Source organism: Meriones unguiculatus, chromosome 3, assembly GCF_030254825.1.
Source record: "Meriones unguiculatus strain TT.TT164.6M chromosome 3, Bangor_MerUng_6.1, whole genome shotgun sequence".
Classification (NCBI taxonomy): domain Eukaryota; kingdom Metazoa; phylum Chordata; class Mammalia; order Rodentia; family Muridae; genus Meriones; species Meriones unguiculatus.
Genome location: NC_083351.1, coordinates 77971514 through 78115692, shown reverse-complemented (window position 1 = coordinate 78115692; position 144179 = coordinate 77971514). Strand labels below are relative to the sequence as shown.

The 144179-nt window shown below is 39.4% G+C and overlaps 1 protein-coding gene, 1 long non-coding RNA gene and 1 other non-coding gene across 4 annotated transcripts; 1 reads left to right on the top strand and 2 right to left on the bottom strand.

Moving 5' to 3' along the window:
• Positions 1 to 55307: 55307 nt before the first annotated feature.
• On the bottom strand, positions 55308 to 104306 carry Heca (hdc homolog, cell cycle regulator). Of its 2 annotated transcripts, XM_021626781.2 has the most exons (5): positions 103786 to 104306; positions 71554 to 72594; positions 61886 to 62040; positions 58608 to 58788; positions 55308 to 56095 (listed from the first exon to the last, which is right to left on the bottom strand). In XM_021626781.2, the coding sequence occupies exons 1-4, from the start codon at positions 104051 to 104053 to the stop codon at positions 58624 to 58626; spliced, it is 1629 nt and encodes a 542-aa protein (XP_021482456.1). In that variant the 5' UTR covers positions 104054 to 104306; the 3' UTR covers positions 55308 to 56095; positions 58608 to 58623. The 2 variants fall into 2 exon arrangements, with proteins under 2 accessions (XP_021482456.1, XP_021482455.1); XM_021626780.2 differs by having other exon boundaries at positions 55308 to 58788.
• A 172-nt stretch (positions 104307 to 104478) lies between these two features.
• LOC132652772 (uncharacterized) lies at positions 104479 to 143651 on the top strand. The gene is made up of 2 exons (XR_009590337.1): positions 104479 to 104613; positions 142749 to 143651. It is a non-coding gene; the product is annotated as an uncharacterized LOC132652772 (long non-coding RNA).
• LOC132653451 (U6 spliceosomal RNA) lies at positions 118955 to 119061 on the bottom strand. Its single transcript, XR_009591190.1, has one exon. It is a non-coding gene; the product is annotated as a U6 spliceosomal RNA (small nuclear RNA).
• Positions 143652 to 144179: the final 528 nt, after the last annotated feature.

The window sequence follows — 144179 nt, the reverse complement described above, 5'->3', positions numbered from 1 at the left end:
ACTCCTCTTTATGAGATAATTCCAAAAATTATAGCATTGGCTAAGTAGAGACACAATTCTGAGAGAGAGAGAGAGAGAGAGAGAGAGAGAGAGAGAGAGAATGCAAGTATGTTAGTTCACTTCGCATTTTAACCATGGAGTTACCAGAGCACAGCATTGCCAGAGTTTAATAGAGGACACTACTCCAAGAATCACTATTGAATGCCTTCCTAGTTCTTGGTCTGCTGACAGCTAGCTGGATTGCTTTGTAGAAATGTCTAATATTTCTGGGCATCAGTTCATTTATCCCTAAAATGAGAACCTTGGTGTTATGGTTTAAGGAATACCTTTGTATGAAGCTTACTTACAAAGAGAAGAATTAGTGATGGCTGACCTTGACTGTCATCTTGACTGGATGGAAGAAGCATCAATCAAATTGGTTAGTGAAGCATGCCATGGGCTGAGGCTGAGAGAGCCTTTTTAGGGAGGATTAAGTAAATCAGGAAGACTGACCAGCCCTAAACATTTGTGTCACCATCTCATAGGCTAGAGGTCTGGATGGAATAAAAAGGGAAAAGAGAGAAAATGAGGCACTGAAGGCATTCTCTCTGTGTCTGCTTCCTGGCCACCGTGATGTGAAGATTTTCATTATCCCAGCCCTGCTGTGATGGACTGATACCTCTAAAACCACAACAAAATAAGCTCCTCTTTCCCTTCAGTTCATACCTTAGGTACCTGTACACAGCAGCAGTTGGCTTTACCATCTCTTGCACTGAAGATCTTTGAGGATTTGGGTATTTCTGATTAAATCTTCAAAAACATAAAAGTAGGTCAAGTTTCCTAGTGTCTGAGGTGTGTTTCCCTCTAAGGGATGGATGTATGGCCTTGACATTTCTATCATGGGCCAGGCAAGGAAAAGGAGACAAGAAATCACCAACTTTTTAATTTTAAAACTCAACAACAGAAAGATTAAGGATATTCCAACATATCAAGGTCCTCCTACATTTAAGTTTCTGTGCCATCTCATGATGATAGTAGAAACAAGGCTAAAGGAAATATTTCAGGCCTGAGGACTCCCACCACCTGCCTTTTGAGCTCAAAAACAAAGGGAAAGTCTTGAAAATATGAGCCTTCCTAGACCTACAGTGTTCAGAAATGAAAAAAAAATGCAAAGATGAATTTTGAAACACTTTTATTACAGATGGGATACTCAAATCTCCAAGTGAAGAACATTCTCCTGAGGATGAATGCTTTCTAACAGTACAGCACTATTTGTGTGTGTGCATAAGGATATGTATGAGTGTGTAGTGTGTGTATGTAGTTTTATGGCAGGATGGTGTATGTATATTGTTATTCATGTATGTTTATTGCCCAGATATGGCCTTATGTATGCATAATAAATTAACGTGAGCTTATGAAAGTATGTGTAGTTATATTTTTGCATACAATGTGTACGAGTGTGTGTGTGTGTGTGTGTGTGTGTGTGTGTGTTGGGAAACACAACTCTGAAGATGTGATTTTGATCATATGGTTAACAGGTTTTTCAAAGGATCACATCTTGCTACACTTCAGTTTGCTCAATAAATCCTCCTTGGCTTACAGTTTCCCAAAGCTTACTGGTTTGGTTTGGTTTGGTTTGGTTGCTTTGTTGTTTTGTTGGCTATCTGCCTTGTCAACAAACAAGAAGTGGGTGAGGCTGCAAGTGCAGTGCCAGCTGGCCGTTAAATCATCGCACAGGCCTCCAATCCAAGGTGACAGCTACCCCTGACTCACAGCTCTCATCCCCAGGCAGGCAAAGAGAATGTCTTGAGAAATTCTTTATGCCATTCCTCATGGAGACATACAGCTGGAGGAAGAAGCAGGGGACTGCTGGCAAACAAGCTGTCTTCATTCCTGTCTTCCTAGGGGAGAGAGGAACATCGCCTCTTACAGTCTTTCATCGTAGTGACAATGTTAAAGGCAGAATTAGAGTCTCCTCAGCCTCAGTCTCACTACCCTGCAGTTATAACCAACCCCTAAATATTAAGAATGTTTTCCTAAACTAAAATCCAAGAAGAAATGGCTTATAATCCATTTATGCTTTAATCAGTGAGTCAGAAGGTGGCAAGGCAGAGTTTATTGCAAATAGTACCAGCCAATCTGTCATGTCCATGACTCATTCTTTCTGTGGGGAACGTTTTTTTTTTTTTTTTCCCTGTGATACAATTCATCTTCTAAAAATATCCAGTATTGACTCTCTGTGCTGTCACAGCTGGATCATCGGGCTGCTCTTCTGACATTATTAGGAGACTGATACAAGAATCCTAAAACTTAATCAGGCAGTAATTTAAAGCAATGTCTATTGCCTGCCATTCAAAAGTTATAAGGAAGGATCTAAATAAACAGTAAACAAAATTAAAAGACAATAACAAAGGCAGTCAGCAAAAAAAGACGTGAGAAGACTTTGATGTCCAGGATACATATTAAAAAACCCTACAGAGCACTAAGCAAAGCAAACGACTCAGAAAGGAATGCAGACAATGGGCCCACACACAGGTGATGCATTGTCTGTAGACAATTAAAACAGTAATAAGCCAGGGTACCAGCCTGCCTGCCGGGACTGTTCCTCTTTACCTCAATCCTAAATCATGCCAGTGGCGAAGCTGCCCCTCCTTACCAGAGGCCATCATGTTTGCTGGTGCCCTCAGCACCATTTGTAAGCTTCCTGCTACATTGGACAAGGTGTAGAAGAAATATAAATGAGTAAAACAGGCCTGATACTATCATCTCACTTTTATTCACTAAACTAACCAAACTTTAAATGTTGATAACACCTAATACGAGCAAGGATGATGGCAAATGGCTGCACTCATTAATCATTAGGAGTTGGTTCTTCTCTCAGTTGCTTGTGCAAAACTGAAAATTACTTAGCACACACTGCACATGCAGTGGTTGCATCCCATCCTCAAAGAAAGTTTCTGCCCAAGTTATCTTCAGTGTGAATGGGGCTTTGAGTCCCAAAGCCCCTGCTGTCAGCCATTCCATGGAGCTATACATGACAGGGACTACTCCTCTAAATTCTGCCTCGGGGCTGTGGTTGCTACAGCAGAGCACCTGATGTGGTATTTCACTCAGAGACAGTGGCAGCTACAGAATTCTCACAGAAAAGGTTCTTAGGAGCTCAACTCAGGAACTGGAGGGATGGCTCAGTGGTTAAGAGCACTTACTGATCTGGCAGAGGGCCAGCGATTGGTGACTTACAACAGGACCTAAGTCCAGTTACAAGAAATATGGTACCACCTATGCCTCCTTCCCTGGGCACCAGGAACACACACAAAAGCAGGCAAAACACTCATAACCACAAAATAAAAATAAATAAATCTTTTTTTAAAGCTCAACCTATTTGAAAAAGAGGCAGAGGGCTCTTTGGCCTTTCATGAAGTTGCATTTGCTTCAAGATAACACATTGTTTTCATACATTCATATGTTATTTATGGGAGTTGTGGGCCCTCAAGGTCCTCTAACCCAGTGTACCCAAATAGACCAAGCAACTTCCAGACTTCTCTAACTGCTGTTTTTCTCTGCAGGAATTCTATCTGCCAAAAGGAAATGCTAGCCTGCATGCAACATAGAATTGAAGAGAGGGGTGAGTGGAGCTGAGAGGGGTGAGTGGAGCTGTGAGACCGGAGGAAGAGAAATGCAGCCTTGATGATCATATTTGAGAAGCCAGGTCCAGTTGGGGCTTTCAGACAAAAAGCTTTGTCTTTTGAAGAGCTTGTGAGGTGGGCTGCCATCACGTGGAACTGGCAGTTTCCAGGAAACGGAAACAAGAATTACCAACAGCCAGTGTTTAGTGTGGTATCTTTCCAGAGCACCCCCCCACACAAAAAACCTGACATTTGCTTTGACAGCTCTATCTATCCTTTTATTTATTTATTTATTTATTTATTTATTTATTTATTTTTCATTTATCTTTAAAACTTTACAAGGTATGATCTGAGTTAAGAAGTGAAATATCCGGGATTGGGGATTTAGCTCAGTGGTGGAGTGCTTGCCTAGCAAGCTCAGTGCCTTAGGTTTGGTTCACATCTCTGGGGCGCTGGGTGGGAGAAGTAAAGCATCCCACAAGCATCTTAGGTTTCTCTTCCTCTTCTCCAGAGGGGACTCACCTTCCTGGCTGCTTTCTTTGCCTCTATATGCATGCATGTGAAGATGTGTTTGGTATTTTGTGCCTTGCTAATAACTATATATATATATATATAATGTTCACCTATATTTTTTCTTATAGAAGTAGTTTATTCATTGTCACATAGTAATCTATACCACAATTTATCCATTCAAATATTGGTGTTTAAATACATTCAACAACCCTCTATTTAAGATGTTTCCAAAGAAAGGGAAGTAATGGTCTATAGAAGGTCTCTATTCAACTACAATAGATAGAAGCAAGGAAACTGTGTCGATCGGTTCAGCTACTAGTGTGTGTGAGAGCTCTCATTGCTTCCTGTCTTCCCCAACATAAAATGCCATCCATTGCACTCATTTGAATCTTTACACATGTGTAGTAATGCTCACTGTGGTCCTGATTAGCCTTTCTCTCATGACCAGTGAGGTGCAGTGCCACTTTGGGCCTGTCTGGCCACACAGAGGTCCTGTCCATGGCATTCAAGACCCGTCCTTTCTTCACCTGCAGGACAGTCCTTTCCTTTCCAACTTGAGGAAACAGTGCTGCTGGAAAGCATACTTAATTGCTTGATACTGTTGTCAGTGAATTCTCTGGTTTCCCTTTTTTAGCTCCTCAATGAAAATTTGATAAGCAAATTTTTCAGTTTTAATGTTATCGAGTCTTTTGTGTGTCATTTAAGAGGTCTTTTCCCCTTCATAATTGTGACGATGTCTTGTTATCTTCTGGAAGCTCTATGATTTTATCTCTTACATTTAGATTTATGATCTCCCTGACATTGATTTGGGGGTTAATGTGACAGAGGATGTTATCAAATTTAATTTCTTATATGATGAAGCAACTGATCAAGCACCATCTATTTAAAACATTTTCCTCTGCTACTTTTTAGTGGAATCGTTCTCATAAATTGAATGTCATACGTAAGCAGGTCTTTTTCTAGACTCTACTCTGTTTGACTGGTCTGTTTGTTCTTATACCACATTACTTTAGTTATTGCTACTTTACAATCTTTATAGCTGATATTGTTTGTCTTCCTACTGTAACATGGTATGCCATTTTAAATACAGTATTCCTCAATATAGTACTAGTTATCTATAAAATATTTAAGGTAGTATTATATGCTTAATTTCTTTATTTCTAAATGTTATTTAGAATCAACTGCCAGTTTATATATCATGCAGTGGAGCTTTCATGAAGAATGAATTTAACCTATAAACAAATTTGAGGAGAATTTATATTTTACAATACTGAGTTTTTCAATCATGAATATAATATGTCCATTTCAGTTTTTTATATTTTTCAATAACATTTTACAATTTTAGAGGAATCTGTTCAGTTTTGGTTAGTTTTAATTCTAATTGTTTGCTATTCTGTGATGTTATTAAAATTATGTAATTATTTAAGTTTCACTTCCAATTTGTTGCTAAAATATAGGCCCAGAGTTGAATATTTTATAGGTTAATTTTATTGCTAGCAATATTATAAAATTTGCTATAGAATTCTAATGTCTACCCATAGATACTTTGGGACTTACTAGGCAGACAACCATGTTATCTACAGACAATAACTTAATTTCTCATTTTTAAAAAAATTCTTCTCTAATATAATGCATCCCAGATGCAGTTCCCCACCCTTCATTCCTCCCAGCACTGACCTCCCACCTCCCTCAGACCCGCTTCTCCTCTGTTTCCCTTCAGAATAGAGACAGCCTTCCAGGAATAACAATGGAACATAGCATAACAAGATACAATATGACTAGACACAAATCCTCATATCAAGGCTGGAAGAGGCAACCTGGTAGGAGGAAAAGGGTCCCAAGAACAGACAAAAGAGTCAGAGACACTCCTACTCCCACTATCAGGAGTCTCACAGGAGTACCGAGCTATGCAATCATAACATGTATGTAAAGGACTTAGGCCAGACCCATGCAGGGTCACTGATTGCCGCTTTGGTCTCCGTAAGGCCCTATAAGCCCTGCCTAGCTGATCCTAAGTCATGTTCTCCTGGTGTCCTCAACTCCTCTGGCTCCTAGAATCCTTCCACGCACTCTTTCTTGGTGTTCCCCAAACTCTACCTCCCCTTATCTTTTAAAACTTGTCTTGCATAAGATAAGGGTTTTTGATGAGAGTATGATAACATAGGCAATGGCAAGCCTCTGTTTATTCCTAATTCCAAGCGAAACTTTATATTTTACTATTAGATGTAATATTGAAATGTTTGTTGAACAAGTTCTATAAATATATTCTATCAAATTAAGGATATAACTTTCTGTTCTTAGTATTTTTTCATGATCAGACATGATTTCATGATTTTTTTTAAAGAAAATTCTTTCTGTTTCCTCTTCGATTATATTTTTTCTGTGATATATTTTAGTGATTGATTTTCAATTATTCATCTAATTTTACATCTTTGGAATGCAGTCAACTTGGTCATGAAGTAATATCCTTCTTATGCAACTAGCTTGCTAATATTTTGCTTAGTAACCTTGTATCTCTGTTCAAGGGACATAACCTATAATTTTCTTTTCTTAGAATGCCTTTGTCATTACAAGTTAGAAAGCATGTCTTGTTTTGTATTTTAGAGGGAAGGTTTGTTTATGTAAGTGTTCCTTTTTTCCCAAAATACTTAGAAGAATTCTTTAGTTAAGCTCTTTGGGCCTGGAGTAGTATAGAAAGGATTTACATTAGGGATTTTTCCTTCCTTCCTTCCTTCCTTCCTTCCTTCCTTCCTTCCTTCCTTTCTTTCTTTCTTTCTTTCTTTCTTTCTTTCTTTCGTTCTTTCTTTCTGTGTGTGCCCTTTGTTATTTGTTATGTTTCTAAGGAAATTAAACCATTGCATTTCAATTTTCATGTTTACTAGCACAAATGGTTTATACTATGCTCTTAATTTTTAAAATTCAGTGTATCTACATTTGCCCCATTTCACACAGTAATATTTGCCTCTTCCTGGACTTTTATCACTGTCAGAGGATCATCAACCATAGAACATTGTTCCCCAAACCAACTATTAACGGTTAGTTTTCTGTGTTCATTTCTTCTATTGTACATTTACTTTCAACCTCATCAATTTGTGTTTGTATCCTGATGTGTAATTAGTTTCTCAGTGCTATGGACTGATATCAAGGCCTTATCCAAGATAGATGCAGGCTAGCTGATAACATGCTATGACCAAGTCAACTTATAGAAGAGAAGAGTCTATTGGGAGCTTACAGTTTCAGAGGATAAATCCATGACCATCAAGGCAGGGAACATGATGGGAGGCAGGCCATGAGTTTATATCTTGATCCACAAGCACAAGGCAGAGAAAGCCGCACTAAGAATGGTGTGCGATTTATTTTTATTTTTATTTTTTCACTATTTATTCATTATATATCCAGATTGTAGCCCCCTCCTTCAACTCCTCCCAGTGCCACTTTGCCACTTTCCTTCCCTCTTCCCCCTACCCCCTTTCCCTACCCCACTGCAAGGGGGAGTTCTCCACCATTGCCATCTGCCCCTAGCTTATCAAGTCTCATCAGGACTGCACACTCCTTGTGATACACTGCCTTCAAGAAGGTGATGCTTCCTAATTCTTCCCAAACAGTTCCAACAATTGGGGACTGAGCATATACGGGCCTATGAAGACATTCAAACTGTCACACTTTGTAAGTCTTCTTCCATGGCACTAAAGTCTCATTTCTGGTTTTCAACGTCATTGATTTTTTCCCCCTTTCCTCCTTCCTAGCACGGGCATTTAAGGCTCCTAAAGGATGGCTTTAAGTATAAGCCAGCACTTTTAATCAATATGTTATCATATAACTTAAAAATATTTTTATTTATCTTTTCTTTAACATATTTTATTAATTAATACATAAACATCTGAAATGTTTATATATTAACTTTGAAGTAACGAATTAACGCTGCTACAATCATCAACCATACAATATATGATTTAAATCATGTGGAATATGTTGAAGCTTCCCAGTCCAGCACATGGTCATTTTGGCAACTGCGCCATGTGCAGCTCTGTATGGAGAGGACTCTCTAAGCCAGTGGTTCTCTACCTTCCTGATGCTCAACACTTTAATACAGATCCTCATGTTGTGGTGACCTTCAATCATAAAATTATTTTCGTTGTTACTTACTTCATAACTTTAATTTGCTACTAATCATAATGTAAATATCTGATATGCAGTATATTTGATACACAACCCCTGGGGAAGGGCCGTTCAACCACCCTCAGGTTGAGAACCACTGCTCTAAACTCTGCCATTCAAATCTTCAACCTCATTAATCCATTTGGCCACTTGTTCTATGAGTCAAAGTTCCTACTCTCATTTCAGATGTTCATAGTTATCTATTTGTTCTATTAAATATTATCTTATAGGAGTATATGAATACATATTGTGGTAACTTTGCATTACAATGAGCATTTTATTATGAAATATCCTTTCCTAAAAGTACTAGTTTGTTGCCTGATATATATGTAAGTGAATTTCTCATGGCTAATATTTTCACGCTTAATATTGCCTACTCTTCTGCCTTCAGTTTTTCTGAATTTTTTTAGTTGCAACATTGACTTCTATAATACATAAAATGGAAAATTTTTCCTGCTTTATATAGTACAACAATCTCTGTCTTTTTATTCATTTATGTATAATATAATTAATATATAATTTAACTTATTATCTTATTTATTTTATAGCTATCCCACCTAATTTGCGCTTCAACTTATATTATTTTCATTCCTTCTCTGAAAACTATTTTTAGTCAGAGATTTTCATTATGTTTTTGTGGTTACCACAGGGATTTCAACATTCATCTTTGACTTAATAATGTCTAATGAGCAGCAAGTTCCTGTTTCAAATAAGGCGTTAGGGCGTTTAAATTCCACTTAATACCTTTTCTACTATCTTCTGATTCATCCAATTAATTTAGGGTCCACCAGTCTTTATTATGTAAAGACTGTTATACATTGTTATACAATTCTTTGAACCCTTAATTTTATTTATCGCAGTTTCTAGTTATAGATATTTCACATGACTTATGTTCTAGTTTTCTTGTTTAACTATCTAATTAATGTATTGAGCACAATTATTTAAAAGCCATGCCTAATTATTACAGCATCTGAATGCTTGAGAAATTTTATATTGACTTTTCAATAATTTTGCCTACAAGTATACCAGAAAAAAATATTTGATTTCAGGGCATTTCACATTAAAAACAAAAAAACTAAACAACAGCAACAACAACAAAACACTTGGTGAGTGTGAACCAAAGGACTGTTAAGGTGAGTAGCTGACCCTGCCCAATCCTAAATTGAGGTTCCTGAAGCTAGGCTCCAGCCTTTTTCAGAGCTGTCTGACTCGTGTGGTAAAATCATTTTCAGGTCTCAGTTAAGAGCATGGAACTTTTCTAACCAGCTCCTAAACCACTGGCTGTCTCTAAACTCCAATTTTTTGTTCTTGATGCTGCATGAAACTGTAGAAAGCCTTGATTAGCTCCTCAGCCTCTTTGTCAAGTGCCTTTAAGGAGAAAAAGAAAACTACTCTGAAGGTCACATTATTTCTCTTTTTTCATCAACCAGTTCCACCTACAAAAGAAGTAACCACAGAATTCCAAACCAGTGTGTCTCTTTTTCTGCTTTCCTTTCTTTCCTTTCTTTCCTTTCCTTTTTTTTCTTACCTTTCTTTTTCTTCTTTCTTTCTTTCTTTCTTTCTTTCTTTTTCTCTTTTTTCCGTTTCTTGAATGTATAGGCTTATGTGCTTTGCCATAATGGAATATTTTTCATTCATTACTTATTCTTCTGCCTCACCCAGATTTTTTTTTAATTTATATTACATATTAGTGATGTATATGCAGGTCACATGTATGCCAGAATAGAGCATCAGATCCCAGTATAGATGGTTATGAGTCACCATGTGGTTGCTGGGAGTTGAACTTAGGACCTCTGGAATAGCAGTGTTCTTAATCTCTGAGTCCCACTTTTCTTTCTTTCTTTCTTTCTTTCTTTCTTTCTTTCTTTCTTTCTACAGTGTTAACTGTGTAGTGTAAGCTGGATTGTACCTTACCATTATGAAGACCAGGCTGGCCTCAAATTTATAGTTATCCTCTCAGTTTTGTCTTCCCAGGTGTTAAAGATTTCATGGGAGCACCACCAAGCTTGTCTTTTGAACATCACTTTCATCATCCTAAAATTCTGATAACCCATGATGTTTTCTTTGAACTGAAATTAAATAGTTACCCATTAAATTAGCAGGAGTTCCTATTTTTCTAAGAAGCAACTATGGATTATGTGTTTTATTAATTTAGTTATGATTTTGATCCTCATCATAACCTATTACAGTGGAAATAGCGTCATTAGTGAAGCAAGGCAATGAGTCTGAAGCCACAGGTTGTTTAGGAGGAAAGTATACCCTAATACGTTAACAGTGCCTGTTCAGAGAAAGAAAGGCGGCAACAGCGTGCATGCCAAGCGTTTGTCAAATTCAGCTGCAACGACTGACAGCGAGAGCATCTCAGCAGTTGTTTGTATTCGCTTAAGCCTAAAGAAACCTATCTGCTAATAAGGCAAATAATTATTCCGTTAACTAAATTATTAGCAAAACTCATTTCATTGACTGGTACTTTTCTATTATTTTACATATGAGTTTGATAAAAGTTTGAGTCAGGTAGGGGGAGAAAAGCATACTGTTGATTGTCTTTGTCTCTTGCGGGGTTACCCTAACAAAAATACCAGTGACTGTGTGTGTTATAAACTGACAGAAAATATTGCTCACAATTATGGAATCCAGTAAGCCCATGAACCATGTTACGGAAGATTTGCTGTATAGTAATAGCTCACCAAAAGCCATCAATAAGAATACTAACCCCAGTTACAAAAGAGCCATCTTCATGATCTAATTTCTTCTCAAATGCCACATCCTCCTGTGCCATCATTTTGGAGGTAAAGATTTCAATGTAGAAATTTGGCAGGGAACCAAGAATTTAGTGCAAAGCATCAAGACGTGGTGGCTGTCAGGAAATAAAGAATTAATTATAGTAACTAAATGCCTAGGCCTGATACTCTTTTTTTTTTTTTTTTTTTTTTTTTGTTCTTCTCAATGCAGTTTATTCAGGAACCTTGAACAATCTTCTGACCCTGGGGAAAGCCAGCCCACAGCTTAAATAGCCTCTGGGTAGCCAACCCCAGCGTGCCACGTGGGCAATGCAGATAGGTCCACATACATGGAAGCAAGCCAGATCCTCAGCCTTAGCCAAATGTGGAGTTGTTCCGTGACAGAGAGCACTCACCATCGGGAAGGTGGAAGGCAGAAACCAGCTCCATCTTTAAGGCGCGGCATTACACAGCTCTCTACAGTTCCCCCTTTTTGTTTTAGACGCATCAGGCAAGAGTAGAGGTCTGATCTCTGATATTAGAAATAAATTGGGGCTTTGTACCGATGTTCATTTAGGTGTCATCCACCCAAAGAGCATCAGACCCGTCGGATACCTTTTTCTCAGAGGCGGGACCTGGGGCAATCAACCCGCATGCAATCAGACATGATCTTCTCTGGGTCGAAAGTGGCTGACCCTGAGTGCAGTGCTTAGCCTCGCATCCTGAGCGTATCATTTTAGCTTTTTATGGTATCCAACCATGCTTGGGGAGAATGTCCTGCTTCAATGGCTGTAAGGCCTGAATGATTATGGCTGCATTACGCTGTTGTGAGACTCTAATCTTGCATATACACCACGGCCTGATACTCTTATATCAGCAAGAAAACAAAACACTAGAGATGAAAGCAATCAACAAGACAGAATTTTGAACCAATTCAAGACAGTCAAAAGACTTTTTACTATCTTGGCTACAAGATGAGACTGAGACTTTTCAAGGGAGGAGCCTGTGTGCTTGCCCAGCTTCCCAGCTACTTCCCAGGAGCGTGCAGAGAACCAGACATCTGATGTATAACCTGCTTATTTTAGTCTCCTAAGGTCCCTTCATGTTTTGACATTGCCAACCTCGCTGTCAGACTCCACGGCCAGTCCTAGAAAACTTCCTGAAAGCAGAGGCAAGTGACATTGATAGTGTGTATGCTGCCAGTTGCCTTAAAAGGCTTGCTCTGAGTTGGCTTCCACTCCTGCCTGCCCAAACACAGCCTCTGCAAGGCGGCCACCTTCAGCACACAGAGAGAGCAGCAGTGCCACCTACTGAGCCACTAGAGGCAGAGCCGGCTTTGAAGCCAACTCCAGACGCATTGTCTGGCAAGAAAGCTGTTTTCAGTCCAGCTACAGGACTGAAAACCACCTTTGTGCAGCAATTAAGTAGGTCTTCTCTTCTGCCAGCGTTAGTAATTATGGAATGGTGCCACACTGAAGAGGCTTGCAGGAAGTGTTTTCTGCCCTGAACAAATGCAACCCTATTGTTGAGACCGAGGCTATATCCCAGGTGAGAATGTGAGCAAGTAAGCAAATGCACCGTCAAATAGCGAATGGACTCATAACTAGTTAGCCTGTGCTGGGCACGGTGTGAAGCACAAAAGCACAAGTATAAATGCCTGCAGCAGAAAGGCTAAGAAAGGAGACAGGCAGATATCTGTGCCCCACAGTAACAGGCTACACTTAGAGAACTCAGCTGCATGCAGTCATGTCCAGACTTTTGACCCATGTCACCTAGAGTTCATAATGGAGAATTGCACAACACACACACACACACACACACACACACACCTCATCAATGTTTTAAGTAATTTTACAGCTATTCTGGGGCTGAACATATACTTCAACGGATGGAATGTGGGAGATCTGGATTTTCTATTTTTTACAGGGTTGAATTGCTCCTGGCACCAAGTTTAGATTAAGAAGTCATGATGAGTCCCTCAATGGTTCATTATAATTTGTTTTGTTTTTAAATGGCCAATTAACAAATAGTATATTTGGAATTTTATTCTCAGAACAGCATATACCCTGTGGAAAAATTTACCAGGACAACATTTGAAGTACCTAAACCTTTTCCTGTATTCACAAACTCCTAATAGCTCATTTATGATGAGGATTAACACAATATATTTTACTGTTTTGAGTGCTTAATGTAGAAAAAAAAACCCTTACCTGAGTAAGCACATGTATGCACACATGCATACTTCCATAAGCAAATGCCCAACTAGGCCAAAGAACACACACACAATACCTATTCACATCTTTCCAGCTCTACAGCAAACTCAGAATGCACTGAATGCCACCCGCACCCCAGGAGAGATACTAGGGCTCCAGGCCACTCAGCTCAGCTGCCATTCAAACATACAAATGAGCTCTTTGTGTGGGATTGTCCTCTATGAGGAGACCAAGTCAAGGCACACGGTGAGAAAACAGCTAAGCCACGTCGCCTTGGACAATGGATTCATAGATTTGAAGCAGATGGCAGTAGGACACACAAAACTGTCTTAAATTGACACTGTGACACAGGAGGCAGGATGAGGTTATGATTGTCCCTTCTGAAGTTTTACTTTTAAGTAGGGTGGTGGTTTTAGTGAGAAACATCCCCCATAGGCTCAGGAGTTTCCATATGTGGTCCCCAGTGGGAGGCAGTGCTTGAGGAGATTTAGAAGGAGCGGTTTTCTCCTCCATTGCTGATGGGAATTTAAACTTGTACAACCACTTTGGAAATCAGTCTGGTGCTTTCTTAGGAACAGTGCTACCTCAAGATCCAGCTATACCACTCCTAGGCATACATCGAAAAGATGCTCAAGCATACAACAAGCACATTTGCTCAACCATGTTCATAGCAGTTTTGTTCTTAATAACCAGAATCTGGAAACAACCCAGATGTCCTTCAACTGAGAAATGGATACAGAAATCGTGGTACATTTACACAATGGAATACTACTCAGGAATTAAGAACAAGGAAAATCATGAAATTTGCAGGCAAATGGTAGGATCTAGAAAAGATCATCCTGTGTGAGGTATCCCAGAAGCAGAAAGACACACACAATATATATTCACTTATAAGTGGATACTAGACATATAAGATAGGATAAACATACTATGTGAATAAGTGAATAAATTGTAATAAATAAAAAATTTAAAAAGTAAGAATAAATAATGAGATAAAAAACAAAAGTATGAATTATAAATATATTGTCAAAACAGCTTTGCACAGAAACTTGCAAGAAGAGCAGAGCAGGGAGGAGTAGGAAACGTGAATCTCACAGGTGTAAATAAGAGCCAACAAAAATAGTTAAAACTGAACCCTGAAGTTGTTTACTACCTGGGCCATATTTGTATGCTGTGATAAAACACTATGACCAAAACAACTTATAGAAGAAAGAGTGTTTGGGGCTTATGTATGTTTGGGGCTTATGTAGAAGAGATACGGAGAGAGTGGACAGCCTTGCCTTGCCCCTGATTTCAGTGGGATTGATTTAAGTTTTTCTCTGTTTATTTTGATTTTGTCTATAGGCTTGCTGTATATTGCCTTTAGTATATTTAGGTAAGTGCCTTGTATCCCTGATCTCTCCAGGACTTTAAACATAAACAAATGTTAGATTTTATCAAATGCTTTTTCAGCATCTAAGGAGATTATCTTGTGTTTGTTTGTTTGTTTTTTCTTTCAGTTTGTTCATATGGTGGACATTGATGGATTTCCGTATCTTGAACCACCCTTGCATACCTGGGATGAAGCCTACTTGGTCATGGTGGATGATATCTTTGATGTATTCTTGGATTTGGTTTGTGAGTATTTGTTGAGTATTTTTCATCAATGTTCATAAGAGAGACTGGCCTGAAATTCTCTTTCTTTGTTGGATCTTTGTGTGGTTTAGGTATCAAGGTGACTGTGGCTGGCTTCATAGAATGAGTTTGGTAATGTTCCTTCTGTTTCTATTTTGTGGAATAGTTTAAAGAGAATGGGAGTTAGCTCTTCTTTGAAGGTCTGGTAGAATTCTGCGCTGAAACCATCTGGCCCTGGGCTTTTTTGGAAGGGAGACTTTTGATGATTGTTTTTATTTCCTTGGGGGATATAGAACTATTTAATCTATTTACTTGATCTTGATTTAATTTTGGTAAATGAAATATGTCAAGAGAATTGGCCATTACTTTTAGATTTTCAAATTTGTGGCCTATAGGCTTATGTAGTAAAACCTAATGATTGTTTGGATTTCTTCAGTGTCTGTCATTATGTCCCCCTTTTCATTTCTGATTTTGCTGATTTGGACAGTGCCTCTCTGCCTTTTAATTAGTTTAGCTAAGGGTTTGTCTATCTTGTTGATTTTCTCAAAGAACCAGCTCTTGGTTTCATTGATTCTTTGAATTATTTTTTTTGTTTCTAATTCATTGATTTTCAGCTCTGAGTTTGATTATTTCCAATCATCTACTGTTCTTGGGTGTGTCTGCTCTTCCCCCCCACCCCGGGCTTTTAAGTATGCAGTTAAGCTGCTTGTATGAGATATCTCAAACTTCTTTCTGGAGGCACTTAGTGCTATGAACTTTCCTCTTAACACTGCTTTCATTGTGTCTCATAGGTTTGGGTAAGCTGTGCTTTCATTTTCATTGAATTTTAGGAAGTCTCTAATTTCTTTTTTCATTTCTTCCCTCACCAAGCTGTCACTGAGTTGAGAGTTGTTTAGTTTCCATGTGTATGTAGGATTTTTGTTATTTTTCTTGTTGTTGAGGTCCAGCTTTAGTCCATGGTGGTCAGATAGAATACAAAGGATTATTTCAATTTTCTTGTATCTGTTAAGGCTTGCTTTGTGCCTGACTATATGGTCAATTTTTGAGAAGGTTCCGTGAGGTGCTGAAAAGAAGGTATACTCTTTTGAGTTTGGGTGAAAAGTTCTGTAGACATCTATTGGGCACATTTGATTTAGGACCTCTGTAAGTGTCATTATTTCCCTATTTAGCGTCTGTCTAGATGATCTGTCTCTTGGTGAGAGTGAAGTGTTGAAGTCTCCCACTATTAAGGTATTGGGATCGATGTATGCTTTAAGCGTTAATAATGTTTCATTTCCAAATGCAGGTGCTCTTGTATTTGAGGCATAGATGTTCAGGATTATGATGTCCTCCTGGTGAATTTTTCCTTTGATGAGAATGAAATGTCCCTCCTCATCTTTCTTGATCAATTTTGGTTGAAAGTCTATTTTGTTAGATATTAGGATAGCTACTTCAGCTTGTTTTCTGGGTCCATTTGCTTGAAAAACATTTTTCCAGCCCTTTACTCTGAGGTAGTGTTTATCTTTGTTGCATAGGTGTGTTTCTTGAATATAGCAGAATGTTGGATCCTATTTCTGCACCCAATCTGTTAGTCTGTGTCTCTTTATTGGAGAGTTGATGATAGATAATTGTGACCAATGGATGTTAGTTCCTTTTATTGTGGACTTGGTGGTGCTACTTTGTTTCTATGCTTGTTTTATTTTTTTGTAGTGAAGTGTCTGCATCATGTGTTTTCTTGGGTGTAGTTGATTTCGTTAGATTGGAGTTTTCCTTCTAGTATCTTCTGTAGGGCTGGGTTGCTGGGTAGATATTGTTTAAGTTTAGTTTTGTCATGGAATATTTTGTTTTCTCTATCTATGTTGATTGAAAGCTTTGCTGGGTATAGTAGTCTGAGTTGGCATCTATGGTCTCTTAGAGTCTGCATGGCATCTGCCCAGGTCCTTCTGACTTTCATAGTTTCTGTTGAGAAGTCTGGTGAGATTCTGATAGGTCTACATATGTTACTTGGCCTTTTTCCCTTGCTGCTTTTAATATTTTTCTTTGTTCTGTAGATTTAGTGTTTGACTATTATGCCACATGAGGAGTTTCTTTTCCTTTTTTTTTCTTTTAAAAGGAAGATTTATTTGACAAAGTTCCCTTAGCGAAATATACATAAGAGAAAATCACAGTACAATGAAAGACCTAAATCAAAGCCTCAGAATTTCATACAAACACCAAGACAAAAAAATCCTAAGGTAGTGCTAGTGCATCTCAAATCTATCCATTCACTTAAATTAAAAAAGCTTTAAACTCACTTGCCTTACAGGTTACCAAATAAAATTAGAATTAACAAACATGCCAACTGTTTCACTTTTAATTGTAAACACAGCTCCTATACTGAGTTAAAAAAAAAAAACATGCCTTTTCAACAGGTATCAACAGTGTTCAATGTAACGTATGTATAGGAGCAACATTTAACATAATTCAACTGCTTTAACCTAAATACCCTTGCTAGGAAGGATGTCTAGCATGTCCAGTATGAATGGTGGATCAGGAACGTAATTGATTTTCATCACTGACTCTTGGTCAAATTTTTTTAAGAAAAAAACAAAAACAAAAACAAAAAAAACCTTCAGTTTAACAGTTTTTGCAGCCTAGCCTTATGAAATTCCCTTTCTTTGTTGGGTCTTTGTATGGTTTAGGTATTAGGGTGACTGTGGCCTCAAAATGAGTTTGACAATGTTCCTTCAGTTTGTGGAACTGTCAGTTTGTGGAATAGTCAGAGGAGTGTTGGTATTAGTTCTTCTCTGAAAGTCTGGTAGAATTCTGTGCTAAACCCATCTGACCCAGAGCTTCTTTTGGTTGGGAGGCTTTGATGACGGCTTCTATTTCCTTAGGGATTATAGGTCTATTTAAATTGTTAGCCTGGTGTTGGTTTTACTTTGGTAAATGGTATCTGTCAAGAAAACTATCCACTTTATTTAGATTTTCGAATTTTGTGGCATACAGGTTTTTGAAGTATGATCTAATGATTCTTTGGATTTCCTTGGTATCTGTTGTTATATCCCCCTTTTCATTTGTGATTTTTTAACTTGGATACTCTCCCCCTGTCTTTTAGTTAGTTTGGCTAAGGGTTTGTATATCTTGCTGATTTTCTAAAAGTACCAGCTCTTAGTTTTGTTGATTCTTTATATTGTTCTCTTTGTTTCTAGGTTATTTATTTCATCCCTGACTTTGATTATTTCCTGCCATTGACTCCTCTTGGGTGTGTTTGCTTCCTTCTTTTCTAGAGTTTTTAGGTGAGCTGTTAAGTTGCTAGTATGAGCTTTCTCTACTTTCTTTTTGAAGGCACTTAGTGCTATAAACTTTGCTCTTAGAACTGTTTTCCTTGTGTCCCATAAGTTTGGGTATGTTGTGCCTTCATTTTCATTGAATTCTATAAAGTTTTTAATTTCTTTATTTTTTTCCTCTTTGACCCAGTGGTTATTAAATGGAGAGTGGTTCAGTGTTCATGAGTTTGTAAGCATTCTATTGTTTCTGTTGTTGTTGAAGTCTAGCCTTAATCCATAGTGGTCTGATAAAATACAAGGTGTTATTTCAGTTTTCTTGTATTTTTAAGGCTTGCTTTGTGTCTAAGTATGTAGTCAGTTTTGGAGAAGGTTCCATGAGGTGCTTAGAAGAAGGTATACTCTTGTGTTTGGATGAAATGTTCTGTAGATATCTGTTATTCATTCATAACTTCAGTTTTGTTATTTCTCTGTTTAGTTTCTGTCTCAATGATCTGTCCATTGGTGAGAGAGGAGTATTGAAGTCTCCTACTATTAACTTGTGGGGTTCTATGTGTGATTTAAGCTTTAGTAATATTTCTTTTACAAATGTAGGTGCCCTTGCATTTGGGGCATATATGTTCAGAATTGAGATGTCATCTTGGGTGATTTTTCCTTTGATGAGTATATAGTGCTCCTCAGGGCTTGCTATGGCAGGATAGCTGGGGTTTGGTGTGATCATATGGCCCTGCGATTTATTGCTGTTGTTCTTGCACTGACCTTTAGCCATTTGGTTGATTTTGGTATTAGTAAACCTGGTGTTCTCGAATGGTAGTAGTCTCTGGGGTTGAAGGTAGAGATCTTGGTCCCAGATAACCTCAGTTCTCTGTTTTTCCTTCTGCTCCCTGATCCACACTACTGTTCACTGATCCATGCTGATCTCCAGGGCCACAGATTGGGGTGGGTCCTGAGAAATGGTGCAGGTCCGGGAACTGAGGTATGGGATGTACAGGGGAAGTGGAGCACAGAGGGCCCTGGTCAGACCAAGCCACTGCTGCTGGCAGGCTGTGGCAGGTCAGTAGATGGTGGAGGGCAGTGTCTCACCTGCTGCTCTCTGATCCCAGCTAGTCTTCAGGGCCACAGATTGTGATGGGTCCTAGAAAATGGCACAGGCTCCAGAACTGGGATGTGGAGTTCACAGGGAAAGTAGAGCACCATAAAAATATTTTTTAAAGATTCTTTTGTACAACAGGATAACAATTTAAAATTTATTTTGAATCACCCCAATTCCATCTAAAGTCTCAAAGCTGAGTTTCACATGTGTTGAGGTACCAACCCCAATTTTAAAGGGCAGAGTTACAATATCTTCACAGAACTTTTTTAGGTGTCCTTAAATGACAATCCGAAGTCTATTAAACACCTTTAGCCTGCATGTGAGGAAAAGAGAATTATAAAGAGGTGACCTTGATTGGCGAAAATGTTCTGGACTGAATTAAAAAGGGGAAATGAGAAAGCCAGCTGAATGCCTGCATTTTGTTTGTTAAGTTTCCTTATCTATTCAGATTTAAGCAAGCAGCCTCTCACACTTGCAGATATGCCCTTCCCGGTGCCATAATGGACCATGACATCATAGTCATAGTCCATTAATGATGAGAAAAGTAACTAATCCAGTATACCAGGATCCACTCTTCCTAGCCAACCTTCTAGTCACCTAAATTTTCCAAGTATTTGCATCCTTATAATGAATGTGCCATGAAGTCACCCCTCACCCAGGGGCTGTATCGATTAATTTCAGCCTGCTTGGTTTTTTATTGTTCCTTGCTATCAGGCCCCCAGAGTAGCTCAGTCTTAAACAATAGACTTCCTCTCAAATGGCACCAAATCATAGCTTTTTCATGCATGGTGAGTGCCAAAAGGAACTTCCCTCCACTGGAGGACTCACTGTCTAACTAGAATTCCCAGTAGTGTTCTAACCTTACAAGAATGTTGAGCTTACTCCATTAGCAGGCTTGCCATTCTCTTTTCACTAGAGCCACTGGCTTACCCTTTGGATGAAACTTCATCTTCTTCTCCCACCAAAAGTAAGTAGAGGCTGTGGCTAGGGGATGCTTGCTGGGTGTTTCAGGATTGCCTTTCTGTTTCATGTTTTCAGTTGTCCGGTGACTCTCCTTGTGAGTTAAGTGTTCTTTGATTCTGTCTCTCTTTGGAAGATTGATTCTTTGCTATCCGAACTCTTGTCATTCACTCTATCACAGCACAGATGGTAATCTGCATTTGTCTCAAGAGCTTGCTTGACCTTGATCAAATTTTATACTGTGCTATAAACTAGCTATAATTGAGAAACATTCAAATGCAAACTTTATGTTATATGCCATTTTTATATCCAAAAATAAAATAAAGAAAGCATGTCACTGTTGGAATATAAAACAGTGGCTATGATGTGTGCACTATTGGAAATGGCAAGTTTCACTGAGAAAGACAAGCATAGTTTGCTTTGGTAGTCTCAGGTCTAAGGTCAGGCTGACACTTCTTTTTAGTATGCTTATCCTGCAATAACCCCAATGACTTTGAGTTAGCCAGCATAAGCAGGGACTCCAGCTTTGTCTTCTATTTCTTCTCTAACATACTCAATAACATACTCAATAACTAGTTAATGAGTAGGTAAACAAGCAAAAACAAAAACAAACAAAAACAACCAAGCTCTATGGAGCCAGTAGAGGGAACTATGGAAGAGTCGAGACAAACAGAATCTGACACAGCAGGGCACAGGTGATAGAGAAACAACACTTCAACAAATTTAGTTAAATGAAGTGATTTGCTTTTGTTTTATGACATGTGAATCAGGCAGTATCTCATCTAAAAATAGAGAGGTGCTGGGGAGGAACGAACAGCAGCCCCTATAAAGCTTGAGTGTGAACAAGAAAACAGAGCAATAGAAGCATTCCTCAGCATTGCAGGTCTAGGTTCAGACACCAGAAGTAAGGTGAATAGTGTGATGAAGTGAGTCAGGTGAGTTTCTTGCTTTCCCAATCTCCACAATAGTGTTATTTAGTCTATGTTGTAACTTACTAAATGTGCAATAGTTTTGTATATCAAAAATGGATGTATCGCTGGGCATGGTGGTACATGCTTTAATCTCAGCACTCAGGGAGGCATAGGCAAGAGGATCTCTGTGATTTCGAGGCCAGCCTGGTCTACAAAGTGATTCCAGGGCAGCCAAAGCTATGTATGCAAAGAAATCCTGTCTTGGAAAAAAAATACCTTAATTTAAAAACACTGGATGTCATAGAGAGACATAAAGTAAACATATGCTGTTGGAAAAATGAAACCAGTAGACTTTGGTTGCCTTTCAATTTGAAAAAGAGAAAATTCTGTGGTAACTACAAAGGAACTAGAGCAAAGTTCAATAAAGTATGTTTGTACAAAAGACAGAGTAGTTGACACTGGGTTACATGCCATATAAGGGCAACAGCACTAAAGACACCATTTCCTGATGGATGGAACAGGCCTACTTAGACATTTGGCTATCATCATCCTTTGATTTCTCAGAAGACCAGACATGTTCTGTGTGGCAACTTAGAGTTTAGCAATGAGTGACTCCAGCTAGTTTGATCTATTCTACTGAAAGGTATTGTCAATACCCAGCCCAAACAATGACCTACCTACATTTCACTTAACAAAACAACGTGAACAAGTCTTAAAAAAAAAAAAAGACCAAATGAATTTCTAGATACTGCAACATTTGGTAACTTGTGGCAATGAGTTGCAGGATTTTTATTTACTGAAAGTTATCTCCAGTGAATGAGTGGAGAGACTGGCAGATTATGCTTAAAGTGAATAGAAAGGGTTAAAAAAAAAAGACAAAACAGGCTGCAAAGAGCCTAACTGAAGGAGATGAATGAAGGAAAATGTGTTACATATACACAAAGGAATTTTGTTCAGTTATAAATAAAATTGAGATCATGACAGTTACAAGAAAATGAATTCAACTGGAGATCATTACATTAAACAAAATACAGAAAGACAAACCACATTTCCTTTCATATGCAGATACATTATTTAGATCTGTGAATATTTGTTTGTGTGTGGGGGTATACGCGTACACTGTGTGCAGGTCATAGAACAGAAGGGACCATAAGACAGGTGGGAAGATATCTTAAGGAAGAGGGAAGGTATAGAGAATGTGATATAAAAGCAGGAAAGACATATATTTGGGTGAAGTCAGGAGACTAGCAACAGGGAGGAATGACAAATGAAAATAACACACACAGCACTGCTACCACCACCATCACCATTAAATCCATTATTTTGCATGTTCACTTAAACATAAAATATTTTTAAAAGAATATGGGATTGTAGACAGGGACCTGAAAGGTAAATAGGTCCCGAGATACACAGTGTAGGGTGTTTCTCCTGCACCATCTGCTCATGACTATGTAGGCACCAGGACAAGTGGGCTGGGGATAGAGTACTGGCACTTGTGTTACAAAGACTATTGTTGAGATAGCAGTTGAAGATTAAGGTACAAGTCACTCAATACATCCCTTTGAACAGGAAATCCAAGAAAACCAGAAATTAGAAACTCAATAGAAACATTACCAATCTGCTACCTGAGCCTTAATGACTTATATCTTAACTATCTCCTCATTATCTCTGCCTTTCTCATTTTTTTCTATCTGATTATCAGCATTCTTTATCTTCTAACAGATCTTCTTATATCCTTCATTTTTCCTTAAACACCCAAACCTCTGTTGCTTTTGCCTACTCTAAATCTTTCCATGCTATGTCAGAATGGTTAGCTAAGCACTGAAGTCCTTCAAACACAATCTTAAGGACATGCTTTTTACTTCTATTACTCTTCAGGACCACTTATCTAACATGCTCAAGTAAAAATGTCTCTCTTAAAATGTATTAGCCAAATCCTGGACACCAAAACATGATTAAATATTCAAGGACACTGCTAGAAAAAAAAAATCTCAGACACACACACACACACGTACACACACAAAGGGAGGGGGTGCTGGAAGAGGCTAGGACAGTTGTCAGCCTATGGCAGAGAGGGAAGGAAGATGAGTAAAAGTACCCTGAGATTTTGCAAGGTCAAGGGAAAATGGGCTGAGGTCACAGGGAAGCCCTTGAAATAAAGATGACCTTCCAAGGAGGACTTTGTCCTGTCTCCCAGGGATGGGTCTCCTTAGTAACGTCACTGGCTACAGCTTCTCTGCAAGCCTTAGAGAAAATAGGTATGATTCTGAAAGTAGCTGCTTGGCTCTGAGATGACTAATTTCATTCCTTATCGCTAGATATTGGAATGGTACAGTTCTATGGTTATCACACAGCGGTCCTCATAGCTCTTTGCTAAAGTCTGAGATCCTCGGAGTCTTATCAACCTTATAAATCTGCCCCCACTATACAACTTCAGCCTTATTATAGCCAATTTTTTTTCTGTTCCAAAATTATCACAATTCTTTTAATACCCAAAACAAATCATGCTCAATTTCTGCTACAAGGCTTTTCATGCTGCAGCCCCTACTAGAAAAACTCACCCAGATCCCATCTTAATCTTGGCCTACTTTTTAACTCAGCTTTAATGCCTTTCTCAAATCTCCTATCTGTATTCAGTTCTTCATTTAGAACAGGTCACACAAGTAAAGACTTACCTGGTGTATGACTTCCCTATCAAATGAGTTAGTGCCCTTAGGGAAGAGCCTGTCTTTCTCTGGATTCCAGGGCCTAACACAGGATTATGAGAGTAACAGAGAGGGAGAAATTTCACTAAACCATGTCATATGCATGTATAGAAACATCAGAATTAAACTCATTATGCTGTACTCTATACTGTTAATAAACACTATTACTACTGTTCTAATGTCCTCACTCGAAGTTCAATAGCCCATTTTGATTGAGTAGTAAACAGGTATCAGATAGAAGGTGGTTGGGGGCAAGAAATTAGCTTCTTAACTAGTCCCCCATAGCTGCAGGTTAGTGATTAAGAAGAAAAATCCTGAGAGACACTTAGAACAACTAATCAAGAGGGAGGACTCTGGCTGTAATGCTCAATTCCCATCCTGAAAGGCAGAGGCTAGACATCAGAAGAAGGAGAAAACAGGGAACAAGTTAGGAGCCTGCCACAGAGGGCCTCTGCAAGGCTCTGCCCTGAAGACTATCAATGTAGATGCTGAGACTTATGGCCAACTGTTGGGCAGAGAGCATGGAATCTTATGAAAGAAGTAGGAAATAGTAAGATCTGGAGAGGACAAGAGCTCCACAAGGAGAGCAACAGAAGCAAAAAATCTGAGCACAGGTGTCTTTCCTGAGATTCATACTCCAACCAAGTACCATTCATGGAGATAACCTAGAACCCCAGTACAGATATAGCCTATGGCAGTTCAGTGTCCAAGTGGGTTCCATAGTAATGGAAACAGGGACTGTCTCTGACATGAACTGATTGGCCTGCTTTTTAATCACCTCTCCCTGAGGGGGGAGCAGCCTTACCAGGCTGCAGAGGAAGACAATGCAACCACTCCTGATGAGATCTGATAGACTAGGATTAGAAGGAAGGAGAGGAAGACCTCTCCTCCAGGTGGACTTGAGGAGGGGCATGTGTGGAGAAGGGGGAGGGAAGGTGGGATTGGGAGGGGAGGAGGGAAGGGTTTATGGGGGAATACAAAGTGAATAAAGTGTAATTAATAAAAATTATAATATATATAATAAAATTTTAATTAAAATGGAAAAAAGAGATTTGAAACCCTTTTTAAACTCTCCTTTAGTTTGTGAAGAAAAAAATTAAGGCAAAGATCATACTCAAAAAGTGATCATTCTGTGAACTATGTGTAAATCTAAAGTCTAAATATAGTTATTTTTCAAACCACTTCGCTCCTGTAGGCAGTCACAGTTAAGATTAAATTTAGCACATAGCACAGAGAACCTAAATACAAAGCTCTATCGGCAGGAGATCCCAGCATGAAGCATATGACACATCAAAAGGGTTTAAAGGACAAAGTATGAAGATGCCACTATTTTTAGATGTAAATGATGCTAAAGAAAGCAAGGCAGAACAGTTAAGCTCCCTGGAATTGACCAGCAGGAAGCCATTGCCCCCATACCCAGGCTGAAGGGACATAAGCATATCCTACCTAGAACCCATCATGACCTGAAGACTTGGAGGAGGGGACTGGGTAGGTACTGTGACCACCAGAAGAACTGGGCTTCTGATAGGCCAGAAATTACACATTCAGAGAAAATAAGGGAAATAATCATCTTCCCTTCCCACTCTGATCCCTGTCAGGTGCCTCATTTGGTCAAATGCAGCTGCCAAACAGCAAGGTAACAGTGTAGGAGATAGGTAATTAAAGAGAGAGTGGAGAATGGATCTTTGGCAGAGGGTACAAAAGGAAAATAATTAAAGCAATGGGGTTTTGACTCACATTACAGCAAGTCTAGAGGTAGGCACCTCAGAATAAGATGTTGTTATATATCAGTTCCTTATTTACAGTTTTCTCTCATTCCAGGATGGACCCTGGAGGCCATGGCCTCCAAATTTTATTCTAGCACAAAGGAGCAAAGAAAAATCTCTTGAAGGAGCTATCCTGTAACCCTGCATGTGATTAGTCCCTCACAGCTGCAGGAGAAGTCAGAAAATAGCCTCCTCTGTGATATTTTCCTGAGTATGTTGTTTTCCAGAATCAAATTATAGCGTGAGAGTTTTTGTTTATATTGTGAAGAAAGTTTAGAATGTATACTGGCTGGGCCTTCCTGGAACAAATGCTTAATGAAATATTGTAAGACACGGCCTCAACACAAGATGGCATCCATTTCTCTCAGGGAAATTTCTTTTTTCTTTTTTTCCTCATACTGACTGCTATAATTTGAATGTCTATCGCCTTAAAAATTGTTCTTGAGTGCCATAAAGACGGTTCAGAATTCAACATCTTAGGAGTTGTCTTCCTTCAGCAGACACCAGACACACTTGCTCCTTTACTTAGGGTCTCCTGGCCACAATTATCAGCTAATTTCTGCTATAATTAACACAGATAGACCAAGATATCGCTATTATCAGCTGGTGTCTATTTACACTACACAAGTTCCTGCGACACCTTTGAGTAGTCTTTTTAACCTACAACAGCCTTTACATCTTGTGTTATATCTTCTCAGATACATATTTCTCATGGGAGAATTATCAACCAAGATTAACTACTATCCTTAGTTGATTGTAATGTTTCTTATCTTCAACTGATAAAAGATGATCATCACAAATACATATTGAGTATTTCCTTTGTGGTAAGTATTGTTCTAGAAGTAGGTCATAGAGCACTAATTTAAAAAAAAAAAGAAGACAGAAATGGTATAGACAGAACAGTGCTTGCATTTTAGTAGAGAAAACAGATAATAACATGACATGTTAATACAATATATTGTGTGTAGTTGGTCCCAGGTGCCTTGGAAAAAACACTGGAGATGTAGTTCAGTTGACAGCATGATTGCCTCACATGCATGATGTCCTGGCTTGGATCCCCAGCACCACATTAACTGGGTGTACTGGAGTTTACCTGTCATTCCAGATTGTAGAGGTAAAGGCTGGAGAATCAAGAATTTAAGGTCAGCCTCAACCCCACAGCAAATCTGAGGCCAGCCTGGAATTACATGAGACCCTTTAGCAAAGAAAGAAAAATAAAAACTGGAACTAGGATAAGGAGGATAGGTAGTAGTCGTGATTTTCAATAGTCATTAGACATTTTGGTTTATGCCTTCAAGAGGGCATGGGCTAGTATAGAGATCACTGAGGCAGGGTGGGCCTGACAAAGAGCTATGGTAAGTGTTCTGAAGCAGCATAATAGACAAAATACTACACACACACACACACACACACACACCCATACACACAAAGGTTGTTGTACCTTAAACCCAACACATGTGAGACCTATTGGCATCTCCTAACCCTAGAGACTTCCCCAAGTGCTAGTTAGATAAATCAGAGGCAAAAACTAACAGTCATTCTCTACTTATTTTATTTTCATATTGAAAATAATCTGATCAGCATTGTAATAAATCTGAACCACTCAACAAGGAAAAGTGACCTTAGGTTTAGTTCAACAGGTACAAAAAGGACAACTTTAAAATGAATAATATTATAATATTAAAAGTTGGATTAATGGTATGGTCAAAACTTTGTAGAAAGAGCACTTATGTTTAAAGTTCTATACTTACAGAATGAGGGAGTTACTTTTGCTTGACACAGACCTGAAATCAACTTTCTATTTCTCGCAAGGTAAACAAGGACCAAATTAAACCCTTTCCATTCTGCATGAAAATCTAGTATTATGATCACTCAGTTAAAGTTATTAATGTCTGAAACAACTAGACACCTTCATAAGTGTACTAGGACTTGTGTTTGTTTCCTTTCTACGCATTCTAGTAAGAGGATTGAGAAATGAATTGTCAAGGTGTTTTCTATCTGATTTTAATCTTAACTAAGATAACCCATCCATAATCTAGATGTTTGTGTGCTCCTCAAATTCATATGTTAGAAGATAACCCCAATGGTGATGATATTAAAAGAAGAGACCAGCCCAACTGAGACCCACCACATGGAAGAAAGCTACCCTCTGACACTACTAATGATATTCTGCTACGCTCAAAGACAGGAGTCTAGAAGAGCTGTCCTCTGAGAGGCTTCATCCAGCAGTGGATCAAAACAGATGCTGAGACTCACACCAAACACTGGGTGAAGTGTAGGGACTCTTTTGGAAAAATGGGAGGAAAGATAGAAGACCTGGAGGTGCCAGGAGCTCTACAACAAGACCAACAGAGCCAACTAACCAGGGCCCAGAGGGGCTTGTGGAGACAGACAGAAGCACCAACCAGGACCACGCATGGACTGGACCTAGGCCCCCTACACAGATGTAGCAGATGGGAAGCTCAGGCTTCAGGTGGGTTTCCTAGTAAGGGGAACAGGGACTGTCTCTGACATGAACTCTATTGCCTTTTTTCTGATCGCTCTCTCCTGGCAGGGTTGCCTTGCCAGGCCACAAGTGAAGAGGACAAGCTCAGTCCTGATGAGACTTGATGAGCTGGGGTGGGTGGGTAGTGGTGGACTCCCCTTATCTGAGCGATAGGGGATAGGGATGAGGAAAGAGGAAAAGGGTGGGGTCAAGAGGAGAACAGGGAGGGGGTTATGACCAGGATGTAAAGTGAATAAATTAATTTATTTATAAAAATAAGAGACTGTCAGGATATTAGGAAAGATAGGCAGAACCTTCATGAGTGGAATTAGGGCCTTTACAATGAGGTCCAAGAGAACTTGCGGAGTCCTTCTGCCATCTGTGGAGAACTGATCCCTATCAGACAACACATCTAATAGCAGCTTGATATTAGGTTTCCCAAGCTCTTAGAATGTAAGCAATGTCTTTTTGTTGATAAGTCACACAGTCTAGGGATGTAGAGATGGCTCAGGAGTTAAAAGTATTTGTTATTCTTCCAAAGAGCCAGTTCCAAAGAGTTCAGTTCCCAGAATCCACACAGCACCTCACAACTGTCTATAAGTCCAGTTCCAGCAATTCTGACACCCTCTTCTGGGCCTCATGAGCACCAGGTATGTGTATACTTCACATACAGATATATAGGCAAACACTCTTAGACATAAAATTTAAAAATATTTTAAAGCAAAATACTAAGCATCCTTTTTAATACATTGTTTAATACCAAGATAATCACCCATTTTAAGAGGGTAATAATTGAAATGATTTTTACCAGTCTCCAAGAATAGTACTTAGGTCTTATGATTCAGATGTTTTCTCTCCTGTTAGTTGCCATTTGGGCACTGGATTTTCTAAAAGAAATCCCCAAAGGAGATTGATGAAGAAGAAATCCTAAAGGGAATGATGGCTACAGCTGTGACAAGTGAGGACAGTGGGAAGAATTGCCCTCCAGAGAAAAGCAAACCACTCCTGAAGGTACAACGGGCCTTCAGCTCTACTGATGGCTATGCTTCAACATAGGGGATGCTCAACTTTCCTAGGGAACACCCCTCAAGTGACTGCAGTAACCATCTAGGCTTCAGCTAACCCTCGATGTGACAGGTGAATACAGGCCTACCCAAGCCAGACTCAAGAGTTTGCAAAAGAGGCATAAATTTGGATGCAACTGTGTACCAGCTTCTCTGCACACCAGCTTCTCATCCTCACCCCCCACACAAAATTGCAAAGACAGTACAGTCAGCCATCTATAGCCATACATTCTACATCCACAGATTCAACCAACCACATTTTGAAAATATTCAGGGGGGAAAAGGTGTCTGTATTGAACTCATGAAGTTTTTCTCACCTATTATTTACTCTTACCTCAGTAATAAAGGAATGGCTTCTATTTTCATAGCACTTGCATTGGGCATGTTAAGTAACTGAGAAATGATCTCAAGTGTGCAGAAAGAAGCTAGAGAGACTGCTCAGCAACTGAGTGCTGTTGCTCCAGCAGAAGACCAGAGTTAGTTCCCAGAACCCACACCAGATGGCTCATGATCACTTGTAACTCCAGCTCCCTGGGATCTGATTCCCTTTTTTGGCTTTGGCAGACAACTGAAGCTCTGAGCATATGTGTATTATTGACAAAGACCCCACGGACCACAATGCCTCATACCCATAGGTAATTCCAAGCCTTCCATGGATCTGGCTCAGAATTAACAAAGCCTCATCTAGTCAGTGTATGGATAATGACTGTGTATGTGAAAGCTTGGAGCTACAGAATTTTTCTCCAGGAAGACTGCAACCTGAGATTGTTCTTCCAGAGACTTCTTACAGAATCTAGTTTACTCCTTCTTGTGCTGTACATAATGAACATGGCCAAGATTTGAGGTTGTTTTCTGATGTGTCTACACAAGAACATGCACAGCCCACCTAATCCAAGCTATTCAGCACATGTCCGTGTGTCTATCATCTATTTCTTCATCACCTCAGTCTGTTTCCAGAGCCAAGCCAAGCTGAACACAGTACCTATGCACACACACATACTCATAATTTAAATGATAAAATAAATATGTAAAGCACACAGAAGGAGGATGTAGATCACAGCCACATACTATGTGATTTTGTAAGGACTGTGAGCATTTGTTGGCGTGGGTATCCACAAGAAGTTCTGGAACCAACCCTCCAAGATACAGAAGCATGATTGTATTGTCTTTGAAGAGGTGAAATATTATTCCTTTGATGCACACAGAAATTTGACCTGGAAGTTTGTATTTTCAAGAGGTAAATCTCTATAGGCTTAGAATTCCATTAATTTAAAGACCTTTCTGATTTCCTTTATTTGATGTCTAATAGTACATTCTGAAATCTTCAGATTTATTTTGTTATTTAAAAATTGTAAAAAATAAAATAAAATAAAAATTGTATGTAATCCAAAATTTAATGCCAAAGTACTTGTTCCAACTTCAAAATAAAGGTAATGCTAATAATAAAAAAATAATTTGTCTATTTTAAACATTATTTTTCTTAGAGGAAAATAATCACTTAAATTCTAATGCTAAGTAATTTTGAATGAGCTTCCTTGTACAGCTTATGATGGCTTGCTAGTGATATTTATTTAAAACTTTTAACCAATGCAACACAAATGCACAGTATAAAAAGTATCATGTTTAAAAATAGATCAGCATTTTCAGCAATAAAATATGCTTCTCACCTCCACTGCAACATTTTTACTGTAAAACCTATACTAAAATATTAGTATTTCTTACAAGAAATATCAAATGAATGTTTAATGTTCAAATCTCAATTTCAAAAGACTATTTATACATTCTTCACAGGTCATGTTCCATCAACATAGAAGATCAAAGACATCTGAAAAAGATACTCGCTCACAACTCTGGCAGAAGCTTACTACTCTACCAGAGACCATGCTGGTACCTGGAACCCCAGGTAAAACCATGCCTGCACACATTCAGTGCCTCCTCAGAGACCTCCCACCTTCTACAACAGCAACCCCATCTCTATATCCTAGCCTAAAACCTTAGCAGAAGCCCAATACCAGAGGCCACTCCAGTACCGTGAACCTGACCCATAGCCCACAAACTAGCCTGCATAGTTTCCCCAAACAGCACTCCTAACACTTGTCTCCATATCCCAGCCCACAACTTCAACAGAAGCCCACTGCTCTACCAGAGACCATACTGGTACCTTGAATGCCAAGTAAGACCCCACCTGCAAACATCCAATGCTTCCTTAGAGCCCACCGAGCTTCCCCATCAGTACCCTCCTCCCTTGGTCTCCAAACCTTGGCCCACAACTCCAGTAGAAGCCCACTGCTGATACCTTGAATCCCAGAGGCCACACCAGCTCTCAGACCACCAAACACAACACTGGCACCCAAAACCAAGAAGTCACACAGGCCACCAAAACCCCAGTGGAGACACATTATTGGACATAGGGACTTGCTGGTCACCAGAACCACAGGGCACTCAGGCCAAAAGACCATAAAGGAAACAGAAACCAAAGGAAAACAGTCATCCAATAAAGATAAATGCAAAAATTGGAGGCTATAATTACCAAAACCAGATGCATAGAAATCAGCACAAGAACACAATGAACAACAACCAGGAAAATACAATCAAACTGGTGACTGAGTAAATCCCTTAAAGAAATACAAAGAAATACAACCAAATGAGAAAAAAAAAAAAAAACAACCCCTACAAACTAAAGCAGTCCTGGAGATGGAAAACCTAGGGAAGGGAATAGGAACTACAGACACAAGCATCAATAACAGAATACAAGCGATGGAAGAAAGAATCACAGACATAGAAGAAATTGATATATATATCAAAGAAAATGTTAAATCTAAAAAATTCCTGACAGAAAACGTGGAAAATTTGCAACACTGTGAAAAGACCAAACATAAGAATAATGGGGACAGAAGAAGGAGAAGAATCCCAGCTCAAAGACGCAGAAATATTTTTAACAATATCGAAGAAAAAAAATTCCTAACTTTAATGATATGCCTATAAAGGTACAATAAGCTAACAGAACACCAAAAATATTAGACTAGAAAAGAAAGTTTGCCCTCTTCAGAACAAATAAAGAATATTAAAAGCCACAAAAGGGAAGAAAAAGCTACAAAGGGAAAAGGCCAAGTAACATATAAAGCAGACCTATTAGAATTATAGCCTACTTCCCAATGGAGACTCTAAAAGACTGAAGAGACTGAACAGATGTGCTGCAGACTCTAAGAAACCTCAAGTCCCAGCCCAGACTACTATACCCAGCAAAACTTTGATTCATTATATATATAGAAAATAAGATAATCCATGATAAACCAATTTTAAGTAATATTTATCTACAAATCCAGCACTACAGAAGGTACTAGAAGAAAAAATCCATTCCAAGGAGGCTAAATACACCCATGGAAAAAAAAAAAAAGAAAATAATCTCACACCAGCAAAAGCAAATGAAGGGAAACACACACACACACACACCACCACCACCATCAACAACAACAAACAGAAATTAACAATCATTATTCATTAATGTCTCTTAATATCAATAAACTCAATCCCTCCCCATCTTCAAAACATATAGTTTAACAGAATGGATGTAAAAACAGAATCCATCCTTATATTGTATATAAGAAACACACATCAACATAAAAAATATACATTATCTCACAGTAAAGTGTTGGAAAAAGATTTTCCAAGTAAATGGACTGAAGAAGTAAGTTGGTGTAGCCATTCTAATATCTAACAAAATAGACTTCCAACCAAAATAAATCAAAAGCAATGGGGAAGGATGCTTCATACTCATCAAAGGAAGGAGCCACCAAGATAAAATCTCAGTTGTGAACACCTATGCCCCAAATGCAAGGGCAACCACATATAAAAGAAACATTACTAAAGCTTAAATCACACATCGAACCCCACACATTAACAGTGAGAGATTTCAATACCCCACTCTCACCGACACACAGGTCATCAAAGTAAAAATTAAACAGAAATAATGGAACTTGGGCTGGAGAGATGGCTCAGTGGTTAAGAGCGCTGTCTGCTCTTCCAAAGGACCCGGGTTCAATTCCAAGCACCCACATGGCAGCCCACAACTGTCTGTAATGCTAATTCCAAGGGATCTGACATCTTTACACTAATGCACATAAAATAAAAATTATATATATATATATATATATATATATATATATACTATAGAAATAATGGAACTAACAAATATTACCACTGAAACTGACCTAGCTGATATCTACAGAACATTTCACCGAAACACAAAAGAATATTCCATCTTCTCAGCATCTCATAGAGTCAAAATGAGTCACATACTCTGTCTCAAAGCAAATCTCAACAGATAAAAGAAAATTGAAACCCCCTGTATCCTATTGGGTTAAAGCTGGATTTCAAAAGCAGAAACAACAGAAAAACTACAAATTCATGGAAACTAAACAACTCTATACTGAATAGCTACTGTGTTCAGGCAAACATAAACAAATTAAAGACTTCCTAGAATTCAATGAAAATGAACGTACAACATACCCAATTTATGGGACACAATGCACGTGATGTTACAGGAAAGTTCATCACCCTGAGTGCCTTCATAAAGAACTTAGAGAAATCTCACACTAGCAACTTAACAACACAAATAAATGGTTTATTTTTAAAAAGCAAACACACCCAAGAACAGTAGATGACATAAAATAATCAAACTGGGGACTAGCTGCCAGCAACAGTGGCAAGGTCTTCCTACGACCCTCTGTGTTCCACTTCCTCTGTGTGCCCCACAACCCAGTTTCCCAGACCTGCACCATTCCTTGGGACCCACCCTCATCTGAGGCACTGGAAACCAGCAGGGATCAGAGAATGGCAGGAAAACCAGAGGACTGAGGCCATCTGGGTCCATGAGCTCTACCTATAACCCCAGAAACATACTACCATCAGAGACCACCAGGCCTACTAATAAAAGAGTCAACCAAATGGCTAGATGTCAGCACAAGAACACTAACAACAAAACCCAGGGCCATATAACCACCAATACCCAGCTATCCTACCACAGCAAGCCCTGAGGACATTATCACACCACAAGCGCAAGAAAACATTCTTAAATATGAGGTTATAAAAATGACTGAGGTTTAAAAAGAAGAAAATAAATACCTTAAAGAACTGCAGGAAAATACAACCAAACATGTAAAGGAACTGAATAAATCCCTTAAAGAAATACACGAAAATAGAAACAAACAGGTGAAGGAACCAAGTAAATCCCTTAAAGAAATACAAGAAAATACAACCAAAAGGAAGAAGGAAATTAATAAAACTGTCTGGGACCTAAAAATGGAAATAGAGTCAATAAAGAAAACACAACCTGAGGCAATCCTGGAGATGGAAAACCTAGGGAAGAGAACAGGAACTACAGATAAGCATCAGTAACAGAATACAAGAGATGGAAGAGAGAATCTCAGGTGTAGAAGATACAATTGAAGAAACTGATACATCAGTCAAAGAAAATGTTAAATCTAAAAAGTTCCTGGTTAAAAAAAAAAAATCCAAGAAATCTGGAACAATATGAAAAGACCAAACCTAAGAATAACAGGAAAAGAAGGAGGAGGAGGAGGAGGAGGAGGAGGAGGAGGAGGAGGAGGACTCCAACCTCTAAGGCCCATACAATATTTTGAACAAAATCATAGAATACTTCCCCAACCTAAAGAAAGACATGCCTAAAAACATATAAAAAAGCCTACAAAATACCAAATAGATTGTACCAGAAAAGAAAATCCTCTTGTCACATAATAATCAAAACACTAAATGTACAAAACAAAAAAATATTAAAAGCTACAAGGCAAAAAGGCCAAGTCATGTATAAAGGCAAACTTATCCTAATTACACCTGACTTTTTAACGGAGACTATGAAAGCCTGCTCACATGTCATACAGACACACATGTCATACAGAACACAGATGTCAAAACCTTTGATCACCATAGATGGAAAAAAAACAAAATATTCCATGACAAAAACAAATTTAACCAGCACCTAGCCACAAACCAAGCCCTACAGAAGATACTAGAAGGAAGACTCCATCCCAAGGAGGTTAACTACACCCAGGAAAGCTCAGAAAATAAATAACCCCACAATAGCAAAACCAAAAGAAAGGAAACATGCACACACACTCTACCACCACCAACATAAAATAATAGGAAGTAATAACTGGTCATTAATATCTCTCAGCCTCAATGGCCTCAACTCCCTAATAAAAAAAAGACACAGGTTAACAGAATGGATGTGTAAACAGGACCCACCATTCTGTTGCATACAAGAAACACACCTCAGCAACAATGATAGATATTACCTCGGAATAAAAAGCTCGAAAAAGGTTTTCAAGCAAACAGACACAAGAAGCAAGCTGGAGTGGCTAATAAAACAAACTTTCAACGAAAATTAATCAAAAGAGATGGGGAAGAGCACTTTATACTCATCAAAGGAAAAATCACCCAAGCTGACATCTCAATTCTGAATATATTTGCCAAAATGCAAAGACACCCACATTTGTAAAAGAAATATTACTAAAGCTTAAATCACACATGTTAATAGTAGGAGACGTCAACACACCTCTTTCACCAATGATCATTGAGACAGAAACTAAATAGAGAAATAGTAAAACAAACTGCTGTTATGAGTGAACCGGACCTAACAGATATCTAAGAACATTTCATCTAAACACACACACATACACACACACACACACACACACACACACACACACTACCTTCTTCTCATCACCTCATGGAACCTTCTCCCAAATTGACCACATACTTGGACATAAAGCAAGCCTCAACAAATACAAGAAAATTAAAATAAAACCTTGTATTCTATCAGACCACCATGGATTAAAGCTAGACTTCAACAACAGAAACAATAAAATGCCTACAAACTCATGGAAACTGAACAACTCTCTACTTAATGACCATTGGGTCAGTGAGGAAATAAACAAAGAAATTAAAGACTTTCTAGAATTCAATGAAAATGAAGGCACTTGCTAGGCCACAGAGGAGGACATGGCAGCCAGTCCTGAAGATACCTGATAAGCTAGGGTCAGATGGAAGGGGAGGAGGACCTCCCCTAGCAGTGGACTTGGAAAGGGGCAGGGAGGATATGAGGGAGGGAGGGTGGGCATGGGAGGGGATGAGAGAGGAGGCTATGGCTGGGATACAAAGTAAATAACCTGTGATTAATATAAAAAAATAAAAATTATTTAAAAAAAGAAATAAAATGCAGGCACAACCTACCCAAACTTATGGGACACAATGAAAGCAGTTCTAAGAGCAAATTTCATAACACTAAGTGCCTTCATAAAGAAAGTGGAGGAGGCTCATACCAGCAACTTAACAGCTCAGCTAAAAGATCTAGAAAAGAAGGAAGCAAACACCCTCAAGAGGAGTAGACAGTAGGAAACAATCAAACACAAGGCTAAAATCAATGAATTAGAAAAAAGAGAACAATACAGAGAATCAACAAAACCAAGACCTGCTGACATGGACTCAGTAACAGGCTCTTTGATCACCTCCCCCAGGTGAAGCAGCCTGACTAGGCCACAGAGAAAGAGGATCCAGATGGTCCTGATAGGCTAGAGTCAGATAGTAGGGGATGAGAATCTCCCCTATCAGTGGACTACCGGTAAAAGTGTGAAGAGGAAAGAAGGGTGGGACTGGGAAGAGATGAAGGAGGGGGCTACAGATGAGATAGAAAGTGAATAAATTGAACAAATAATAATAATAATAATTTAAAAAAAAAACAACAAGAGCTGGTTCTTTGAGAAAATCAGTAAGATAGACAAACCGTTAGCCAAACTAAAAGACAGAGGGAAAATCTCCATTGAGAAAATCAGAGAGGGACAAGATGGTGGCGCCAGGAGAACACTGCCTCTGAGGAGCAGGACAATATTTTCGATACAGTGACCAAAAGACTGAACCCTGGGCCCTAAAACAACAGCGATCGTGTTTCCCAGGTGAGAGGAAACCCCTATGGCATGGGAATCAGTTGGGTCCACTCTCCAGTCCACCCAGCCAGAACCCAGAAGAGATCCCTGTCCCAGAGGCACTAGGTCGCCAGACCAGAGCCACACACCTGCTTGTCTTGATCACCTTCCCAGGCTGAACAGTGGACACAAAAACACCAGAGACTGGGAGTTCCCAGTCAGGAGAAAAAACCCACAGGGAAGGAAGAAAACGGGACTGGCCACGGGCACCCAGTCTTTCCCTGGAAAAGGTCCCGCAGAATGGCAGGTGCACGCCGCCATCATTGAACTGGGCTCCAGCTGCGAGCACAGAGACTTGCTCCACGCCCAGCTCTCTGGCACAGACAGAGCTGTGCACCCCAGGGCAACAGAGACTGGGAGTCCCTGTTGGGCGTAAAACCCACAGGGAAGGAAGGATACGGGAACCAAATTAGGTCATCCAGTATATCGCTGGAAAAGGTCCCACAGACCGATGGGCATGTGCACCGCAAGCCCAGAGACTTGCTTTGCACCAACTATTTGTCACAGACAGAACTGTGCGCCCCAGGGCACCAGAGACTTAGAGTCCCTGTTGGGAGAAATCCTCACAGGGAACTAAGCAAAGGGGACAGACTTAGGCCAGCCAGTATATCCCTGGAAAAGGTCCCACAGACTGGCCCAACCCAGGGACCTGCTGTGCACCAGCTAGCCTACTGCTACCAGGAGAACAGTACTTACCTGCCACAGATTACCGCTTGGGTACTGGGGCACAGAGCCCTAACCTCAGACCAACAGAAGCCTGGGATCCCCGATACTGCTCCAAGGGGCAACCAGTTATCTCTAACAAAACTGACCAAACCACAAGACACCCGGGTTACAGCAGCAGCTCACTAAATTTACAGCAAGAAACCCGGAAGCAAGGCAGCTGTCTCCAGGACTTCTCCGGGTGAGAGGAGAGCCCTCTTGACTAACAAGGACCACAGTTACCATTCAGGTCTGTAGGCCTGAGGTGAGCTGTGGCAATTCCTGAAAAACACCAGCCATTCAGTGACCATTCTCAAAAAGCTGAGGAGGCTTCCTTTAGGAAAAATCATCTTCCTGCCAAGGGGATTCTCTCCACCACAGGATTCCAGAAACCACCAGAAACTAACACCCAACAGCTAAGATATCCCAATGGGTAGAGGCCAGCGTAAAAGCTCAACCAACAAAAGACAGAGCAATATGGCATCTCCAGAACCCAGTTATCCAGGGGCAAGTAGCCCTGGACACCCCAGCATAATTGAAATTCAAGAAGATGACCTAACATCTATGCTCATGAAGAGGTTAACAGAGGAAACAATAAAATGTGTAAAGACCTAGAGGAAGATAAACTCAAACAGACTATGGCCATCCATAAAGAAATAGAGGAAAATAAAAACAGATTATGGCCATCCGTAAAGAAATAGAAGAAGATAAAGAAAAACAGATTATGGCCATCCATAAAGAAATATGGGAAGTTTCAGCCAAACAGTTTGTGGCCTTTAGAGAGGAAATACTTAAATCACTGAAAGATATAAAAGAAACAGAGGATTGTTCAAACAAACAGCTTAAGGAATTGAAGGAAAAACAGGAAAATACAGTCAGACAGGTGAAAGAAATCAACAAAAGGGCTCAAGATCTGAAGATAGAATAGGAAAAATTAAAGGAAACACAAATGGAGGAAATTGTGGAGAGAAAGAACTTAGGGAAGAAAACAGGAACTACAGAGGTAAGCATAACCAACAGACTACAAAAGATGGAAGAAAGAATCCTTTCCATGCATGGTCCTTGGTTGGAGTATCAGTCTCTGCAGGCCCCTCTAGACCCAGGTTTTTTTGTTTGTTTGTTTGTTTTGTTTTTTTGGCTCTGTTCAACTCCTTGTGGAGTTCCTGTCCCCTCCAGGTCTTTCTATCTCCCTTTTCTTCCATAAGATTTCCTGCACTCTGCCCAAAGTTTGGCCATGAGACTCAGTATCTCCTTCGATGCCCTAAAGGGTAGAGTCTTTCAGAGGCCCCCTGAGGAAGGTTCTTGTCCTGTTCCTTGTGAAAACAAGTTCTTAAAATGCAGGATGCTAATAGAGAGGTGAATAAGTAGAATATTTTAAGAAAGTATGTTAAAAGGTAAAAAGGAAGTAAAACAGCAGGCTGTTCTAAGGATGAATCTCTTTAAAATATGTAATATTCTGAGTGAGATTCAAGCATCTTCCCTTGGGTTCTTCTTAGGTTCTTTGGGTCTGTGGATTGTAGTATGGTTATCCTGTACTATATGGCTATATAGTACTATATTCACTTATAAAGGAGTACATACCAAGTTTGTTTTTCTGGGTCTGTGTTACCTCACTCAGGGTGATCATTTCTAGTTCCATTTTCCTGCAAATTTCATGATTTCCTTGTATTTAATAGCTGAGTGGTATTCCATTGTGTAAATGTACCACATTTTCTTTATTCATTCTTCAGTTGAGAGGCATCTAGGTTGCTTCCAGTTTCTGGCTATTATGAACAAGGCTGCAATAAACATAGTCAAGCAATTGTCCTTGTGTTAAGGTGGAGTATCTTTTGACATCCAAAGTAGATGGAGAGAGGGAACTGGATGGGATAGCCAGTAGAATAGAAGAGTCAAATGAAACCATAATATAAGTATACTTGAATATTCAGAGAGAAAAACATATTTTAAAGTAAAGGAGCATAGTTTTTTAAACAATGAATGAGTTGAAAGAATAGTCTTGAAAGAAAAAAAGATGGAGGGAGAGAAGTGGGTGGGAGATAGGGTGGGAAGGATAGTAGTGTAGGGATCAGGTGAGTGGAGAGAGGAGGTGTTAAGCAGCATAAAGTCAGCACCTCCTGTAGCCAGGTCGGATTCCTAGCAGAGGGGGACAACAACCCATACACAAAACCTTTGACCCAAAATGGGTCTTGTCTACAAGAACTGTAGGGGCAAAGATGAAGCAGTGATTGAGGGAGTGGCAAACCAGTGACTGGCCCAACTTGATACCCATCCCACCGGAGAGGGCTGACCACTGTCACTATTAATGATACTCTGTTATGCTTGCAGAGGAGTCTAGAAAAACTGTCTTCTGAAAAACTCCAAACTTTGTTTGGAAGCTGATAGAGACAGATGCAGAGGTCCAAGGCCAAGCAATGGGCCGAGTTCAGGGAGCACTATGGAGGAGTGGGAGGAAGAATGGAGGTCAAGGACACCACAAGAAGATTCAGAGGAAACTAACTTGGGCCCATGGGGGCTCAGAGACTGAACCACCAACCACAGTGCATGAATAGACTAAACCTAGAGCCACCCCCCCAACATATGTAGCAGATAAATAGTTTAGTCAACATGTGGATCCCCTAACAATAGAAGTAGGGGCCATCTCTGACTCTTGTTGCCTGCTGCTGGGTAACTTTCCCCTTACTAGGCTGCCTTGTCATTCCCTCATGGAAGAGGATGTGCTTAGTCCTGCTGTGACTTGAGATACCAGGTTGGATTGGTACCATTTGGGGGTCTCCACTAGAGAAAGGAGGAAGGAGAGAGGGGAATAGAAGAAGGGGAGTATGGAGGAGGAACTGGAGGATAGGAGGGCCCTGGGATAGGGATGTAAGGTGATTAAATAAATGGGAAAAATAAATATAAGTGTCACACTAAAAACTGTGATATTTACAGTGAGGTTAAAACAACAAAATATTCTAAAGAGGGGTGAAACAATCTACTCTCTAGGGAAGTTCCTTAAGATCAGAAGTAAACAACTCAGGAACTTCAGGAAGTTCCTGAAACTGACCAGATTCATTAGGCCCTTCTTCACCCAAGCATATATAAATAAGGACTGATTGCGAAGAGATACTCTCAGACAAGACAAACTATCTAGAAGAGTACATCTGAGCCGTCTGAAAGAGACCCAGACCAACTAAACTATTTGGAACAAATACCCTCGAATCTGTGCCGGCGCCAGCCAGGCAGAGTCGAACGGTTCTTGAGTTGGGTGTGAGGATTAAAATTAATAAAATAAACACACAGCACACAGGAAACTTTTTAAAGGTCCAGACTCAACAGCCACAGCAAAAGGCACAGCAAAAGGCAGGTTGCTTACAGCAAGCAGTGCCAGCAGCAAAATCTCCCTTCTCTGCTCCTCCTAAGCCTCCTCGTGCTCTCTGCTCCTCCAGCTCCTCCTCCTTCTCGCCCTTTCCTGTCCTCTGGCTCCTACTTGGGTCCTGTTTACACAAGAGTTGAGACAGGATGCTTGGAGCATCATCTTCAGCCTTCTGCAGTAACTGTCAGCCTGTCTTTTTATTGTAGAGTTTCTAAGCCAGAGTAGAAACATCTCAGAACAATGGTTAATTTGCACAAGGAGCCTGAAGAAGTGGTGCAACCCTCACAAGCTATCCCACCTGTTGTCACAAACAAAAGGAGATGGACTTGCAAGTTCTCCTCTGCCATTAGTAAAGGGCCTCCTAAAAGCCATCTCTCCGCCGAGATTTAAATATCAAAGCAGGCTGTTGAGTCGAGGCTCCCGACATGTCCCCCTTTTTTATATTATTAAAATTGGCCATAACTTAATAGTTATGGAGCAGAAGATTGTGCCTGTCTTAGGTTGTTTCTCTCGAAAGGTATATATATATATATTTTTTTTTTCATGTCCCCATTTTTGGGTCAAATATTTGTACATGAATTTTCATACACCCCAGAGAAAACTTACCCATCTTTGACTACCAACCTCTGCTAGGGTGGACACTGTGATATGATCTTGTGCAGATCAGCTCAGCTTTGACACACCAAAAGGCCTTCAGGCAGATTTTAGTTGTCACTGATAGGAGCACAAGCCAAATCCAAAGTAACACTCCAAAAGTGACTAGCAGGTGACTCCCTGTGCAAATTACCAAGTCTGAGAAACATTTAGAGGAACCACAGTAAAAGGCTGTCGAACAAACAGAACCATTAGAAAGCTTAAGATCTTCAAAGATCTTAAGATCAGCAAAACAAAAGGAGAATTAACATAGGCAGTTACAGGGCCCCCCAATAGTTCCTGAAGCAAGTCTGTTTTGCTCTTTTGAAAACCAGAGCCAGATTAAAGTTTTACAGTTAGTTCTCTTTTGATTTTGTTGAAGTTTGTCCTTATTAACAAAACAGTCAAGTCCAGTTTATTATAAGAGGTTTTTCTTCATGATGTCTTCTCCCAGGAGCAGAATGAAACAAAGGCGGGTCAGGAGCTCAGGTATAACGCAGCTTTTCAGTCTAGGTCAGGGCAGAGTTTACGGTCGTCTGCAGCGGGAACATCTTTCTGGGGAACAACTGCAAACCGTCCCAGCCTCTCTGGGATCCACCTGGCTCCCTCTGCGTCCTGTGGAAAACCACAAACATGCCCTCTTCCCCATATTAATACAGGGCCGGGGCCCTGCCATAATCCAGTAATTGGATCTTTTTATTTTACTTGGGCAAAATTATCTTTGGTATTAGGATACCACAATCGATCAGCCGCAGAATGGCCTTGTATATCCACATTTAAAAAATTTAAAATAAAGAGAGCATGATTAATATTTGGGGACATGACTCCCCCCTTTTTTATTTTTTGCAATTGGTTATTAAGAGATCCATGGACTCATTTTATAATATTTTGGCCCTGGAAATTACATGGAATGCCCGTTTTATGACTTATATTAATGGAAGGTATACCAATTGCAGCAAAACACTTTAAGCAATGACTTATAACATGTTTGGTGGCTTCTCTGGTAATATTAAATTGTTTTCTTAAGCTCTTGCTATTTTGATGATGTAATGTATGAGAATTTTGAGCCAATTTTTGTTGAGTTAATCCAACCAAACGTGTGGCTAGACCTGTTAAATTATTTCCTAAAGTTAAAGGTCCAGGAAGCCCTGAATGAGCTCTAATATGCCCTATGTAACAAGGCTGCACACGGCTCCAAATACTTTGTTGAATCTCTCTAAATAGATCTTGTATTTGTTTATCAGCTGCATTAACAGCTAATAAACAAATACAAGATCCATTTATCTAGGACTTATAAAGCTTTAGCTATATAATGGCTATCAGTATACAAGTTGAAAGATGTAGAAGCCAAATTTTTAAAGACTGCAGCAGCAGCTCGTAATTTTACAACTTGAGCTGAGGCTGGCAATGTTTGCAAAACAAGTTTGTTCCTCTAGTACATAAGCAGCTTTTCTATTTGAAGATCCATCAGTGAATACTGTTGGAACTTGAGGTAATGGCTTTTGTTTAATTATTTTAGGAAATACAAAAGCGTGCTCATTGGCAAATTGAAGTAATTTATCTTTTGGATAATGATTTATTAATATGTCCTAAATAATGAGCAAAAGCTATCACTCAAAAATCTACATTTTGAAATAACCAATCTACTTGCTGTTTGGTAAAAGGGACTCCAATTAAGGAGGGCTCTCTACCAAAATATTTATGAGATTCTGTGCGAGCCATTTGAACTAAAATAGCCACTGCTTCATAATATGGTGTCAGAACTCGAACAGGAGACACAGGCAGGTGCAACCATAGTAATGGTCCTTCTTGCCACAATACAGCAGTTGGAGTATGAACAGTAGCCAAAATATATGCGCCCCATTCTTTTGAATAATCAATATATTGAACATGCTGCTTTTCAATAGCTAATTCTATCTTTTGCAAAGCATCACGAGCTTCTTTGGTAAGTTTCCTTTTTGACAAAGGATTAGCCTCTCCTTTTAAAATGTCAAAAAGTGGTTTTAGTTCTCCTGTTGTTAATTTTAAATGAGGTCTTAGCCAATTTACACTGTAACAAACAAAGCCCAGTTGGTTATTTTAGTTGGTTTCAATAAATTGGCGGACCCTTACCAGAAAGAACTGACAAATATCTTGCAGCCAGAGAGCTTTGAATTTTAGCTGTTATTAACCTAATTATTTGGATGAGTACTATTGTCTGTGAAAGAATAAAGCCCTAGCATAATGCTGGCAACACTATTTTGCAAGACTGGAACAGTGCTAGGTCAGAAGCAAAGCAAGGCAGGACAGGTGTCCAGCAACAGGATATCTGCGGTTGGGCACCTGGCCTATGAGGGGAAACGGAAGGTACCCGAGATAAGGGCCGGGTACGTGACTCGGCTCACAGTCTGCCTTCCCACCTTCCCTGTTCTGGGTACGTGACTGGGCTCACAATCTGCCTTCCCGCCTTCCCTGTTCTGGGTACGTGACTGGGCTCACAATCTGCCTTCCCGCCTTCCCTGTTCTGGGTACGTGACTCGGCTCACAATCTGCCTTCCCGCCTTCCCGGTTCCGGGTACGTGACTCGGCTCACAATCTGCCTTCCCGCCTATCCTGTTCTGGGTACGTGACTTAACTACGGCTTTGTTCAAACCACCCAATCAGACCCCTGTAACTATGCTTCTCGCTTCTGTAACGGCGCTTCCTGCTCCCGAGCCCTATAAAAACCCGTCACCCCAACCGAGAGGCACGCAAGTCCTCCGATAGGCTTGGTCGCCCCGGGTACCCGTGTATCAAAATAAACCTCTTGCGGCTTGCATCCGAAGGCTGGTCTCGCTGTTCCTTGGGAAGCGGGGTCTCCCCATCTAGATAGGCTCCTGGGAGTCTTTCATTTGGAGGTCCCACCGAGATCTGAGACCCCCGCCCAGGGACCACCGACCCAGCATCGGGAGGTAAGACCTGCCGGCTTTTTGTTCTGTGAGTCTTGTGTATCGTTGTGTTAAACGGTCTGTCTTTGTGAGTTCGTTTCCAGGGGGTTCAAGTCCCCCTGTAGTCTGAGACTTGGCCAGGTCATCTGTATCAGACAGAAACTAGAAGGAGCCGACGGGCTCGGACTTCTTTTCCGTGCCTCCTGGGAGACGTCTCAGGAGTGCCTGGTAGGGGAATCATTTGCTTCCCCGTCTGAAAGGTAACCCTTCTTGGGTTCCCTCCTGTCTGGAAACACGAGCGGAGTGGGACTCTTTGGGGCGACGCCCCTGAGAGAAGGCTTCGTGCTTCATCTGGGAGACGGAGGAACCGGACCTCCGACACGGTCTCCATCTGAATTTTTGTGTTCGCTTTGGCACCGATCTCATACCGCGTGGTTTGTGTTGTCTTCTGTCTGCCTGATTTTTGTCATAAGTGTAGTGAGTGTTGTTTGTCTGTCTACCTTTTGTTTTCTGTTCTGAAAGGTCTCCCGAAACTTGTTTAAAATGTGTGCCTATGCGCTTTATTAAATCCATAAGCGCATATTGTATAGGTTGCCACGCGGTCTAAAGTGTCTCAGTGTCTCGCCGCCATCTTGACTTCACCATGTGATTTTATAATGTAACTGCCATCTTGGTATGGGTAAAAAACAAAACAAAACAAAAACAAAAACAAAAAAAACCTTGGTCAAATCTCATTTCCTTCTAGGTTAAAAGGATAGCTTATTTTAAATTGGTATTGGTTTTAAAAATTAAATTGCTTGCACTGGTAAATTCTGGTTTTAAAATCTGGTTTTAATTTTAAAGATTATGTTTATGCCTTGTGACTTCTACAAAAGGGGTACTTTGTTTTAATATTGCAAAAATGGGTTTTAAAAAATTGTTTAAAGTTTATCAGACATTTGGGTATGACAATGACTTAGAAAATTGCAGTTTTTAAAATGTATCTTATGGAGAGCTGTTTGTTTGATAAGCTGCTTTGTTTATAAAAAAACATGTTTACACCCTGTTCTTTATCTTGAGACAAAGAAAAGGGGAAGTTTCACCAAGTTCCTTAAAGCTTGTTCTAAGTCCCTTAGAGTTTGGTTGTTACCTTTATGTTATCAGATACAGGAAAGTTATTTTAAAAAAATTTGGCAGTTTCAGAACTCCTCTTTATAGTAATGTAACTTGCTTTTGCTTTGCCTATAAAAAGCAAATCGTACGTAGACTCTGGGCTTCAGCAGGATCATGTCAGAATGGAAAGGATTTTAGTGAGAGTTTTTATGTTGTCTGAAAAGCAAGAAAGAGAGCAAAAAAGTAAGCATGTCTGGTTAAGCCAGAAAAGAAAAGCTAGAAATCTGAAGGTATATAGCGTGTTGCAGAAGGTTAGTGGATGTGTTCTAAAAAGCCAGAGAGTTAATATGATTTAAAGAAAAACTGTATTTTAAAATGTTATACTTCATTTAAAAGGCTGGTGATTCCTCATTACAAAATGTTTTTTATGCTCTTTTAAGGAAAAAATTCTAGCTGATAGGTTTGGTATGGCTAAAATAATTACAGTTTAAAATTGTTCTGTTATGCAATTGGTTCTAAAGCTTGTTCGATTACTGGGAACTTTTGGTTGTGGGGGATTATGGAAGCTCCGAAGTGTTTGCTGTATCATCAGCACCTAATGGCCATGTTTGGTATTGTCAGTCACAGCCTGTGCTAATGCTAGCACATGGCCAGCCGCCATGATGGTTCAGCAATAGAGAGCGCGTAAAGCTGTAGTTTGGCTGCCATGTTTGTTTAGGGATTCCAGCTCAGTTTGGTTACACGTGGCCAGCCGCCATGCTGGTCCGGAGATATGTTTAGTCATTAGTGCTAAATGCAAAGCATTTTACTGTTCAATTTTAATGCAAGTGGTAGGAGCAGCAAGATTAGCTAGCCTCTCTATAAACTGTATCCGATTAAAAGGTTTGCTTTGATTTTAGTTCAGAAAGAACAGATTTAAAGTCATGCTAAATACTGCAGTTGAGCCTTACCTAGTCTCTTGTCTATTTGTCTTAAAATATATACTTCTAGGACATGCATCTCGAAAATATGCTAGAATCAGAGATAATAGCATTCTGCTTTATAGGACACAGTTTAGAGCAGATGATAAAAACAGAGTAACTCGGATATGCTGGCCCTCAAGCTTGTCAGAAATCTGAATTAGGCGTTTTAACATGTGTAAGCTTATTGTGACAGGAAGTCCCGCAATCCTGGCAGTAGGTCCCCCAAGGTCTCCGAGAAGATTTGGGCACAACGACAGATGAATGCTACTCTGGATTGTGGTATGCTAACCACTGGGCAATATTGCCTCAACTGGCCCACTGCTAAGGCCCAGCCAAAACTGTGGACACCTGGAGTCAATGTTTCACGTTGCTAAGGGCGAGGTGAGGCCATTCTCTCGTTTCTTTCTCCACAGAAACAGTCTCTTATCTTCTGTGCCTGGAAGAACTGCATCTGTTCAGGATGCTGAAACACAGGAGCCAGGGACACTGCCTAGGAAATGGGCTAACTAGTCATCCCTGTCATTTTGATTGGCACATGGATTGGTATTTATTTAGCTTATAATTTATCCTTCTCAGGTCTCTGAACACCTTGACGGCTATGCTAAGCTTACGGTAGCTTTGCAGCTAGAGAAAAGACAATTAGATCGACTGTTAGCTCATTGATCAGCTCATTAGCTAGAACCACAGAGTACTAGATCTCTTACTTAGAAAAAAGACAGGTTTGCCTTGCTCACAGTACTCATGTTAGTTGCCTGTGTCTTAAGATAAATAAGTGGAGCTTATATAGGGTCTGAGAATATAGGAGTTTAGGTTGTAAAAATCTAGAGTGTTATTATTTAGTTTAAAAAAATGTTTCAGGGTTGATAAATACAAAAGATTGGAGAGTCTAAGTAGTTTTTTTTTGGTATATAATTATAAATTATAAAGAGATAAAAATATTTTAAAGCAGATTAAAAATGGGAAATATTTTAAATTTCTCCCCCCTTTGCTACTGTTGTGCTTATGTTATAAAATATTAAAAGTTCAGAGTGTTGGCATTGATCAATAGAGTTCTGATAAGTTGATGGAGCAATAACTGCTTATTATTCAGTCACCAGGTTAAGATTTTAATTTCCTTTGTTGGCTTCTAAAGATAGACTAAAGGTGCTTCTCGTTATTTTAAAAACATCTGTTTAATGTGTGTATCTGACCCAAAAGTCATAGCTTTTAGTATGGTATTCTTAATATCTGCCATTTCTGGGGTAGATTTTGACACAGAAATATACTAAACCTATTCCTTCTAGTTGCTTTGTTAAGGAAAGTCCAAGCATCCAGGGTTTAGCACTAAAAGCCAGTAATGTATTTCTGCCTAACTTTCCAGTGTAAACATAAAAGTGAAAGTGAAAACTAAAAGTATATGCTGAGTGTATAAAGATGGCCAAGCTTCATTCGTGACTAATTACAAACAGCTATGCCCACAGAAAAAGAATGTTACTGTGGACACACTTAGGTTGTGTATAAAGGTTATAAAACAAACAGCTAACTGATATTCATTCAGTGGGATGCAGTTTTACCTGTTACTCTCAAAATGTTTGATTTGCTGATATGTTACTTTTCTGAGTATTTAAAATTATGTATATTTCCTTTTGTGTACTAAAATTTCATATGAGTTTCAGGATGTGACCTGGATCTGGCATAGCTCAAAAGGATCGCAGATGAGATTTTCCCTGATCTTTCCCATTTAATAGACAAATTTTAACTTCTGTCTCCAGTCTGAATTTGTCTCAGCAGATCTTCACCTGTTTAACTCTGTCCGGGATCAGCTGTGGACCGCAAGCTGAAATCTGGACTTCCTGGAAACTGACATGATTGCTCCCTGCCTCTTCGGGTGGATCAACGAACCAGATGCTTGGGACTTACCCATTGCCCAGCATTTGACTGGCATTTCAGCCTCCCTAGCCCCTGATGCCTACAGTCCAACGGTCAGCTCGAAGAAGGTCCAGAAGACGGATCTACACCCAAATCCCCCCTAGCAGGCTGAAATGCTAAGTCAAAAGGGGCTCCCTGGCATTAGCTATTATCTTAGACATCTGCTTAGCTGAAATGGACACTAATATTGTAGCAACTGGGCTAAAAGCCTAGAGAGATCCTGTAATAGTTCTCCTTGGCTTACTACCCCTATATCCACCCTGAAGGGACCCCAGATCCCATTATAAAAAAAATAAATCTATAAGATACAAGGGGTCATATCTGGAAGACCCAACATTGGGTCTTCACCTGATTCTACTAGTTGGGCCTTGTATCCTAAATCGACTAGTTCAGTTTATAAAGGACTGGCTCTCCGTCATACAGACGTTAGTGCTAACCCAGCAGTATCATCAACTCAAGCAGCTGGAGACGGAGATTGACTCTCCCTAGATCAGTAGAATGAAGGATTCCATTCTAAGCTAAAAAAAAAAAAAAAAATGGGGGAATGAAAGAATAAAGCCCTAGCATAATGCTGGCAACACTATTTTGCAAGACTGGAACAGTGCTAGGTCAGAAGCAAAGCAAGGCAGGACAGGTGTCCAGCAACAGGATATCTGCGGTTGGGCACCTGGCCTATGAGGGGAAACGGAAGGTACCCGAGATAAGGGCCGGGTACGTGACTCGGCTCACAATCTGCCTTCCCGCCTTCCCTGTTCTGGGTACGTGACTTAACTACGGCTTTGTTCAAACCACCCAATCAGACCCCTGTAACTATGCTTCTCGCTTCTGTAACGGCGCTTCCTGCTCCCGAGCCCTATAAAAACCCGTCACCCCAACCGAGAGGGGCGCAAGTCCTCCGATAGGCTTGGTCGCCCCGGGTACCCGTGTATCAAAATAAACCTCTTGCGGCTTGCATCCGAAGGCTGGTCTCGCTGTTCCTTGGGAAGCGGGGTCTCCCCGTCTAGATAGGCTCTTGGGAGTCTTTCAGTCTGTAACTTAGTACCCCAATCCTTGGCCTTTTCCCCAGTTTCTCCTTTCTTTCTAACAGGTCTCAAGGCTGCTTGGCAAGCACTGTTAGCATTCTCATAAGTCAATTGTTTTACTAATAACAATCCAGACTTTTCATCACCTATAAGTCTGTTTGCTGCTTGCATTAATCTTGCTACAAAATCTTGAAATAACTCATCAGGTCCCTTACAGATTTTAGACAAATCCTCCACCTGTCTACCTGCTTGTGGAAGCTTATTCCAGGACCTCCGGGCAGCAGTATTGACCTGAGCATAAACGGCCACATCAAAATCCAATTGTTGTCCTATTTCCCTGTAGATTCCTTCTCCAGCAAGCATGTCATAAGTTATAGGAATTTGCTGAGCTCGATTAAGTTCAGCTGTAGCTTGACAATGCTCTGCAAAATCTGACTTCCATAATAAATTATCTCCTCCTGATAAGCATGCTCTTGCTAACTGTTTCCAGTCCCCTGGGCAGAGAGCCTCAGTAGACATGGATTCCAGCAGAGCCAGGGTGAAAGGCGCTGTAGGACCGTATTGGCAGCATGCAGATTTTAATTCTCTTATCTGTTTAAAAGGTATAGGAGCATGGACTCTCACCATATTACCATGTCCATCGGGTTGCTCTAGAACTAGAAAACTATAAAACTCAGATACGTCTTCTCCATTCTGCCTGGCTTCTTGTAAAGAAGCTTGTAAAGCAGATACAGATGTTCGTACAGTGGACAAAGGGAAAGGTCCCCTTGCCTTCTGGGCCATTGAAACTGTAGCATTCCCAGAAGGAGGGCCTAAGCCTTCCACCAATGAAGGAGTTGGAGTGGGAGATTGAGCTTTATTTTCCCTAGTAGTTAATGCTCCAATTTTTTTTGTTTATTTCCTCCAAACCATACTCCAGTCTTTTAATTTCTTTTTGCCAAGGCTTACGCTTTTTAACATGCATAGCCTGAATTGGAGGGTATCTCTCAGAATAGTGCTGATCTGGTTCTTCCTCCAGCTCTGCAACCTCATTAGGTTGCAAGTCTTCCTCAAAGTCTCCTTCTGGCAAGAAATTATTGTCATCAGAAGGACAATACAACTCCTCTGGAGGAGCTGATGGTATAATAACATTTTCTCTTGAAGCCTGCCATCTTTCTAACCTCCTTCTCTCTGAGCCTGAAAGTTTAGCTTTCTCAGTTTCCTGTTGCTTATACAGACTACCTTTAATTAAGTTCCATAAAGAAAACACTAGGCTAATGCCTTGTCCCATTTTTATTCTGGGATTTACTCACCGCAACCTTTCTATTTAATGCGAGCTCGCCAGCCAAACAGTGGTGTCCTTCACTGAATCCCTGTATCTCAAGTCCCATGTCCGGGTGCCAATCTGCCGGGGCCAGCCGGGCAGAGTCGAACGGTTCTTGAGTTGGGTGTGAGGATTAAAATTAATAAAATAAACACACAGCACACAGGAAACTTTTTAAAGGTCCAGACTCAACAGCCACAGCAAAAGGCACAGCAAAAGGCTGCTTACAGCAAGCAGTGCCAGCAGCAAAATCTCCCTTCTCTGCTCTTCCTAAGCCTCCTCGTGCTCTCTGCTCCTCCAGCTCCTTCTCGCCCCTTCCTGTCCTCTGGCTCCTACTTGGGTCCTGTTTACACAAGAGTTGAGACAGGATGCTTGGAGCATCATCTTCAGCCTTCTGCAGTAACTGTCAGCCTGTCTTTTTATTGTAGAGTTTCTAAGCCAGAGTAGAAACATCTCAGAACAATGGTTAATTTGCACAAGGAGCCTGAGGAAGTGGTGCAACCCTCACAAGCTATCCCACCTGTTGTCACAAACAAAAGGAGATGGACTTGCAAGTTCTCCTCTGCCATTAGTAAAGGGCCTCCTAAAAGCCATCTCAAAGCTGGCCGTTGAGTCATGGCTCCCTACAAATCTGTTCAGCTGCCTGCAGATTGTGCCATGTGCTCCAGGTTTCTAGATTATGTGAGTTGTCACTTATGCTGAGGTGAGGTTTTGGTGATACAGGTGTCTTTGCATCATTTCTGTTCTGTAACTCTAATACAAACTCATTACTTCACTAAGTTAGGTTTTGGTAGCATCTGTACTTTGGTCTGCAACTTTTTCCATACCTGGGGTGAACAGCTGTTTTTTCATGCTTCTCTAGGAATAGTGTCACTCAAGAGCTTATCTGGGAGCTTTTACTGTATCCTGATGGTTAGGAAACTTGACAAGGAGGAAAGACAGGAAAGAGAAAGATGGCAGGCAAGGAAAACGTATGACAAACATTTTAATAAATGAAAGGGACTAGAAAAAGTGGCTGGCATTTTAATGGCATTTGTCAACTCTGTCATAATCAAAACTATCCTTTCACTCAACCTATCACTTTCATATACTGAAAGATGTCTACAAAATTATCAGTAATCATTCATAGTTTATATTCTTATATATTATCCATCAAACCACATACTACTGCTAGTGTATCTGTACTATCAGAGACAGCCATGATTGCTATAATCCTTGCACAAAGTAAAATGACCTTTGAGACATTCTGTGGAGGCCTGTGATAATGTTATGATTTCTACTAAGTTCTCTGAAATATTTAGTCATCTCAAGGACTCCTTCACTAATGGGGTTCTAAGGCATCAAAGAAACACTACTCCATGGCCTTCCTCTGTCCTTGTTTTTCTAATCAACTTGCTAAAATATCAGAGCTTCAGAACAACTGGACTAGTTAATATGATGAACAAGATGTGCAATACTAATTACCACCCCAGTTTTGCAGTTACTAATTACCCTGTTGGGGTTTGAATGAGAAATGTCTGCCATAGGTGCATGTATTTGAGCACTTGATTACTAGCTGGTGGCACTATTTGGTTGTTATGGAAACTTCAGGAGATGCAGCCACAGTGGTGGAAGTAAATTACTGAAGGAGAGGCAGACTTTGAGACTTTGTACCTTATACCCCCATCCTAATCCCTAATTACTCTTAACTTGTCTGTGTGCCTAAATGTGACCAGCTTCCTGCTCCTATCTACATGCCTTGCCTTCCCCACCATTACGGATGTTAGAACTCTGGAACCATAAGCAAGACTTTCTTCCTTAAGTTCTTTTAGTCATGGCATTTTAACCACAGCAACAGAAAAAGAATTAATATAGCCCCCAAAGCATGAAAAATATTGGCTAAAAAATGTGTACCCATTACTTTTTTTTTTCTCATAAGGCTGAAAGAAACTCAAATACAGTAACCCCCTATTGGGATACCAACATTTCAGATATGACAATGAGAAACTGAAAAGGGAACATAGGTATAAAAACTGTTTAAAAACCTGATAAAAAAGCAAAAGCCTTAACCAGGCATGATGATGTATGCCTGTAAATCCCAGCACTTGGGGTGGCAGAGGCAGGCGGATCTCTGTAGGCCAGCTAGGTATATACAAAGTGAGTTCAGGACAGGCAAGGCTACACAGAGAAACCCTGTCTCAAAACAAAAAACCAAACAAACAACAAAACAAATCATCAACAACCAAAGAGTTGCTATGGTCAACAGATCATTGACTATGGCATTGTCACTTCCCTGGATCCTGGATTTGTTACCCTTATCTTCAGAAAATAACTGAATCCACAAAAAAAAAAAAAAAAAAAAATGAAGGGGGGAAAAACAGAACCAAAATAAATAAAACTCCTGTTCTGAATAGTCTTGTCAGGCAGCAAATATCTAAATACAACACTATACTAAAAGTAGTTTGTATGTAAATGGTTTAAAAAAAAACAGCAGGCAAAATAGAAGAAACTATCCATTAACTATGCCATGTAGATGTATGTGAACTTTAAAATGAACACAAAGTCCTTTAAAAAACACTGTGTGCAAATGAAAAGCACAGCCCTTGCTCTGAAGTCTCACATCTCATTCCTACAGTTATTGACTTTTCCACATCAATAGCAAGTGGCTTATGAATATAAGATAGTTCTAAACTTGATTTTTAAGTTACTATCAACACTTTAAGTCAAGTCTCATTAGACACTTGGCATGGAACCCATAGAGAAATGGGGCCTTCAGATGGAGTGCCATTTAACAGTTAAGTGTGACCAGTTTCCAGCTGAACTCCACGAAACAAAGTCCTTTATTTTTGACATTCTCATGGCTTCCCAATACTGCTCAAGTATACTTATGCTCAAAATTAGCATAAGTATACATACATCTATGTAGTACTGTCTTTATGCACATTTCATATTCACCAGCTTCCCCCAACAGCAATGTGAAAAGCTGAGCAACAGAAAAAGAATGAATGCTCAAGACAAGCTTTTTCCTTCTAAAATTTAACTCTTTACTAAACCACCCATATAATAAGCAATCTAAGTACTTACAGAATTTGTCAAAATTTAAATCAAAACAGAAAGCAAGATTTAAAGTGGAAACCACTAAGAACAGTGTTCTACTACTAAACTATCATGCTGTATAAGAGCTTTTCCCCACTCTAGTAGTAAGAACTGAGCTTTCCCCATGGTGCAATGGAACTCTGCTGACATCAGTTACACAGTAGAAACCACAGCACCTGAAATCTGGAAAAGCTCACAGATATGAAGTGTAGGAAGGCTGTTCACAGCATCCTTCAGAAAATAAAGATTTTGCCTTCTTGTATTACTGGCTGTTACAGATTCTGAGACAGCTGAGTTAATTTCACCAAATCATGTTGATGAGGCCATAAATCCTGTTTTATGGTTACAACTAGCATTAGGGAAAAAAAAAACAAAAGTTTTAACTACGTGTCTGTGTTGGTTTAAATAAAAATAGCACAAATTTGCTTGGTCACCAGAGTGTGGAACTGTTTGAAAAAATTAGATTAGGTGTGGCTTTGTTGAAGGTTGTCACTGGGGGTGGGCTTTGAGGTTTCAAAAGCCCATGCTAGGACCAGTATTTTTCTCTCTGCCTGCTGCCGAAAGATCAGGATGTAGCTCTCAGCTACAGCTCCAGTGTCTGCCTATGTGCCGCCATGCTCCCTGCCATAATGATAATAAACTAAGCCTTTGAAACTTTCAAGCCCATAATTAAATGTTTTCCTTTATAAGAGTTGCCTTGGTCAAGGTGTCTCTTCACAGCAATAGGCTAAGACAGTGTCTATAGGGGGCTCGTCTGGGATGTTTCAAAACCATGCTTTTAATTCTTTAACACTCTTTATACTGTAGAATTCTTTATAACCAGAACACTAATTTTATATTACCTATGTGAAACAAGGGGAAGGCTGACTTGCTAGTCTATTGCTGTAAAGGAAGCTTACATGTGATACACCCTTGAGAGTAGTGAAGAATTTCTAATTGTGGGTCTTTTCCTCCTTTTCTCTCTTTTTCCATTTATCATGTATGCATGCACCAGAACATTTACATTCTGTTCTGGTCAGAGGCAAATTCTAGAGTTGTTTCTTTCAATCCACCATGTGGGTTCTGGGATCAAACTCTGGTTGTTAAGTTTGGTAACAAGTACCTTTACGTGCTGAGTCATCTTGCTAGACTAGAATCTGTAGTTTTGATTAGTTATAGTACTTACCTCTAGAATAGTGTTCTGGACATATTTTTAACTCTGAGAATATCCTCCTACTTCTCTACTATCTTTTCTTACCAACCAACCTCACTTCTGAAAAAACTCCAACAAAATCTAGTAACACATTAAAGCAAAGTTCAATATTTTCTAAAATTTTATTATTCTGAATACACACCTTTCACATACAGAAACCCTCTAACATCACACATGATTCCATAACCCAAATGCTTCAACTTTATCAACATTCTTTAAATATTTACATTGGCTTCCCTCAACAAAAGTGCAATCTAAGACATCTTGACAAGAAATCTTTATAAACAACATATTTTTGAGCTGGTTTTCATGGTGTCCATTCATTGTATTTTCTTTCAATTAGCTGGAAAAATAATAAAGTCAACAAGGTATGACGATGAACTAGGTTAGAAGCATCCTGTTATGGGAATCACACCCTAAACAAAAGTGCTTTCTCCTCACCGCTTCCCCAATTTCCCAACTAAAATTACTAAAGAACTCCTTTAAGGATTTGAACAGAAAATCAAACAGGTTAGAAAATAGGCACAGAGCAGACTGCACAATCAGCATTGGTATTGTAGAAAGACATTAAGAACTCAGAAAGGTAGTCTTGGTAGTCCAGCAAGTTAGGGATCAATCTGTTAAGTTTTAGCATTTAAACATATAGAATTTTTTCTTCATAAGTTAATTTTCCCAAAAACAGGTATAAAATTTTCTTCTCCTTAGAAAAATGAACCCCTTTTACCAAAAAAAAAAAAAAAAAAGGAAATTACAGGATGTTGGAGAAGCTTCTTTGCAATAGAAAACCATCTGCTTATGCTTCCATTTCATGGCACAAAGTCGACCTTTAAAGGTAGAAGCCCAGTGTTACCGAGTGCTTCCCATGTGATCAGATGAAAGCGGAGAGCTGAAATGGCCTGAAGAGAAAATAATCAGAAATTAGCTTCTCTCAAAATTGAAGTAGTTTTAATTGCTCAAAGCATGGAACTCTTTAAAAAGAAATGACTAAAAATGTTAAAGTAGATAAAAATCACTTTAAATTAGTAGTCAGTCTGGAAAAAAATGAGTTTGAACACTACTCATCAGAAAAACACAAGTTATATCTCCTGGATGACTGATACCCTTTAATATCCCAACTACAACAAAAATGATGATCGTTCTTGACATATTCCAATTATAATCAAGGTGTTCAGGCAAAGTTTGGTGAAAACATTAAGGTCAGCAGATTTCCAGAGTAAGATTTACCTTCATAGCAAGTATTGTATATTCAATTGTATTTTATTCTCAAATATGTCAAAATTTCCTTTCCAGACAAAAATGCATTTAATGCACTAAAAGGCAAATGGTAAATATTATTGTACAGGGATCATGCTTCTCTTTATAAGACTATATACATCTATAGTCTTTATTATTAACATAACATCAAAAGCAAATGTTATCCAATTATAGTGAAAAACCACTTCATTTTGAGGGCAGACAATAATCTAAGTAACAAGAATAGAATGTTGCTTATAGTCCCACAGTGGTTTTATGTTAACCTAAAGAACTCACTGGGCACAATGAATAGACTGACTTCAGAACAATAATATAATGAAGTTTTACTAGAAAATGTCAGTATGTTAAAGAACAGCATTACAACAGTTTATTTATTTTAAAAATCATAAACAAATGCAAAGACAAATATGGAATCTGAATAGAAACTTAACAAAAATTTAAACTTGAGTGCACAACAGGTTCATAGGGAAACAGCTAGTTCATAATTACAGCTTTGTGCATCAAAAACAAGTTTGTAAGTATCATGTCATTTAGACCTCACATAGTTGCATTAAAAACCATCTGACCAATAATGATTTCTGCCTATTCTAGGCAATTTGAACATTTCTTGCAGAAGTAAAAGTTTTCAGATCATCAAACACTAAACCAGAAGCAACAAACCAACTGATGAAGAATATTCATCCAAATATGAAGAGTTTTAGTTGATATACAGGTTCTTTAATGCTATTGTTTCAAACAAAACACCAAGCACTTCAGCAGTAGAACTTAAAATTCATTGGCAATAATGCTGAGACAATTTTGAAAAGAAACCCCCCTTTAGTAGGATGTGGGATAAACCAAGTAAGTGATATAAAATATTTACACAAACCCCAAATTTGCCTGTTTGTAAAATGATTATTTTTAGTAGTCTTTTAAAATATAGTTTTGTATCATACTTGCAGTTACCTAATTCTTTCCTAAGAAGTAATTCTCTAATTCTAATTCTACAAGGGAGGTCTTGAGCACATTTAAGTCTCCACTTTCTAGTGAACAGAGGCTGGTTTTGGGGATACTTGGTGTTCTGTATGTGACTTTTTTTTTTTTTTTTACCCAACAGTAAGGGATCATGGGAATCTTTAGAATGATCTGTTTTCAGATATGCTGTTTGAATTACTGCTTCCAAAAATGAATGTACTTTTAAAAGAATAAACACTAATTTTCATCATTCTAACAAATTTCCCCTTCCTTCCTCAGGTCAACTCTAATTTTGGAAACCCAGTATTAAATGAGTCAATGTGGCAACAGATATAATGAGAAGGAAGTGTGGCATGGTTGGTTCTACAACACAGCAGCTAGGCTAGACGTTTACCTTTGAAAAACTGCATACCAAGCAGTACTTTAGCAATGCACTCTGTAAATGATGCCCACCAAAACCACAGAATGTGCAGATGTTCTGTAGATTCCGAAATTAAACCTCTAGAGACACAATCCAAATAACCAAGTCCTATCTTTCTGTCCTCTTGATTCAGTGTGTGTCATTTCCAAATTCATATCACAAGACCTGTTAGATTCAGCTCACCTAAAACATCTGCAATAGCTTTCAAGTGTCACATAAAATTTGGATGTTCTTTCCAGTATGAAACTGTTAAATTACACAAATAGTCAAGGACTATTTGTTATACTCTTAGATCATCTGTCAGTGGAGTAAATTATACCTCAGCTTGTGTTGAAAAACAGTGTCCAGATAGCCTAACACAGTACTGGCTCTCCAGGCTCACTTACATTCACTTGTCACTTATTTTTCCAAGGCCCAGAGATGTAACAATGCGTCTCAAGAAAGCTAACATATTAGTAATAGCTCCCTCTCACCTCCTACCTCATCTTTAGTTTAGCACAGAATCCCACCCTTAAATGGTACCCATCCTTCCTACTACCCTAGAACTCCATCAGATACTCTGCATGAGACCAAAATCTGCACAAATTCCCACCTGGGCTCCAGTCTTAACCACATACTGATATTTGGGGATCAAGACAGGGCAAGGGGAAGCCCTCATTTTAGTGGCACAAATATACAAAGTAAACTCTGCTTTAAATTAGAAAAGAAATTAATGTCACAGAATGTTCCCCTATAAAAGATATGTAGTAAAGTAATAATATCAATAAAATAGCTATTACTAAAGCAAAGCTTTCATCAATAAGCTTCGAGAACTTTGAAGGAGGAGAATGGCTTCACGAAATGGTAGTCCAGGTTCCCACAATGTGGACACTGCTGGACATTGCTGTACTCAGAGAAGTACTGCATCCCGATCCGCACGTCGATCACAGGCTTGCCACAGTGCTTGCAATTCAGACGAGCCTAGGGAGACAGACAGCATGAACCTCCAAAGCCATCTCATCAAAATGCTGGGAACTGACTGACTTCCAGTGAAACATATCCTTTATTGGCAGAATCAAAGTATGCATATCTAAGATACACATTCTGGCATCATCTTCATCTTTCTAAGGATTACAGTCTCCCAGCTTCTTTCTTAATATGAGGCACTTATCAATGAGAAAATTCTCAACTGTACTAACTAAACATCTCCACCAAAGTTACCTAACAGCAACCACCTAGCCACAGGATTTTATGCAAGTGGCTGAAAACTGGCTCCCTGTAACCCAATTCTACATTAAAAAAAAAAAAAAAAAAAAGAGTTCCTGAAGAGTCCAGGTTTATTTCAATAGCTCTTATACACTTTCATTTGACCCTACGTAACAATCGTTTTCTTTGATGTAAAAAAATAAAATTTCCCTAAAAGATCCAAACAAAATTAGCAATCTAAGCAGGAATGCTGTGTGTATCTTGAGACTTCTGGCATTCACTAGCATATGACATCTTTACCTGTGCCCTGCCTCTAATGGCACAATCCTGGAGCCCTTCAGCAATAGATCTGGGAGTGAAGTGGATAGGCAGAAATTACAGAAGTTACAAATCGTTTTTTTTTTCTTTTTCTAATCGTTTAGTAACTACACTTTCTTCATTTTGTATCCCCCCCCCCCGTCGTTCCCTCCCTCCTCCACAGGGGTCTTTTCTGAGACTGACACTCTACCAAGGACCATGTATGGATATAACCTAGAACTTCTGCTCAGATGTAGCTCGTGGTATCTGAGTAACCAATTGGTTTTCCATATTAAGGGGAAAAGGGACTATTTCTGACAGGAACTCAATGGCAGGCTCTTTGACCTCCCCACCCCCCAAGGGAGGAGCAGTCCTGCTGGGCCACAGAGGAGGACTTTGCAGCCAGTCCTGAAGATACCTGATAAACCAGGGTCAGATGAAAGGGAGGAGGTCTTCCCCAATCAGTGGACTTGGAAAGGGGCAGGGAGAAGAGGGAGGGAGGTTGGGATTGGGAGGGAATAAGGGAGCGGGATACAGCTGGGATTCAGAGTTAATAAAATGTAACTAATAATAAAAACAAAATCAGTCTTAATTTAGATACTTCCTAAAAATTGCTAACAAAATTGTCATCCAAGCACTCCTCTGAGGGAGTATAATCTGCATTTCAGAGGATCAAAAGGGTACAGAGTGATAAATACCATGCCCAAGAACAGCTGGGCTGTAAGCCACATGTGCTTCAGAGTGCACATTTCACCTACATATGAACCAGCTCTCTATAACCCAAAATGAACTCCCCTTTAACTACTTCATCCCTGAGTCCAGAGGAAAGTTCTCCCTAACCTGTTATTCCTTCCTGATAACCAATTACTGCTTATTTTTGGCTCAGACTTATTTGAAGACTTTTTTGAATTCCTTAGTGCCTACAAGCTATATTCTCACAGTGAATACTTTCAATTGGTTAACAATAATTAACAATAAATAGCATTCAAATAGGTTTTCCGTTTCAGTTGGGGGCCAGAAATTATGTTTGTGGCACATATCAGTTTAAAGAATAAATGTACTGTAGACCAAAGGGCTGGTGGGCAGGACACACTGCCTATTTCTCTCTGAGGACATAGAAATCTCATGACCTTTCAACATGTAGTAGAGAGAACACTAGAATAGGAATTACATGTTTTAGTCACTGTGACAAAATTTGTGTAGACTTGGGAAAACATTAAAAAACTTGAATCATTCATTATAAGCATCCATTCAGAAGACCTCTGCAAGGTCCCATGCAATCTGAGGTGCCATGAGTTTAAAAAAAAAAACTCTATTCACTTCCTCACTTCCGTAATTAAAAGGCTAACCCTCCTGCTACATCATATATGTGCAGAGAAAGGCATCACTTTCTTTGATTTTTCTCATTTTAGGAATGCACACTTGGGCACAGTAGTAACCATAAAACATGACAGTGAGTAATAGAGGATTATGTGCCTTGAATCTGGCAATGTGGTCAGAATACTACAAGAGCAGAAAACTAGTCAACCTTATTCCAAACAAACAAACAACAACAAAAATAGGCTGTCCACCTCACTTAAGAGCAGATTTCTTTTCCAGAAAATACTAGAATGAGGGTGGGGGAAACTGTCTCTGCCTGCCTCTGAACTAAAAAGAAAAAGGTCCACTAAGCAAACTGATGCTAGAAAAATATTTTTTAAAAGTCAAATTACAATGGTAATGATACAAACCCCTGTTGTAACTGAATGTAATATTCATTATTTGTAATGGATACAGGTTAACACAACACCAGCAAAACCATCTCTGCTGCCCAGGAGCGCCCCCCAGGGAATTAGGTAACAAGTTCTCCCTCAGGCATATGCAATAATAAACTCAGGTATTCCTTAGGATTTTTTATCTTCTTGGTTTCTACATCTTACTTAATAGGGTTTTTGTCAGCACCTCCCTCCTTTCCTTCTGACAACTACACTTTAGGTGCTCCTAAGAGTCAAAGAAGAATGCTGCTGCTTCTAGCACTTTAGGAATTAAAAATCTTTCTGGTCAATCTCACACAAGTTAAATGCAAGATGCTAGGGTTTTGGCTTTAGCAACATCTCACAGAAAGTATAAAGAAGAAAATTTTGTCTTTATTCTAAAAAGAAAACTTTCCTTTATGGTTTAAATTATAACCTTTTGCTACAAATGCAGTACAAACTAGTTACACAAATGAGAAAATTACAAGCAAACAAAATGGAAACTAAAGAAACCATGCACAGAAATCTAACTCCCAGGCTACCTGACCTGCTGCAGAGCTCAGCAGAGCACTTTCCATGTTTCAAATGAAGCAAGGTGTTCTGCTGTTTTGTAATATTTTTTGACTTAACAAGTAAAAAATACTGTGTCTTCTATTGTATATATCCCCTTCACTACATAGTGTCTTACCTCAAGGTGACAACTCAAGCGTCTGAATTCTTTACTCTCAGCCCTCATTCCTCCCTCAAAGTAACCACAAGGCAGCAGCCTTTAACTCTCTAAGTTAACTTGGTGACAGCAGCCTGATGCCATCCACTGTACCCTCACTTCAGTTGATACCAACCTGACAGCAGGGAGAGGCAGCCAAGATGTCATAGGTGTACATGGTACCCAGCTGGTGCCAGCTGCCATCCCATCGTGACTTGCATTTGATGCAAATGATCTTGTGAACCCCTTCCAGGCAGTCCACACACACTGCATACAGATGCATGAGTCTCCCTGCACAGAGAAAACACAAGGCTGAGGACGGCTACGGTGGAAAGCAACTTTATCTCCAGTAGTGCTAAAAAGCACCTCAGGATTAACAAAAAGCAAACATTTTATCATCTGAATAAATATAAAAAGCAAGATATGTACTGTATATCCTTAAGCTGTCCTGTTAGAATAATAGCAAATGATTGCTATCACTATAACAAACTCAAATTTATTCAAAACAGACATTTGCTTCAATTTACTTTTCTAAAATGTGTTGCCCGGATTATTACACTGTCTGTCCATCCAAATCCAAACAACAAACTGATATGCTTATAACCAGCCAGTAACCACCAGGATTCTCTAGAGTCTATGTGTTACATACAGTGAACCAACATGTACCAACAACATTGTTCTGATGAGCTGTAACCCAAAAATGTCTGTCTTGGTATTGGCAGCCCAGAATTTTACAACAGCCACAATTACTATGTTAACTGTCCTCATTCCCAAAACTGCCCAGCTATCACCACAGCTAATTTAGGAACTATAATTATATATTACTTGTGATATGTTAGAAGTCAAATATATTATTTACTGAGTGTTTACAAATCACAACCTTATTCCTTCACTGTTTATCCAGGACTAAATATTCAGAGTTCATCCCAATATATGAAAGACCAGGGGGTTAAATTATTAGTCAGCATGTCCAATATCTTCGTGGGCAATATGTAACAGCAATACTGCTGAGAAGAGGGAGCACTCTACAACACTGCATGGTGGCTTCTTCTCCAGAATGTGCTGCTACCTGCCAAAAGTCAAACTTAGGGTTTTTACCATTTACTGATTTACTGACAAAGACCGGCTCTCTCTTCCATTTCCACTGCAAAGGCATCTAATAGCCCTTGGAGGGAACCTTTTTATTGTACTTGTTTACATGGCCCTCTTCTTCCTTGAGAGCAGAAGCCACACTTCAGTCATCCTTGTTAACTCAGTACCTAGCACAGTGTCAGCAACATGAAAAGCTCTGTGTGCTGAGTGAATGGATAGTGTGTGGTATCTACCATAAACACTATAAACTGTGGAATGGGAGCTCTGCCAAAACCAGGAAGACTGGGAAGAACTTCTTGCAATGTCACCCACCTATGTCCTAAAACAGTGAAAACAAGGTCTCTCATGCCATACCGACTGAGCGCTGGGACCATATCCAGAAGTCAATTCAATTATCGATGAGGCACTGGAACACTTCCATTCTCTTCCTTCGTCCTACTCAACACAATGCTCAATGATGCATCAGTGCTGCTAGCGGAAGTTACCAGGCACAGAAGGTGCTGGTAACAATGGCTCTGATGATGAAGACAAAGAATATTCACTGTGCACTTATCAAGGGCTGCCCTGTCTGTGAGTGCTCCGTCCATATGTTATTTAACTCTCACTGCAATGCTACAAAGGATTCATGATTGTTATTCCCATTTCAAACAGGAGGGACAGAAGCTTATACAGCCTGGGCACCTTATGAAAGCTTACAAAGAAAATAAGGAGCCAAAGTCAAACTCAGTTCATGTCTATCTTGTCTCTTAACCTTGCAGGAAACAAACTCTGGGGAAGCCTGAGTCCAAACTTAGTTTCTGAATTTTTTTTCCATAACTATTCCACAATGTCTTTTACAGAAAATTTCTGAGCCATAGAAAAAAAAAATTCTATTGCTCTAGCTAGGACTTCAAGTACTATGTTGAAGAGATATGGATAGAGTGGACAGTTTTGCCTTGTTCCTGAGATCAGTGGGATTAGTTTAAGTTTCTCTCCATTTAGTTTTATGCAATTTTACTTAAGCATAAAACATATATTTGATTGATAGATTTGTTGATTTTATGTAATACATCCCAGAGATTCTTATGTAACTATAAATAACTAATATTTAATCATTACAATATAAATAAAAACTTAATAGGCCATTATTAACTTCATGTCTTATTATATGTAAGTTAAGTTGAAGAATTCTGTAGATAAGTCCTTTCCTGGCAAATGCCTAATATTTCATAAGACTGTGCTTGTTAGTCATGAAAATGCACGTATATACTTTCCACTAGTCCTACTAGTACAATCACATATGACACACAGTAGTAAAGAAATCCAACAAGTCCCTTTTAACTTGATCAAACAAAACCATTTTCTGAATCAGAGAGCAGGGGCCAGAAGCAGAGCTGGGGAGGGCCAGAAGAATTAAGGGGTAGAGCAAGAGAATAGCAATCCAATGAGCACAGTAAACATCTCAGCAACATATTATCAACTGGGAACTGTGGAATACCATGGCCTAGAATGTGACCATCCTGTTGGAATTGGAAATTCTTTAAAAGTACGGTTGTGATAAGAACATACTATAAATAAGTTCACCCAAACTTCTGCGGTACAGCACCAGAAACACTGACCCATGACTAACGCCTCATTTGTGGTACTGGTGACTTCTCTAGGATTCATTAAACCCCTTGACCAGATTCTAATACCAGCAGTTAGTTCTTGGTACCACTCCATTATCTCTGTGTACGCTTACATACAAGTGTGTGTGCAAGCATACAAGTAATTCAGGCCTATCTAATTTATGTCTTTCTCCACCCTTTTCCTGATCAACACCTTCAAGATTTAGTCTTGAGCTCTATCACAGCTGCTGCTTCTTCTCTTCCCATTTCAAAGCTTTTTTTCCCCCAAGATTTATCCACCAACGTTAAAAATAAACTCCCATGTGTTCACCCTAAATGCTTATTTCTAACTGTGCTTGTGAGATACCTTCACAGAAAGTTAACTAAACATACACAAATGACCTCTGCTCCTTTCCCATAAAATCATGTATTTTTCCCAACCTTGCTTAATTGTGCCTGTAAAAACATCATTTATCTGGTTTGGAATCGAAGTAAACTAAAGAAGATCCTTCATTTTTACAGTCAAAGAGTCTCCAATTCTGGCATTTTCCTTAAGTCTCCTGCAGATATCCACTCCTATTAGTCTCCACTATCTCCAGGCAGTAGTTTCTTATCTTCATGTGAAAAAGCTTCAACTCTGTCTCTAGATCCCAAACCTTTCAAGCAACTTTTGGGGTATATTAATATAGGGTTGTTTGTTTTGTTTGTTTTAATGCTGAAAAAACCTCTAAATTTATACTCACAAGGACATGGCAGGTTTCTTTGGCTTGAAAGAAACAGCCCCTGCCCCAATCTACTCTCGACATCTCCTACTCATTTTTTACTCTATAACATTTCTAACCAAGCAGTTCTGCTCATCTTCTGATCACAACTTTGTTGGTTTTTCTTAATTATCATCCCTCATATCATCATCAAGTCTTCATCTTGCCTCCTGAAGAACCAAGCCCAAGAACTGGACCTTTTTTCTTGGAAATCTCAGAATACTCAATGTACAGGATGTAGATAATATATGTTACTTACTAATTCCATTTGTGATGCTATTATTTACAGCGTTAGGCTTAGGACAGTTAAGTTACATTTTAAATACTAAGATTATACATTGATGACTCCACCTAGCACATGTGCAAAGTTTGACTTATGATGGACATAAAAATAAAGGTGTCCATCACAAGTCTCCTAATTTATTCCCATAAAAGATGTGCAAGTTTTAAAGTGTAGAAATAAAGGTGTTTCTATGCATTTCCCTTTAAAACTACCAACAGTTAAGCTAAATAAGAGACAAAACCACAAATTCCACCTCTAAAAAACTAACTGTAGTTCTCACCCTGGGAAGGGTGTTCCCTACCCTTCCCAGCTTTAGCTATTCTTTCTACACTTCTGAGATCAGTTGTTGTTGACTCTGTGTGGAATAGGGTCATACAGTATTTGACTTATGTGCCTGGCTTATTTCATTTAGTAATTACATCTTCCAGCTTCATCCATTTGAGTGAGTTCACAAATCCTCATGTACTACCAATGGGATGTAGTAGAGCTATTAGAGAAAACAGTAAAAAGTTCCTCTAAAAAAAATTAATAATTAAGCCAGTCATGGTGGCTCACACTTTTAATCCTTGCACTCTCAAGGCAGAGCCAGGCTGATCCCTAAGGTTGAGGCCAGCCTGATCTATATATCAAATTCTAGGCCAGCCAAGGCTACAAAGTAGACTGTTTCAAAAATAAAAACATAAACAAAAAATTATGAATTACCTAATAATAACAGAACATGGATGACCCGTATAAAAATTTTTAATTAGAATTACCATATGATCCAGTATATACTACTGGGTATATAGCTAATGGAAAGAAATCAAGTGTGTCAGAAGTACTTGTACTCTCACATTCACTGAAGCCTTACTCACATTAGCTATAGAATCAAACTGAGTCCATCAGAAGATGAATAGAGAAAATATTTTGTTTATGTGCGTATACACACAAATTCAGGCACAAAAGAAATTTAATCATACTGCTATTAAATGGATAAACCTAAAGTACATTAAATATTAAGAACTATGCCAGGCACGGAAAGACTAACACCCTGTGGTCCACAGAGTTGTAGAATGTAGAGGTACAGAGTAAGCACAGTGGTTACCCTAGAGCTAGGTAAGGAAGAAGGGGTGGGGTGGGTGGGAAGAGTCTAGTTAATGGGCAAACAACTATGTTCAGTTGGGAGGAGTAAAAGTTCTACTGTCTCACTGAACTGGAATGGCTACAGTTATCTATTGTTTTTCAAATAACCAGGGCTTTGAATGTTTTATGACACAGATTATAAATATCAACACATAATATAAACAGGCGTTAAAACATTACACTACGATCCTTAAATATATACAACTGTGTTTTAATTAAAACCACAACTTTAAAAAAAATCTCAACCTCATCCTCTAACCTAGTAAAGGATGACAGTGAACAAAGATAATAGAGAATCCATTCCAGCTAGGGTACTAGAAGCCAACCAGTCTATCACTTATTGGATATACATGAGAAATCATCCTACCCAAGACTGCCACGGAACTGTGAGAGGGATTTAAATCCCATGAGGTCACTAGGCTTTGGAGTGTTCCACCTCATAACAAAAACTACGTCAGAAAATCAAGCAATACACCCAAACAAGACTACTCTCTAACTTCAGCTCTTTTTTCTTACTCGGAAATATAATAAAAAAAAAAATCACATCTGAGAAACAAAAATGTGGTATTATTTTAAAAGCCCCTGAAGCTAGGCTTAATGGCACACAGCTTTACTTCCAGCATTTAGGAGGCAAAGGCAAGAATATCCTTTCTAGACCCACCTGATATACACAGTGAGTGTCTCAAAAAACAAAAGGCCCCTGAAAATTCAAAATATTAGAAGAGAAATCCAAGGAAATGTTTCATTTCCAGAAAGTATAACACAGTAGGGGAAACAAATAACAGATAAACTCAAAGATTTTTCTCTCCCATCAAATGGGGGTCAGGAATGTCACTCTAAGAGGTATGATGTCACATGAACAGGAGATCCAGTAAGTAAAAAAAGATGAATTTATTAAAGAAATAATACAAAAGCAAAGTTTCTCCAAAGTAAGGATATAAGTTTATATACTCACTGATCTAACACAGCCCAATGAAGAGAGAGGGACTAAGAAACCACATTGTGGTAGGATTTCAGAACACTAGATATAAGTAAGAGAAAAACTGAACCCTTTAGAGAGGATAAAGACATAGAGAGAAGGGAATAAAAATATCATCAGACTTCAAGACACTAACAATGTCAGGTAGGAGATAGTGAAAAAACAATTTCTAAGTTTCCAAAAGAAAATATGTATAATTTAAAGTACTACATTACCCAGAGAGGTGACAATCAAAAGCAATTTACAGATTCAATGCAATGCCCATCAAATTATCAAACAATTCTTTACAGACCTTGAAAGAAAAATTCTCAACTTCATATGGAATAGCAAGAAACCCACAACTGCTAAAACAATCCTCTACAATAAAAGATCTTCTGGAGGTATATCCATCCCTGATCTCAAGCTGTACTATAGACCAACAGTAATAAAAAGTGCATGGTACTGGCATAGAAACAAAATGGTGGATCAATGGAATCGAATAGAAGACCCAGAAATAAACCCATACACACTTATGGACACCTGATTTTTGACAAAGATGCCAAAACCATACAATGCAAAAAAGATAGCATCTTCAATAAATGGTGCTAGTCTAACTGGATGTCTCCATGTAGAAAAATGCAAATAGATCCATACTTATCACCCTGCACAAAACTAAAGTCCAAGTGGATCAAAGACCTCAACATAAATCCAGACACATTAAATTGGTTAGAAGAAAAAGTGGGGAAGAGCCTTGAACTCATTGGCACAGGAGACAACTTCCTGAACAGAACACCAACAGCACAGGCTCTAAGAGCAACAATCAGTAAACGCGACCTCACGAAACTGAAAAGCTTCTATAAAATAAAGGACAATGCCTTCAGAACAAAACGACAGCCTACAGATTGGGAAAAGATCTTCACCAACCCTATATCTGACAGAGGGCTAATATCCAGTATATATAAAGAACTCAAAAAGTTGAAAAGCATCAAATCAAGCAATCCAATTAAAACATGGAGAAGAGAGCTAAACAGAGAATTCTCGATAGAGGACTATCGAATGGCAAAAAACACTTAAAAAATGTTTAACGTCATTAGCCATCAGAGAAATGCAAATCAAAACGACCCTGAGATTTCACCTTACACCCATCAGAATAGCTAAGATCAAAAACTCAAGTGACAACACATGCTGGAGAGGTTGTGGAGAAAGGAGAACCCTCCTCCACTGCTGGTGGGAATATAAACTTGTACAACCACTTTGGAAATCAATCTGGCGCTTTCTCAGACAACTAGGAATAGCACTTCCTACGCACATATCCAAAAGAGGCTCAAGTACACAATAAGGACATTTGCTCAACCATGTTTGTAGCTTTATTTGTAATAGCCAGAAGCTGGAAACAACCCAGATGCCCCTCAACTGAAGAATGGATGCAGAAATTATGGTACACCTACACAATGCAATATTACTCAGCAATAAAAAACAAGGAAATCATGAAATTTGCAGGTAAATGGGATCTAGGAAAGATCATCCTGAGTAAGTTATCCCAGAAGCAGAAAGACACACACGGTATATACTCACTCATATAGACATATAATATAGGATAAACCTACTAAAATCTGTACACCTAAAGAAACTAATCAAGAGGGAAGACTCTGGCTATAATGCTCAATACCCATCCTGAAAGGCAAAGAGGATGGACATCAGAAGAAGAAGAAAACAGGGAACAAGTTAGGAGCCTGCCACAGAGGGCCTCTGAAAGGCTCTGCCCTGCAGACTATCAAAGCAGATGCTGAGACTTATGGCCAACTGTTGGGCAGAGAGCATAGAATCTTATGAAAGAAGTGGGAAATAGTAAGATCTGGAGAGGACAAGAGCTCCACAAGGAGAGCAACAGAAGCAAAAAATCTGAGCACAGGTGTCTTTCCTGAGACTCATACTCCAACCAAGTACCATGCATGGAGATAACCTAAAACCCCTGCACAGATACAGCTCATGGCAGTTCAGTGTCCAAGTAGGTTCCATAGTAATGGGAACAGGGACTTTCTCTGACATGAACTGATTGGCCTGCTCTTTGATCACTTTCCCCTGATGGGGGAGCAGCCTTACCAGGCCACAGAGGAAGACAATATAGCCACTCCTGATGAGATCTGATAGACTAGGATCAGAAGAAAGGAGAGGAAGACCTCCCTCTCAATGGACTTGGGGAGGGGCAGGGTTGGAGAAGGGGGAGGGAAGGTTTGATAGGGAGGGGAGGAAGGTGGGGTTTATGGGAGTGATACAAAGTGAATAAAGTGTAATTAATAAAAATTAAAATAAAAAATATTTTAAAAAAAAGAATAAACAAAGGAGCCAGGCGAGGTGGTGCATGCCTGTAATCCTAGTACTCAGAAGACAGTGGCAGGCAGATCTCTTTAAGGTAGAGAACTGCCTGGCTTACAAAGTGAGTCCAGGATAGTCAAGGTTACACAGAGAAACTCTGTTTTGTTTTGTTTTGTTTTGTTTTTAAAAAAATCTTTTTAAAGAAATGAACAAAGGCATTCTCAAACTTCCAATGTCTTAGCTTCTGAGAATGTCTGAGAGAAAAAAAAATTAGAAAAGAAAAAGAGAAAAGAAAAGAAAAGAAAAGAAAAGAAAAGAAAAGAAAAGAAAAGAAAAGAAAAGAAAAGAAAAAGAACTTAAATCATGGCAAGTAAACAAAGGCTTTCCTTCAACTCCAACAGATCCTGAGTTCTCCTGGGCAGAATAGAGCATGCAGATGAAAGACTTCAGAAGAGATGTTTACAGAAGAAAAAAAACTTCAAAAAATGTTAAGTGCGTAGGAATACTTTAGGAAAGTGGTTTACAATGCTGCTAGATGAGAGCAACTGCCCAAAGTTAAAACAAAAAATAAGTACACCACTCACAGGCACTTGAACCTTCAAATGCTAAACCAACAGTTAGTTCTCAATAATCACTCAGCACCAAGACTGTGATTCTGCACCACGCCACCAAAAAATACAAGGCAACAGAAACATGAAAAAAACGAACTCTAATTTTAAAAAGTATCCCTGCAAGATTGTTCCTATAATGAGAATATATGTTTTGGTTCAACACTGCTAACATGCAGCAGAAACACTGGGTATTCATCCCTAAAGGAGAGAGAGATGTAGTCATCCATCTAAAATACCAGTCTTTTCAAAAGATAGTACTGAAAACTGGAGAATAAGGATTTAAAATCCTGATGTCAAAAACCTTGAAGACTCCCTTAGAATTTTGAAGTGTTTGGCTCTAGAGGTGGTGACAGGAGGGTTTCGTGGGAAGAAGACTCTCGGTGGTCGTTTTAATCTGATGCTATAGATACCATTTAGGCTATGAACGGCTATGTACCATGCATCTCTTCTTTGAAAGTTCAACAGCGTTCATTTCACATCTCACTGCCCAACTCTTTGCCATCAAGTTATAGCTAAAATGTGCCCCTGGTTCATACATATAAGGTCTTTATCATACATATAATCTGACCACTACTATCCCCTAACCAAGATCATGCCTGGGCTTTCAATTATTCCCCACTTTCCTTTTGATGTTATCAACAGTCTTGTCTTTCACAACTTTAAAATTAATTCAGCTCATATGAAGTCATAGCCCTTGTTTCCTGCTTTCTCTGTTTACAAGGATCACAGCCTGCTAGGCATATTAAAGGTTTCATACTTTTTCACAGCAAAGAGAATAATGTAATTTCTTCTCTAAATTTTTACCTAGTTAGGAAAAGATAAACATCATTTATCCTTCAAATTACCACAGGACAAGAACATAAAATTAATGTCCAAGCCAACTGTACCCGGTACAGTGACATCAGAGTACAAAAACTACCAGCTACTGGGAGAACCTGAAATACTCATGTTACCTAATTCCTGGCTAGAACAAAAACACACCAGTTACAATTTTTTAAAAAAAGTGCAATTTCATCTTGTTTGCTTTTTCAGTTTTAACAAACACAAAGCAGGCAAGGTGAATCAACACCTATACCTTGAAGGTGACAAGGAACATCGTATTCAATCTCATCATGTCTTGAGGGGCTTAAGAACAGAGTTCCATCTACCAGTGGGAACTGTTCAAACACAGGGAGTGCCCGGTGGCACAAAGCACAGTTTACAACATTTCTGTGGCTGGCACTGAGGGCTGCAAGAATGAACTTCCGTAGATCCTCCCCTTGGCCCACTTGGGCGTCGTCTTCCATCCGCACATGGAAAGTGTTCAGCTTATGCCTGGGGATGTGAGTGAGGAGTTCAGAGAGGTCCAGTCGCCGCAGGAACTGCACAGGGGTGTCAAAGTGCCCTGCTCTATGCACAGACAGACCAGCCGAACTGTAATCAAAGTGGGCATTTCTGAACACATGGCCCCCAGGCATGGCCTTTTTGTGAGGTTCAAGATGAATGGCGTTCTTTAAGAATTCCCCAAGATATCTGGAGGAGCGGGGACCACTAAAGTGAGCTGGGGAAAGGATAGAGTAGCCAGTAGGTGGGGACTGGCCAGGGGAGCCACAGGGGGAGCGGGCCCCATAGGCTGTAGCACTGACTGGCTTTTCCTGGGAGTTCTGCCTGTCCATGGAATGCCTCCGGGGAAGGTCATGGTTCAGGCCTTTCTGGGGCTTGTTCAGGGGCCTGCATTTTTTTGCCTCCTCCCCAGCCTCCCCTGGAGGCCTTGCTGTATTCTTCTCTGACCCAGACTTCTTCTTTTTTTCATCTTGCATCCTCTTTACCTGGTACCAGTCTGTGTCCTTTTTTAAGTGGCCCTGCCCACAGCGGCAGGAACAGAAGCGGAAGGCCAGGTCATATCCCTTCTTGGTCCACATGTTCTGGCGACACTGCTTCTCATTCCAGCTGCGGGCCCTGCCAATGCAGTTGAACTGCACCAGGATGCTGCTCTCCCACTCGTAGAAGCACTGAAGATGCATCCAGGTGCTGCAGGGGCAGTGCTCATTGTTACACACCACCTTCTGGTAGTCATCCTTCTCCAGGTCCACAGGCCTCCCAAAGCTACAGATTAGGGGTGTGGCACAAGGAGCTTCTGAAAGAAGAATAAAGAGAGATTCAGTACACAGGACAAGAGGACTCCAGGGGGCAATCATCCATTCCCATTATCTCAGTTATACCAAGTCTGGAACAAACACCAAGCAGATTTAGAAACATTCATCATTTTCTTCTGATATAATGTTGTTCCAAAGAAATTTATTTCCTATTATTATTTGCTGAAAAACATACTGTTAAGTTTCAAGAAGCCCAAATCCTTCACAGTTCAGTTGTGTGTCAGGCCTCATGACAGTGCAGTATAAAGTTTTCTCAAGACATGGGTATAACACCAGGCAGTACCAGAGTTCCCTTCAAAATGAGTCAATGCAGGGCAACTTAGGAAGTAATATGAAGCTATTGAACCAACCAGTTCTGGTGGCATCTTCTAAAGGGCTATCAAAATGCTGTATCACTAGGGCTTTTAAATTGCCCTGATTAGCAAAACAGCAATGAGAAAATAGAGCAGCCTCATCTTAACTTTTCTTCTAGGGTCATTAGATACTAATGGAAGGATATCTGCTCAGACTAACTGTTGGCCTATAGAACTCCAGTTATGAAAGAAAACAACCATTCTCTTAAAGCATATAGACAGAAAGCAACACGGTAGTATTTCTTCAGTCTTACTCGTTATGCAGGATCTAAACAGCTAAGCAGATTCCCAGAAATGAGGAAGACATAATAGCACAAAGCAGGCCCATCTCTGAAAAGGTAAATATATGCATGGACACAGGTGGGTACCAGATTCTTACAGATTTTCAACATTAACCTAGTATCTGGGCTTAGAATGTGTGCTGTAAAAATGTACAGAAGACCTGTAATAAAGACACTAATCACGATCAGTGGGTACCAGGAAAGGTTAGAAGAGAAGGATGAAAAGTTTCTAGGAAAAGGGCAGCTATTCTGTAGGATACTGTGACAGAAGTTACGTATCATTACACGCTTGTCAAAAATCCACAGCACATAAACACCAGCAGTGAACTCTAAAGGTTAGCTATAGAACTGAGAGCTACTCTATCAACATAGGTTCAGGACCCAATTTGTACAGAACCTGCTGACAGTGGGGCAAGAGGCTCCATTTGGGGTGGAATAGGGATTACATATAAATTCATTGTACTTTCAATTTTTCTCCAACCTGGTCTAAAAAATAGTATCTTTATTTCTTAAAGTTGGGGAAGAAGAGAACAGATGTCAATTCCAAGGAATACTAGCCCTGAGAAAGTAGGATGGTTATTTCATTTTTATAAATGTGTATAATACATATTAATATTTAAATAATTGGTAGGTTATAATTTTTAGTGAGAATACAAACATGCTTAGACATACATGCTTAGAGACTTCACAGTACCATAAAAGCATAAACCAAAGTAGCATAAAAGGCTTACTAATATGGTTCTTATCATTAATGGAACCCTTACTATACATCTGATGGCATTGTTACTTGTTAAAGAAGCTTTGTATGGTGATTGCTGAAGGCCTAACCAAGATATAGGAAAATTAACAAAACAAGCATCCAAACTGGGAAATAAAGAGCCTAGCAGAGCAGGAACAGAGCAGACACAGTTCTGGCCATGTGATGCCACAGGCCCAAACTAGCAGTTTGACTACCTGCCCCCCAAAAGACCAGCATATTGAACAATAAATCAGCAGGCTTCCCCAATTGGTCTCTTTGCACTTCTAGTATTTTAAATATAATTCATTACTGCCCTTAAATTCCAGTCTGTATTTTCATGCTGTTTCCCTTTTGCCTCCTGTTCCTCCAAATGACTACTTACCAGGACTAGTGCTCAGCATTTCTCTCTTTACTTCCCTAAGGAGAAAACTAAATTTGCTATTTGCGAAATTTGCTATTCCTTAACAAGGGCACTACTGGCATTTAGACAATCCTTTGTGGAGTATGACTATCTGTTGCATTACAGGAAGTTGTCATGAGTGGACCCTTGGGATCTGACCTAAATAACTTCATCTGCCTCAACTTTCTATGATCTGGGGGTGGGCCTTGGTCCATGCTAGGAAACCATTCTACACCACTGTGCTGCATCCCCAGGTATAACGGGGAACTATTGAGCTTGATCACAAAGGTTCCAAGTGCTATATATAGGCATTTAGAACACATCTGCTGTAAATGAGATTCTAAAGAAGCACTCTGAGACTTAAAAATTGTTATTAGATTCTATATCCATCATGGCGGCACTGTGAAACTTGGGACAGGAAGGAGAAAGTGGATTGGCCAAATGGGAATGTGAGAGCCTGAACTCAGTAAGCAGTGTCAGATATCTGTCAGTGTATGAGACAAGGAAGAGTAATAATCTGATCAACTTCCTTGTTTGGGACCTGATAAGCAGAAGTACTTATGTATGGATATGACCACAGCTCAATAGAGTTCAAATATAGAGTACTGACGGAACCACACACCAGAAATGCTGGATAAACTCCTGGGACCCAAGAGACATGCAAGGATAATAAGAAACATGAACAAAAACATGAGATTGGGAAGAGAGTTGTGGGCAGTAAAAGTACTAACACCAAGAATACTACATAAGAGTCCTCTACAGAGAACAGTAAAGTAGAAATAAAATTCACTGTAAGACAAGAGAGAATGATGTCAAATGGGAAATGTTTAAGAATGGAGGTTAGTGTTCTATGCTTGAACAAGACCAGTATTTTTCAGCCTCTGCACTACCGACTACTTGGGGATTAGATAATTCCTGGGGTAGGAACCATTCTGTGCTTACAAGATATTTAGCTACATTCTTGCCTTCCACCCCATGGTTACCAATAGCATTCCTTCCCTCCATTTTAATGTCCAGAATGTCTGCAGACATTTGCAGACTCCCTGTAGGGCAAAATGACTGGTTGAAAACTATTAGTAAGCTAAGGCCAAAACATTCACAGAATAAGCAGTGAATCAAGCCCTGCCATCTCTGTGAGGGCTTTCTTGTGGTGTGGTGAGGGATGGGTAAGAGCAAGTGGTGGGCAAAAATAAAAAGATAGCAACTATGTGTAGCTAGCTCTCTGGAAAACTTGAAAAGTATAGCCACAAAGGTAAGAAAACAGTATGGGTTTGGAACAGAGGACATGTGTTACAGCATGGTCTGGTGCTTTGTATTCAGATATTAATTGCATACCTACCTGTCCTCCCAACTCCCCCCTCCCTCCCACCCCCAAATTCTTACTGTTCTATGAGCAAACCCTTATATAACCAAAATGACATTTGTGTAACCTTGCTTCCAAAAAGCAATCCCTAAATGCCTATACCTGGGCAGGGCAGAAGTGAGGCAGCAAAACTAAGGTTCTCAGGTTTGGAGGACACAGGATCATGGGAGAGGGAAGAGAGACACGAAAGAGGACAGGAAAGGCAAGAAAGAAGAGAGACCACCATGGCTCATTGTAAAGAATTACATGGCCAGAAGGAGTTTGCTCTGAGGATCAGTGATGGAAAGATGCAGCCCAGATGAGAAGCATGAGCAACTATATATGGGAATTATGGATGGGAAGGAGCCCTGATTAAGGCAAATGATATGGGATGTGGGGCTGGGAGGTAGTAAGGTAGCCTAGCAGGTTTATATCTGCCCAGCCCCAGAGTTTAAGGTATACTAAAAATCTAACAGGTATCTGTGTCTTTCATTGATACGATAGCAAGTTAAATAATAATCACTGTAATCTATAGGTTAATAGTATGTATTAATAGCCTTTTTCTACAACAGACAGCAAAGGCTAAGACCAAAGCATTTTCCGGAACGTAGGACTCAGTAGCTTGAAAACACAACACAGGAAATAATGGAATCTCCAACGTCCTCAGAAACCACAACCTCACCACTGCCCAATGAATAACTAATACAATATCCCATCAAATTCAACAGACAGGTGTACATACCCTTAAAGCCTATGCAAATACTAGCTATTACTCCTATATTACAATTATCCCCTTCAAAGCCAGGGCCTGAGCAAAACAAACCTAAATGACTACTGTGGCTTCTCTATCTGCCTCCTAGGAGTTTAAATCCTTGATCTTCATTTATCCAAATCCCATTTTGTACAGGAGAGTAATTCATAGTATTAATTCTGCCATCAGAGCCTGCATAACAGTACCATTTACAGCAATGTCAACCTTCCTAATGCTATAACCCTTTAATACAGTTCTTCATGTAGTGGTGATCCCTATCCATAAAATTATTTTCATTGTTACCTCATAACGGTAATTTTGCTGCTGTTATGAATTTTAACTTAAGTATGTGTTTTCCAATGGTCTGAGGTGATCCGGTAAAAGGGTTGTCTAAACCCCAAGGAACAAGTTACCTCTTTTCTTGTCAGTTTCTTCTATATCTTAGTTGTTAACGATGAAAAAGGCATGCATATACACACAATGGTTATCACATATAGGGTGTGACATCCACTAAACCTTAGCTCCTCCTGCCTAATGCTTCAAGGTCCACCTCCAGACACCCAACTACACCACCTGGCCCAGGACTTTTATTATCAGGAGCTGAATAAAATTGCATTAAAAGACACTGCTGTGTAAAATTCACACATGACAAAAGCAGAAGGAAGAAAAAGTAGGAAAAAGACCCAAACATACTCAATCACAATGAAAAAAGTACAAGAATGGTTCACACTGAGTAAACTAACCACGGTCACCTAGACTGTGTCCTTTAAATGTTACTCAATTAAACAAGGTTAAGTTGGTTTAGTCTTCAGTTCTTCAGAGGGATAGCCTTAAATAGAATACCTCTGAAATGTAATGAAAACCAAGATATATGAACCTAGAATTAATTATGGGTGGCTACTGATTTCTTCATTCACAACATTCAAACCAGAATATAAACCCTGAAATCCATTGCCAAAAAAAAAGGACAAAGGTAGACTAGTAAGGAGAAATTTTCTTTAGATCATTTCCAAAAAGCAGCAGCAGCAGATATGCTTACATTTAATATCAAGCAACTCCTACAAAACAGAACTTTGAAGCTGGATGAGTCAGCAAATTGTACTAAGAGCTCTAATACAAATACATGAAAGGAACACACAGGAAGTCCAGAGCTCTGTACACACATTCCTGTCCCTTTAACACCACTCATCATAGTCAGTCTCACCTGCTTTCTGCCTCCAAGTTTCTACATTGAAAGGCCCTGCTACAATGTGGACATAGTTGGGTATCCCCCATATATTCATGTGTTCAGCCCCCCTGTGGCAATGTGAGAAGGTTTTTAGGAGTGGGGGCCTAATGGGAACTGTGCCCTTGAAAGGCAACTCTTCTCTCTTGGAGTGAGTATGATCACTGGGTTGCTCTCTTTCTTGTTTCTGTCTTCAGTTAGTTAGGAATACCTCTGAAATGTAACCACAGTAACCTGGCTGACTGATGTCCTGTTCATGCACTATTTCTGCCATTACCATACATCATAATGTGATACAGCCATAAAGACCCTACACAGAACTGGGCCCATGCAGGCACCATGCCCTGGAACCTCCAAACCTCTGAGTTAAACAAACAAAATCATCTTCATAAGTAGCCTGCCTGGGGTATTTCATTATAGCAATGAAAAGCTGACTAGACGAGTCACCACTTCACCTTGTTAGTCCTTCATATTTATACATCAGCCACTGTAATGTGGCCTTGTAGCTACGCTGCAAAAACAAATACAAGAGCTGGTTAATATTGAGTAATAAATGCAGCAAACACCTCACTCTGTGACACACCTCTAACCCCAGACTGAGAATAGGAGGAAGGCAGGAGATTAAGCATAGGGGAATTAGAAATGTTAAAAAGAAGAGAGTATTGGAACAATCCTGGGACTTGTGTTTGTGCCCTCGTCTCTTATGCTGGCCACCCCCACCCACCCATCCACACTGGACAGGCAACAGAGAAGAGTGGGAGTGCATGCGCTAATTCTACTGCTGACCTACACTGAGCTATTCATCATCTGTGAAATAAAAATACCTGTCTACTCATCTCAGATGTATATAGATCGTATAAACTGTAAAGTACCATTATATTGTGCATTGTTTTCAACTACTTCTACCATAACTTTATACCTTGTGGCTAGCTCCCCAACTAAACACAAACTGTCCCACTGAATTACCTACTTTTTCTATTTTGGACATACTATTACAGTAAGTACTCAAAAATTAAGTAAGCGAGTGATGCCACACCCTTCTCCACTTCCTAACCAAAACATCTTGGGAAAGATTCTGTGACTCTAAAAAAACAGTACTAATAGCATTCTAAATCATATCTATAATAAATTAATTGTATTATAAAATCCCTAACTCTTTTTCTCTTTTTGAGACAGGGTCTCACTATGTAGCCACAGCTGTCTTGGAGCTTGCTACATAGACCAAGGAAGGCCTCAAACTTGAGAGCAGCCTGCCTCTGCAGATGCTGAGATTAAAGACATGTGCCACCAAAAATTCCTAACCTGTAAGAAAATAGCAGTACCATAACCATATAAATGGGATGAACTAACCAGACACAGCTAAAAACCTTTAGTAAAGATGAGAAACCCCACATTCAGTGAGATCATGTTCTACAACTATCTCTCAGAACATTAAATCATGATATTCTAACTAACAAGTGATGCTGAAAATGTTCTTGTACAGAGGTGGCAATGGTAAACAATGTATGTCTAGAGCGAAGAAAATAGCTCAGCTAATAAGGTGCTTACTGTCACTCACAAGTACGTAAGTTTGACTCCCCAGAAGCATCATAAAAGCCAGGTTCAGTGGTCCTCATCTGGACTGGAGGGAGGAGGTAGGCAGGCAGATCCTTAGAGCTTTCTGGCTAGCAAATTTAGTCAATCAGTCCATTTAGTAGAACACTATCTTAAAAAATAAAGTGGAGACACCAAAAACATGTATATAATCCTTCCCAGGCCTGTTTTCATACTTTTATCCTCAAGTACTCAAGACCCAGCTTCTATTTCTCCCTGCTCAAGAGAAGATATGCAAATTTTTTCTGATGCACTCTTGCTCACGTCATTCTGGGCAAAACCCAAAAGAAGCTTCAAGTCTAAACAACACAGTAACAGGGCTAAGCTTACTTGGCAATCTTTTCTCTCCAAGGTCCTCGGCCCAACAACCTTTTAAAGGGTCTGATAAGCTGCAAATGCAGAAAACAGCTCCCTGTGGGATGCCCAACCCGAACTGATAAAGCTGCAACACAACTCCTTCATAAGGGTTGGGAGCACCATGGAGAACAGGGGCAGAGGAACCAATGGACCATCTGCTGCAAGATGTGTCTTCTCTTCTTGACAAGGAGGCCTCACCCATGAGATCTCAACAATATTGTTGCCTAAACAAAAACCTACATAATGAAACACTAGCTGACATGCCAATATGGGTGGGAGAAATCTCACAAGGCCCCACCCCTAAATGAAGGACTACAGGCAATCTGCTGAGGGAGAATCAATCTTCTCTAGGCACAAGCCTCCTGATAAACTTACCTAAGCTCAAGTAGTCAGCCCTAAATACATATACATAAGAGTAACACTAAGTGGACTCAGCCATTGTATGATACATGTATACACACATAAATATATATACATAAATAAATAAATATATATTAAAGAGGTGGTCATGAGTTTGAGAAGGAGTTAGAGGCACCCAGTAAGAGTTAGAGGGGAAGGAGGAAGGGGTAGAAATAATACAGTACTCACGTACAAAATTCTCAAAGACACTTAACTGCCGCATGCCACTGTTTTCTTACCCATAAAATCACAGAAATAACAGGGCCTACATCAAAGGGTCACTATGAGTAATAAAAGTTATTGAAGTAGTTCAAATAGAGCTTAATACCTATTCATTTCACTTTAACCAATTATTGCTAAAAATTCGTATCATTTTTCAACACAATGTTAAAAAAAAAAACACAAAAAACAAAAAACAAAATGAGTTCCTAGCACAGCTCCACAGAAGGGATCAGCCTTTTCTCCACATAGGCAGACTGCCTGGACACACAGGGAGTGTAGCACATAGGCCCCTTCCTCTTTCTCACCTGGTTCCTCTCAACTTTCTCTTAGCCTCAAATCCCTTCCACAAACTTCTAGGCCAGAGACACTTAGGGATTCATAAAACCCAAAAGTGAATTTATTATATATGAAGTTGGTCCTAAAGACCTGTCCACCCAAAAAGAATCATCTTAAGTCTGGGGATCAAGTATGGGGAAAACACATGTTCAAGACACACAAACAAGCAACCACTGTGTTGTATTAGGCCTTCACAGGTGTCTTTTAAATTGTATCAACTTTATCTGTATTTCTCAGTTTATCTCATAAATTAACAATGTGGCACTTTATAGTATTTTTCATCCTATCTCATTTCTCTTTCAAAGTTACTGATTTCCACAATGTTTTTAAACACTAGTATCAATTCACCCAATTACTTCAAAGGATATAGAATTTTAAATTATAGCAGTGAACAGCAAAATATCAGTGTCACCCACATCTTTGAAGCCGTTCTATGATGGTTAGGGATTCACATAAGACACTGCCAAAAGTTAGAAGCTCTAAAACAAAGTAGGACCACTGAGTACCAAAGCATTTTTATAATTCAATGACCTGCTGGTTTTAGAACTATGATATGGTTTAGTGTATAATTTGGAGGAATGTGTCTCCTAAAATTCTACATGAAGTCTTTTATTAATATTATTCCATTATTTGAAATCTGTATAGTTAGATTTATATAATAGGATCATACTCCCCTAGACAATAAATTTGCAGGCTTTTTCTCTTGCTCAGAATTAGAACTTAAGGATATTAGAAAACTGCACAGCACTCTAGCATCTAAATGCACCGCTAGCACTCTTCTGAAGGAAAAGTGGGGCCAGTTCCCTAAACCACATCGATTTGCAAAAATAGGTGTATGTGCAAGTACGTGCACATAAATGGAGATATCTGCAGAGAGCATTTTGGACAGTTGTTAAACATTGTATCTCATTTTGAAAGTCCTTATGTCAGTCTTTAGCACTGTACTCTAATTTTAAATTTTAAAGCCTTTTTGTTCAAAGTAAAACAGGCTTGATTTTGATAATCTTTGCCAATATCCTCTTTAGTTAGTAACAGTCAAAATTTGACCAAAATCAAATGCCTTTATTTTATCTTTCATAGATTTCCACTTACCATGTAAGTTATAGTTCAGCACCTCAAAATGCATTTCTTCTCTCTTATCAAGAGTTTCCAAATGGTGTGTGTCTAAAGGACAAAGACCATAGGAGAGTCACTGTCCTCCCCCACCTCTGGAATTCCAGTGGCTGAAGATGCAAAGAGGTTTTACCTCTTCCCTAGGTTTGTCCAGCATGATTGTTTGATTATCTGGCAATGTGAGCAGTAAATACCAGCTTTCTGCCAAAAAATACAATCAATATTTACTACTATCCAGTATCTTATGAAAGCACAACTGAGAAGCAATTTTAATTCATATTCCACATATATGATAATCACAGTAACTAAAACAAGGGCATACTAAAAAAAAAAAAAAAAGCATAATATATTCCCAAAATGCTTGCTTAGTTAGGGTTTATACTGCTGTGACTAAAAAACACCATGAGCAAAAGCAACCAGGGGAGGAAAAGATTTATTTCAGCTTATAGCTTTCAGGTCACACTCCACCACTGAGGGAAGTCAGGACAAAAACTTAAGGTAGAAACTTGAAAGCAAAAATTGAAGAAGCCACAGCTAAACACTGCTTATTGGCTTGCTCACTCAGTGCTTGCTCAGCCTACTTTTCTATACAACCTAGGACCACCTGCCCAAGGATTGCACCACCTAAAATGAACTAGGCTCTCCATCATCATCATCATCACAAAAAAAAAAAAAAAAAAAAGGCTTGCCTACAAGCCAATCTGAGGTATTTTCTCAATTAGGGTTTCCTGTTCCCAGATGATTCTATAGCTTATGCCAAGCTGACAAAAATAATGGCCAGCACAGTGCTTTACAAGTCTTTCTTTAATTTTTATTTTTTATATTAATTAGTTTATTTACTTTGTATCACAGCTGTAGTCCCCTCCCTCATTCCCTCCCAATCCCACCCTTTCTCCCTTGTCTCCTCCCTGCCTCTCACTAAATCCACTGATAGGGGAGGTCCTCCTTCTCTTCCATCTGACCCTAGCTTATCAGGTCTCATCCTGACTGGCTGCAATGTCCTCCTCTGTGGCCTAGCAAGGCTGCTCCTCCCTTGGCGGGGTAGGGGTGGGGGTAGCTCAAAGAGCCAGCCACTGAGTTCATGTCAGAGACAGTCCCTGTTCCCCTTACTAGGAAAACCCACTTGGATGCTAAGCTGCCACGAGCTACAACTGAGCAGGGGTTCTATGTTATATCCATTCAGGGACCTTGGTTGGAGAATCAGTCTCAGAAAAGAGCCCTGTGCCCAGATATATTTTGTCCTTGTGGCGCTCCTGTCCTTTCCAGGTCATATTAACTCTCCCTTCTTTCATATGATTCCCTGCACTCTGCCCAACATTTGGTTATGAGTCTCAGCATCTGCTTTGATACACTGCTAGGTAGAGTCTTTCAGGGGCCCTCTATGGTAGGCTCCTGTCCTGTTTCTTGTTTTCTCCTACTTCCAATGTCCATCCCATTTGTCTAAGTGAGTATTGGTCATCTTGTCCTAGGCCCTCCTCCTTGTTTAGCTTTAGGTGTACAGACTTTAGTATGTTTATCCTATCTTATAAGTCTAGTATCCACTTACAAGTGAGTATATACCATGTGTGTCTTTCTGCTTCTAGGAATGCTCACTCAGGATGATCTTTCCTAGACCCCACCATCTGCGTCCAAATTTCATGATTTCCTTGTTTTTAATTGCTGAGTAGTATTCCATTATGTACATTACATGTACCACAATTTCTGTATCCCTCAGTTGACAGATTTCCAGGTTGTTTTCAGCTTCTGGCTATTACAAATAAGGCTGTTACAAACATAGTTGAGCAAAGGCCCTTGTTGTACACTTGAGCATTTTTTTAGATATATGCCTAGCAGTGGCATAGCTGGATCTTGAGGAAGCACTATTCCTAATTGTCTGAGAAAGCACCAGATTGCTTTCCAGAGTGGTTGTACAAGTTTACATTCCCACCAGCAATGGAGGAGGGTTCCCCTTTCTCCACAACCTCTCCAGCATGTGTTGTCACTTGAGTTTTTAACCTTTGTCATTCTGACAGGTGTAAGGTGAAATTTCAGGGTCGTTTTGATTTGCATCCCTCTGGTGGCTAAGGACGTTGAGCATCTCTTTAGGTGTTTCTCTGCCATTCTATATTCCTCTACAGAGAATTCTCTGTTTAGCTTTGTACCCCATTTTTTAATTGGATTCCTTGGTTTATTGCTTTTTAATTTCTTTAGTTCTTTATATATACTGGATATCAGCCCTGTTTCTTATGTAGGGTTGGTGAAGATCGTTTCCCAGTCTGTAGGCTGTTGTTTTGTTCTGATGACAATGTCTTGTGCTTTACAGAAGCTTTTCAGTTTCATGAGGTCCCATTTATCAATTGTTGTTTTAGAGCCTGTGCTGTTGGTTCAGGAAGTTGTCTCCTGTGCCAATGAGTTCCAAGGTCTTGCCCACTTTTTCTTCTAACCGATTTAGTGTGTCTGGTTTTATGTTGAGGTCTAAACTTCATATAAGAAATATTTTAGAGTGATCCAAGTTTTCTTAACAAATCTATCATAGATAAATGCATAAAAAGCCCTCAAACTTCTCTAACAGGCTGTCTGCCCTATAGTGTGACACCTTAAATCAGTCCTGTATTTTTTTTTTTTCAGTCCTGTATTTTTGTTATAGGATGTGGACACTGGGGACATTAAGCTGTGAGACTCCTATGCAAAATAAAACAGACTTCCCAAATCAAATAGCTAAGATCTACTTACTGGGTCACATTTTCATCCCTTGGACAAGCTGCTTTTAATAATGAGAGCAGACAAAATAAATGTGGTTTATTTATAAAAAGATATTGTCCTTAGCACTGCTTATGTTTTACAGTGCCTGATAGTTAACTGACCAGCTTTTGTTTTTTAATCTAATAAAGAGCACAGCACTACTTCTGTTTGCCTCCTCACCTTGTGCTAGAACTAAAGCTAGATTTGTGGCCTAACTCTTCCAATGGCTTAGGATAAGCAATATCTTACCTATTAATTAAGTCCCTAATATTAATATTCTCTGTGACTTTTTGACTTATACTATGTATACTCTTTTGAAAAAGTTTGAATTAATTGCAGAAAAGGAGTGGTAACTAAAACAAAAGTCTCTTCACCATCTGCTTTCATAACCTGCAATTCAGTTTTACCAAATATGAATTAATATTTGTACTTGATAGGTGCCAAAGTTCTGGCTCTCGTTTTTCAAAGCCCACCAGAAGAGTGCTGCCTCGTTGGCCTTAGTGAACATCTTTTCCTTTGCTGTAATACATAACTTCAAACACTGCCAGTTTTGTACTGAAGCAAAATAGTAGTATGGAAGGTGGAAAAATAAACACAAATGACTATTTGGAAATACTGTACTATTGTGTGCTCATATGCTGACATCAGCACTTCCCACTTCCCCTTTTCTACTTCTAGAGAGAATGGAACACCTTTAAATGACAACCTGAATCTTAACCTTCCTAACTGATCAGGCTATATTCAAGTTAATCCCTTACAAATATTATGGATATGAGGTCAGATTTCTTTTTAATTAGTGAATACTAGTAAATATAGCCAACATCAACTTACTACATGGGACTAAAAACAAACAAAAAGTCTAATTAAAGTAAAGAAGGAGCCAAGCATGGTGGTACACAGTTGTAATCCCAGCACTTGGGAGGCTACTGCAGGAGGATCAAGAATTGTTGAGTTCAAGGCCAACTTGTGCTACTTAGTGAGATACTATCTCAAGCTGCTTTCCCTCTTCTCTCATCTTCCCCCAAAACAGGTGGAAGTAGAGTTTAGTGGTAGAAAGCACACCTAGCTGTGCCATGCCCTGGGTTTCCCCAGCAAAAAAAAAAAAAAAAAGTAAGTTAAAGGGAATGAAAAGAGGGAGAAGGTAGAGGGGAAAGGAGAAAAGAAAATGAAAAAAAAAAAAGTAAAATACAGGATAATATAAGTACCTTCCAATAGAGGTTACTACAGATAAGGACTATAATGGTAGCTTGATTAGATTAATGAATACCCAAGGCACTAAAGCACATCTTCAGGGAGGTCTAGGAGTGATTCCAGAGCTGTCTATTAGAAAAAGACAATCCACTCTACATGTGAGGACCAACATGTCTTAGTCATGGTCTTAGGCCCAGCCAGCTAAGCCATGGCATTCCCCTTTCTCTGCTTTTGGCCCGCACTGTTAACCAACCACATTCACCGCCATACCCTCTCTACCATGAAAATCTGTCAGCTGTGTTTTGTCAGGTATTTGGTCACATTATCCAGAAAAGAAACTAATGCAGGGACACATGAAGAAAAGCATAATAAACTCCTAAAGTGTCTTAATACTTAAACTGTAACTTTATACAGTAATCACTTCGATGCAATATGAATAAGTCCGTTTTCTGGGCAGGTTTATCATAGATAATTGTGTCCAGAAAGAGTCTTCCTATTTTACAGGATACTAACTGCTTTAGTTTTGTTTTCCTGTTGCCATGCACAAAATGTAAGTCTTCTTATGAATGAAGATAATCCCCTACAGACATGGCCACAAGCCAAGCTACTCTTGCTGAAACTACTGTCCAGGTGATTCTAGATTGTCAAATTGACAATTAAAACTACCATGTTAATGAGTACTAATAGACAGAAGTATGGGATTTGTTTTGGATAGGCAGCACTTAAGAAGGACCCTCTTCTAAAAGATAAAATCACCCAGTTTGTCTTAAGGTAGGATACTAAAGTATGTGCTGTATTTTTGATCTGGAATCCAAGGCCCTCTCTGTGTTAAAGGCTTGATCCTTGGCTTGGTTAACAATATGTGGTAAACTTTGAGAAGTGGGGGCCTAATGGAAGGGTTTCAAGTCTCAGTGGGGATTGTGGGATACCAGATATTTCCTCTTCCTCACTTTCCACCCATTATATGAGTGGTTTTGGTCTACCATGTGCTGATGACACGTCCAAAGTTGAAAAACAAAAGGGCCAATTAACCAAAACTTCTAGCAGTTAAGAGCACTTGCTGCTCTTCTAGAGGTCTTGAATTCAATTCCCAGCAACCACATGGCAACTCACAACTGTCTCTAACTCCAGTTCCAGAGGATCTGACACCCTATCACAGACAAACATACAGGCAAAACACCAATGCAAATAAAATAAATAAATTATTAAAAACAAACAAACAACACCTAAAACTTCTAAAATAATATGCCAAAATAAACTTTATTTTCTTTTTATAAGATTCTCTTTATGTATCCTGAAACTGCAACACACTATGCAGACCAATCTGGCCTCAAATTTAGAGATGTAGCTGCCTCTGTCTTCTGAGCATTGGGAACAAAATCATGCACTACAACAGCTAGCAACAGCTAGCATTTTATAAACAGATTAGCTTAAGTATTTGTTACAGTGACAAAAAACTAACTTCCAAACTGCAGAAGAAAGAAAATACATGAAGTCTCTGAAAATACTAATTCCTATCAGCTGCTGAAGATGCAGGCCAATTCAAAAATATCTTAAATAACCGCCACATGCCCAGTGTACTTTGTTACAGAGGCCGTACCTGGTGAAAAACAATAGTAAGTCATATTTTCCTTTTTTTTTTTTTGCTTGTCTTTGCTTGTACTTTACTTTTTGTATGCTTAATATTAAGTAACAACTCAAATGTTGATTTCTTTTTCTTCTAAGACTTGTTATTGCTATGTATTGGTATACAGATTAGCTAATATTCTTGAAGTAATTTTGGTAAAGGTTTTGTCCTGTTCAGTCACCAAAGCCTAGGTTCAGCTAACTTACTGGTTAGTTAGTACTTGCATACACTTCCTTAAGTAACTTGACTACATGTAATACCGTTTGCAAAATGGCTGTGTGTACTTACGTTGGAAAATGCCTTCAAACGGTGGCATGGCAATTTAAAACTTTTTGCCTTTAATTTCTAATGCTGTGCAACCTGGAGGTTAGCCCCAGATAGAACTGGAGCCTATTTTAAGGGTTTTCAAAGTATGCATACTATCATGCATGATTTATAATAAGACATGTAAGGACAATTCACTTCCAAATTTTAAGTTGTTGGCCCCCACTATTATTATTATTGCCACCTCCAGAAGCTGCAGTAAGTGAGTACAGGCAACTGTTTTCAACAGTCATCTCAAGAACAAGGCTTTGCACTAATTGGTGAACTCTGAGCAGGTCAAGAGGACATGCCCAACCTGAGAACTTCTAGACAGATTAAATATTGACAATTCAGCAGGCTAAATATTTTGGAAACTCCAAACCTATCCCACCTGCCATGACTACCAAGCTACTAGTTTTAAAAACTACCTTCATATACATAGCAATAACAAGTTTTAGAAGAAAAAGAAATCAACATTTCAAAATCTGGGTATGACAACTTAAAAATGCACAGAGAGAAACAGCTAAAATTTTGATTACTGTTTTCATATCATTCTGAAACTGGGCTATGACCATGTCTTATACACGTTTAGAAACCCGAGAAGCCCAGACTAAAACCAGAAATCTTTAGATCATACGCAAGGAGCTATACAATTACTTGCCTGCTTGCCTACTTTTTCCATTTGCAGATCACCTACCAGATCACAAGCAAAGCCTCCCCTGCTGGCTTTGTCCTTCCTGAGACTTCACTGTAACAACTAGATGAACATGGAAAACACTGAGGGGCTCACTGAAGCCCACTGGTGTCCATGCCACACACTTCTTTTACTTGGTGTTTAAGGATTATTTATTAACTAGTACAGCTTTTAAAAGTAAACACTTAAAATTTTGAATTTTTAAAAAGTAAGTTTAAGTAATTTTTCTCCACTTAAAAATACTAAATTTTACACATAATGGAAAACTAGTACTTACAAAAATGTTTTGTTAACTTGTTTCAATTAGTTGCAGGGACTCCAATAATTACCTGTCTTAGGTTGAGTTTAACTTTAACCTCTCTAATGATATTTTAATGAGAGACTGCTACCAAAACAGATAGCAAACTGAATATATAAAATTATGCCCCGATAATCATGTTTTATGCTTAGTTATTATTTTTAAGTAAACCACTCTATACAAATAAACCTGGAAGCTTCACATACCAAATAAATAAAAACAAGAAACCCCATTCCAAGCAGATCTTCGACTGTATTTAATTTCATAGACTTTTTAATGTTATCTCAGTATATCACTTTATTTTCCTAGATCTACTCTTTCTTGAAATTCAATTAAACCCTAAAGCGAACCTCATTTCAAATTCAAACTAAATACAGAAAGATGTTTTACCCATTTAAAATTCCCAACACACTGACATCAGTAGGAAAGATACATCAATTATCACCCTAAGGTAGAAAATTCCTACTTTCATTTTCTAACATAAGACATCTCAAGACCCAAATAGACATAGACCCAAAATATGGCTGCTTTAGTTTGATTATCAAAATAGAGAAAAATGACCCACGCTTTTTTTCTGAATGTTTCTTTTAAAATATCCTAGTTCCCAATAATAGAGCCAGAGATTTATGAAGGTGCAGGAATTGACCAAAACACTCAAATTAGGAGTCAAGGAATTATAGCTTTGTGCTGTCATGACTGGGAGGAGCCTGTGGCAATAGCTAAGGACTGAAGGACTGAAGGCAATAGTAAAATCCTTAAAGGAAAGCAGCATGTATTGTATATATGTATGATTAAATGTTATTAAAGATTAAGATTTTTAGTAAGCTAACTTTTGATAGTTAATAGATTTGTCATGTTGTCTTTGATTAAAGGAGATTCACTGCCATATTCACAAAAAAAATCATAGTTCCATAGACTATAAATAAGGAGATCCTTTCATGCAGAGTCTACAAATGCTTTCTGAACACAGAGCATCCTTTAGTCATACACTCAAGGCATTTACCTTCTCAGTGGCCTTCCTTCTTCCACACCAAGCATGAGCACAGATTAATACGAATATAGAACTGTGTTAGGGACATAGTTCAATGGTAAAATACTTGTCTAGCCTGCTCATGGCCTGGTTTGAATCCCCAGCACCACTTAAAAAAAGAGCACATATAGTGACTACTAACTTTGAATAACCAGTTAGACTATGACACATAAAGTTCTGTAACTAGGAACTGACTATTCAAAATATTCAGTACTCATACTAGTATAACAGCCAAACTTACTTAACTTCTAAGCTAAACCACATTAAAGATTCACTTAAACAGCATAAAGGCTTCCTGACCCTTACCTTTCACTTTACACAACAAAAAGGCAAGGAGATAAATCTATTCTAGTTAACAGAGCTGCTAAATTCAAAAGAAAAGGTCATAAACAAAGGCTTACTTGGAAACAAAGTCATGAAAAACCATTTTGTTGGTATGAAGAATATCAAATCAGAGAGCAGAAAAAGCACTGGCCACTGAGTCCACATTCAGCCTCTTTCAGGTGTATCCTATTGGGTTAACACACCAAGCCCAAAGATGATTTGAGTTTAAACCAATAAAATCATATCACAATATAGCTAATGTCCTTCCTCTACGCTATACCCGTATCCTAAAAAACAATATTATTTACTTATTTATTCTGCTGAGCTGAAATCTTCAAAATAATATACTTTCTACTACAGTAAATAAATGCTTTCTAGATATCACCCTAACAGTCATTACAGCAACCAGCAAGTAATAATCTGTTGTGACAAGAAAAGGATTGTACAATAAGAGGGCATGGCTAAGTTTTAGACCTACTTCAGTGAAAATAAAAATAAGAATCAGTCTTGACTACTGTCGTCCTGGCCTAGCACTTTACCACATATATGCACACTTAATGTGGCCTGCTATGATACAACCCTTTAAGAGTAGTTCATAAAATGTTTTAAGGAAAACTAGTAAGTGTCAACTTAAAAACTGGCACTGACTGTTTAACCTAGAAATGCCACTATAAGTAAACATTTTCTAACTCTTGGTGTAGCACAGATAATAGTTTTGTACAATGGCCATTCTCTAAGAGTCAAAATTATTCATTTCAAAACTGAAAGGGAAAAATGAAGTATCATGTATAAACAAAAAAAATCTAGAAATTAAATTGTATCATAAAGCCTTTAGCAGAAATTCTAGAAAGACTAACTCAAATAACCTGGTTTTCCATGAGACCAGGAAGGTTCTCTAGGGAAATCTACACAGTAAAAGCTCTCATATCCAAATCCGTAGAGAAACAAAAGCGCCCCCCCCCCCAAAAAAAAAAGCAACGCATGAATTTTGGAAGTTAGCATTCACTGTGAACTCCTTGGAAGAAGGCCAAGGTCTGTCCTGTATTCTTACAACAAATCTGAGTATGCATTCATCACTAGTTGGAAAGCAGCCACCCTCCTCCACAAACCAAGAAGCAAAACCCATGTAGAAAGCACTAACTCCCCCCCTCAATCATGGCACAACTGCTTTTTCAAACAGTTTTATGGTTTGTAGAGGGCTCATCACAAGCTATATCCTGTTACCCTCATTTTCTCTAGATGAAACTCGAACTTAGAGCCAGTAAAACAGCTTAAGAGGTAAAGGTGATTGGCACTCAATGATGCAAGCCTGACAAACTGAGTTTGATCCCAGCAACCCACATTGAGTGGAAGGGCAGAATCCACTTCACAAAGTTGTTCTTTGATCTCATGTGTTCTATGGCACAACGCACACCACACTATACCCCATCAGAAAAAATACACACACACACACACACACACGCACGCACATTCACACCACTTAAAAATTAGGCTTGGAAAGGTTCAGGAATCTTGCAAAATGGCAACACCAATGTACATCTCTAACCTGTGCCTCTCAATGTCACTCCTCAGCATAAGCAGTGAGTCTGGGAGCCTTTTCCAAATCACTGACATTTAATAAGGTATGTGCTTGCCTGGATTTGCATCATGCATAGTGTATGAATAAACTCTTGATTCAACTGAGCACACATTCTTATTTTATTAACATACACATGCCATTTCAGTTCAAGCGCCTGAATGAGAAAAACGAAACCTTTCTTCTGCCTCTGAATTTAAGTTTGTTACCATAACTAAGAATAGGCAATTTGGCCTTCAGAGGCCTCTGTTTGCAAGCTGGTTCATGAAAAGAGGGAACAGGAGCCTTTATCTACCAGGTGCAACATGCTACTTAGATGACAAAAACTGCAAAGATTCTGAGAGACCAGTGTTGACTGCTGAGCTCAGCTGTCCACTGGACTGTAGTGGCCAGGGATGAAGATAGTCACAGAGGAGGGCAGCAGGAACTACAGTCAGATTAGCAGACAAACCCAAAGTATTCAGAAGTCCATGAACATAAGAGCATTACTGTGTAGATGGTATTCAAAGGTCTCAAGCGTAATTAACTTTATGCTATGCACAAACTTCCAAAGATTCCCCTTGCTTTTTTGGATGCTTTGTCCCTATGTAACCTGTGTAATATATTCATACAAAACATTTCTAGCTAGTATAGACCAACTTAAAGATGATAAAAGATGCAAAAAAAAATCTGAATATACAAAGACTGTACAAATCAATAAAACACAAAAACTTGCACATAAAAGACAAAAGAACACTAACAGAAAAACTAAAAATGGCCAACATACTGACATGTTTATTCACTGTCAATCCTTCAAATGCAAATGATTTGTTTTTTTTTTCATTTATGTGACTGTCAAAGATATAAAGGTGCTCAAAATTCATGCCAGACAATATGAAGAAATATTTCACAGGGTAGGGCATAGCTTACTGATAGTATGTTTCCCTTGCAAGTGTGAGGAGGCACTGGGTTCAATCCCCAGCAAGATTGCTGACCAGAAGCTTTCCCATAACAGCCTTTACTTTACTGCTACTTTACCCTAAGCACTACCGGGTGAGAACACATGAATGGAGCTAGCTAAAAACCCTTTGGAAGAAGTCGTTGTGCTGCTCCATGTTAGATATGCACATTTCTTCTGTAACACTGAAGTACACTTCTAGTTCTCAAAGCCAGGCTCTCTCCATGACTTCTGGTATCACTGCTCTAGGCTTACCATATTTGTTCATTAACAACTGCTGCCAACTATCCCAGGCTCAGTCTCTAAGATTACAGACCACATCTGCTGACAATAAAAAAACATCTAGAACTTAATTCTGTACATTGCCCAGTTTCCATTTCTGTTCAGACAGTGTTAGTCATAACAAGTAGTAGTAAGTTTTGATATAATAGAATGCTATGAAATATCATGTTGAAATGATTTTCACACTCAGAAATGCTAAGTAATGCCAAAAAGAGTTTGTGATTCCATCTCAACACCAGAAAAACTCTCCTGACATGTTTTCTTTATAACTCGAATAGATATGATCTAAAGTATAAATAACCAAACCTACATTTAGCCCTAGGGGAAACTATACATTAAAGGATGACCTCTTTAATTTACAAAAGTAATCTGATGTTCTTTTAACTTTTGCCAGAATGCATCCTCTTGATAGTTTTATACAGGCTTATACCTTAAGGCATTCTGTACCAAGTGAACTGCCGATAAATTAAATAAACAGAAATTCTGAATTATAACATGTGGGTTAGCTTTTGCTCTAATTGCTCTGGGGGTGATATAATTTGAGTATTAATATATTTTAAGAGTTCAAAATATGCCATTATGGTCAGATAACTTTCTTTACAGAAGTATTTTGAGTTGAGAGCTTTCAGTTTTAGAAACCTCTTATCTGCTTAAAAGCAGAGCAATCCCCTCTTCCTACCAAGAGAACTCAATTACCCAAAATCTCCTTACTGAGACCGACCCTTACTACCAGAAGTGAGAAGTCTCCATACCACACAAAACAGACCATCACAAATCTTTGTTATCTTCCATATAAGAGTTCATTTATCATTCTACAAAGCTGACTTTCCCCAGAGGTGCCCCTTCACCACTTATTCCTAACTATTAACTTGGTAAAGCCTCAAACTGTTAAAATATACAATTACTTGACGAGCTTATCACTGACTTATGGTTACACACTTCTGCAGCTGTCCCTAGTTAAAAGGTTTGCTAGATGGGCAGTTCACTGGCTACCAAACAACCAAACTGACTACTCAGCCCTTCAACCACATCAAGCTGACAGCAATCAAGGCTCAAGGCCTTTCTCACTTCCTTCTACTTGGAACATCTTTAAGGGTATGGATTCTGGTGTTCCCAGGTATAATTTAAGATTATACTTCCTGTCTTAGACTATAATAAGTACATAATAAATGTCTAGTGAATGGATGAATGCATAAATGAGCACACGAATGGAATGAACTCTGGTTGTTGCTTAAATAGCTCAATCTTCAACACCACAAGCTCCTTTTACCTCTCCATCTTTACCTCCAGTCCCTATAGTTAAATCAATACTGCACATGCTCCTGCCCTTTATTTCACAGCTGCTGCTGTAGTGCATACCACGATACACTCGTGTTTATTTTTGTATAACAAAGATATCTGTTTTACACCTTGTTTTATTTTACTTTTTCTAAGTCATCTGATTTGCTTCCAGTTTTAAAACCTAGGTCTCCCCTAAAATTTCCTCTCTGTTGAAATTTAAGTCCCAATGTACTAGCATTAAGAAGGCAGCTAGTGCTCAGAAGGTGATCAATCATATAGATAGGATTAATGTCCTTAGGAAAAAAAAATGCCTTGGATGAAGTGCATCCTTCTCATCTTTTCTGCCCTTTGAAGATACTATGAAAAAAATAACATAATCCAGAGCTGGCCCTGAGTAGACACCAAATCTGTCTATCTCCTGATCTTTTATTTTCCAACTTTCAGAACTGTGAAAAATATATTTCTATTTTCCTAGTCTATGGCATTTTGATATTGTTAGTTAGGTCCAAAGAGACCTTGTCCCCCACACCCTACACCCAGGTGGTGCTGATGATGATGTCCTAAAGAGAAGGACTCTGGCAGGCAACAAAAGCCTACAGAGGGGTTTCTGTTTTCCAGGAACTGCCTTTCATCTGTCCCCATCCCCAAAAGGTCAACTACCTTGGGCAAAGGCATTTAGTCCTGTCAATCACAACAGCTATATCAGCTCAAAGACTCACCCTGTTGATTATCATATAAAATCTACTTGCTTTTGTGCCATTTTGCACCCCCCAAGCCCTGAGATAGCCCTGGTAGTTTGATTCCCAATAAACCTTCCCCCCTACGTCTCCACCCCCTGTATCCAGGAGTGGTCTAGTTCAGTTGTTTCACTACACCTTTCCTTACAGATATAGCAACAGAAATTGACTTAAATAGAAGTAACTGGATAAATTATATATGTGTGGATAGAAGCCACATAGGAGAATTATAGTCTCCAAGGTATAGAAACATGATGATATATTATATTATCTTTTAAAATGACAATGCCTATATGCCTAATGCGCTACTAAAATGTGCATGAAACTTATAAAAAAATAAGATTATAAAATATGTGAATATATGACCTTCATTTTTGTAAAGCCTGCATGTGTACTTTTGTCTATACGGGATACTTAAACTTCCTCGTCACTTTTCTTAGGAGGGCCCCATCTTCAAACGCCCAGCTTTCCTCCTTGCATGCTTTGTTCCCACCCTTTTTTTTTTGTAACTTTGTTGTAGGTATTACAGTATTACATATACCCTCCTTTGACTCTATCTTTCCCCTTCTATTGGTTCCTGCCCCTCTATCAGCATACATGGTCAGATCTTCCCACCAGCTTTCATAATAAACCTTTTATACTGAGCTACCTGCAATGGTTAATACTGTCAACTTGACAGGATCTAGAATCACCTAAGTCATAAAACTCTTAAGTTTCCAGATTGGGTTTATCAAAGTAGTAAAACCACTCTAAATACTGGCAGTGCCATTTCCATGAGAGGGAGCCTAGACCTAAAGTGAGCTAGCACCAGCATTTATCTCGCTCCAATTCCAGAAGTCAGAAGCAATGCGACAGCTGCCTCAGGATTGAATATGCCTAAAGAACTCAACATCTTACTCCACAGATACTCTCTCAGCCATATTAACTGCTGTTCTATTCACAATATCTAAGAAATGCAAACAACCTAAATGTCCTCATCAACAAATAAATAATGAAAACCTAGTACATATATGCTATGGAATACTATTCAGCTGTAAGGAAAAATTAAATCATGAACTCTCCAGGTAAGTAGATAAAACTAAAAAAGATTATAGTAAATTAGGTAATCCAGACCCAGGAAGACAAACATCACATATTTTCTTTCATCAGAGGCTCCTAACTCCAAATTTTCAGATGTGAGTATATATACAGAAACTAAGAAAGTAAAAAGGGATCATTGCCAGGGTAGGGTGGTGGGAGAGCAATAGAGAGGGAAGAGCAGGACAAGTGATCTGATAGAAAAGAGGAGGAGGCAATAAAAACAGAAGATAGTAAAACAACAGTAGAGATATCTGAAATTTTCATAAAAATACCATACTATTAACTATCTACCTAAAGAAATTATAATACACAGAAGCCCTTTGGGCTGATAATGCTCGCTCCAAGAACTAAAGACCTCAACAAAAACCTCAACACATGAAAAGCTCTCTTTTTAGTTGTTGGTCCAGAAGTGTCCAACAGACTCCCCAAACATTATTGCTATTGTCATTAGTAAGTCCTAAAGGTAAATGGTTAGGTCCCTAATACTGAAGACACCATGCACTTCAGACACAGGGTCCAGAAGTTCTTGAGCTGGAACTGATCCGATGCCTCCTCCCTGAGGACAAGCTTTCATAGTACCAGGAGTCACCATGCATGCTTCCAAAAGAGTGAAGCAATCAACCGTCCTGCCCAGCTATAACACCTATGAACCACATCAACAACCAATATGGCATGATAACCCTAAGGGTACAGTAGTGGCACTTAACCTTGGCAGTAATCAACAGCTCTCTAAATGGACTCAAGACTTGCTCAACAAGAGTAAATTCATGCTTGGTACTGGAAACCTAGCCAACTACTCAGTGATAGTGAAGTAATGGATCCTGAATAAGAACCTACAACCATCACTTTATTTAACCAGCATAACCTCTGACCACATTCTAAGTATTTGTCCTTATACCCACAGGTAAGTGTAGTGTTAACTCTTCATCAAGGAAACTTTTCTTTGTAATAGACAGAGAAACCATTACAGAAGATCACAATCAATCAAAATAGAATTGTGGCACCCAGTCCCAACAGATAAATCAACAAAACAAATCCTACACCTAAGGCTCAGGGACCCTTGCAGAAGAGGGGTCAGAAAGACTATGAGCTAAAGGATCAGAAAGTATGCTGTGAGATTGTGTCTCCTAGTAATGACAGAAACTATATCCAGACAGTCTCACAACCTGAGCTGAGTAATGACAAGAGATATGACAAAGTGGATGGGAGCTGGGGGACACAAGGCAGGAGAGCACAAGCCCTCAACCCTAAAGAACTAAGGAATGTTTAAAGTGGGAGAAATAGTCTTTCCCAGGGAAGAGCACACCAGCTGATTATCCAATTGCAAATAGTGAGTCCTAAAAACATATGCCTAAGTAACATTATATTGACTGAATGAATTATATTTGACTGAATGAATTATATTTAGGAATATATATGTATTATATAACATTTATACATGCAACAATTAAAGAGGTCATGAAATTGAAAGAGAGCAAGGAAGGGTATATGAGAGGGTTTGTACCAAGCAAAGGGGAAAGGAGAAATAATGTAATATAGTATAATCGCAATGTAAGAAATTAAAAAGGGAGAGTAGGCAAAGGATCAGCGCTTCCTAACTTAAATAAGGCCATCTATATCTATACAACTATCACTGACTCCTACTTGTTGACTTTGACCATTTATAAAATGAATCCTCAGCAAGTTTTTGCTCAAAGAAAAGTAAAAAATCTCTGGCAATATGGCCTTGAAATGTAGTTACTGAATCTTCAGTTTCAGCCAGGCAAAGGCGTCAAAAACTCCCTTTGACCAAAAAGAAAAACAGTGTGTGTGTGTGTGTGTGTGTGTATGCATATATGTATAAATGTATTTATATTATGCCCTATTTATTATATATTATAGTTGCTATTTTTATTACTTAGTTACTATTTCCATTTATTACATTGTTAGAATTTAGAAGCTACACATTGGACAATATCATAAAATAGATCTGTTACTAAGCTACAAGTGAATAGAACCTGGTGGCTTTGCTACTACTTTGTAGAATAGCACAAAACTATGCTGCATAGGTTAATATGGTAATTATAGTCTGGATAAATTTGGCTTTAAGAATAAAATTAGAAACAGTAAAATCTACAGACTATGTACACAAAAGCTCATTTTGCTTGTAAGAATCCATAAGGATTACAACTTAATAATTTTCCTTGGGAGAACTAAAGAAAACAGAATAATTGTACCTGACCAATAATGTTCTGTACTTAATGACCTTTATCAATTATTCATTAATAGTTCTTATTCCTGTAACACATTTTTTATGAATTAAACATTTCATGCAATCCAAACATTTTTCTTTACAAATAAATTTAAAAAAAAAAAAAGAAGTGTGGTGGGGCCTGGAGAGATGACTCAGCTGCTCTTCCATAGGACCCAGATTAGATTCCCAGCACCCAGATGGCAACTCACAAATGTCCATAACTCCAGTTTCAGAGGATCCAGTGATTTCTTCTGGCTTCTGCAGGTATCAGGCATGTAAATGGCACAAAAACAAACATGCAAACAAAACATCTGGGGTTGAGTGACCCTTTCACAGAGGTTGAATATCAGATATAATGCAACATCAGACATTTATATTATGATTTATAACAGTAGCAAAATTACAATATGGTTGGGGGTCACAACAAGAGGTACTGTATTAAAAGGTCACAGCATTAGGAAAAGTGAGAACCATTGTTTTAAATAAATCTCTTCAAAATGTATGGAAAGTAGTCACCAAAATCTCAGGACAGACTCCCGCCGCCACCACCTTTTTAACACATTCTTTCAAATTAAAACAAAACAAAACAAAACAAAAACCATATCCTTTCAGTTACCTTTAAGTTCTTTAACCAAATTAATTAAAGTTCAACACAGCTAAAAGCTTGAAGAAACTCATAAGAAGTCTAAGCTACATAATAAATAACAGTTTTGTCTCCTGGTTTTTGGTTTGGTTTATGGTTTGGGGGCAGACTCCTGTGCAGTTCAGGCTGGCCTGAATTTCTCCATGTTCCCTTGTGTTAGGAGTACTGACATGTACCATCTTATCATCTATCTTCAGTTCTCTGAGGAATGTTTTTTTAATTCTTTATTAATTACACTTTATTCACTTTGTATTCCCCCTGTGGTTCCCTCCCTCCTCTGGTCCCAATCCCTCCCTTCCTTCCCCCTCTGCACACATGGCCCTCCCCAAGTCCACTGATAGGGGAGGTCTTCTTTTCCTTCCTTCTGATCCTAGTCAACTCAATCCTAGGTCTCATCAGGAGTGGCTGCACTGTCTTCCTCTGTGGCCTGGTAAGGCTGCTCCCCTCTCAGGGGGAGGAGATCAAAGAGCAGGTCAATCAGCTCATGTCAGAGACAGTCCCTGTTCCTATTACGATGGAACCCACTTGGACACTGAACTGCCATGGGCTATATCTGTTCAGGGGTCTTAGGTTATCTCCATGCATGGTCCTTGATTGGAGTATCAGTCTCAGGAAAGACCCCTGTGCTCAGACTTTTTGGTTCTGTTGCTCTCCTTGTGGAGTTCCTGTCCTCTGAGGAATATTTTATATTCTTACACTTAAAAGAAATTTGACACTGAAAGTGTAATTTCTATAATTTAATCACAAATCCTGTAACAAGAAAAGAACATTCTGATGTAGAAAGCAGTATTTGCACCAATCCCCACTGCAAAGATTCAAAAGACAAAGTCCAGCTGGCAGTGGTGGTGCACAGCTTTAATCTCAGCACTGGGGAGACAGAGGCAGGCATATCTCTGGCCTACAGTGCTAGTATCAGAAGAGCCAAGGCTACACAATGTATGGAAACCTTGTCTCAAATCTGCTCCCCCTCCCCCGAAAAAAAAAAAAAAAAAAAACACAAAGTCCAGCCAGATGCTTAAGCACTTAGAAGTAACAAAATCACAACTGAAAAAGCCTGAGCCAAAAAGGAAGGAAGGAAGGAAAGGAGGGAGAAAAGGCAAAAGGGAGGGAGGAAAGGAGGGAGGGAAACAGGCAAAAACTTTGTTCTAACTCAGTTTCACATAGGCAATTTATAAATTATGAATAAAGTAAATGTCTAAAAGGAACAACCCATTTAAAGTATACTATAAACCTGGTTATAAAGTGTTTCTTACTGATCAAAAATAGAATGAAAATACAAATCCTATTCATAGACGACACTCAGGTGTCAACTAATACATGATTTAGAACACTATCTTCTCATCAAATTAGTGTTATATAGTGGTTATCCCTCGGTCTGGCCACAAAGCCTATTCAGCGGTTTCTAGACGTTGATTTACCCCACACTAGCTTTGTGTGATCGCACTGGGAGTCTAAAGCAAGAAGGTGGTAACTGCCAAGAGAACAAGAGTTCCTCGCCACCTAAGCTTTCCAGCAGAGAGACCACTCCAAGGTCTACCACCTTCTAGGGGAGCAATGTAAGTCCAAATGAGCATCAATGAGTGTCAGTGTGCATGTGTGTGTGTTTGTGTGGGTGTGGAGCTGCCCGCACATCTCTTGCATCAAGATTTAACTAACACTGAAAAGCCTTCCTATCTCTGGCATGTCTACAACACAGGTCAACTCTCCCCTCTACCCAACACTGCCTCCTTCCTTCTCCCACTAATGCAGAGCACTCCACAATAAACAACCTACCCATTAATCTCTTTCAAGAAATTATTTTCCAGGATCTAACACAAATTACTAACGCTATAAACTCCTTTGGAACTGTTCTGATATATTCTCTTTAATATATAATAGCTATCTTGCTTCATATTTAGGTAGATACTTTAATCTCATTTTACACGTGCAGAAACTAGGCTCAGAGAAATTAAATAACTTACTGTAAGAAATTTGAGGAACTAATTTAAAATGGGTCCTAAAATGCAAGGCAAGCACTAACTACATCTATACAGACTTAAGGCAGAATTAGCTCAAAGGCAGTGCTGGGAATGAATTGTGGTGAACCTTGCTCAGCCACAAAACAGGAATTTATGAAAGTATGTGCAATTCAGGCCCACTGAAAACTAGATATACCATAATCAAGGTTTCAAATATTTTTAGAGCTGAACAAAAAGACAGAGGCCTAATATAGCCAGAATTTCAGAATGAAACCCGTTGTAGTCTATTGCCTAATTACCACATTCTAAAAATAATGAACGACAAATCTTGTCCACCTACAAGCATAATGTTCCAGTATAAGCACACAGATGTTTACTATGTAGGAAGATGATGGCTCTTCCTCACATTTGCTTGTGTCCTCAAATCCTTGCAGAAAGCTTCATGAATTAGTGTCTGAAAATTAAAAATAGCACCCAGTTCAATTGCCTCAACTCCAAGCACACTATGGTTCCCCAAGTTTTCCCTGGCTAGCAATCTTCTTTACAGAGCAAGGAGTTATTTATAGTCACAGTGAACAACTAAGAGCTAAGATTACCCTGCTTTGGCCCAGTCCTACCCGACATAAAACCACTCTATAAACCTGAAACAACTACTTTTAACTAGTCATTAAGTTCACATGCAAATACAGACCTGATCAGAACAAAGCCTTTAAAACTTTAATAGACATGAAACATGTTCAAGGACAGCCTGAGAGCTCTATAGCTAAGACGTCTCGGCAACAACAAAAGACTGGAAAAACTTAGTGATTTTTTAAAACCGTATTATCTAGTATCACAAGCAAAACTTGAAATATACTTAGAAATCCTAAAACAGTCTAACTAATGTAGTTTTAAAATTTAAAAATAATTGAGTCTTGAGCCAGTAAGAAGGCTCAGTGGGAAAGAGCCCTTACCACCAAGCCTTACAACCTGAGTTCGATACCCAAAATCCACTTCCTAGGAGAGAACTTCTGTTTTCTGACCTCGAAAAGTATGCTATTTGCACACACACACACACAAAAAGTTAAAAAAAAAAAAAAGTGAACCACTGCTGTCATGACTATTGCCCCTGCCTATAAAAATTCACCCAGTATCCCCTCTCCTCCACCTCTCCCACACCTACTATATGGGTGTATGTGTGTGTGTGTGTGTGTGTATGTGTGTAATTTACAACTTCCTTATTTGATTTGTATAAGCCTCAGGACCCATGTTAACACTGTCTTCAGAAAGGCAGAGGTGATTCTTCTAGTTAAGGTTAACTGTTCACCAAGGTGACACCAACAATGGGCTCCATAAAACTCAGCTCACTGCTCCTCATTTTGAAGCTTCTGAGATTCTGGTTATGGCAGCATAGGGGCCCACTGCTTCTTTTTCTACATCTAATAAAATAAAGTCCAAATCAGAAACATATAGCTTTACACAGGTATATACAGTATTGTTAAATCTACCAGTTTACTACTTCAAAAGAATAACAGAGACATCACAGGTGGCTTAATGCTTCCTGCCACAGAAAAACTTCCTCAATCACTTGAACCAAGGAAGCCCTAATGCATAACCAGCTTAATCCCTATCTAATACACAGAACTATTAACACTACAAATTAAAAAGTTGCTCGTTTAATACACTAATTTTAATATTTAATAAACATTCAATAATTTAACACTTAAACATTGTAAATCAATAACTAATAGCTATTATTCATCAATCATCCATTAATTGCAATGAGTTTTTATTGACCTCTCCATAATGTGTCTTAAAATGCAAGAACCGGGAAAGTGATGGTAAAAGGTCACTCTGCCCCTCCCTCGAAGTACAGGACTCTTCTAAAGGACCAGTGCAGCTCCCACTCCCCCATCAAGCTTCTCCATGAGGAAACTGAGGTTCAGTTCTCCAGATATCAAAACTCTAACTGGCTAAAAGGCAGAGTTGATACTATCCAGAGTCTAAGTATCTTCTTTGCCCATATCAAAGGGAAGGTTAGAGCTAGAAAAGCAAAGAAAATGCACAGGTTAGCCAAGATTATCACCAAACACGCACAAACGTGGAAGTCCTCGCCTGGTAATAAATAAATAAATCTTCCTATTTCAAAACTGCAGGGGCGAAGCAGTGGGGCCTCTATCCAACAGCCTGTAGGGAGTTCTCCTAGGGAGTCTCTCTTAAGTATTGTATCATTTTTTATGGGTAACCGTCTACCTAGAGAATGGCCTCAGGGAAAAAAAAAATGAAAATTGTGTTAAAAAGCAAATATAACTATTCTCATCCACTTACATTAAAATATACATTCTTTTCTCTGGAAAACTGCCTGACAAGAAAAAGTTTAAAAACTGTTCAAATAAATGTCAAGAATCGGGCCACGAAAATCGTCTCCACAGTAAGAAGAAAAGAATCCCGTCACATGTTAGTTATCACCTACATGCCTCCCTCTAAAGGATCGTTCAGTTGCTCATAAGATTATCAGGCTTCTTTCAAAACACAAACGTGAAACAATTGTACAGGAGGTTGAAAAAAAGTCCAGGCTGGGAACGGAAGTCAAGTTCAGATTCTCTTCCTTCCTCAAGCAAGACCGAGAATTAAAGAACACTCCCCACAACACACACAGACCCAGACTCGCGCGCACACGCCCGCACACACACACAGACACACGCGCGCGCGCGCGCACACGCACACCCCTCGCAATCCCTGACCTCTCCACCTGTAGCAATCAGGGCAGCAGGCCCAAGTCTGCTGGGAATTCGGGCTTTTCTTCACTAGGGGCAAAGGTGGGTGGGTCAAGGGTGAGCAGAGAAGTTTGCAACCCGTTCGTTCCAACTTGAGCACCTTTTTTTTCCTGCTGCTTGGCTCGTTCCCACCAGCCTGGGACACTTCAGACTCGGGCAGCGCGGGCGTCCCCGGGAGCGGGCACCCACGGGGACGCCCGGCTGGGCCCGCGGCCCGCCCCACGCCGCTCCGCGTGGGCGCCGCGAAGGGGAAGCCGCGGCGGGGCGGAGGGGCGGGGCGAGCACTTCCTGACTCGCATTGTCCACGCGCCGCCCGCGCCGCCGGGGCCCCGCCGCCGCGCCCGCCCGTCGGGGAGGAAGTTGGCGCTCGCCCCGCCGCTGGCGTCTTACCGTTCCTGGCGTCTCCCGCGGCGGCGGCCCCCGCGGCCGCGGCGGCGTTGGCGGCGCCCGCGCCCGCCGCGCCCGGGCCCGCCGCGCCCGCGCCCGCCGCGCCCGGCGACACCGCCCCGCAGCCCGCCGCCGCCGCCAGGGCCCCTCCGGCCGCCGCGCCGGCCGCGCCCGCCGCCGCCAAGGCCCCGGCTCCATTTTCCTGCTCGTCGCCGCTGCTGTTGGCGCGCTTGTTTTTGCGGCCGCCTTTGCTGCTCTTGGGGTTGGGCATCTCCCCGGCCCGCTGCGGCGCCCGGCGCCCACCACGGCGGCTCCCCGCGGCGCCGGGGCGGCCCGGGGAGCGCGGGCCGGCCGCGGGGCTCAGGCGCCCGCCCCGCCGCGCGACCCGCGCCGCGCCATCCCGGCCGCCGCGCCGCGCCCTCCCGGCCGAGGCCCGCGCGCGGACGCGCGGCCACCCGAGGCTCGCAGCCGCGCGGGCGCCACGGGCCCGCGAGCGGAGCGACACGCTCGGGAAGCTGAGGGAAAAGGCGGGTCTCGGGCTTGTTTTGATTCGGCTGCGCTGACACGCTCGGGGCCCGCCCCCGCCCGTGACGACACTGGGGCTTGCGCCTGGTCCCGCCCACCAGGTGACCTCACGCCGGGCGGCCCGCCCCCGTGACGTCACGCTCCGCGCGCAGCACACTGCCCCAGTGACGTCATCCGGGCGCCCTCGGGTCGGGGTGGGGGTCTCCCGGGTCGCCGGAGTGGCCGACAGCCTCGTCTGAGAGCCAGGCAGTGTCAAGTGAAGTTCCCTGACCTTCTCGCCTTACGGGAACGTGGAAGGATAAGCAGGTGACCAGAACAGGGAAGGAAAAGGAAAGGTTTCCGAATACTAATCCCTTCAGTGGCTCCGCCGCTCAGTAATGGTACAGAAATAGGAGTTCCTGGACAGTGCAGATGCTCCCCTGCGTGGGACTTGTTCAGGCTTGTGGTGGAGAGCTCATTTAACCCAGACCTACCACCCAGAGACCCAGGTGTTCTGTCAGAAGCAGAACAAGCCTGGAGGAGCCAGGCCGCACAAGGACTGAGTTGTCTGGGGAGAAGGGCCCCTGTGTGGAAGACGTTAGAGGTGAAGATGTGAAGGGACCTCCATGCTCTGCAGTGGATGGCCAAAACAAAAGGAGCTCAGTGCAATCTTCGCAGGTTCTTTGTCTCATAATGATTTGTCAGGGCCTTGTTTTTTAACCTTACGAGTCCTTCCGGTTTTCTGTTTTTATGGAGTTCCTCACTGTATGAGTGTGTGTGTCTATGTGTTACTCATGCTCTTTGGCTCTTTTCCTTCTGATTGTTTTGTCCTATTCTGGTTTGTTTTCTTATTTATTTTATTTTTGTTTAAATGCATATGTTTTCTAAGGAGAGACAGAAAGGGTTAATTTGGCTGGGGAGGAAGATGGTGAGGTTCTTGGAGAAGCTGGGGAGGCAAACTATATCAGAATATATTGTGTGAAAAAATCTATTTTCAAGACAAGAAAATTAGAAAGAAAAAGATGTGAAGGCACGGGACTCCCGGGAAGAGGCTGATGGGGTCTCCTCTCTTCTGCCCTTTTTGCAGAACAGCTCCTTTCCACCCTGCAGAGTGATCCCATGGAGTCACCTTCTCAGAAAAGCTCTCAGAGGATCGCAGTTTTGGTTGTTTTTTTTTTTTTTTTCTCTTGTCTACTTCTGATTATGGTGGTAATGTGTATGCTTAAGTATTTCTCATCCATCTCCCTCACATAAAACCACCATATTTGTGTCTTGGGGGCTGTAAGAAGAAACTGACATGAACTTGGTGAATGTATAAATAGGGTTTTTGATCCCTGATTACAGAGAAAGACTGTTTTAACTCGGTTTTACAGTGTCCTCTTCCTATAGTGTGATCTTTAATTACCTCAACAGTTGAGGTACTGTTGCTGTGCTGAGAAGATTAAAGAGACAGCCAAGCAGTGCTCAGAGAAGAGCCATCTGCATGATTTCCTAGCCAGAATTCTGGTGGGCAGAGCCTGGAGCAACAGGGATAGCACTGTATACCTTAGAGCAGTTGCTAGTTGGACTTTTTTAGTGGGAAAATTATGGGCCTTTTTAATATTCAATACATTATATGTTAAAGGAAAGTAATCCTTTGGAAGGCCTAACTGATAGCTAAGATGGATGGGAAGGAGGGAGAGAGGGAGGGGGAAAGGAGAAGCAAGGAGGGAATGTGTGTGTCATGTCTTTCTTTATTCCTCTCCACCTTATTTTTGAGACAGTGTCTCTTATTAAACCTGGAGCTCACCAACAGTTTGGCTAACCAGCCAGAGAGCTCCAGGCATTCGCTTGTCTCTGCCTTCCCAGCTCTGGGACTGTAGATACGTATCCCTGTGCCCAGTTTTACATGGGTGTGAGAGAGAAATTCAAATTCTCAAGCTGGTATAAGTGCTTTACCAATTCAGATATCTCCCCAGCTAAAGAATAGATATTTTGTGCTTATGTTTTCATGTCAGGCATTCACACACATACACACACACACACCCTTAAATATCAGTAGGGCAGGGCAGAGTTAGAGTGTTTCTAACTCTGTAGTCTAATATAAAATCTTCTCCACAGTCATGTTTAGTTTTTAAAATGTATGAAATACAAATTTAAAAATTGTGTGAAATACACATAAAGGACTCCTCTGCCTATATTTTTTTCTGAGCTTTAATATGTCCACTAAGCCATTACCAATCTTCTCTGATAACCCCAAGTTAGACTTGTCTCCATGGACTACCTGTATCATCTTTACCTGAAAGGCTTATACTCTCACTATGAAATTGTTTACTCGCTTCTCTCTGATTTGGACCTCCCTATAATGGCCGCAGTTGTTTCTGTCTTACTATATATACTGTGGTAGGCACAGTGTATTGTACAGTAGGATGTAAGTACAGTACAAGAAAAAAATAAATGAAGGAAAGGAGAGATATTTGGAGGTAGACACAGCAAAATTTGAGTAGCCACTTGAAATTGGGAGATTACGGAGTACAGTCAAGACATTCTGAAAACTGAAAGAAATTGTGATAGTGATTAATTAAATTGAGGTATCAGCAGGAGGACAGTGGGAGATAATATGAAGATAATAAATAAATGTGGTCCTTATGTCTCGTGAGAGGCAGTTAGAGTTCAAGATATTTGGATATTGCTTTTGGCCTGTTTTTAGTTTTGTTTTAAATTGATGAAGATGAAGTTTTAGTGTGAAGTAAAAGAAAATTGAGATAATTATTATCTTGAATAAGCACTCTGCTGTCATGCCATGTTGATCAGAGTTAGCACCCACATATCCTGTAGATAGGCATCTCCACCAGCTGCCTGCCACCTCTACATAACCAAGGCTTAAGAATTGGATACCTTCCCACAGAAATATAGCTGGCTCAAAGCACACAGACATCTAGACAGTTGCAATTCTAGTTAATTCTGTGAGCCACCTTCTTTTCATTCAAACTGCAACAAGATGTAAAGGAGGAAGGAGAAACTGGGCCATTTTTCAACCTTCATATCTAATTTTAGTCCCAGTCAAATTTGACACAGAGGGTCTAGTTCCGGTTTTATTGGTACAAAGGCAAGACACAAATCAAGATGTTATAAATAAAATTCAAGTGATATTAAAGGACCCTCTTCCTGCATTTTATACTCTATGGAATTTCAGCAGAATCCTGACATCCTAACCTTTTCCCATTTCCCACCACGTCTGGGAGTGGAGGTTGCATACAGATAAGAGAGAAAACGAGGCAAATTCCCCCTCCTTAGATACTTCCAGAAAAAGAAACTAAGACTGAAAGCTACAGAGCTTGCTGTGCCGTATACGTCTCACATGACATTTTAATCTTCAACTTCTCTGATCAACTTGTGCTCAGAAAATGCTTCAAAAATTATAATTCTATTCCACTCAGTTTTCTTTCCCCATGAATATCATGGGCCCTATCATATAGTTCTCTGAAGATGCTCCCCCCCCCCCTTAAACAGCACTATATCAAAGCCTTTGAAGATAAGCAAGTTATCCTTTGAGAAAAAGAATGAACATATCCTCAAAACTAAGTTGGGATAAAAGGTCATTGTTTCCATGTTGTAACTTTGTTGGTTTGACCTTTAGTGCCTATCTTTTGAGCTTTTGATGTTAGCCAAAATTGGTCTAGGGTTAGACCATAGAAGAGTATGTTAACTTTACTTATAAATAGAACAAGAAATAGAGTATTTAAAGAAAAAAAACCTTGCTCCAAAATATTGTAGAGGGACTCAAAGAATTCTAGAGATCATATGGTAATTTACTCAGAAGTCAAGGTGCTATATTGATCTGCTAAGTCACTTCAAATGAACATGCCTTAAGTACTGTATATTATTTATGTGATCAGTGTCTTCTGGAAAAAAGCATCCTGTATGCCTGATGTGTTCTAAACTCTGGGTAATTTTTGTTAGCACGGTGTCAAGCCATAGGATTCTTATCCATATGCATAGAAAATGTGAACAGAACAGAAAATATGTGTTCTATATGTAGTGTTTCACATGCAGAAATTTTTGTGAAATGTAAGTATTGTAAAGTCCAGGTTTACCTACAGATACAAATATGCACGTGTGTGAATATATACATTTAAAACCGAAGGGAAACAAACAAAAAAGCACCAACCTGCTGGCTTCCTGTGCTTTTAATTACTTACTTGACTCATCAGTTTTAGAGGCCCTACAGCTAGCTAGTAGATTCCTATTAGCTTTGCTATTCATAATTCCTCTACTATTGGTCACTATGATAATGTTGCTCCAACAGTTTTAAAAAATCTGGAGGCTGCTTTTTCTCTCAAAGCAGTTGAAGTCACTAAACCATAGCTCTCACTTGGGCCTATGCCGTGACTATGAATGTATCAGCTTTTCAAAAGCTTAAATGTTGGCTGTCTACTTTTAAAGTGTCAATGAAAACTACTTTAAAAGTGTCAATGAAATGAAGATTTTTGTCACCTACATTTCATATGAAGATCTGTGTTTGGTCAGATTAATTAAACCACTGCTTTCTACTGTTACATTCTGTGCATGGTTTAACCTTAGTACTTTAGTTCTTTCTTTGGCAAAGCATTGTTGGCCTTCTCTGAACACTGTTCTGAGTACATTATCTATTGATGCCAAAGAAAGGGTGTCATGGCTCACTGTCCGAGAACAAATGTGTTATCTCAGTTTCTGGGAATCAGTCACCTAGGCATGGCTTAGATAGACCCTCTAAACTCCAGGTCTCTCCACAGGCTATCCTGATGTCAGCTGGGTAAAAATCACTCTCTACTGATTCCAGAGACAGTGGATTCAACCCCTCAAGAGGTTCTGGTCAAGGATTCCCTCAAATCTTGCACCTGAACCGCAGTGCATAAGCAAGAGAGTAGGTGAGGACAAATCAGCCAAAAGTCAGCCTTTATATAAAATCCTTGATTTTGTTTGCTTGGTTGGTTTTTCTGAGACAGGGTTTCCCTGTGTAGCCTTGGCTGTCCTGGAACTCACTTTATAGACCAGACTGGCCTCAAACTCAGAGCTCTGCCTGCTTCTGCCTCCCCAGCACTGGGTTTAACGGTGTGTACCACCGCCGCCCCACTCCTTTATTTTACTTGTAAATTATACTTATTGCAGAACACTGTATGCATAGTACAGCACAGGTGTGGATATCAGAGGACAACTTGCGGGAGTCAGTTGTCTTCTTCCACTATGAGTCCTGGGGATTGACCAAACTTGGGTCTGCAGGCTTGGCGACAAGCACCTTTACCTGCTAAGCTAGCTCACTGGCCCAGAAGTCTTATGTAACCCAATGTTGGAGTAGCATCCATTGTTTTTTCAAAGCAAGTGACTAGGTTATCCCAATTTCAAATGTACATTATAGAAGGACATGAGTACTAGGGAATGTAGACCATTAATCCTCATCCTTAGAGTCTGTCTACCATAAATATGATAGTATATTATCCATAATCTAAATTGTACTTCTTAAGATTCAGGTCTTAACCATTCAGGCCTTTACAGCCATTGAAGCAGGACAGTCTCCCCAAGCATGGGAGCTAAAATGTTATGCTCAGGATGCGAGGCTAAGAACTGCACTCAGGGTCAGCCGCTTTCGACCCAGAGAAGAGCATGTCTGATTGCATGCGGGTTGATGCCCCAGGTCCCGCCTCTAAGAAAAAGGTATCCGACGGGTCTGATGCTCTTTGGGTGGATGACACCTAAATGAACATCGGTACAAAGTCCCAATTTATTTCTAATATCAGAGATCAGACCTCTACTCTTGCCTGATGCGTCTAAAACAAAAAGGGGGAACTGTAGAGAGCTGCGTAATGCCGCGCCTTAAAGATGGAGCTGGTTTCCGCCTTCCACCTTCCCGATGGTGAGTGCTCTCTGTCACAAACAACTCCATATTTGGCTAAGTCTGAGGATCTGGCTTGCTTCCATGTATGTGGACCTACCTGCATTGCCCACGTGGCACACTGGGGTTGGCTACCCAGAGGCTATTTAAGCTGTGGGCTGGCTTTCCCCAGGGTCAGAAGATTGTTCAAGGTTCCTGAATAAACTGCATTGAAAATAATAATAATAATAACAATAATAAACAATAATAATAAAAAAAAAGATTCAGGTCTTAAATGCCCCTCAGTGGCTCCTAGACTAAAATCTTGGTCATGAACTTGTGGCTCTGTTTGGAGGTGACTAAACATTATGGTATGGAGTCTAATTGATAGAAGTTAGGAGTGGTGTGCCGCTGAAAGAGAAATCAACCTCTCTCTCTGTCTCTTCCCCCTTTTTGGCCCCACAAGAACAATGTGCCTCAACATACTCTCCCTCCCATGATGTGCTAACCTCAAATCAGACCTCAAATCAACAAAACAAAGTGACACTATAGATTTTAAATATTTTATCATGATTTTAGAAATACACCAGTTCCCACGGATTTAAGCTTAGTTTGGAGAAGAAAATGTTAAGTTATTCTAGCTCTTCCTTTTGAAATTATTGCTTCAGCAAATCAATCATTAATGGTTTGAAATAATTAAATCTCAAGAATTATTTATATTAACTGTTATAAAAGATCTTTTCCTGAAGTGTTTTAAGCCTGTGTATTCAAAACACTGTTGGCTTTTAGAATAATCACAGTGTTCTGCACTGTGGGTCTGAAGGTCTGCTCCAAGGATACACATTTTCTTATGTGCTAAGGCTGCTGCAGTGCTTGTTTCTGGAACTAATTTTGATTGACATGACTAGAATTAATTGTCAAGAACACTTTTCCTTCTTTGTTTCCATTTGGAACAATTTCTATGAAGAAGAGCCTAGGGATACTAATTATATGGGAGATGCTTCTCTTTATGTGCCTACATAAGTCTAAAAGCACTGTATATTTTAAGAGTCACAATATGCATTAGTGTAGTAAGAAGGTTCCCTGATTAATAGCATTCCCAGCTGGCTATGGTATGTATTCTTATTGTGGCTAATACTAGCCTAGCAACATAAAACAGCCATTGAATCCAGGTGGATTTTATTGCAGGTTTTACTATTGGCTTTCATGAGGCTGTGGGAGTAGGTTTCAGTGTTCTAGATAACATATGGAACAACACAGATATATTGTTGCCTTACATTTGAAACACCAGGAGTGGGTGATGTCTGTGTTCTGTTGAGCCTCTGGTCAGTTCTGTACTTATAAATGTGGTAGCATTTCTCTTGGAAGCTTCCCTTTTAAATGCTGAGACATTGATTGTTCTTAGGTTTTTTCTGGCTTGGGCCATTATTTTGGACCATTAAAATCTTCAAGTTTGGTTTATTTAAAACATTCCCAAGAGGATCATAGCAAGGACTCCACCCATCACTAATTCTGCAACACTTTCACATGTGTATGATGGCATGAAAGATCTGCCTTGAGATGAAATATTGCCTATTAAGATTGTGTGTGTGTGTGTGAAATGGACCAACTGAGAAGACACTAGCTAGGCAGCATGTTTACTTTATTGTTTCTGAGCTAAGGAATCATTCTGTTTAGGAAAAAAAAAACTTCCAGATACAGGGAATTCTTTCTTGTACATCAATTCAGGACAGTCTTGGTTATTTCCTTAAGCAGTGATTTTTCAACCTTCCTAATGCTGCAAAACCCTTTAATACAGTTCTTCATGTTGTGACCCCAACCATAAAATTATTTCATTACAACTTCATAACTATAATTTTGCATATGCACATTTAATGAAAATACTACAGTCAGGATCCTTATTTAGAAATAAGGAACTTTGTTTAGTTCATCCTTTAGTGTTCACAGGAGAGGCTGCTCCCTTCTTGTCTATAGGTGACACTTGGATTTACAGTCATTTCTTTTGCCTTACCATGGAAGAGAAAAATCACATTGCTCAAATCACCAGATGGTTCCTTTCAATTATAAAATAGTGAGCCTCTTGGTTTACTTTAAGAAATACTTACCAAGCATATAATAAAATCCTTGCCAGATCTCAGTGCAAATTGATAAAGAAGCAAATCCTAGTCCACTCTGAAGGAGTTCATAGCTGAGGGGAAGTGAGGGGAGTCATACTTAGGACTTTATTCAGAAGAATTTCCAGAAGGGAATGAAAAAAAGAAGTACAACATGAGCAATAAAATCCACTGGAGGTGAGTAAGAAGGAAAAGGCAGTGATAGGATCATACAGTGAGATGACAATAAGGATGTATCTGCTTCAGTGTACCAGGAATTTGGCTCTCAGGTTTTTGTCAGAAATGGGAGAAATGTCATTAGTAAAACAATTCACAAATTCTATCAGATAAAAGCACACTAATTTCCCAGGGGGGAAAAGCCAACCTGTTCCCCTAAACAAACAAACAAACAAAACTATATGAGTACTGAAGAATTTCCTTTATAATAGTCTTACAGCTATTGAAGGCTTATCACAAAACCAGTGCAGTAAAGGCAGATTTACAGGACTCTACTCACATAGATGATTTTGTAACAGTGCAGTAAGTGTTGGGGGGGGGGGGATAAAAATGTGTTTGCAGTGCTCTGTGACAACAGATGGGATGTGGCTGCAGTTTTATCATTCAAAGTAGGAACAGACAGAACTCATCATTGAGATGCTCTGCAAACTTGCATTCAGTTTCCAAAGGAAATAAGCAGGTTCCAGTGCAAACACCAATTTTTTTTGGATACAGAAATTTATTATAGATGGAAGCAATTTGAAAAGTAGTATCAGCATTGAAAAATCAAAGTAGACTTTCAATGATAAGTCTCATTTTCAAAGAAAAGATGTACACCTTATGCATCTCGGCTCACCTTTAATATTTAATATTCAGAATAATTTGTAATAAATTTTAAAAATTGACTCTGTTTACCAAGGTGTCTTAGGTAGTGTTTCTATTGCTGTGAAGAGACACTATGACCATGGCAACTCTTACAAAGGAAAACATTTAATTGGGGTTGGTTTATAGTTTCAGAGGTTTAGTCCATTATCACCATGTCTGGAAACATGGTGGCATACAGAAGTGCTGAAGAAAGAACTGAGAGTTCTACATCTCAATCCAGGCAGCAAAAGAAAACTGTGTTACACTGGACATACCTTGAGCATCTGAAACCTCAAAGTTTGCCCCCACAGTGACACACTTCCTCCAACAAGGCCACACCTACTCCAACTAGGCCACAACTTCTAATAGTGCAACTCCCTGTGGGCCACACATTCAAACACATGAATCCATGGGAGCCATTCCTCTTCACCATACAAGGGGTGGTAGTCCAAACAACGAATGCATGTTTTGACTTTCAGATTTCAAGTAGATCTCCCCAGAAGTCCAAGAGCACAGACCACAAGCTGTTCTTTGAATATTAGTTCTGATTCCATATTGATTTATATTTTTAAAATAAATTACAAGTTCAAGAGTATTATCTTTACATGGCAATAGGTAAACAATGAGGAAAACAAAAGAATACTCTGAATATAAAATAATCCACACATCTAATGTCCAGTAAAAGGTTATAAATTTCCAAATTATTAAGTAAAGGGGGAGTAACAAGGTTTGATTTAAATAGAAGTGAAGTATAGCATGTTTCTAATGCTGACATTATGAAGCTAGTATTTTTCATCAGGATTCCACCAGGCACCACGGGCGAGGGGACCTCTTCAGACCATAACTAGCTTTCCTATTATGAGTAATAATCTAGCCTCTGTGAGCTGGATGGGTGCCTGACAGGAGGCTCAGTAGTGGCATGATTGGGACTGACACTTGACAGCCAAGGATAATGTCAGATCTCTACAGATGAAAATGCAGAGAATGAGATGATGGGCAGGAAGGAGGCCTCTCAAATCTTACTCAGATGCCCATGCAGTCTTCAGAAACGTTGACATCCACATTTCTTTTGGGGTGATAAGGAAATATTTGCTCAGATTATAGAACCACATTAAAAAATTTAACCAATAGAGCATTAGATGTAAGGCCAATATTTGATATTTCCCAGTAAGAAAAATCAAACACTTAAAATCCATCTAGATAAGTTTTTTTTTCCTTTGCTAAAAGCAGATGTCAACTTAGTGCTACAGACATTTGAACAGAGTATTAAGTCATGACTTAGAAGATAGGGGGAGAGGTATTTCATTAAAAAAGTGGAGAGGTAGTTTTGAGGGAGAAAGAAACTGGAGTTTTGTGTGGGCAGGATGGAAAGAAGGAAAACTTTGGATGAAGAGACATGTTTCACACAGCAAAACATCTGTAACATCTCCCACCCACCAGGCTTGATTCACATGGAGAACCACAGATAAAATGACAACCTTTAAACATTGGCATAGGGCAGATTTTATTAGAGTATTATAGTATTTAATTTATTATAGTATTTAATTCCTCATACTGAGTCTTTGCTTTTACATCTTTACAAATAATTAAAAGATAAACTTGGATGAGGTCAAAAGGATAAAAGAAAAAAAAAAAAGAAAATTGTGAGGAGATTGAGGGACAGAAGGATTTTCACAGGCCACAAAGGTGAAATGGCTGTGGAAGTAGAAGATGCCAGAGTGGGAAGATACTTTATCCACTCACTATGTGTTCCTAACCTAACAACCTAGTAAAGATGATTGAAAGGCTATAGACTTTTTTGGCTTCACCTCATTTTTTACCATTTTGTTCATTGCATTTCCAGATCTTGTAGATTATGCCTCCACAGGCCTTCTATATGAACACACATGTATACACACACACACACACGGGGGGGGGGGGAGGTTCTATTTCCATTGCCATCTTTTAATCATTTGTAAAGGTATATTTCTAAGCCGTACTCCTTTGTTCTCAACTTGTAGACTTTACCACGTCCTGGACATCCTTGCGTATTTATATGAAAGCAACTGAGAGAAAGGGAAAAGAGAATCTAGACAAGAATTGAAAGAAATAGAATAAAAGGAAAGAAGAAGAGGAGAGAGTAAGAGAAATTCTGTAGTGTCTTTAAATGTAAATAATATAATAGGCCCTTAAGACTCTATTTCCTTTGAAAATAAGTTTTCTATCCTTTTTTTATTTTATAACTGAGACCTTATTTCATTTGGAATGAGTGTCTGCAATACACTTTAAGAACTTAAGTCACACAATACATATTCAAACACCAATGATTTGAATGTGCATGTGGTCATATACTTGTCTGCATAAGTGCGCGCATGACAGTGTACAAGTGTGTGCAGACATGCATAGGTCGGGGCTAGGGATCTCAGCACTGATGTCTTTCTCAGTCATTCTACACATTATATTTTTTAATTTTAAATTTATTTATTTATTACACTTTATTCATTTTGTATCCCTGCTGTAGCCCCTCCCTACCTCTTCTTCTTCTATGTCCCTCCCCCAGCCCAGTAATAGGGAGGTCTTCCTCCTCCCCTCCCATCTGACCCTAGTCTATCAGGTCTCATCAGGACTGGCTGCATTGTCTTCTTCTGTGGCCTGGTAAGGATGCTCCTCCATCAGAAGGAGGTGATCAAAGAGACAGCCACTGAGTTGATATCAGAGACAGTCCCTGTTCCACTTACTAGGGTACCCACTTGGACACTGAGCTGCCATGGGCTACATCTGTGCAGGAGTTCTAGGTTATCTCTATGCATGGTCCTTGGTTGGAGTAGTATCAGTCTCAGAAAAGACCCCTTTGCTCAGATTTTTTGGTCTGTTCCTCTCCATATGGAGCTCCTGTCCCCTCCAGGTCTTTCTATCTCTCCCTTCTTTCATAAGTTTCCCTGCACTCTGCCCAATGTTTGACTGAGTCTCAGCATCTGCTTTGATACCCTGCTGGATAGTCTTTCAAAGGCCCTCTGTGATAGGTTCCTGTCCTACTCCCTGTTTTCTCCCTCTTCCGATGTCCATCCCGTTTACCTTTCTGAAAGATTGAGCGTCTTACCCAGGGTCCTCCTTCTTGATTAGCTTCTTTAGGTGCACAGAGTTTTAGTATGATTATCCTATATTATATGTCTAATATCCACTTATAAGTGAGTATATACTATGTGTGTCTTTCTGCTTCTGGGATACCTCACTCAGGATGATCTTCTCTATTCCCACCATTTGCCTGAAAATTTCATGATTTCCTTGTTTTTAATTGCTGAGTAGTATTCCATTTATAAATGTACCACAATTTCTGTATCCATTCCTCAGTTGAGGGATTTCCAGGTTGTTTTCAGCTTCTGGCTATTACAAATAAAGCTGCTACAAACATGGTTGAGCAAATGTACTTGAGCATATTTTAGATATATGCCTGGAAGTGATATAGCTGAATCTTGAGGTAGCACTATTCCTAATTGTCTGAGAAAGTGCCAGATTGATTTCCAAAGTGGTTTTACAAGTTTACATTCCCACCAGCAATGGAGGAGGGTTTCCCTTTCTCCACATCCTTTCCAGCATGTGTTGTCACTTGAGTTTTTGATCTTAGCCATTCTGATGTGTGTAAGGTGAAATCTCAGGGTCGTTTTGATTTGCATCTCCCTGATGACTAAGGACTTTGAACATTTTTTAAGTGTTTCTCTGCCATTCGGTATTTCTCTATTGAAAATTCTCTGTTTAGCTCTGTACCCCATTTTTAATTGGATTACTTGATTTGTTGCTGTTTAACTTCTTGAGTTCTTTATATATTCTGAAAATTAGCCCTCTGTCAGATATAGAGTGGGTGAACATCCCAATCTGTAGGCTGTTGTTTTCTTTTGATGACAGTATCCTTTGCTTACAGAAGCTTTTCAGTTTCATGAGGTCCCATTTATTGATTGTTGATCTTAGAGCCTGTGCTGTTGGTGTTCTGTTCAGGAAGTTGTCTCCTGTGCCAGTGAGTTCAAGGCTCTTCCCCACTTTTTCTTCTAACAGGTTTAGTGTGTCTTGTTTTATATTGAGGTCTTTGATCCACTTGGACTTTAGTTTTGTTCAGGATGATAAGTATGGATCTATTTGAATTTTTCTACATGTAGGTATCCAATTAGACCAGCACCATTTGTTGAAGATGCTATCTTTTTTCCATTGTATGGTTTGGGCATCTTTGTCAAAGATCAGGTGTCCATAAGTGTGTGGGTTTATGTCTGGGTCTTCTATTCGATTCCATTGATCCACCAGCCAGTTTCTATGCCAGTACCGTGCAGTTTTTATTACTGTTGCTCTATAGTACAGCTTGAGATCAGGGATGGAGATACCTCCAGATGATTTTTTATTGTATAGGCTCATTTTAGCGATTCTGGGTTTCTTGTTACTCCATATGAAGTTGAGAATTTTTATTTGAAGGTCTGTAAAGAATTGTGTTGGTAATTTGATAGGAATTGCATTGATTGTATTGTTTTTGGTAAGATGGCCATTTTTACTATGTTAATCCTGCCAAGCCATGAGCATGGGAGATCTTCGATCTTCTGATATCTTCTTTTATTTCTTTCTTCAGAGACTGAAAGTTTTTTTCATACAAGTCTGACTTGCTTGGTTAGAGCTACACCAACGTACTTTATATGCTTTGTGGCAATTGTGAAGGGTGTTGTTTCCCTAATTTTTTTCTCAGCCCATTTGTCTTTTGTATACAGGAGGGCTACTGATTTTTTTTTTTTTTTTTTTAGTTAATTTTGTGTCCAGCCACTTACCTGAACATGTTTATCAACCATAGGAGTTCCCTGATATAATTTTTGGGGTCACTCAGGTATACTATCATATCATCAGCAAATAGTGATACTTTGACTTCTTCCTTTTTGAACTGAATCCTTTTCATCTTCTTTAATTGTCTTATTGCTCTAGCAAGGACTTCATGAACTATGTTGAAGAGATATGGAGAGAGTGGGCAGCCTCACCTTGTCCCTGATTTCAGTACAATTGCTTTAAGTTTCTCTCAATTTAGTTTGATGTTGGCTATAGGCTTGCTGGATATTGCCTTTACCATGTTTAGGTAGGTGCCTTGTATCCCTGATCTCTCCAGGACTTTAAACATAAATGAATGTTGGATTTTACCAAAGCTTTTTCAGCATCTAAAGAGATTATCATGTGTTTTTTTTTTTCTTTTAGTTTGTTTACATGGTGGATTACATTGATGGATTTCTATATATTGAACCACCTCTGCATACCTGGGATAAAGCCTACTTGGTCATAGTGGATGATACCTTTGATATGTTCTTGTATTCAGTTTGTGACTGTTTTGTTGACTATTTTTGTATCAATGTTCATAGGGGAGATTGGCCTGAAATTCTCTTTCTTTGTTGGGTCCCTGTGGGGTTTAGGTATCAAGGTGACTGTGGCTTCATAGAATGAGTTTGGTAAAGTTCCTTCTGTTTCTATTTTGTGGAATAGATTGAAGAGTATTGGTGTTAGCTCTTCTTTGAAGGTCTGGTAGAATCCTGCACTCTGCACTGAAACCATCTGGCCCTAGGCTTTTTTTTTTTTTTTTTTTTTTTTGGATGGGAGACTTTTGATGACAAGGGAATATAGGACTATTTAATTTATTTACCTGGTCTTGATTCAGCTTTGGTAATTGGAATTGATCAAGAAAACTGTCCATTTCCTTTAGATTTTCAAATTTTGTGGCATATAGGCTTTTGAAGTAAGACCTAATCATTGTTTGGATTTCCTCAGTGTCTGTTGTTATACCCCCCCCTCCTTCATTTCTGATTTTGTTGATTTGGGTAGTGTCTCTATGCCTTTTACTTAGTTTGGCTAAGGGTTTGTCTGTCTTGTTGATTTTCTCAAAGACCCAGCTAAAAATTTGGAATGCTTCATGAATTTGCATGTCATCCTTGCACGGGGGCCATGCTAATCTGCTTTGTATTGTTCCAATTTTAGTATATGTACTGCCGAAGCAAGTACCACATTATATTTTTGAAACAGAATCCTAATGAACTTGGAACACACTGATTGGGTAGGCTGACTAGGAGTCATTTGTCCCTGTCTCCTCAGCCCAGGTTCATAGAAGTGCTATACCAGACACCCTTTACTTGGGTGCTGAGATCCAAGTCCAAGTCCTTGTGATTGCCCAACAGGAACTTTACAAGCAAACAGTAACCCAAGCCCCAAACTCCAGTGTTCATATTATGCTTTGCTCTTAACCAAGTATCTCTTTTATTTTCCTCATAATCACCAGTTTGTCTCTATTATTATCAAGGTGATACCAAAGTGGACTAAGTTGTGTGAAGACCATTCAGCATATGTTTATCTTCCTGACTATATGATTCATCCTTTCTGAACATCTAAAATAATTCATGAAGATAAGTATGTCATCTGTCTAAAATGATTATTTTCCCATCTTAATGACCAAAATTACCTGACAAGAAGTTCTTCAGCTATTATAGTTTCAGACTGTGATCCTAGTCATGTGCAAGGACAATGGCTGGCTGTTGATAGCCAAGATCCCCTGTTACTCTCACATGGACATCCTCAGGCATTGAGAAAGAAAACTCCACGTTATTTGCAGCATCCTCTGTTTTGTTAAAGAATAAATTTTGCTCACCGTTTTTAAATCAGTCTTAATGAGATAACATTTCATAAGGAATATGTTTTATGCAATGCATTTTTTTCCTTCAAGAAAAAAAGGATATCTAAATGAAAGGTTTTAGCAAAGTGATATATGTGATTTCACTCAGGTCTGTAATGGAAATCAATCTGCCATGAAAATACCCTTGCAATCAGGCACAACTTAAGAGATAACTAGCCAAAATACATTGGCTGCTTTTAAGTAAAGAACACTATGGAACATATGGAAAAGGAATTCAAAGACACAAACTGGATGATATGTGGGATTTGTTTGTTTGTTTGTTTCTTATAGTGCTGGGGTGGAGCCCAGAGCCTTAAGAATTCCAGGATTCCAGCAACAACAGTCCCAGCCTGTTTTCTAAAGCACTAATAAAGCAACAACAGTCCCAGTCTGTTTTCTAAAGCACTATTAAAGTCCCCTAAGAAGACACTGCTGTCCAGCATGATTGGGGTACTCTAGTTTACAAATCATTCAAAGTCTTTGGGGGGGCAGGGTGTCTCCATGCATGCCCCCAGCTATCCTAGACTGGCATTGAATTCACAGAGATACACCTGTTCTGGCTTTCACTCAAATCTCTATTCTATCACTTGAAGGTTAGTCCCTTGCTGGTAAAGTGCTGGTGAATTATCATTTGAAACCAAAATGCAACAGCAACAAGATCACTCATTGTTGGTTTTTTTTTTCAGCTCCATAGTCTTAGTCTGTGAAGAGACCACTGCAGTCATTTCCCATAAAGTTCTAAAGATCCTTCCAGACATCTTCACCAGATCACTTAGTCTTGTTTTGACTTTAAACTAATTATCTAGAACTAACACTGCATGAGACTGTGTACTATATTATAGGATATTTTAGGTTCTAAGAAATTACAAATATTTTTAAACTTATTTTTATTTTATGTGTATGAGTATTTTGCTTGCATGTATGTCTGTACACCACATGTATGTCTAATTTCCTCAGGGGCCAAAGGAGGACATTGATCTCCTAAGGCAAGCAGATTTGCTCTGCTGTACATGACCACCATGACATAATGCCTTGCTACAATCCCAAAGCCATGGAAGGAACCAGTCACGTACTAAAGCATATAGAACAGGGAGCCAAGTAACTTTGTTTTTTCACTGTGAGGGGTTTCAGTAGTGGAAAGCTAACACAAATGCACATTTCCATTCTAGCTGTTTATGAGATTTGCGTAGCTCATTAGTATATGCAGAAGATACGAAACAGTGTGGTATTTTTTTTTTTCCAAATCATATGTACCTATTCCCTTTTGTTTTCCTATGTTGACCTCATCCCTAGAGCCTCCCTAGCCAGACTTGAAGCAGAGAGCTTTGGGAGTGGAAGACTTAGGGAAATTTTCTTCTCAACGTGTTTTGAAAGTATTAGAGGACAGGACTCATTTTTAGTACAATAAACTTTTGTTAAAATTGTTGCTTATAATCTTGGGGGATGTGTGAATTGTTCCAGCATTGGGTAGAACTTCAGTGTTTAAAAACAGCACTCTGAAAGTCTACCACTTCCCCTTTCTGAGGTTAGAAGCAAGTATCTGCTCTCAAGACCATAGCTAAGATCTTATCTTCTCTTGTTTTTCTACTCCGATAGGCGGTCCCAGTACTTATCCTCATAGAATAGAAACAATGGTTGATGATCGTTCTTTTTCTGGTTCCAACTGAAAAAGCAGCAGGTGCCTGTGCACATGTGTGTACACACGTATACACACACATGAGTCTTTCTGGTATCCTGAAGCTCATGCAGCCATTGTATTTCTAACTCTCCATTTCCTTTGTGATAAGAAATTCATCAGATTATTGGGGGGGGGTCCAAGACAAGGTTTCTCTGTGTAGCCTTGGCTGTCCTGAAACTCACGCTGTAGACTAGGCTGGCTTTGAACTCACAAATCCACCTATCTCGGTCTGCCAGAGTGCTGGTGTTACAGGCATCTGCTACTGTGTCTGGCTGTTTTTTAAATATAAATTTGTTAGATACTTTGTTCACTTTAGGGAATTAATTCATAGTTTACTAGCATGATGACGTCTTTTGGGTTAACAGTAGAGCTTGCATTTATTTCCATTGTTTAATTAAAGTGATGTGAACCTCTGTTCACCCCTCTCTTTTCATCCTCTTCTCTCCCACCTTATTGTATTGTTTTGTACTATATTTTCAGACCAAGACTGATAATGGATAACTGAAGGCATGAAGAGTATAATCACAAATGAGAGAGACAGTATACTTAAATATCTAAGAAGAAATGTGAGAATGTAAAAGAACAATGTCAAAGAACAAAATCATAGGGCCCTCACATTGAGATTGTAATTAGTTAACCTAGAAAATAGTTTGATCTTCAACTTTTTCAAAATAACTTCTTAGAGCTGTAATTATAGCTTAGTGCTGGAGGCCTGCCCAGCATGCCTAAGCCCTGAATTTATTAAACTGCAGGACACTCACTGTATCTCTCTCTCTGCATTTATGAGAAAGACAGTGAGAGGAAAGAAGGGGGAGAGGATCAGGAAGAGGGAGGGAGAAAGAGGCAAGAGCATGCACTTGCTTACCTCCCCAGGGAAAATTTTTCCCATGACAAAATTGAAGAAATACTGACTTAGAGCAATTATAGAGCACTAGGGCAGTTTTGTGAAGGTCTTGTAAAACAGTGAAGCATAGTTTTATTGTGTAAGTTAAAAAAGATGAGTAGATCAAGAACTAAGAAGGGAGAATGGATTATGTTCAGAGCTGGAACAGAGCTTTTAACCAAGAACAATTTAAAGTATCAAGAAACCCATGATCCATGCTTTATCTCCTCTAGGTACTTGGTAAGTAATAATTAAATTACATTGTGATTGAGTAGAAATAATTTTAATAGAAAACAGTTAAGTGGCTCAGATTGTCTTGTACTTATCACTAGGTCTGTTTAATTAATTCTATTCTTTTCCTAATATTGAGAAACATTAAGCCCCAGAGATCATTCTGTCCACTCTCTCTTCCCCCCACACACTATCATTTTTAGTAGCATAAGTAGTAAAAACATACTATTAGCAATTTGTGCTTCTTACTCTAAGCAGACTAAATGTTACCCTATTCCCCTGCATTAAAAATAACTTTGAAGGAACTGTTAAGATGGCTCACTGGATAAAATTGCCGGCCACCAATTCTGATGACCTGGGTTTGATCCCCTGAGCCCCCTACACATGGTAGAAGTAGAGAACTGGCTCCCACAAGTTCTCTAGCCTCCACTCCAGTGCACACACTCAAAACAAATAAATAAAACTGTAATTTTAAAAGTAACTTAGGGATTTTATAAAACTACCTGAACATAGTAGATCAGTCTTAAGAGTTCCGTAGAGGGGCTAGCGAGATAACCAGCTCAGTGGGCAAAAGCACTTGCTCCACAAATATAGTGAGCTGAGTTTACATCTCCACTGCCTACATAAAAACCAAGGCATGGCTGTACATTTCCTCTAACCGCAGCATTGCCAGGCAGAGAGAGGCAACTTCTGAGAACTGTACTATGTGCAGAAAGTTCAAAAGCAGGCTAAGGAGCATAGAGGCTACAAAAAGGTTGTACAGGACCTTTTTTCTATTCAGCCTTATCACCAGCTCCCAAGTACCAGAAGACTGGAACCAATAACACCTTTCTGTACCTCAGCTTGAACTTGGGCTTTGCCTATCTCCTCAGCAAAGTGAGCCCTCCCTTGCTTGTATAAATGGCTAGGCAAGTGTATATCTGTGTTTTGAGGGGCGAGCATATTGCTAGCATAATTTACATTTTCAGTAAAGTCTATCACTTTTTTCTCCTGCAGCTATGAACTTAATTTTTAACAAAAGCAATATAGATTATTCTTGAAGACTGTGTGACCCAGGAGCACAAACATCACACGCTATTGCCAAGGCTACTTCTTACTCTCCATAACCTGATAGTAAGACCCTTTCAATGAAGACAGAAGTTCTTGAATATAGAGAAATTTAGCTAGTGCTCAGTTGAAGGCTTCACTGCTTCTGACTGGTATTCATGGTGCTGGAAGGTACTTTGCATGCTACCAGAAGAGAAAGTCCCAAGACCTGCAGCAGAGCCCTTCCTGCAACATATACTGTTATGTGCAACAATGGGGCAAATGTTATGCAAGTAACCAACCATTTTTAACTTTCATTAATTACACTTTATTCACTTTGATAACCAACCATTTTCATTAGATTTTAAAAAGCTTACTCTATGATATGGAACCTATACCTAACACTGCTCAACTGGCCAGGAGCCTGATACTAGAGAGGGGGAAACCTACAAATATTCTGCTAAAGAAACATAAGCAATAAAATGACTCCTAATGACATGTTGCTATATTCATATATTAGAGCACTGGTCAACCTTCATCAGAGAAGCTGCTTCTTGCAGTAGATGGTAATTAGGAAAAAGATCTACAGCTGAACAGATACTTTATCACCCCCCCTCCTCAAGGCTCAGGAATCTATATAGAAGGGGAGGCAGAAAGATTGTAAGAGCCAGAGGTGTTTCATGGCTTCAAGGAAACAATGTCTTCCAGATACAACAGGACTGATGCATTTATGAGCTTACAGGGACTATGACATCATGCACAAGATCTGTACATATTCAAACCATATGAAATCCCAGCACTGAGAAGAAGAAGTGAACACAAAGTCTCACCCCAACCAAGAAGTTATTTGCAATTGATACCTGCTAGGATAGAGAAAAATCAGTTTTTTACAATTAAGTGTTGTTGAATATATCAAACACACTTCAGAGTAGGTCCCATGCCCAGGAGTAGTTGACCAACACAAAGGTACTCCATATTTTCTTGTGTGCTTTTGTTTTGGTACTTAATGGTTTTCTTTTCATTTTAGTTTGTTTTGATTTTTTTTTTCAGAGAGAGAGAAAAAAATAACATGATGTTGGGTGGATAGGAAAGCATGAAGGATCTGCGAGGAGTTGGAGGAAGAGAAAGAATATAATCAAAATATATTTATGAAAAAACAAATAAATAATTAAAATAAATAAACAAGATAATTTTTAAATGTTTTGTTTCCGAAAGAAAGAAAAGAAAAAGGAAAGAACATTTTTAATTGTATCATACAGACTTGAACAATCAAAAATAAAGAAAGGGAAGGAAGGAGGGAGGGAAGAAGGAAGGGAGAGAAGAAAAGAAAGGAAGGAAGGAACTTCTTTTTACTCATTTGAGTAGAGTATAGGTAGCTGACAGCCTACAGCTGCTTTTACCTTCAGATTCTACCTCATCTGTTGAGCAGAGCCCTTGCCAAGCACCAAGTACACCACAGGGCTATTCATTGCTGCCCAACGTGAGCGTACTCTAATGAACAACTAGTTTCAGGGCACTCTTTTGGGTTAGATAAGACAATGCAATATGAAGTACCCCATATCTAATTTGTTTCCTTTCTTGACAGTTTTATAAACATCAGATTTGTATCATGGTCTGCATCAGTTACATCATTACAAATTAATTCACTTCTCATTTTATTTTCCCAAGTATTGCACTCAAATAAAATTTTATGACCATGTTAGTTGGCTTGTCATGATTATAACAAAATACCTAAGATAACAAATTTATAAAGAAGTTATATTTTGGCTCACAGTTTGTAGAGTGTCCAGCCCATCATGATGGAGCATGAAGCAGAATAAAACTGCTTATATCATAAGCCACTACTACAGCCTCCTTGTAGACATGCTACCATGGACATAAGAACTTCCTCGAAGAATTCCCTGTCAAATGTTCTATCACTTACAATAGCACTACTTGGGCAGCGAAGCCTTAAACATACGGACTTAGGGGAGCATTCAAGATAAAAAGTGCAGCAATATTCAGAATACTTTATTGGTTTTAGCTTTCTAGGGGACACCCTTGCCACACAGTGGGGGGATACAAAGTGAATAAACAGTAATTTAAAAAAAACCTAGAAAACATTTAGAGATGAAAAAAAAAAAAAAAGAAATATTTGTGACCCAAAGTTAAGCAGTTACCATTTTAAACAGAATTTAAACAGGAGAATGAAAATCAGATTGGTAACAGCCTTTTGGGGGGGGGGGTCTGTATCATAATTCTGCCTTCATATGAATTAAAAAGGGGAAACGATTAAACAGAGATGATGATGATTCAAAGCAAAGGAAATAAGATGGTAACCCTGGGTGAAGCAAAGGAAGGGCATGTTGAAGCCCTCTCATCTTATGTCAAAAACAGAAATAATCAGAAGGGACATGCACATTCTGTAAAATACAGAAGGCACTCAACTACTATAAAAATGGCAATATTTTGATATTAACTTATAGATCTGTTATAATCCTTATCACTACCGTAGTATAAAATTGAAGAAAGATCTTCAAATGATTCCAGATTTTAGCCAGAGAAAATAATGAGTGAGATTAGGGCTTTTTAAAATGAAAATAAACTCATATGAAAAAACTAGATTTGTCAGCTCTTGAAAATATATTTAATTATAGTTTTGCACACGGAAAACATATGAAAAATCAATGTAACAACAACCAAGAATAACCAAGATAATTTCCTTTGGTCTTTTTAAAGGCTGTCTTGGTTCATGAAATTAAAATCACATTTGTTCCTCCTACGGACTATGAAAGGAACAGCTATCTTATACTTTTGTCCCTGGTTTATAAATGGCCATTTTTATGTTTACTTGGCATCGTCTCTGGGTTACTGTTGTGCCCAAGTTGCACCCTAAAAAATGTTCATGTGAGAGGAGGGGGCACTGAATCTCTCTGCACCACAGGCACAGGTGTTTTCAGGGCACTCACCCAGCTTGTTCTGTGGATGCTGGGATCCAAACTGTATTACTTGATTGCTCCCAAATTTTACCTTTAAATAAGGATAGCAGTCAAGTTGGACTAGCACAATGATCTTAGGTTAACTCTGCAGTCTCTGTAAAAAACCTTATCTTCAAAGGTGGAGATAGGAGTTTAAGAGATAGGGTCTGTGGATGCCTGCACTAGACACATGGTGATAGGCATTGCTGGTTTTGCCTTGTCAGCCTTCCTGCTTTTCTTCCCCAACCAAAATCCTCTTTGTAGCAATATTTCCCGGTAGTCACCACCGCTTCCACTACTACTTTTGAAGTTTTGTTTTGTAGGGTTTTGGAAAATGTAAAATTCTTTATTAAAAAAAATAACATAACCATGTTATAAAGGAAATTCCTTTTTTTTTTTTTTTTTGGTTTGGAGGGAAGGTTGTTTTGTGTGTGTTTGCGTGTGTATGTGCATGCGCACGTGTTTCTTTCTTTCTTTCTTTTTCCTTTTGTTTTGAGACAAGGATTTTTATTGTGGCACTCCTACTATCCTGGAGTTCATTATGTAGACCAGGCTGGCCTCAAACTCAGAGAAATCCACCTGCCTCTGTCTCCCAAGTGTTGTGATTAAAGGTATGTGCCACCATGTCTGGCTCTATGATGCAAAAATTTGGATCCTAGGTATTTACTGGAGAAGGGAAAACATACAACCACATAAGAATGTTCAAAAATTGGGCTGGAGAGATGGCTCAGCGGTTATGAGTACTTTCTGCATTTCCAGGGTATCCCAGTCCAGTTCTCAGCACCCATTCTGAGTAGCTTACAATTGGCTGTAATGGATCTGCTGCCCTCTTCTGGCATCCACGGGCATCTGCATACACATGGCATATATTCACTCAAACATATACCCATACACAAAAGTAAAAAATGGATCCTTTTAAAAAAGAAAATTCAAAGAAGACATGTGGCAGTGCATGCCTGTAACTTCAGTATTTGGAAGGCTGCAGCAAGACTATAAGTTCAAAGACAGCCTTGACTACATAACACTGTTTCAAAATCACCAACAGCAACGATAAAAAAGAATACACAAAGAAGCGTTATTCATATATGCACACATAAAAACAATTTAAATGTTAATAGCAGTTAGATAAATTATATCATATTATTAGAGTAGGTTACTGCCCATCAACTAAAATGAACAAACCACTGATCGATATTGCAACATGGAAAAATATCACAAAAGTATTATATTGATTGGATCAGTGCATATAGTATACATGTGCTAAAATATCACTGAGCCCCATGCATATGCACAGCTAATGCTTGTTAATAAAAATATATTTAAAATTGTAAGTGAAAGAAACCTGACACACAAGAGCATGTAATGTGTTTACAATTATATAAAGTTGAAGAACACTTAAGATAGTAGAAATTAAAATTTATTCCTTTCAAGTAGACTGTGGGTTTCCTGACGCCAGTGAGCTGTAGTCTCAGGCTATGGAAGAGCTGAGGAGTAGGGCCTGGGAGGAAGGAGGCCAGCAGATATGACCCACCCACGAGACTGTTTCGGAGGACAGTTACTTTATTGAAATGGCAGGGAGTGGAAGAGAAAGGTCAAGGGAGGAAGTGCTACAGCAAGAGCAGGGAACCCTCCTACATTGCTGCTGAGAATGTAAACTTGTACAACCACTTTGGAAATCAATCTGCTGCTTTCTCAGACAATTAGGAATAGTGCTACCTCAAAAGGTAGCACTCCTAGGCATATATCCAAAAGATGCTCAAGTACACAACAAGGACATTTGCTCAACCATGTTTGTAGCAGCTTTATTCATAATAGCCAGAATCTGGAAACAACCCAGATGTCCCTCAATTGAGGAATGGATACAGAAATTGTGGTACATTTACACAATGGAATATTACTCAGCAATTAAAAGCAAGAAAATCATGAAAGTTGCAGGCAATTGGTGGGATCTAGAAAAGATCATCCTGAATGAGGTATACCAGAAGCAGAAAGACACACATGGTATATACTCACTTATAAGTGGATATCAGACCTATAATATAGGATAATCATACTAAAACTGTATACCTAAAGAAGCTAAGCAAGAAGGAGGACCCTGGGTAAGATGCTCAATCTTAATTCAGAAAGGCAAATGGGATAGCCATCAGAAGAAAGTGAAAAGAAGGAAAAAGACAGGAGCCTACCACAGAGGGCCTCTGAAAGACTCTACCCAGCAGTGTATCAAAGCAGATGCTGAGACTCATACCCATACTTTGGGCAAAGTACAGGGAATCTTATGAAAGAAGGGGGAGATAGAAAGATCTGGAAGGGTCTGGAGCTCCACAAGGAGAACAACAGAACCAAAAAAATCTGGGCCCAGGGGTCTCTTCCAAGACTGATACTCCAACCAAGGACCATTCATGCAGATAACCTAGAACCCCAGCACCGATGTAGCCTATGGCAGCTCAGTCTCCAAATGGGCTCCCTAGTAAGAGGAACAGGGACTCTCTCTGACGTGAACTCAGTGGCTGGCTCTTTGATCACCTCCCCCTGAGGGAGGACAGAGGAAGACTATGAAAGATAGTCCTGGTAAGACCTGTAGGCTAGGGTCAGATGGAAGGAGAGAAGGACCTCCCCGATCAGTGGACTGGGGAAGGAGAATGGGAGAAGCTGAGGAAGGGAGGGTGGGATGTGGAGGGGATGAGTATGGGGGCTACAGCTGGGATACAAAGTGAATAAATTGTAATAAATAAAAATATATATATTACAAAAAAAGAACAGGGATTTCCAAGGGTCAGATTAGAAAACTGCCAGGCACATGATTTCTGAGAAGCCCATTCTCTGGTTTGTTAGAAGTTTAACTGACTTTATCATGACTTGGCTTTGGTCATTATGGAGTTGAGTAGGCCCAAATCTGATTTGGGTAGGAATGGCCCCACTCCTGCCATGCTGAGAGAAGTCTGGGTATGGGAAATGCTCTACCATGCCTCATCTGGCTTGGGAACCCACAGTAGACAGCAAAGAGACAGCTTTATGGAAAAATGAACATATTCTGTAGCTTGTTTTAGGTCATGTTTATATGGATATATACAATCATCATGATTATTATTGATCATAATATTAATTTAAAAAGTAATGTGCATAATATATACAAAATAATGTTTTCAAATGTATAATCAGAGAAGCATGTTAGTTAACGGTGAGCTCATGACTCAAGCCAACCAGAGTCTTCCTTAGGACCTTTCCCTGTAGTTACTAGAGAAGATTGTGGGTACTCAGGATTATGTGACCCACTTGCTTTGTCATCTTTACTGGCATATGAAAAGACACTGCCTGAGAATATACTCTACCATACATCAAGCATGGCATCTTGCTTAGATTACTCCTTCAAGCCTGGAAAAAGTCTTTTTTCCTTCTGCTTGAAGTATTGGCTTCTCAGCTAAGTTGCTCCTTAAGCATCACCCTATGCCATACACAATAACTTGAACCAGTGACTAATTAATGTGATGAGGGGGTCTTTTAAAGATCTACCTTTCCTCCATCATTTCAGGCAACTCTAGGCAGTTATTTGGGTCTAGAGTTACTCACAGAAATGGTCTCTTTCCTCTGTCCAGTCCTACTTCCTTTAGTCTTTTCTTTTATTCTGATATTGAGAGTGCTTCCCAGTCCTGTATATTCTTACAACATCACCATAAAAGAAAGCTGTCATAGGATCCTGATAACCTTGTTTGGGACTATGAATCCAACCTTTTGATCTTTTGACTATATGAAGCAATAACTTTCTTTTTTTACTTATACTTGAGTTCCTCTCACTTTCACCTAAAAGGATTCATTACAACTCCTGAGATGCAAGTTGCGGAAGTAACCTTGCATGTGAAGCAGCAGAGTGCCTAGACCTCAATTCAGCAGATATTGCCGTGCATCCACAGACGTCTAATCTGTGCCATATTCTTTTCCAGGCCATGGAATATACAATTGCAATATTCAAAGTCCCCGTCAGCAACATTTGTCTTAGAATGAGGGACGGCTTATGAGGAACTACCCTTCCTTTAAAGGATTATTGGTGGTTAAAGGTGTCAGAGGGAAGGGGTATCAATTTCTTTAGTGATATGACCACTGATGCTCAAGTAAATGACACCTTACTGATACTCATGCAGGCAACTGTAATTAAAATCTGTGGCCACATACAAATATATATATATATGAAAGTAGAAGGGAGAGTTGTAGGGAAGTAAAAGGGTTGGGTGTTGGAGGTTGATCTAATGCTAATTACTGACCCTCAAGATCTGGTTACTGCCAGATACACCTATCCTTGTTTGTGTAAACCTGCCTAAAACATACCTCATTGGTTCATTAAATGGCTATACCTGGTCAGGGCAGAATGGGGTAGGTGTGACTAAGGTTCCCAGGCTTTTCAGGATGGAAGAATCATGATAATCAGGAGAGACAGACTGAGAGACACAGGAAGAGAGGAAGAAGAAGGATGACAGGATGGTTAGCCTGGAGAAGAAACCATATGGGTCAGGGAGGAAGTACTCCAATAATGGCACAAAAAGGCCCAGATGAAGAATAAAAGTAAGTATCATGAGATTATGTGTGGAAGGTAGACCAGATGAAGAGGATTAAGGTGAATGGCATTGGCTGGGGGCTGGGAGATGGATGGTGAGGCTATTGAGACAGTGTAAGTGAAATATCTGCCTAGCTCAAGGTAAATAAGGCAATTATAAATCTGTCTGTGTCTTGTTATTTGTGATAGTGTGTTAAATAATACTGCCATGATAATCTTAGGGCTAATAATAATATATAGCCTCACTCTTTTTTTTTTTACTGCGACACATGAGCAGCAGAAAGAGGGTAGTTGAAATGACTAACATTCATTATATACATATATACATATACATGCATGAGACTATCAAATACAAGAAAAAAATAGAAAATTCGAAATCCATATTTTCAGAGAATTACACGTTAAAGGAGAAAATAGAAAACAATCAAAGGAGAAGATAAACAGTTTTAAGCAAAGATTACCCAAGCAAACTCAGATTTGGGGAATAATGGAATGCCACTGGTACTAGCAGATTAAATGGCATTATATTGGAGCAGAAGAGGCCATTCCTAGGTACCAATGTCCCTTCCATCTACAATCATCTACAGGAGCCAGAAATGTTGACATAGCCCTGTAACCCCAGCCCTTAGGTGCCCAAAGGAAAAGGATCATGATATTCAAGTAAGTTCCTATCTGCATTCCAATAGTCTCACTATAACATAGCAATATCTTGTTTCAAAGACAGGTTTTTAATAAGATCAAGAAAGGCTCTTGCAGCTAATGTGTGCCTGTGAGTATAACATTTAACTAAGACTAGATTAAATCTTTTTTTCTCCTAAACAAATACATCAGCTCTTATTCCTGGAATGCTGTCTTTTGGGCTCTACCTCAGCCTTGCTGCTTCCATATCATCCCATGTTTCTTTTTTTTTTGTTTGTTTGTTTGTTTGTTTTCCCATGTTTCTTTGTGGAATATTAGCACTCATTTCACCCTGTGAAGTGGGTATTGCCATCTATTTTGATACGTAAGAGAGCTAAGTCACAGAAAAGAGAAATAACTCCTCTAAGGTCATAAAACTGAAAATATTTTGAGACTTGGCAGCCTGGTTTGAGGCCTTAGTTCACTCTTTGGTAGCCAGAATGGTCTAACAGTACTTGTCTGTTGATCATGCCTGGCAGACTTATCTGGGTCTGTGCTTTCGGCAATGCCAAAGTCATAAGAAAAATGACTAACATATTCCAGCAACATAACACACACTACTAAATACTTTTATAGACAGGATTATTTAACATTTTTATTCATGTAAACCGTTTACACAACATTGTTTCTTTCCTACACATAAATAATTAGTACTGGTAAATATTTTAAAATGAGCCCTTGTCCTCTAAATAGAGCTAGAGATGAGTCTCTTCCTGACTCTAAAGCATGTAGTCTCCTTAAAATTACAATTAAATATGTTATTTTTCAAGTAAATGGTTTTCTGGGCCATTGGGTGTCTTATTTTCATTTAATTTCCTCTTCAGTAACATTTAGGTTGAATTCTTCACCTTGCAAATTGTAAGTTTGAAGAGATTGATTGAGAGGAATCAGAGTACACTATGGTTTTGCCAAGCTTTTAACTTGGGCAAATATCTGTTTGCTACCATCAATAAAGAATAACACTCAGGATGGTTTCCACACAGGCCCCACCTGCTTTCTCATTGAGAGACTTGGTAAATGGCTCCAACTACAAGAACGTGAGCCCAGGCCCCCCATTCTGGTCCTACCACCAGCCTTGCTCTCTCCCCAGCTTTAGGTTTGACCTCTCCAGATCAGTCTTTTATAGGTGGCTGGCACTTTGCAAGTTTCCCACTAAATTTCCTTGGACTCTTTGGTGACCATGATGATCTGAGTGCTTTTACCTGTGGCTCACCACTGATGGCATTTGTGCTCATTCACCATATTAAGCTCTTCAGAATGAACAGGACCCTTCTTTGTTGGTCTCTAAAAACAGGACTCCTGGTTTGACCTGAGACCTTTGTTCATCTCAAAGCTATGATTTCTCTCTTCCCTCAAAGACTTGAAGCACTGTCCCACAGACATGTTCTTTGGCTGAATGGCCAAAAATCAGTAATCTCTTTCTGTCCCTCTTCACATTCTTAATGGCTGTCTAATATCTGGCTGGCAATCTATGGTCATTATACATCTCAGCTCCCAAGGTTCTTCCATCTTCCTCAACCATGAGTTCCTTCTTACTCTACTCTGGGAGGAGCCTTTTCCATCATCTCTATGACTTTTGGTAAGGAGGATCAAGTTCCTTGGGAATAGATATCTCCCTTTCTGTAGTTGCTCCCTAGGCCCCCTTGGTAGAGGTCTCCTTTGTTTTGTTGCTTCAGGGAAAGAGATAAAAAGATCTGTATTTTACATACAGACCTTTCAAACAGGCTTCTAACTACTTTTCCTGCAGAAAATTCTTTCCATCCCAAAAAACTCTTTTACTTTGCTATGTTTTGTCCCCTTGCATAAGCTATGCATTTTTATCACCACGGTGTCATTGACTCTATCATGTAACTTTTAATAGATTTAATGCATTACAATGTACTATAAAAGTTCATTCTGCCCCTTAAGCATCTAAGTTAAATTCTAAAATACAGACTTGAATTTGGGGCTAATAGTAAACACTATTTTCCCATTATTTTATCATGAGATATTTACAAGTGATCTGATAATATATCGGCATGTAAATGTTATTTTCCCCAAAATAAACTCTTTTAAAATTTAAACACAAGTTCAGTTCATTAAAATTGCATGATGCAGCTAAGAATAAAAGGAATAGTTTAAATTTAATGGACAGTTACCATGTGCCATGATCTATGCTAAGCACTTTTAAGGACATTATCTCACTTAGTCCCCTAATGACCTGAAAGGCTAATGTATAACAGTAATTGTCAGTGAACTAGTTGAAGCTCAGAGAAGCTAACTAATGTTAGAGCCCCAGAGCTAGGTCACAGTGGTGATTGATTAAGACTTCAAATGTTAGCCATGAAGTCATATTGCCTCTCAAAATTAGAAAACGATTATAAAGTGTGTATGTGCGTGCAAGGTGTGGGGTATGTTGGACACATATAATAACAATTGCAAAATTTCACTAGAATATTTTGTAGTGAAATTGTAGAATATTTTGTAGGGAAGAAATGCTCGTTCTAGGCTCAAATCACTCTTTAAAATATGCTGCTACTTTTGTTATGTGTCAGTTATCCTTTGTATAGTTTCACATGGTAGAAGAAAAGGTCTCAAGACACATTATTGACCATCAAATAAGTTTCCAAATATATAAGAGGGACCACTGCTGAAATACCAACAGCCCTACCCCTAAAATGGTTATAGAACCAACCTGTGTGGCAAGAGCAGCAGTCCATGACAATAACAAAATTGCAGGTACTTGAACAAGTAGTACAAGAGCAGCTGGAGGCTCAACATCTAGAAGAGTCTGTCAGCCCATGGAATTCCCCAGGGTTTGCTGGAAAAAAAAATCAGGAAAATGGAGGAAGACAATGGACTAAAGAACAGTTAATAGAATCATTCAACCAGTGGGTCCTTTACAACCTCAAATTCCTTTTGTTACCTAGATCATGGCCTATAATAATAATTGACTTAAAGGATTGCTTTTTTTTTCCATTATACCCTTGCATGAGCAGGACAGGGAAAGGTTTGCTTTCTCAATCCCTACTCTGAAAAATAGTGGTCCAAAAAAGAGATAGCACTGGAGGATGTGTCCATGGGGAATGTTAAATAATCCTCCAAATTTGTGTCAATATTTCGTGCAACAACTGTTAGAAATAATTCATAAGCAATTTTCTCAATCTATCATTTATCATTACATGGATGATATTTTGTAGGCTGATTCTGATGCGGGTACTTTAAAAAATGTTTAGGGAAACACAAAGAATTTGGTCATTCTAGAGGTTACAGATTGCTCCAGAACAAATACAAAAAGAAGATTCACTTAGTTATTTGGGATATATGTCAACAAAAAATGTGACCACAAAGGGCACAGATCCATAGGCCCCAACTGCAAATTTTTAACAATTTTCAAAACTTAATGGAGATATTACCTGGCTGAGGTCTGCAACTGGATTAAGTACATATGAGTTAAGGAATTTGTTTCAAACGCTACAAGGAGATTCATATTTGAACAGTCCAAAATGTCTAACAGCTGAACCAGAAAAGGAGTTAATTCTGGTAGAACAATGACTGCAAGGTGTAGATGTGGATCGAATTGATTCTGAACTTGATTGTATTTTGGTCATTTTGCCTTCAACTCATTCTTCTACTGGGCTCATTATACAAAGGGAAAATAGTATTGTGGAATGGATTTTCTTAGCACATAAACAAAGTAAAGAATTAGAGACATACTAGAAAAGGTTTCTGAATTAATTATAAAAGGTAAAACAAGACTAGGTAAATTGTCAGGAACAGACCCAGAAGAAATAGGAGTGCCTCTTACTAATACTAATGAGATTATGTCATTGTGGGTAATCAATGAAGATTGGTAAAGATCTTGCAGTAACTACTTGGGAGAAATTAATAGCAAATATCCTAAAAGCAAACGTATACAGTTTATAAAAGAATTAATTGAATTCTTTCATGTATTGTAAAGGGAACACCAATTCCTGAGGCACCAGCATTCCATACTGATGCAAACAAGATGGGAATAGCAGGATATAAGTCAGACAAAATGAGCAAGGTGATGAAAAGCCCATATACCTCAGTTCAAAAATTAGAATTATATGCAGTCTTATGATACCATTAGATTTTCCTGAATCTCTTAATATAATTACTGACTCTCAATAGACAGTTGTTTTGCATTTAGGAAGTGCTGAAGTTATTCCTGATAACTCAGAATTGACTTTGTTACTTATGCAATTGCAACAGGCCATCAGAAGTAGAAACGATCCACTCGTATTTGATATTACTTGTATTTGGTCTCATACAGGTTTGCCAGGTCCATTGGCACAAGGAAATGAGGCAATCAGTTACTAGTAGGAAACGTGTTAGAAGCCTCGGAATTTCATGAAAAACACCATGTTAACAGGAGAGGTTTGAAGAAAAAAATTCTCTATCACTTGGCAAAAAGCCAAAGAAATAATTTTTTAAATGTCCTACATGTTCTCTGTATAAGTGAACTCTATTACCTGCTGGAAGTAACCCTAGGGGTACCAAAAGAAATGTGGAGGATGGATGTGCTTCATTTTGCAGATTTTGGAAAACAAAATCTGATATATTGATACATTCTCAGGCTTTCATTTGGCAACTGCTTTAAATTCTGAAAAGGCTGATTTATTGGAAATAATGGTGATTATGGGTATACTGCACAAATTCAGACTGATAACGCACCCGCATATATATCCAGTAAGATGAGGCAATTCTTTGCATATTTAATATAAAGCACATTACTGGTATACTACACAATCCTACAGGACAAGCAGTTATAAAAAGAGCTAATCGTACTTTAAAAGAGATGTTTATTAAACAAAAAGAGTAAAGCTCCCCAGGGGCAGGCTAAATAATGCATTGTTAACTCTAAATTTTCTTAATGTTGGTGAGAAAGGAACAAGAGCAGCTGAGAGACACTGGGTTATAGAAAAAAACTGTAGAACTAGATCAACCCAGTTACTATAAGGACATGTTGACAGCAGAATGGAAATCTGCAATAGTTTTGAGATGGGGACGTGGCTATGCTTATGTATCTACAGGGAATGAAAAAATATGGTTACCAACAAAATTTATAAAAGTTAGATTTGACCAGGGAAGACCTACTAGCTGAGACATGAATGTCTTCCCATGGTAAATGAATTTTAATGATACCTGGTCCTCATGATGCAAAAATGTATCTATACTATTACCTTAGAAAGTTTGTTTCTTTTCAGAACAAAAGACCAGATAACAATGAAAATAATGCAAATAGCCTGTGATTCAGTCTCACAAGCTGCCTCAGTTACTATTTCCTCAAGAATTTACATTCAGGTCAACTTCAAAAGGGCTATCCCAAATGATGGATCCAACAGAGACTAGACAGAAAACACAAAGACTAGACAGAAAACAGAGACTGGACTGAAAATACAGAAACTAGACAGAAAATACAGAGACTGAAAAAAATACAGCTAGCTTTTCCAGTGCTTGGCCAATATGCTAATTCTTAAGGGTACCCAAAAGGTGTTTTTACCCCCGTATAGCAAGACATAAGAACACAACACCCCCATTCTTAAGAGGTGGGTGGGTGTTTTTGATTGGTACGTTGTGGATTTGTCATGATTTGGGAGGAAAGGTTAAAATCAGGGATCTCTTTCTTTCTCTCTCCCCCCCGCCCTGTCTTTCTTTTCCTCTTATCTTTCTCTCCAGTGTTAGGGGAAAGGGGGAAAGGGGGAATGATAAAAGAAAGGGGAGGGGATATAGGATTATAGGATAAAATGTAGATTATTGAATCTACTATTCTCAAATATTTTACATTGGTATGGATTATTATATATTGATAGAAAATTTAAGATTGTTTTGTTCAACTTTTGCTTAATGTATTGAACATACAAAACTCATTTATTGTGTACTGACAGTATTTTAAGGTTATTTTGATCAACTTTTGCTTAATGTATTGTACATATGAAACTCATTTGAAAATGTGGTGTAAAATTCTAGTCTTGTTCCTAACAGACTAAGATCAGAAGGAAGGAGAGGAAGACCTCCATATTAGTGGACTTGGGGAGGGGCATGTGTGGAGAAGGAGGAGGAAAGGAAGGATTGGGAGGGGAGAAGAGAGGGAACAATAGGGGGTACAAAGTGAATAAAGTGTAATTAATAAAAAAAATGAAATTCTCAAAAAAAATTCTAGTCTTGTTTTTTATTGCTGAGTAATATTCCATTGTGTAGATGTACCACAATTTCTGTATCCATTCCTCAACTGAGGGACATCTGGGCTGTTTCCAGATTCTGGCTATTACAAATAAAGCTGCTACAAACATGGTTTGAGCAGATGTCCTTGTTGTATACTTGAGCGTCTTTTGGATATATGCCTAGCAGTGGTATAGCTGGATCTTGAAGAAGCGCTATTCCTAATTGTCTGAGAAAACGCCAGATTGATTTCCAAAGTGGTTGTATAAGTTTACATTCCCACCAGCAGTGGAGGAGGGTTCCCCTTTCTTCACATCCTTTCCAGCATGTGTTGTCACTTGAGTTATTCAGGAAATCATGAAATTTGCAGGTAAATGGTGGGAACTGGAAAAGATCATCCTGAGTGAGGTATCCCAGAAGCAGAAAGACACACAGGGTATATACTCACTCATAAGCGAATACTAGACATATAATATAGGATAAACATACTAAAATCTGTACACCCAAGGAAGCTAATCAGGAAGGAGGACTCTGGCTAAGATGCTCAATCCCTATTCAGAAAGGCAAAGAGGATGGACATCGAAAGAGGGAGAAAACAGGGAACAGGACAGGAGCCTACCACCGAGGGCATCTGAAAGGCTCTACCATGCAGGATATCGAGGCAGATGTTGAGACTCATAGCCAAACTTTGGGCAGAGTACAGGGAATCTTATGAAAGAAGTGGGAGATAGTAAGACCTGGAGAAGACAGGAGCTCCACAAGGACAGCAACAGATCCTAAAAGTCCAGGCACAGGGGTCTTTTCTGAAACTGATACTCCAGCCAAGGACCATTCATGGAGATGGCCTGGAACCTCTGCACAGAGGTAACCTATGGCAGTTCAGTATCCAAGTGGCCTCCATAGTAATGGGGACAGGGACTGTCTCTGACAGGAATTGATTGGCCTGCTGTTTGATCACCTCCCCCTGAGGGGGGAGCAGCCTTACCAGGCCACAGAAGAAAACAGTGCAGGCACTCCTGATGAGACCTGATAGACTAGGATCAGAGGGAAGGAAAAGAAGACCTCCCCTATCAGTGGACTGGGAGAGGGACACCAGTGGGGAAGAGGAAGGGGGGGATTGGGAGGGGAGGAGGGAGGGAGATACAGGGGGGATACAAAGTGAATAAACTGTAATTAATAAAAATTAAAAAAACAGATTTTTAAAAATCTAGTCTTATAAAAGCTAACTATTGAAAACTACTCAAGTTGGTAGTCACCTATAAAAAAATCTTACTTATAGTCTTGTTAGATACTAGTTTAGTTAATAACAGAAGTAAGCTTTATTTAGTCTCTTGTATATGTTTTCAATGTTAAGTAGATAGTACATAAATAAAAACAAGTAATGTTTGTCATCAACTGCTGATAGCAGGCTGGCTGTCCAGACTGTTGACAAGCAGGGCACTGGGAGACTGACTGTCCAACTTTGCAGAGACTAGGTAGACTAGTCCTTCAAAATTCCTGCTTCACAGAAGATCCTGTCAGATATTCTGGGCCAGTAGAATGAAGATTGGCTGCTCCGATAACACAGAGAAACCTCTGGTGACTGTCCAGGCAGTTAACTGTCTGTAGTTTCTATAGTTCTGAACGCTGTTTGTTCTATGCTTCCTACATACTTAGGTAATATTATTTCCTTCTCAAGTCTCTAATAGTATTGAAGACTGGATAATCATAGTTTTACTACAATTAAGCTTAAGACAATGGCTTATGTCTAAAAAGATGTTTTATGGTCAAGATATATGTTTTTAGGTTGATAGATAAAAATATGATAAGAAAGTAATTTAGGTACAGAACTTAGTACTCACCAGAATAGGATAGATAATGGAATATTTTTCCATGATTGCCAAATAAAAATGGACTGGACATTGTAAATGTAATTCTTACCTGATAATTCTCACAATTCTTATTGTACATAGTTTATTAATATTAGTGAAAAAGCCAATTTTTTAAACAAAAAGGAGGATGTGTAATGGAAGTTTTAGTTTCCTTAAAAACTCAGTTATGTTATGTAAATGTGTTTTTATTATCATCCCAAGTGTGGGATTTTAGTTTGTCCACAGCTGATAATTGCCTAATGCAAGGACGTAGTCTCTGCCAGCTGGAATTAGTTGAGTTCTGAGGACTTTGAGGGGTATAAATATGATAGCCCAGAGGAAGTGGCACAGCAGCTTGGCAAAGGCAGAGAAGCACTGGTTGCCACCCTTGCTGGTTTGCTGGTTTACTGGTTTGCTGGTTGTTTGCTGGTTTGCTGGTTTGCTGGTTGTTTGCTGGTCTGCTGGTTTACTGGTTTGCTGGCTTGCTAATTTGCTGGTTTGTTGGTTTGCTGGTTTGCTGGTTTGTTGGTTTGCTGGTTTGCTGGTTTGCTGGTTGTTTGCTGGTTTGCTGGTTTGTTGGTTTGCTGGTTGTTTCCTGGTGGTTTGCTGGTCTGCTGGTTTGTGGTTTACTGGTTTGCTGGCTTGCTAATTTGCTGGTTTGTTGGTTTGCTGGTTTGCTGGTTGTTTGCTGGTTTGCTGGTTATTTGCTGGTTTGCTGGTTTACTGGTTTACTGGTTTGCTGGTCTGCTGGTTACCTGTACTTCTGCATATCCTGATGACTGCGACTGGTATTGACCCCAGAAGAATCCTACAACCCTACCCAGCTTGAAAAAGTAAAGAGATCTATATTCCCCTTTCCCATCCAACCTCATTTTGGAAGAGAGGTATAAGCTTTAAGGAATCCCCAAATAAAAAGCATTTGAAATACTAGCACCCACACAGCACCCTTCACAATAGCCACAAATAATACAAAATATCTTGATATAACTCTAACCAAGCAAGTGAAAGACCTGTATGACAAGAACTTCAAGTATCTGAAGAAAGAAATTAAAGAAGATATTAGCAGATGGAAAGGCCGCTCATTCTCATGACCAGTAGGATTATCATAATAAAAATGGCCATCTTACTAAAATCTATTAATTCAATAAAATCCCCATCAAAATTCCAAAACAATTCTTTTCAGACCTTGAAAGAACAATTCTCAACTCCATATGGAAAAATAAAAAACCCAGGATAGGTAAAACAATCTTATACAATAAAAGATCTTCTGGATGTTTCACTATCTCTAATTTCAAGTTGAACTACCGAGCAATAGTAATAAAAACTACATGGTATTGGCATAAAAACAGACAGGTCAATCAATGGAATCTAATTGAAGACCCAGAAATAAACCTACACACCTATGGACATTTGATTTTTGACAAAGAAGCCAAAAACATACAATTGAAAAAAGAACGAATCTTCAACAAATGGTTCTGAACTAACTGGGTGTTTAAATGTAAAATGATGCAAATAGATCCATACTTATCACACTGCACAAAATACAAGTCCAAGTGAATCAAAGACCTCAACATAAAACCAGATACACTAAATCTACTAGAAGAGAAAGTAAGGAAGAGCCTTGAACATGTTGGCATAGGAGACAACTTCCTGAACAGTACACCAAGCACTAAGATCAATGATTAATAAATGGGACCTCATGAAGCTGAAAAACTTCTGTAAGGCAAAGGACACTATAAACAGAATAAACCACAGCCTACAGATTGTAAAAAGATCTTTACCAACCCTACATATGACAGAGGGCTAATATCTAGAATATATAAAGAATTCAAGAAATTCAACACCAAGAAACCAAATAATCCAATTTAAAAATAGGATACAGCGCTAAACAGATAATTCTCAATAGGGAATCTCGAATGGTCGAGAAGCATTTAAGGAAATGTTCAACATCCTTAGTCACCAGGGAAATGCAAATCAAAACAACTCTAAGATTCCATCTTACACCTCAGAATAGTCGGGATCAAAACCTCAAGTGACAGCAGATACTAGCAAGGATGTAAAGCAAGGGGAACACTCCTCTACTGCTGGTGGGAGGGAAAACTTGTACAACCACTTTGGAAATCAATCTGGCACTTTCTCAGAAAATTGGGAATAGCTCTATCTCAAGACCCATCTATACCACACCTGGGCATATACCCAAAAGATGCTCTCAATACAACAAGGGCATTTGCTCAAATATGTTCATTGCAGCTTTATTCGTAACAGCCAGAAACTGGAAACTACCCAGAAGTCCCTGAACTAAAGAATGGGTGAAGAAATTGTGGAACATTTACACAATGGACTACTACTCAGCTATTAAAAACAAGGAAATCATGAAATTTGCAGGCCAATGGATGAAACTGAGTGAGGTAACCCAGACCCAGAAAGACACACATGATCTGTACTCACGTAGAAGCAGACATTGGCCATATAGTACAGGATAACCATACTACATTAATAGACCCAAAGAAGATAAGTAATAAGATGACCCAAGGAAAAATACTTAACTATCACTCAGAAGTGGAAATAGAATAGACAGAAGAAGTGGTTGAAGAGAGGAAACAGGGTTGAAGAATGACAGTGTAGATCATATTGGGGAGAAGGGACAGGAGGACAGAGGGCTTGCAAAGAGAAGAGAATCCATAGGAAGGGACATCTCTGAGACAAGCCAGAGACTTACAACAGGTTAGGGTCCTGAGAGCATATAAGGGTGACTATAGCTGAGACTCTTAGCAGCAGTGGTCATAGAGACCACTTTCTAACTAGACTGCTCTCCTAATGGAGGGTGGGGAACACTGACCTACCCACAAAAACCTTGACCGAAAATTTACCCTACCTACAAGAAGTGCAGGAATAAAGATAGAACAGAGATTGAGAGAATGCCCAACCAATTCATGGCCCAAACTGAGACCCACCCATAGGAGAAAGCCAACCCCTGACACTATTAAGGATACTCTGTTATGTTTGCAGATAGGAGATAACATAGCTGTCCTCTGAGAGACTCCACCCAGCAATGGATCAAAACAGATGCTGAGACTCACAGCCAAACATTGGGTGGAGTGAAAAGAGTCTTGTGGAAGAATGGGAGAAATAATAGAAGGATCCAGAGGGAACAGGAGCTCCACAAGAAGACCAATGAAGCCAACTGAGCTGGGCTTAGGAGGGCTTACGGATCATCAACCAAGGATGGTGCATGGACTCAACCTAGGTCCCTTACACATATGTGGATGATGGGTAGCTTGGGTCCCCAAGAAAGGGGAGAGGAGACTGTATCTGACATGGACTCTGTTGCCTGCTTTTCAAGCACTTCCTCCTGGTAGATCTGCCTTGCCAGGCCACAGGGGAAGAAGATATGCAAAATCCTGATGTGACTTGATGTACTGGTCTGAGTTGATGAGGGGAGGCTCCTCCTATCTGAGGAGTAGTGGAGGGGGTTAGGGGAAGAGGAAGGGAGCGAGGGGAACAGGGCCTACAATTGGGATGTAAAGTAAATAAATAAACTAATTTTAAAAGACAAATTTCCTCAAGAGAAGTGGAGGGGGGCAGAGGGAGCGAGAGAGAAGTTCCTGGAATGCTGGTGGTTGTTATTCATGTAAGACAACAGCCACGTGTTTTCACTTTTGTAAACAGGTTGGTTGCCTCAACTGCACAGAATGTGCTGATCACATGTAGATGGGAGGCAGTTTGGTAGGAAGTGCATCAGGATGTATGCTTGACCCCAATTGGTCAAAGGCAGGAAATATGTAGACCTTTATAAGCACCAGACTAATATTAATCCGCAGTTATTGTCTAGGAATCCCAGGTATTAACCTGCTCAGTGCCTGTCATTCTGGAAGATATTTAATAAAGCTTGCTTCAACTTTAGCTCAAAAATCATGGATGTGGTCTTATTCTCATCCGGTGGGGTTAACACCTTTCTTCTTAGATCAGTTTTGGAATCCCAAAGAGAAAATATCCATGGACTCCATTGTTAAAACCACCATATAGGTCTAGAAAAGTCAGATAAATAGCTATGCAGGGCCTTGTGCAGCCTTTTGCCCCCTTTATTGCTGTCTCAGCCTCCACCCATCTCTCCACCTCCATTCTATATTCTATTTTTTAGTTCTTTGTCATTATCTGTCTCTCACCTCCCTCGCCATACTTTCCCTTCATCCAAATCTGCCTTTGTTGCTCTTATTCTCTAAGTACATGGGAACATTCTACACAATAGCAAATGTCCTCAGTCAGGCCTGTGTCATAGTAGAACCTTCTGAAGACAGCCAGCATCTGTCTTCCCTCCTGCAACACACTTCCTAGGGTACAGGAGAGCAGGGAATCTGATCCCCTGTTACATGCCACCTGAGACTAGATCACACTAATTTCATCCATAATTTTCTACTTTCAGAACAACCTTGCAAAGAC

Bases quoted from the DNA above. Each gene is read 5' to 3' on its own strand.
- Heca (XM_021626780.2), bottom strand. From the start codon at position 104,053: ATGCCCAACCCCAAGAGCAGCAAAGGCGGCCGCAAAAACAAGCGCGCC. The intron at 72,595-103,785 runs GTAAGACGCCAG...TTCTTCTTTCAG, and splicing joins CGCGGGAGACGCCAGGAACG to AAGCTCCTTGTGCCACACCC. The intron at 58,789-61,885 runs GTTGGTATCAAC...CTGTCTCCCTAG, and splicing joins CTGCCTCTCCCTGCTGTCAG to GCTCGTCTGAATTGCAAGCA.